The 144,179-nt window shown below is 43.7% G+C and overlaps 5 protein-coding genes and 2 long non-coding RNA genes across 9 annotated transcripts in view; 3 read left to right on the forward strand and 4 right to left on the reverse strand.

Annotated features, from left to right (window-relative positions):
* Positions 1–16,588: 16,588 nt before the first annotated feature.
* On the reverse strand, positions 16,589–94,285 carry LOC115141697 (sortilin-related receptor-like). Of its 2 annotated transcripts, none has more exons than XM_065000278.1 (48): positions 93,889–94,285; positions 79,963–80,079; positions 78,371–78,505; positions 75,093–75,254; positions 74,551–74,618; positions 73,422–73,602; positions 58,994–59,095; positions 58,438–58,607; positions 57,026–57,218; positions 55,769–55,886; positions 49,334–49,407; positions 47,750–47,838; positions 47,068–47,246; positions 46,620–46,806; positions 45,030–45,158; positions 43,638–43,723; positions 41,560–41,732; positions 41,208–41,339; positions 36,612–36,703; positions 36,111–36,357; positions 35,443–35,581; positions 35,028–35,204; positions 34,065–34,178; positions 33,619–33,741; positions 33,275–33,394; positions 33,054–33,179; positions 32,718–32,828; positions 32,295–32,426; positions 31,870–32,001; positions 31,643–31,777; positions 30,286–30,438; positions 29,623–29,793; positions 29,149–29,277; positions 28,632–28,758; positions 27,327–27,496; positions 26,446–26,558; positions 26,094–26,195; positions 25,895–25,961; positions 25,467–25,549; positions 25,285–25,375; positions 24,941–25,131; positions 24,316–24,435; positions 23,923–24,087; positions 22,697–22,871; positions 22,223–22,329; positions 21,904–22,096; positions 20,393–20,605; positions 16,589–19,693 (listed from the first exon to the last, which is right to left on the reverse strand). In XM_065000278.1, the coding sequence occupies exons 1-48, from the start codon at positions 94,270–94,272 to the stop codon at positions 19,626–19,628; spliced, it is 6,765 nt and encodes a 2,254-aa protein (XP_064856350.1). In that variant the 5' UTR covers positions 94,273–94,285; the 3' UTR covers positions 16,589–19,625. The 2 variants fall into 2 exon arrangements, with proteins under 2 accessions (XP_064856350.1, XP_029536691.2); XM_029680831.2 differs by having other exon boundaries at positions 29,623–29,796.
* On the forward strand, positions 51,087–55,394 carry LOC135559676 (uncharacterized). The gene is made up of 2 exons (XR_010458513.1): positions 51,087–51,306; positions 54,978–55,394. It is a non-coding gene; the product is annotated as an uncharacterized LOC135559676 (long non-coding RNA).
* Positions 94,286–99,152: 4,867 nt separating the features above from the next.
* Positions 99,153–100,696, forward strand: LOC115141719 (uncharacterized). The gene is made up of 4 exons (XR_003865396.2): positions 99,153–99,259; positions 99,633–99,732; positions 100,364–100,415; positions 100,660–100,696. It is a non-coding gene; the product is annotated as an uncharacterized LOC115141719 (long non-coding RNA).
* Positions 100,327–108,343, reverse strand: LOC115141707 (carotenoid-cleaving dioxygenase, mitochondrial-like). Its single transcript, XM_029680850.2, has 13 exons — positions 108,234–108,343; positions 107,777–107,978; positions 107,444–107,655; positions 107,208–107,323; positions 105,634–105,736; positions 105,319–105,456; positions 104,934–105,094; positions 104,606–104,773; positions 102,718–102,855; positions 102,161–102,343; positions 101,904–102,014; positions 101,680–101,804; positions 100,327–100,738 (listed from the first exon to the last, which is right to left on the reverse strand). The coding sequence occupies exons 1-13, from the start codon at positions 108,253–108,255 to the stop codon at positions 100,654–100,656; spliced, it is 1,764 nt and encodes a 587-aa protein (XP_029536710.1). The 5' UTR covers positions 108,256–108,343; the 3' UTR covers positions 100,327–100,653.
* A 20,343-nt stretch (positions 108,344–128,686) lies between these two features.
* On the reverse strand, positions 128,687–138,412 carry LOC115141717 (succinate dehydrogenase [ubiquinone] cytochrome b small subunit B, mitochondrial-like). Its single transcript, XM_029680875.2, has 4 exons — positions 138,307–138,412; positions 137,293–137,403; positions 131,742–131,892; positions 128,687–130,330 (listed from the first exon to the last, which is right to left on the reverse strand). The coding sequence occupies exons 1-4, from the start codon at positions 138,353–138,355 to the stop codon at positions 130,165–130,167; spliced, it is 477 nt and encodes a 158-aa protein (XP_029536735.1). The 5' UTR covers positions 138,356–138,412; the 3' UTR covers positions 128,687–130,164.
* Positions 138,413–140,775: 2,363 nt separating this feature from the next.
* LOC115141718 (mitochondrial import inner membrane translocase subunit Tim8 A) lies at positions 140,776–141,567 on the forward strand. The gene is given in 3 exon segments (XM_065000296.1): positions 140,776–141,010; positions 141,263–141,322; positions 141,325–141,567. Coding segments are annotated over 3 exon segments (252 nt in total). The 5' UTR covers positions 140,776–140,911; the 3' UTR covers positions 141,418–141,567.
* Positions 141,568–141,587: 20 nt separating this feature from the next.
* LOC115141709 (L-amino-acid oxidase-like) overlaps positions 141,588–144,179 on the reverse strand; it is a 4,718-nt gene continuing 2,126 nt past the window's right edge. For both annotated transcript variants that reach the window (XM_029680853.1, XM_029680852.1), the window contains exons 3-8: positions 144,152–144,179; positions 143,850–143,962; positions 143,437–143,638; positions 143,221–143,289; positions 142,962–143,098; positions 141,588–142,857 (exon numbers count right to left, since the gene is read on the reverse strand). The exon at positions 144,152–144,179 is cut by the window's right edge. In XM_029680853.1, coding sequence (XP_029536713.1) covers positions 142,095–142,857; positions 142,962–143,098; positions 143,221–143,289; positions 143,437–143,638; positions 143,850–143,962; positions 144,152–144,179 — 1,312 coding nt within the window. In that variant the 3' untranslated portion in view covers positions 141,588–142,094. The remainder of the gene's footprint in view (positions 142,858–142,961; positions 143,099–143,220; positions 143,290–143,436; positions 143,639–143,849; positions 143,963–144,151) is intronic.

Consider the following 144,179-nt stretch of genomic DNA (forward strand, 5'->3'; position numbering starts at 1 on the left):
TCCCAGCTGTTCCAGCCCCTTGTGTCAGAACGCGATTAGCCCGATCTAGAATGAACCCAGACTGTGTTCTTAACACTTGCCTATCTGTCCCTCTTATCTACGCCCTAGATGCGAGGCTTCCGTTGGTACCTGTTCTAAACAAGAAAATGAGGGGGGAGAGAGAACACGAGGACAAAGCTGGGAGCAGAGGAACAGAACACAGTGGCTGTTGTGTACGAGGGGGAGCCCTGGCACAAACACAGGCTTTTCTGTAAGAATATCCCACTGCTCCTAGCTCTCTGCCTGGGCCCTCAATAAAGCCTTTGTCCTCTCACATCACCAATGACATTGAGAATCGGCACCCAGCAACACCTGGCCCCTCGCAGCAGAGGCACCAGCGATAGCACTTTCTCTCCCAGCAGGCCACATGCAGCTCATGAGTTATGGTATAGAGAGGAGAGGAAGGGGGGATGAGGAGGACACTGTGGCTTTGTGCAACTCGTCTCACCTCTTCTAATTTCTTTTCTTCTCTTCTCGTCTTCTCTCCTTCCACTTTCAACAAAATGCCACCTATGTTCATTGGGTAGGCTACACTTCTATACTTATAATCAGGATACAGGAGACTCGTCTTCTCCTGTAATTTTCCTAGCAGCCATCTTTTGAGTGTGTGAGTGTGTGAGTGTGTGTGTGTGTGTGTGAGTGAGAGAGAGAGAGAAGGAGAGTGACACGGAGAGAGAGAGTGGGAGGGGAGGAGAGTTGCAGAGGCGGTCAGTCGGCTTTTCCTTTTTGCAACCTGATCTCTGTAACAAGGAGGTTGGGAGAGATAAAATGAGAAAGGAGCCCTGTCTGAGCCTGACTACAGGAAGAAGGCCATTAGAGGTGAGTCAGTATCAGGTATGCGGTCAGAAATCCCAGCCAATCACAAGTTCAGTACATTAGGGAGACGGCAGCTCGTCTCCAGTCCCCCCTCCTCCCTCCCAACTGCTGCCCCATCAGAGGACAGCAATAACACACACACAACGTTGACGTATATCGTTCATGGTTGCACTGACCTATCGTGTTGTTTTCAGATTTCTCACTGTCTGTAGCCTATAAGGGACATCCTGGCACATCAGTATAAAAAAACGGACACCCCATTTCCTACTTGCCACTTCCTGCCGTTCCGAAACTTCGGAGTGAGCGACAAATGGACTCCGGAGGTTGTGTCATTACGATGATCTCCTTATCAGAATGGCTACTGCTGAAGAGGATCAGGGGCAGCAGAACCTCTATCTGATCATGGCTGTGTCCAAAATGGCTCCCTATTCCTAATATAGTGCGCTACTTTTAACCAGAGCTCTATTAAAAAGGGAATAGGATGCCATTTGGGGCATAGTCCTTGACGGGTATAAAGCCTCCAACTCCTGCAGCTGGGAAAGTCTAGGAGAGCAATGGGGGCTTACGCCTGCCTGCAGGGGGTTCAGAGAGGGTGGAGGTGTGTGTACAGTATGTATGTGTACTGCTGAGGAATGCACATCTTTCAGACCACCTGACCCACTAGTCTCTGGGGTCTGTATAATTGAACCCAGGCTCAGAATAGAGCTGTCGCAAATACACTAGGTCCAGTTGCTTAACTTATTTTTAGATGCTTGCATTTTCTATTATCGGAGTACTCGGACAGGGTCAACAAAAATGGGTTGTTTCTTTTCCTGGTCTAGAATGTAAAGAAGTGTCATTGGTCTTTGGGTTGGCTCTCAATAATGTGTTGATGTCAGCATTGGTCAGACGGACCTATACAGTTCAGGTTATACTCGATACACATGATTGGATTGATTTTCAAATTGACATTCCTCCTCACATGCTACTGCCACCGATCTCATTCAGTTGCTGTCGTCTATAATGTGATATTTTTGGACACATAACAAGATGGACGGGATTCCTTTCAATCAGAGAAACTTTCAGTCCTGAAGGTATTTACTTTACACTTTTGAATTCAACTTTTTATTAGGATCCCCATTTGCTGACACAATAATGTCAGCTACTCTTCCCGGGGTCCAACACAGAACTATAAATACATTACAAACAATACATTTACATTAAGACATTACAAACATTTAACAAGTAGACAGAATAGTCATTGTTTTTGAAAACAACGCTCTTTTTCAAAACCAGCAAGCCAAAAACACTTGGAGACACAACCCAGGCCAGTAAAACGTATGTGTGAACAGGTAAGAATTCCGTAGTATTCAAAGAGATGCACGAAAATATTTCCTAATATGACTGTGGGATTCTCTGTGTTAGGATTTCATGATCGTTCAATGGTCTTCCATTGATCTTGTGTAAAATGTTTTCCTGCGCCTCTCTTCCCTGTCATGTAGTCACAAGTAGCCATCTGAATGCACATACTGTACTTCCAGCCAATGCCATGCCAATGTGGGAGGTTTGCTCCGCTCAACAGGCAGCCACAGAATACCCATTCAAATGTCACTGCAATAGCCAACAGATGGTTTCCATCTATATCACAAAGTGACCACACATGTCAGTTCTCTCTCTCTCACGTGCAAATGCGCACGCGCACACTAACACACACTCCTGGCTTGACATGGCTGTGCATGGGACTGGGGGCCCCAGTTTTCCTCCTTTTAACCAGTAATGACATGTGAAAGAAGCTGGCACGGCCTAATGTGGCACCGTGTCCAGACCAGAGAGACATTTTCTCCCAGGATGCCCGTTGCCCCAGCCACATCCCCAGACGCTGTTTGGTAATGGCCTTAGTGATTGAATGGTAGCGGAGGGCTGGGAAGAGGGGGGGGGGGGGGGGGGCAGAGAGAGAGAACATTTTGTGTTTTTATTAACTTGGGAAGTTGGCAGATTGGGGCAGAGTGTCAGAAATGAACCTGATGAGGACGGAGGAGTCATCAAGGTGATGGGGTGAAGGTTTAAACGGTCAACTGTTTCCCTATAACAGTGCACTATTTTTTATTTAATAGACAACCTATTCCCTACATAGTGTGTTGGTCAAAATTAGTGCACTTTATTGGCAATAGGTCATTTCAGACGCATCCTATTATGAGGGGGCCAATTACGTGTATTTTTGGTTCACACTCAAGTCATCTTACATCTTTGGCCGTTTCAATGCCTCTCTGCAATCTTGCTAGTCCCAACTTCCCATCTTAGATGGAGAGAGCCTTACCCTACATGGTAGCATTAGCTTTAGGTATTGTGGATGAGACTGACTAAAAAAGGGCTTGAATGGCAGCTGCTCTGCTGTGTTCACCCCGGAGAGCAAGGGAGAGCGAGACGTGGACTCACTGCAGCCATCCCACACTGCAGAGCACGATGCCCATCAATCCCCCTACTGTCCCACACAGCCTCCCATTGTTGGGGTTCCTGAGAATCAAGAAACACGTTGGCAACCTCTGTTTGTTTTTTGTTCTCCGAAGGGCCCTGCAATAACCATCCCTTTGTCCGAGTCGTATTGATGGAATCTGGAGAATAAGCAGATTTGCAACGGATATTAATATGCCAGAACAATAGGTGATCAGTGGTGCAACACAGGTCAAACAAGCGTGGCTTTTATGTTGCCAGGATACCGTGTGCTTGGGGGTTCTTCACTCACAGGAGGAAATGATCATATCTACACTGGGCCTGTCTGTAGTCACCCAGGTCCAGGCGGCGCCCTTGACAGATGGACGGACAGACAATCACTCTTGAAGACCAGAGAACCCTCACAACGACTGAAGGAACAAGAGTTCACAGGAAAAGAACATCAAATGCACATGCAAGCAAAGCATCGACTCGGTAGGTTGTGCCTGTGCTGTTAACGTCTTCATTTCAAACTCGTACCCTCCTCAGAGATGCCTATGGGGCTTACTATAACCCTCTCGCCACATGGAAGGGATTGTATTGGTTTAAGCCACAGGGAGTCTCTGTAGCTACAGAACACCTCCAGCCTTGTTCAATGCTGGGGAGATGTCTAACATTGGAGACCAAAAAATAAGAACTCACAAGGCTCACATTTTAGGCTATGCAACATTTTTAAAAGCACCAATGACATTACGGAATAGACATTTACGTCTACAATGAGCAATATGCATAAAATGATTTATACGTACATGCATATATATGGTTTGTGCTTAGTAGGCCACCGTACGTAAGGGAGTCTGTGATTTTGGCAAACAAGTATGTACTTAGACACAGTGTTAAAGAGGTGAAAATTATTCAGTAGAGTGCCAACAGCCTTCTTCAAATATTTACAAATCATTTTAAAAATCTGTATTAATGTGTTAAAACATGGCCAGGGAAGGGCAAGTGGCCAAAACTGTGGAAGTGGGAGGAAGCTGAATTCAACTTAAACCGGCATCTACGAAAAGGACTAAATGCAGCTCATGAATTTGTTTGATGGGGGGACAGCAGGAATATCAGGACACTGGGATTGCTACAACATTTTCTCACAAGAGGTCATGTTTGAGCCAGAGGGTTTAAAAGTCAAGTTGGTCTTTCTCACACTTCACAGTTGTCATTAAGTGGCCATTACGTTTGTGTGTGCGCACATCCATGTGTGTTTGTCCATGCGTGTTTGTGCGTGCGTATGTTGAGCTGAGGGTTGACCCCTGAGCTTGATGCTGAAACAGCAGAAGGGCTAGGAGGGGGTAAGCCTTCTCAACCTTGTCCACTCTGTGAGGAGATAGGCAGCTAGCCCCAGTCCTGATGGAGACTCACTGAAACCTAGCTAAACATAGCAACCTGACCAGGCCCGCTATTATTAGGAAGTATGCACTGAAAGGGGTCAGCAGTCGCCATGGAGAGAATATGATAGTGGCCACTGTCCGGAGTGGTAGCACACCTCGAATGAATCTGAAATGGTATTCTATGCCCTATAAAGTACACTGTTTTAGACCAGGACCCATATGGCTCTGGTTAGAAGGTGCCATTTGGGAGTTGGAGGAAGAGTCTAAGACATAAATGGATTTGTCATTATTGCAGCGATATAAATAAGATGTTCTGTCTCATGATATATCTCACAATATGACTGCACTGCAGACTATGGTTTCATCTACCTGTCTCTTTCTTTGACTTGGAAGATTTGACTTCATTTCTCTATTCTAATTCAAGTCCTCTCCTTTGTATCAATGATAAAGGCTTTTAAAGAAATTACAGAAAATGAATTGTACATGAGATTTTAGTTTCACTCAAGTCAAAGAAAAGACTGGTAAAATGATGCATCTTATGACACTCACACCAAGTAAGGACCTGTGTACTCTAGTCTACTGTTATTTATACTGTGGCCAGAGGCAGCTTCACAATTTGTGGACGGCTACAGTATGTTTGATGACATAAAACCGTCAACGATAACAAGAATGAAAGACAGATGGACTGAAAGGAAAAAGAAAGAAAAAAAACATTTATTCTGGGTGTCAGTTAGCTAGCAGCACAGCACAGCTAGGGAGTCTTGTTGCTAGGAGAGGAACAGCACCAATCTCTCCAATTGGCTAGAAAGACCTGCATGATCCTCCAATAAAACCCCACACAGCACCAGGACAGTGCTAGCCACCGTGACAATTAATATGGTAGCCGAGTTCGGGGCTGAAGTGGATTGAAAGGTATATTTATTGGAAAGGTCAAGATTGGACTGACTGTGTGTGTGTGTGTGTGTGTGTGTGTGTGTGTGTGTGTGATGGTAGTAAATGGGAGTTATTAAAAATGTTGAGAATGCAAGGTGCTATTTTCCTGATTTGTATTCTCTGAAACCATAGTCATCACACATGCTCCACACTAAGGAGTGGCTCCACACTAAGGAGTGGCTCCACACTAAGGAGTGGCTCCACACTAAGGAGTGGCTCCACACTAAGGAGTGGCTCCACACTAAGGAGTGGCTCCACACTAAAGAGTGGTTCCACACTAAGGAGTGGTTCCACATTAAAGAGTGGGTTCCACACTAAAGAGTGGTTCCACACTAAGGAGTGGTTCCACACTAAGGAGTGGTTCCACACTAAGGAGTGGTTCCACACTAAAGAGTGGTTCCACACTAAGGAGTGGTTCCACACTAAGGAGTGGTTCCACACTAAGGAGTGGTTCCACACTAAAGAGTGGTTCCACACTAAGGAGTGGTTCCACACTAAGGAGTGGGTCCACACTAAGGAGTGGTTGTTCACCCAACACTTTACCCAGTGGGCAGAACTGGTTGTTCACCCAACAGTTTACCCAGTGGGCAGAACTGGTTGTTCACCCAACACTTTACCCAGTGGGCAGAACTGGTTGTTCACCCAACACTTTACCCAGTGGGCAGAACTGGTTGTTCACCCAACACTTTACCCAGTGGGCAGAACTGGTTGTTCACCCAACACTTTACCCAGTGGGCAGAACTGGTTGTTCACCCAACACTTTACCCAGTGGGCAGAACTGGTTGCAAAGGCGGATGTTTGTTTTTTTGTGATATCATGGTACTGACGCTTACAACCAGAAATTACATCTTTCAATTGTAGTCCTTTAGCTCGTATCCAGAGCGACTTACAAATAAACATCATTATGACTTCCTGTGCCAAATGTTGCCCACTTGGTAGGGTACACAGACAATCGATTTCTTAGCAAAGAACTTATTACAAGTTGAGCATCATTCACCTTCAGAGAAATGTCACCTTCTTACTGAGCCAGGTTAGTCAATAATCATGTTTCCATCCAACCCTTTTTATGCAAGTAAAAAGTAGGCTGCCTGTCGGATAAAAAAAACTCAGGCCAGGCCTGTTGGAAAAAGCAATTGTCGGTAAACTTTCCTAAATGTTGACAAAACCAAAATACGTTTTGAAAGGGTGGATCCTTATTTTGTCTGTGAAATACATAATGCGACAAATGGCAGTGAATTTTTGTTTTGCACATCTTTTGATAGAATAGCCATCATGTCGCAGTAAATGTGCAGTCACATGATGCTATGTTGTGTGGTCCTATGACAAAGGGCTTTTTATTTACACTACGTAATCATGCACAGCTTTTTATTTACACCACGTAATCATGCACAGCTTTTTATTTACACCTTGTAATCATGCACAGCTCTTTATTTACACCTTGTAATCATGCACAGCTTTTTATTTACACCACGTAATCATGCACAGCTTTTTATTTACACTACGTATTCATGCACAGCTTTTTATTTACACTACGTAATCATGCACAGCTTTTTATTTACACCACGTAATCAGGCACAGCTTTTTATTTACACTACGTAATCATGCAAAGCTTTTTATTTACACCACGTAATCATGCACAGCTTTTTATTTACACCACGTAATCATGCACAGCTTTTTATTTACACTACGTATTCATGCACAGCTTTTTATTTACACTACGTAATCATGCACAGCTTTTTATTTACACTACGTAATCATGCACAGCTTTTTATTTACACTACGTATTCATGCACAGCTTTTTATTTACACTACGTAATCATGCACAGCATTTTATTTACACCACGTAATCATGCACAGCTTTTTATTTACACCTTGTAATCATGCACAGCTTTTTATTTACACTACGTATTCATGCACAGCTTTTTATTTACACTACGTAATCATGAACAGCTTTTTATTTACACCACGTAATCAGGCACAGCTTTTTATTTACACTACGTAATCATGCAAAGCTTTTTATTTACACCACGTAATCATGCACAGCTTTTTATTTACACCACGTAATCATGCACAGCTTTTTATTTACACTACGTAATCATGCACAGCTTTTTATTTACACCACGTAATCATGCACAGCTTTTTATTTACACCACGTAATCATGCACAGCTTTTTATTTACACCTTGTAATCATGCACAGCTTTTTATTTACACTACGTAATCATGCACAGCTTTTTATTTACACTACGTAATCATGCACAGCTTTTTATTTACACCACGTAATCATGCACAGCTTTTTATTTACACCTTGTAATCATGCACAGCTTTTTATTTACACTACGTAATCATGCACAGCTTTTTATTTACACTACGTAATCATGCACAGCTTTTTATTTACACTACGTAATCATGCACAGCTTTTTATTTACACTACGTAATCATGCACAGCGTTTTATTTACACTACGTATTCATGCACAGCTTTTTATTTACACTACGTAATCATGCACAGCTTTTTATTTACACTACGTAATCATGCACAGCTTTTTATTTACACCACGTAATCATGCACAGCTTTTTATTTACACCTTGTAATCATGCACAGCTTTTTATTTACACTACGTAATCATGCACAGCTTTTTATTTACACTACGTAATCATGCACAGCTTTTTATTTACACCACGTAATCATGCACAGCTTTTTATTTACACCTTGTAATCATGCACAGCTTTTTATTTACACTACGTAATCATGCACAGCTTTTTATTTACACTACGTAATCATGCACAGCTTTTTATTTACACTACGTAATCATGCACAGCTTTTTATTTACACTACGTATTCATGCACAGCTTTTTATTTACACTACGTAATCATGCACAGCTTTTTATTTACACTACGTAATCATGCACAGCTTTTTATTTACACTACGTAATCATGCACAGCTTTTTATTTACACTACGTAATCATGCACAGCTTTTTATTTACACTACGTAATCATGCACAGCTTTTTATTTACACTACGTAATCATGCACAGCTTTTTATTCGCAACAAGCCAATTTGATGGAAACACACCGCTGCCTGAAAATGTGCATCTCTTTTTGTGTGAATATTAAAATATTCACCTGAAAATCTTTCGACAAATGGATGGAAACCTAAAGTAGCTATTGAGACAGATGTTTTCATATAAAAAAAACAATACCAAGGCACCCTTATGATGCAAGTTAAAATGTCATTATCGTGACATGTCCACAAGGATAACTCTTTCAACCTGGACATCCAAAGATTTCTCGGAGGGAAAGTGCCTTTTGAGTTCCCCCTACCAGTGGTCACAATAGACCACAATGGCTGTGGCTTGCTGTCCACAACGGCCTGCCTTCTCTATCGCAAGCCTGTCCTTGACCTTGACCAGCCATCAGTTTCCAGCCTAATGACCTTTCAGCTCCCAACCAATCAGTGGGTCAGGTACCTCTTGACCCCTGTGAAGTGGTAAAGGTGGACTCTCTTCCTCTGGTCAAGTGGCTGTAGAAACCACTGTTCACTGCCCGTCTCTGACCTTCAACCTCCTACTGAGTTGTACTGAGGAGCCTCTATGGTCCTCTGATTGGATTGGCCATGATAGAGCCCACTGTGTGAAGTGTCTAACGGTCTGATAATGGTAGGAACACTCAAGGAGAGTGCCCTTCCTTCCTTATGAAGGAAGGGCATGGTATCATATAGATTGCGGTGTCATATAGATGATGACTCCGTGTGTGTGGTCATGGGGACGTATAGCCGCGCAGCGTATAAACATGTTATCATCGACATACATGAGAGGCTCACTCGTCCCGCCAATTGGTTTGTCGGCGTAATGCTATCATAACGCGCTTAGCATAGCTTCCTTCATTTGCTGGAGGTTTCCCTCCCTTTTTCCTCGACTGATCTGTCACAGCTAAACTAACACAGTCAAACTGAGAAATCGCCAGCAGTAACTCTGATGTTGTCATGTTTCCATCTTATGAATTTAACTCAGATGTCTTCTTGTTAGCCTAGATTTGTAGTTTTACATTCAGTAACTGCAGTGGCATATTGTTTTAATATTTAGGTCGATAATGGTATTGATGTGTATGATATTGACATCTTAACATAAAGACTGCAAATTTGACTTTGATTATGGTAATTTTGTCTCATGTGCAATTATGCCATGAATGTTATTGTCTCACAGTTTTGTGTTATGTTCAATGTATAAAATATTTCCACACTACTTTGTTTTTCGCCCCCTTTTTCTCCCCAATTCCGGTATTACGATCTCGTCTCATTGCTGCAACTCCTCGGGAGAGGCGACGGTCGAGTCAAGCGTCCTCCGAAACATGACCCCTCAAACCACGCTTCTTAACAACTGCTCGCTTAACCCAGAAGCCAGCTGCAACAATGTGTTGGAAGGACGACCGAGGTCAGCCTGCTGGCACCCGGCCCGCCACAAGGAGTCACTAGAGTGCGATGAGCCAAGTAAACCCCCCCCGGCCAAACTCTCCCCTAACCTGGACGACGCTGGGCCAATTGTGCGCTGCCCTATGGGACTTCTGGTCACAGCCGGTAATGACACAGCCTGGGATCAAACCCCTGCAATGCAGTGCCTTAGACCGCTGCACCACTCGGGAGGCCCCTATTTTGTATAATTCGAATAAAGTGAAAAACGTTGGTAACGTCTAAGTTCTGTATAATACAGGCTAATATAGCCTGTATTATACATTTTTAACTAATTAACTAATTATGACTAAGCAGGAGATCTCCCTTCTCTCTCGAGGTAGCCTAGTGGTTAGAGCGGCAGGTAGCCTAGTGGTTAGAGAGGCAGGTAGCCTAGTGGTTAGAGAGGCAGGTAGCCTAGTGGTTAGAGCGGCAGGTAGCCTAGTGGTTAGAGAGGCAGGTAGCCTAGTGGTTAGAGCGGCAGGTAGCCTAGTGGTTAGAGAGGCAGGTAGCCTAGTGGTTAGAGCGGCAGGTAGCCTAGTGGTTAGAGCGGCAGGTAGCCTAGTGGTTAGAGAGGCAGGGGTTAGAGAGGCAGGTAGCCTAGTGGTTAGAGCGGCAGGTAGCCTAGTGGTTAGAGCGGCAGGTAGCCTAGTGGTTAGAGAGGCAGGTAGCCTAGTGGTTAGCGAGGCAGGTAGCCTAGTGGTTAGAGCGGCAGGTAGCCTAGTGGTTAGAGAGGCAGGTAGCCTAGTGGTTAGAGCGGCAGGTAGCCTAGTGGTTAGAGAGGCAGGTAGCCTAGTGGTTAGCGAGGCAGGTAGCCTAGTGGTTAGCGAGGCAGGTAGCCTAGTGGTTAGAGCGGCAGGTAGCCTAGTGGTTAGAGAGGCAGGTAGCCAGGTGGTTAGAGAGGCAGGTAGCCTAGTGGTTAGAGAGGCAGGTAGCCTAGTGGTTAGCGAGGCAGGTAGCCTAGTGGTTAGCGAGGCAGGTAGCCTAGTGGTTAGAGAGGCAGGTAGCCTAGTGGTTAGCGAGGCAGGTAGCCTAGTGGTTAGCGAGGCAGGTAGCCTAGTGGTTAGAGCGGCAGGTAGCCTAGTGGTTAGAGAGGCAGGTAGCCAGGTGGTTAGAGAGGCAGGTAGCCTAGTGGTTTGAGAGGCAGGTAGCCTAGTGGTTAGAACAGCAGGTAGCCTAGTGGTTAGAGAGGCAGGTAGCCTAGTGGTTAGCGAGGCAGGTAGCCTAGTGGTTAGCGAGGCAGGTAGCCTAGTGGTTAGAGCGGCAGGTAGCCTAGTGGTTAGAGAGGCAGGTAGCCAGGTGGTTAGAGAGGCAGGTAGCCTAGTGGTTAGAGAGGCAGGTAGCCTAGTGGTTAGAGAGGCAGGTAGCCTAGTGGTTAGAGAGGCAGGTAGCCTAGTGGTTTGAGAGGCAGGTAGCCTAGTGGTTTGAGAGGCAGGTAGCCTAGTGGTTAGAACAGCAGGTAGCCTAGTGGTTAGAGCGTTGGACTAGTAACTGAAAGGTCGCAGGATCGAATCCCTGAGCTGACAAGGTAAAAATCTGTTGTTCTGCTCCTGAACAAGGCAGTTAACCCACTGTTCCTAGGCTGTCATCGAAAATAAGAATTTGTTCTCAACTGACTTGCCTTGTTAAATAAAAGGTAAAAATATATCCCAGCATACAGGACACAATCATTTTCTCTTTGATTTTGAGGTCATTCACCTCTCTATACAAGAGGGTTCGACAAAGTAGTTGACTAATGATGTTTATCAGTTTGATTGGGTCTTGGAACACTGTAATGTGGCAGTAATAAATGTCTTGTTGAGGAGGCAACACAGATGGTGTTATATCAAGCATGCCCTCTGCTGGAGGAGATTCCAGGCTGAGAAATAAACACTTGTTCAAGTTTCCTCCTCCCAAATCTCTGGCCAGTGAGAATCCTTAGCAATCTGAGGCCCACTAGAGGGGTACTGTAGGCTACAGGACTATGTAACAGGGTTGTTTGAGTACTTACCAGAAGCAATGTAGGAGTCTGATAACCATGGTGCCGGAAAATTACTATATATGGAGCTGACAATTGTTAAATCGGAAGACGTTCATCCGAAACTGTGACATGCACACATTTGTGAACTGGGTAACCTATTGGTTTAAAAATACCTTGGGATGTGTGTGTGTTCTGCACTGTCCAGTGTGTGCTGTGTACGGTGAACGCTGCCTGGCCATGACAGTACGGGCTGTTTATCCAGACTACCCCTCTCACCCCCCTCCTCCCCAGCATCTGCTCATCGTCCTCCCAAGGCCCGGGCCTTTTCCTGGCTGCAGTACACACTGGAGCCCACTGTTGCGTCTGCTGGGGCTGATAAGAGGCACCGACCTCAATGCTGCTCCCTCCGATGCACTGACAGGTCACCAACAGAACAACTGGCTGTTGTATAAGGGGGGAGTGGGAGGGAGAGACAAATCTGTGACTGACATGAAATTACACCAGTTGAAGGGAGTGTCAGGGCCTGGCCGCTTATGTTTGGGGTCATTTCTTAAGCACTGTTTAGCAAATCATTGTTGTCTACAAAGGTCGATAGTGATACCATGATGTGGAATATTCCATACAAAATCTAGAACTGATGGTCTCAAATCTTGAACAATGTAGTTTTCTCAGTGCATTGGCATCCGTTACTCACATAAACAGTGATTGTGATTTGGAAAGAGATGAATAACTTCGACTTGAAAAGAGAAACAGGGAGGAATTAACTTCTTCAACAAGCAGGTCTTTCTCTGACAGCTCTGAAACCGAACACGTGAGACCTCTAGTGGTAGCCTTGAGAACGACGAAGCTATTCCACAAAAGAAGAAAACCTTGTCTGGATCCCAAATGGAGCCCTACACTCTAAAAAGGCAAACAAAAAAAGCCAAAGACAAGAGCATCCCTGGTATAACGGCACAGTTACTGTGAACAGTTGAGCCGAGGAAGGAACTTTTCTGACTGCAGGTCTGTGTTTTCTGAACAACAGTGGGGGCTAAATGCATCACAGCGTCAGATAAATCCTGACACTCTGTGGTGTCAGTGCTCTCTGTCTGAGCTGCCCTCAGAATCTGATGGACAGATGAGAATGGAGAGGTGAGGAGAGAGGAGTACCGCAACTCAATTTAGAACGTCGTAAGAGTGGAGTGCTTTCTTTTTGGAGCAGAGAAAGAAAGAAAGAAAGAAAGGAGAGCAGTCTGTTACAGTACATCGTCATTGAGCTTTTAAAAGAATCTGTAGCCTACACAACAAATATACTTGGATTCATCCGAGCACAGCATGTCTGGGTCCGCTGTCTGTGGTTGACCAGGACGAGTCAGATCTGAAAATAAATACAGCCAGACGAGTTTAGTCAAGAGAAATAACAGAGGAGACAGTTGAGAAGGAGCAAACATTTCTAATAGCGGTTCCCGACAGGGTATTTTTGCTGAGGGAGACTGCCCAGTTGGTTACTCTTTGGGCAATATATGATAATGTCCCTTTCAGGATTTAATTCCCTGTACTATAACAGTGTTGTTTGAAGTCATGTTTGAAGTTCAAGATTATTAACTATGTTTGGGAGCGTTTCTTTCGGCAATGTCCGAGGGTTCTTTTCAGGTGGAACACAACAATGAGCTGGCTCAAAGGAATGAGGGAGATTAAAGAAGAGGTCATACAGAACTTTTGCCCCTGGGGATACTCTTGAGAAAAAAGGGCTAAGTGGACAAATACAGTGCCTTGCGAAAGTATTCGGCCCCCTTGAACTTTGCGACCTTTTGCCACATTTCAGGCTTCAAACATAAAGATATAAAACTGTATTTTTTTGTGAAGAATCAACAACAAGTGGGACACAATCATGAAGTGGAACGACATTTATTGGATATTTCAAACTTTTTTAACAAATCAAAAACTGAAAAATTGGGCGTGCAAAATTATTCAGCCCCTTTACTTTCAGTGCAGCAAACTCTCTCCAGAAGTTCAGTGAGGATCTCTGAATGATCCAATGTTGACCTAAATGACTAATGATGATAAATACAATCCACTTGTGTGTAATCAAGTCTCCGTATAAATGCACCTGCACTGTGATAGTCTCAGAGGTCCGTTAAAAGCGCAGAGAGCATCATGAAGAACAAGGAACACACCAGGCAGGTCCGAGATACTATTGTGAAGAAGTTTAAAGCCGGATTTGGATACAAAAAGATTTCCCAAGCTTTAAACATCCCAAGGAGCACTGTGCAAGCGATAATATTGAAATGGAAGGAGTATCAGACCACTGCAAATCTACCAAGACCTGGCCGTCCCTCTAAACTTTCAGCTCATACAAGGAGAAGACTGATCAGAGATGCAGCCAAGAGGCCCATGATCACTCTGGATGAACTGCAGAGATCTACAGCTGAGGTGGGAGACTCTGTCCATAGGACAACAATCAGTCGTATATTGCACAAATCTGGCCTTTATGGAAGAGTGGCAAGAAGAAAGCCATTTCTTAAAGATATCCATAAAAAGTGTCGTTTAAAGTTTGCCACAAGCCACCTGGGAGACACACCAAACATGTGGAAGAAGGTGCTCTGGTCAGATGAAACCAAAATTGAACATTTTGGCAACAATGCAAAATGTTATGTTTGGCGTAAAAGCAACACAGCTCATCACCCTGAACACACCATCCCCACTGTCAAACATGGTGGTGGCAGCATCATGGTTTGGGCCTGCTTTTCTTCAGCAGGGACAGGGAAGATGGTTAAAATGGATGGGAAGATGGATGGAGCCAAATACAGGACCATTCTGGAAGAAAACCTGATGGAGTCTGCAAAAGACCTGAGACTGGGACAGAGATTTGTCTTCCAACAAGACAATGATCCAAAACATAAAGCAAAATCTACAATGGAATGGTTAAAAAATAAACATATCCAGGTGTTAGAATGGCTAAGTCAAAGTCCAGACCTGAATCCAATCGAGAATCTGTGGAAAGAACTGAAAACTGCTGTTCACAAATGCTCTCCATCCAACCTCACTGAGCTCGAGCTGTTTTGCAAGGAGGAATGGGAAAACATTTCAGTCTCTCGATGTGCAAAACTGATAGAGACATACCCCAAGCAACTTACAGCTGTAATCGCAGCAAAAGGTGGCGCTACAAAGTATTAACTTAAGGGGGCTGAATAATTTTGCACGCCCAATTTTTCAGTTTTTGATTTGTTAAAAAAGTTTGAAATATCCAATAAATGTCGTTCCACTTCATGATTGTGTCCCACTTGTTGTTGATTCTTCACAAAAAAATACAGTTTTATATCTTTATGTTTGAAGCTTGAAATGTGGCAAAAGGTCGCAAAGTTCAAGGGGGCCGAATACTTTCGCAAGGCACTGTATATCTAGAAGTGCACCTTGTTATGATAAAAATATTGTGTGTGATAATGTGCTGTATATGAACCATACAGCCAACATTCAAGTCAACATTTAGCAAACAATTAGGGAAAGGGGATACCTAGTCAGTTGTACAACTGAATGCATTCAACCAAAATGTGTCTTCCGCATTTAACTCAACCCCTTGTAATCAGAGAGCAATTCAACTTCCATATTCAACTTCCAACGTTCGTCTTTAAGTCTTATAGTATTTATTTGATGAAGTTTGAACTGCTGTTGATATACTGAAAGCATGACATACAGTATAGAAGTGTGAAGAGCGTCTTGCTAATGACCTTATTAAACTTAGTAAAATCATGAACAGCGCTATTTAAGTACACAATTATCCCAAAATAAAATAAATATGTACACTTGATTAAGGTAGCACTTCAAAACTTTGATTAAAAACACAAAAGATATTACTCTCTTTTGCGGTTATTGTGTTGTTCTGTTTTTTCATTTCATGGATGTCTTATTCCATTGATTACTGTACTTTGTACCTTCAAAGCACCTAGCCTGACAGTCTACTCTTCTGAGAAGCACACCTGCCTCTTTACTTAATCATAGAGCTGTCTGGGGAATTGTGCAGCCTGCATTAAAGCTGGTATGACCTCACTGTTTGTTTCTAGCCCTCTGTCTCTTTCTCAGAAGTTCCCCTGAGAGCATGGACAATGCCCTTCACTCAACAGTCATAAAAGCCTTATGAGCGTCAGTGGAGCTGTGGTCGTTCTGCGTGACTGGAGGAACGAGGGAGAATGAAAAGACCAGGAGATGAGACGCGAGTCAAAAACCACAGTGAGAGTGGCCTGATTAAGGACTGACCCCAGTTCATCTCCAGGATGTCCGTACTCTAGAACCTCTACACACACACACACACACACTACACCGCACTGTCTACATGCACTCCTTCCTGTTTCACGCTGCCAAATACTGAAGGACTTAGTCATAGCACTGTGGTTAACCAAGGCTGAGTTCGTCGTTGCTTTGTTAAGGGTCTTTGAGGAGACTCGAATAGGGGATTTGTTTATTTCTATCAAAAGCATTTGGAAGTTGGAAGGACATTGACTAAAGACAGTAAATTAAACAAAAATAATTCAATCATTTTAGAAAGCAGAGATCTTCAGTGTTGTTTTTGTCTATCCATCCATCCATCCATCCTCTCTGTGAAAAACGAGGAAAATGAGGCTTCGGCACATTTCCAGTAAGTTTATTTCAGTAGAAGTGGTTTTTAAAACACTTCACACTGTACCTCAAACATCTCACTTCCTTGAGACCCCCATAAGCAAGCAAGATCAACATATTCAAATATGGCGGTGTCCAATATCATTATATTCTGTGCAAAAACTTTTTTAAGCATACTATTTTACAGAAAGAAAGAAAAAAGTACATTTTGGAAGGGTTGGGGGTTGAAACGGTCACAACAATCAAGAATTATATTTTGTACAATTGTCAAAACTTGGGACTACATGAGATAAAATCCATCAGGGGGCTTTAGATATGTGCCTTGTTTAAAACAGCCAATGCAGACAGGAGTAGTGACCTGTATAGAACAACAAACGACTTCTACTGCTCTCTCTTCAGTACAGATCATTCTCTTTAGCAATTGTGTAAGGGTACTGAGTGTGTGTGTGTGTGTGTGTGTGCACTCGTGTCGTCATAAATACAGTACATACATACAAACTCACTGTGTTCTAATAAGGCATATGTGGCAAATCAAAGTCCACAGAAAATAAACAGTCCCATCAGTAACTTTACAGCACTATTTAAGGCCTGGAAAACAGAAAAGGGGGAGATCAAATCACAAGTACCTTTAAGGAAAGAATGTCAAAACAATGTATTGAAAGCAGCCCTGCAGTGGCCGGGGGCCGGAGAGTGTGATGGGGGGGGCTGCTGTGACGTCACCCCCAGAGTGGGATGGGGACGTGGTCCTGGAGCCTGGGGGCGCAATGCCTGCCCTGAACCAGTCTACAGTCAGACACTATCAAAACTCATTATCAGGTCTCTCTCCCAAGAGTATAGGGGTGAACCATTCAAAGTAGAGTTCTTGGCTATACAAAGTGCGAGGACTGCGAGTGTATCCATTTCACATGAGAGGTGGGAGGGAGGGGGGAGGGGGGGGGCACATTGCCTCGTAGCCATAAAATCACAGATATAAAAATACATTCATGAACAAAACCCCAAAACAGGTCAATGAATAAAAGCATACCTCACATCAATTGAAATGGCTCTTTAGCATAGAGGAAAATACACGTTTCAGTTCATGACTACACAATAGGATGAGATGGGGAAGAGTAAAAACAAAAACATTTCCTGGCGCATCAAACTGACGTGAAGCGTTTTGCTAAACAGGGAGAGAGAGCCGGACACACAGTCCACTTCACTGTGACCTAAACATCATATTGTTATCCCAGCAAGCAAAAGTGGTTTCAATGACATCGTTATGATGTCTATTATTAAATTATGATCAGGTTGTAGATTAGACGTGTCCTTTTTTTTAAAACAAAAAAACAAACAGCAACCACAAAATGCAATAATCTGGTTATCTGACCAGATAACAACCACAACATGACGTCTTTCCCCATGACATCTTGCTCTCGTCATGAAAAATATATCTTGCTGTAACAGAGACCAGTTCCTTGTCATCTGGTTTTATATTTTCAACCAGAAAACCAGTGTACAACAACATTACGTCATGCTCCAAATGCTGTCTCTAGGGTTACGATAGTACCTCAGTGAGGGTTCTGGCGAAAGACTCAGATGATGGTACCACGCCAGTGTCAGACCAGACAAAGACCCAGTTCCCTGAGAACATCAGAGACAAACGTTCCAAACACTACAAACTAACGGCAGCAGATTGGGCATAATAATATTTGAATAACAAGAATATTTACATCATGGTGGTCCTGAAAAAAACTCAAATCAAACTGTTTTCCTATTGATGCAGCATTGGGAGTAGAGAAACACAACAGAATGATCGAGCTGACTTTTTGGAGTTAATAAATGTGAACAACTCCTCTGTGTTATTGTTACTGCTGAGTAGACTACAGCAACTCCTCTGTGTTATTGTTACTGCTGAGTAGACTACAGCAACTCCTCTGTGTTATTGTTACTGCTGAGTAGACTACAGCAACTCCTCTGTGTTATTGTTACTGCTGAGTAGACTACAGCAACTCCTCTGTGTTATTGTTACTGCTGAGTAGACTACAGCAACTCCTCTGTGTTATTGTTACTGCTGAGTAGACTACAGCAACTCCTCTGTGTTATTGTTACTGCTGAGTAGACTACAGCAACTCCTCTGTGTTATTCTTACTGCTGAGTAGACTACAGCAACTCCTGTGCTGGTGGTAGGAGGAACATGGATCTATATGACACTGCCTGGTGCCATCGATTTCATCTAATCGCTACTCATTGGTTGGTTACGCGGACGCCGAATGCTGTGTTCAGGCCAACGGACAGTTTCAAATCAAATATCGACAAAAGATTAAAGTGATCTCATTCGAACAGACAGCAACATATTCAGATCGATTTCAGTATGGACACTAAACAACGTACCATGGGCAAATAGTATAGTCTTTAAAGTGACATAAATCCTGAATAAATACCATAAAGACTGTTAATTTATGCTGTGTCAAGAGCTTGTTTTCCTCACTCCCTTTAAGAAGCTTTTACTGGTAACTTTTGAACAATATTTTTTTTACATACAGTATATTGATTATGTGTATATTTTCTTTCCTTAGGTGTGTTTTTTTCTGCATTGGATATTCCAGTTGCTAGGTACTTATTTTGGCTTCAAGCAATGAACTGCTCTTTATGGAGTTAGTTTGTAGTTGGGTCTATTCTCCCAGAGCGACTAACACACGACTCGACTCGCCTGACAGACTCCTAATCCTTCACAGTTAGCATCAGTTCCCGACCAATAAAGTCCTTTGACCGATATATATATATATTATGTATAAAAAAATAAGTTATTGCGCATCCCAAAAAAGTGCATCGTTTTTTTCTTTTTAAAAATATCTCTCGTTGCTTTTCACTTTTTCTTCCTTTGATCCAGAATCGTATTAAGACTGTTTCCTCGGAGGGGGTTGGTTGACGAAAGTGTTGGCGCACCTTCTTTCTTGACCTCTGACCTTTTGTCGTACCACGTGGGCACGGGCGCATAGGTGACGGGTTGGGACAGGCAGGGCAGAGTGTATAGTAGAGGGATAGAGGATGAGGAGGGGTGGTCCTGCTACGCAATCACCATGGGAACGTCGTCTGAGAAGCCGCTGATCATGGGGGTGTCTTCGTCATCGTCACCTTTAAGGAGGACGGGTAAACAAGAGAACAAGGGAGGAGGGAAGAATGACATGATAGTTGCATTCAGAACGGCTCATGCTAAAATGTGGTTTATGATCCTGGTCATACCCATGAGAAATGAGTGGGGCCAGGAGTTTCTCCGGACGATGGGACCTGACAAAGACAAACTACGGTCCCTAGCAGCACAGCCTTTAATTGGGGACCAGAGTTTTCCTGGTCAGGTCACACCATCAGGAGAAACTCCGGGCCCTACAAGTGATTTTTATTTTTTTTACCTTCATTTAACTAGGCAAGTCAGTTAAGAACAAATTCTTATTTTCAATGACGGCCTAGGAACAGTGGGTTAACTGCCTGTTCAGGGGCAGAATGACAGATTTGTACCTTGTCAGCTCAGGGATTTGAACTTGCAACCTTTCGGTTACTAGTCAAACACTCTAACTACTAGGCTACCCTGCCGCCCCAAAAGCCATGCCAATCAGATGGACGCAGAGCGGGATACCCGATGGGTGTTAGTTCACAAATAAAGACAACGTGGTTCAAGTCCAACACAGTGTAGACTGATAACATTAAGGCTCCTTAGCAGCCATCACACGCAGGCAAAGTCAACGGTAACATCAAGCGTCAACACAAAACAAGGGAGCGACGCAATTACGGACGTATGTTGCTACTTCGATATAGAACTTAACCAAGGAGTCTTACCCAGCTCGTCCCCCGAGGAGAAGATGGCCGACCCCAGGCGGGAGTTGTAGTGGCTGTTGGAGAAGGCGGTGAAGTTGTTCTGCAGGCGGCGGTGCCTCAGGTACAGGACCACCAGGACCCCACACAGCCCCAGCAGCAGCAGGAACAGCACCGGCACCACCACTACCGCCATGTCCCCTGACTGACCCAAGCTCCGCACCGCGTCACTGGGACCTGCAGGGAGGTGGGGGGAGGAGTTACACCTGGTGAGTGACATTCACTGACTGACGTGGTTGACATTGCATATACAGCACATGAAGGAGCCATTATGAGAGATTATTTGTATACTTTTATCTCACAAAGTTGATTTGATGAAGTAAGATGAACATGGAAAACAATCATCACATCCGTCATATCAGTATCCTACCTCGTATACCCCTGTTGTATGAATGTTACCACACATTGTTACTGAAACCGACGTTGAGGATTTATGGATGTATGGTAGTAAATCTGTCCCGTAACTTCCCATCCTCCCCAGTGTCCCCTCCCCGCCTCACCTTGTCCCAGCTGGTCGTAGAGCAGCAGCGCGGACTCACCTTGTCCCAGCTGGTCGTAGAGCAGCAGAGCGGACTCACCTTGTCCCAGCTGGTCGTAGAGCAGCAGCGCGGACTCACCTTGTCCCAGCTGGTCGTAGAGCAGCAGGGCGGGCTCACCTTGTCCCAGCTGGTCGTAGAGCAGCAGCGCGGGCTCACCTTGTCCCAGCTGGTCGTAGAGCAGCAGCGCGGCCTCACCTTGTCCCAGCTGGTCGTAGAGCAGCAGGGCGGACTCACCTTGTCCCAGCTGGTCGTAGAGCAGCAGGGCGGACTCACCTTGACCCAGCTGGTCGTAGAGCAGCAGGGCGGACTCACCTTGTCCCAGCTGGTCGTAGAGCAGCAGGGCGGCCTCACCTTGTCCCAGCTGGTCGTAGAGCAGCAGGGCGGCCTCACCTTGTCCCAGCTGGTCGTAGAGCAGCAGGGCGGCCTCACCTTGTCCCAGCTGGTCGTAGAGCAGCAGCGCGGCCTCACCTTGTCGCAGCTGGTCGTAGAGCAGCAGGGCGGACTCACCTTGTCCCAGCTGGTCGTAGAGCAGCAGAGCGGCCTCACCTTGTCCCAGCTGGTCGTAGAGCAGCAGGGCGGGCTCACCTTGTCCCAGCTGGTCGTAGAGCAGCAGGGCGGGCTCACCTTGTCCCAGCTGGTCGTAGAGCAGCAGAGCGGCCTCACCTTGTCCCAGCTGGTCGTAGAGCAGCAGGGCGGACTCACCTTGTCCCAGCTGGTCGTAGAGCAGCAGAGCGGCCTCACCTTGTCCCAGCTGGTCGTAGAGCAGCAGGGCGGCCTCACCTTGTCCCAGCTGGTCGTAGAGCAGCAGGGCGGACTCACCTTGTCCCAGCTGGTCGTAGAGCAGCAGGGCGGCCTCACCTTGTCCCAGCTGGTCGTAGAGCAGCAGGGCGGCCTCACCTTGTCCCAGCTGGTCGTAGAGCAGCAGGGCGGACTCACCTTGTCCCAGCTGGTCGTAGAGCAGCAGGGCGGCCTCGCCACACAGCTGTCCGTTGAGCAGGCAGCGGGCCTGGACAGAGAAGGTGTAGTTGTGGCCCGCCAGCAGGCTGCTGATCCGGAAGAAGGTCTCCGTGGTGTTACCCAGGAGCACGGTGGAGTTGGACAGGCTGTCGTACACGTGCACCTCGTAGCCCTGCGGAGAAACACCGAGCACAGATGTGCAGACAGACACAGACAGTGATGGTGAATATCAGAGGAACTAAAATACAATGGGGTTGATCTGTCGTCACAGGGAGAGACAGCTGTGTTTGTCCCTCACCCTGCTCTCATTGAAGCTCCTCTCCTTCACGGCCAAACTCTTCCAGAAGAGGAACACGTGGTCTTTCTCCGTCAGGATCTTCAGAGCCTCTGGAGCAGGCAGGGGCACTATGTCCACACAGAGTAGAAGGAAAACGTTTTAACAACATACATTCATACAACTATGTTCATGTAAGAACACTAGGTTTTGAATGTGGTCTCCCCAGAGCTGTTGGTGCTCTAGCTTGAACTCCTTTAATATTCAAGAAACCTTGACTAGCCCCCAGCCACTATATAACAGACTGTGGGCGCGTTCCAGGTCGTCTATCTATATTGCAGTCGGGCTGCACATGCCAGAAGATCGCTACATTACATTAACATGACCCCTGAGATGTTTTAACTCTTTCCCGGGGGATTGTGGGAAAAAGAAACAGCTGATCGCCGGCTGCAATAACGATGACCTGGAACGCGCCCGTCTCCGGGACATAAGCCGTACTTGTGTTGAGCGTGTAGCTGGCCTCCTTGCTCATGTTGCGCAGGCGGACGGAGACGCTGTAGTGTCCGCCGGGCTCCAGGCCCTTGAGGCAGTACTCCACCGTGTTGTTCTGGGTGGTCAGCTTGTAGCTGCTCTCGGTCTTACGCACCACGTCCTTCAGGTGCACCGCGTACGTCTGCACGGGACGGACACATTCAAATCAAACTTTATTGAAAGTGCATTTAACAATCTCAACAGAGTTTACAGTAATATAATACAACACAAGAACAATGAATGACAGACGTGTTGGCATCCAAAATGGCACCCGACTGACCAGAGCCCTGGTTAAAAGTAGTGAGGGACAACTGTTCATGGTACTACACTGAACAAAAATATAAACACAACATGTAAAGTGTTGGTTCCATGTTTCATGAGCTGAAATAAAAGGTAGACATTTTCCATACGCTCAAAAAGCTTATTTCAAATTTGTGCACAAATTTGTTTCCATCCCTGTTAGTGTGCATTTCTTCTTTGCCAAGATAATCCATCCACCTGACAGGTGTGGCATATTAAGAAGCTGATTAAACAGCATGCCCATTACACAGGTGCACCTTGTGCTGGGGACAATAAAAGGCCACTCTGAAATGTGCACTTTTGTCACACAACACAATGCCACTGATGACTCAAGTTGAGGGAGTGTGCAATTGGTATGCTGACGTCAGGAATGTCCACCAGAACTGTTGCCAGAGAATTGAATGCTAATTTCTCTACCATAAGCCGCCTCCAACGTTCTTTTGGAGAATTTGGCAGTACGTCCAACAGGCCTCACATCCGCAGAACACATTTATGGTATCGTGTGGGCGAGCAGTTTGCTGATGTCAACGCTGTGAAAAGAATGCCCCATGGTGGCAGTGGGGTTATGGTATGGGTAGGCATAAGCTACGGACAACGAACACAACTGCATTTTATCGATGGCAATTTGAATGCACAAAAATTCCGTGACCAGATCCTGAGGCCCAATGTGAGGGCCGTTTTTTAAGGTATCTGTGACCAACAGATGCATATCTGTATTCCCAGTCATGTTTCAAACAATGTATCCTTACACTGAAAGAAGTCAATGGACAAGGAGAGACTGCAATCCAGACTTTGGGTATGTTTTGAAGTTTAAACTTCAACTTACTTTAAAAAAAAAGTTACCCATCACATTAACTGTATCTGAAAGAGCTGACGCTTGAGTTTGGCCGTACCAGAGGGGCGCTGGGGGAGTCGTAGGGAGGCTGCCACTTCAACGTAGCCTGGGTTTTCTCAACTCGCACCTTGTGCAGGTTACGAGGAGGAAGCCGCTCGTTGGGAATCATCTTAACCACCGCATACTCCGAGGGAGGGCCCAGGTAGGGAGAGATGGCCCGCACCTGTCACAAGCACACACACATTGAGATTATTGTTCTTCAGAAACCAAAATGTACACATTGGTTAACTGTGAGCGGATTTTCTGCAGTCGATCATTTTACAGTTCAGTACAGTTAGGACCAAAATGGAATCAGTGGCGATAAATGAATCAGTCTAATAAATTTGTCGTATTCTGTATCTGAGGCATTGAGAGAGGAATCAGGGTGAAGAGGAATAAGGGGTGAACTCACGAGGAACAGGTACTGCTCATCGCTGTCCACAGTGACGGTCCGGCTACTAGCGCTGGTGTTCACACTGTGAGGGCTGCGGTACAGGTCCAAGAAGGAGGTGGCAAAGAAGATGCCATACACCTGTACAGACAGACAACAACCACACAGTACATCACTGGCTGCACAGGGAGCCAGAATACTCCAGCAGGGTGCTTCACAGTAGCGGTGGATGAGGAGAGTTCCCCTCTTACTATGGAATGAGCTTTGAGCATCTAGAAAATACATCCAATCAGTTATGTAATTCCTTATTATATTTTGTTTGTGGGGACTCGCTTTATTGCTCTTGTGTAATGGAACCAATGAAACAGTGCAAACCCCGCCCATCGGGCACTCGAGACAGGCTCAATCAAATGCTTTAAGCATTTGAAATTATACTACAGATACTACTTAAACCCAGGGTCATGTTCATTAGGCACCAAATAGAAGAAAACAGACTAGAATAGGGACTACCCGAACTTGTACCAAGAAGAAGCGCTCATTTTCGTTTTCAGGTCAAAAAACGTTGTATGATGTTTTCCGTTGCGTGACCAAATGAACATGTCCCATTGTCTGTAATACAGTAGCTGTCATGCTGTGCCGGTGTTACCTGTGCAGGGGGTCCGGTTACAGTCCAACTGCAGTCCACAGAGCTCTGGTTGAGGGCCCGGGCCTTGAGGAGGGGAGGCTCCGGCTGAGTGCCTTTGGTCTGCTGGCGGGACAGGGCTGTGGGGCTGTCTCCTACACTGGTCTGGGCCCACACAGCCACCTCGTAGATGGTACCCGTGGTCAGGTTGGCAGCTGCAAGTGTACAGGTAGATACAGACAGAGTTGGATTAGGATATTGAAAACACTTAAGTGTGTGTTTGTGATGCATAACACGAAGTCATGTTTGAAAAACACTTGTTTTGTTGTCTGAAAATGTGTGGACACTCGTGGCAGACAGGGGCCTACCTTTCAGTACGCTGCCTCGCACAGTGTAGTTCCTGCTCTCCTTCACGTGAGCATCAAACACCCAGGACAGCACCACCACATACTGCCTCACCTGCACACACCCACGGAACAACGGTAGAATTATAGGGCAAGTTAGAATACATAGACAAGCACTAAGTCACTCAGAGACGCCACCAACTGACCTCATATTGGGAGTTAAAGCTGAAAGACAGGCTCATGGAGTCTTCTGTGATGCTGTCGGTGATAACTGAGGGAGGTGGTAGAGCTGAGAGAGAGGGAGAGACACAATACGCATCATCTCCAATACATAAGGCACCTACATAGTGGTGGCCAGCAGAGGGCGATAGAACACTGTAAATCTCCACAACGCAACCAGTGGAGGAAGAGCACTGAAGGATGACAGCTCAAGACCCATATAAGTAATGTGCCATCCTCCGGTGACTCAAACTAAAAGGAAATAGCGTGTGATTACAGATACATTCTTCTAACTTGCGACCCACCTCTCACATACTTTAACAAACCCTGGATTAGTGAATTGGTCAAATTTATCAAACTATCACATTGCCAAATTATATATTGTCAGGGCAATGATCATGAGAGATTGTCATACCTTTCTTGGGCATGATGGATTTAACCTCAGTCCAGTTCCCCATACCTCGACCCGTCACTGCTGCCACCTGAAAACACACAGGTTTACAACTCATCAGACAGGCTCACAACTCAACAATTCTAAGAGCTCATGTTACCTTGTTCTAATGCTAAGGACCCAAATGTCAATATGAAGCTGCTCTGAAAGACAGGTCTCTTACTCTAAACTTGTACAGAGTGCTGGGCTGTAGGTTTTTGACCTCCACACTGTTGCCGGTGCTTCGCTGAGAGAACCACTCCACACCTTTTTCACTGTACTCCACCTGTCACACACACACACACACACAGTCAGAGAAACACAACAGGAAAGACAGGGTTGAAACTCTTTTCATGTTCAAAGTCTTTCATATTTTTCTGGTGAACATCTACTTTGTTATCCAGCAAAGCCAACGGTTGTGCGTATGTTTCTATCTCTTCTTATAGCCCTACTGCTCAGGACATGACACTAACGGAGAGGTGGTTAATAGGTTTACCAGAGGAAACGACATCGAGTGTCTGGGCAGGCTAACTCACAATGTACTCCCGGATCAGGCCGTGGGCTTTGTCCGGAGCGCTCCACGAGGCCTCCACCGTGCCGTCCTCTCCGTGGTCACACGACAGCTGCAGGTTTCTGGGGGGGTCGGGCACTGCAACAAACATTACATAACAGTACTGTCGATCCACCATAAGATTCCATTCGAAAACACTGTTAGCGGGCAGGCCACAAACTTCAAAAGTAACATAACAGTGATAGAAACACTAAAGAGGTATTTCCAAGACCCTTTCAATGGAGATTCTCCACTGAGCATCAGTCCGGGGGCTTAATCTGGGTCCAGAAAAACCTCCCTGTATTCCTTCTGTTACTCATTTTGCCTGTCATTTAGCCGCGCAATTTACAAGTAGTGCATTCAACTAGGGTGAGCAAAACAACCACAATAATTACAACGTGTGAAATCAAACCTCAAGACAAATCCTCTGCTGTGAATGGACACAGTGAAATGATCGTGTGTCTCGCTCACTCTCCCTTTCACTCCCCCCCATTGCTCCCCTTCCCCTCTACCCTCTCCATTTTAAGAACAGTGATCAGCAATAGCCAATGAGAGCTCGCCACGAGCAATGCCGTTCAACTCAAAAATGGATTGAGCCGGTATTTCAAGTCTGTACGGCAAGTCTGACTAGCCACAGCTAACGTTAACAATCGCATCACATCATTGTTTTCGCGAGACAGCGTGGTGTCGAGAATCAGCGTGGCCAAGTGAAGAATCTTGTAGTGTGCGACCCCCCCGTCGGTGTCACATCGTTCAGCGAGCGCACCACTACGTCGGAAAGACAAACCCCTGCAGGAGAGACGGTGGTTTAACGAGAGGCTCGGCGATCTTAGGATTTGGAAAGTCTACACACGAGACAGTACTCACATCCCTCGGGCGTTCTCAGGGTCAACACATCGTTGGTCTTGTGCTGCTTGCTGAGACACTGGGTCAGAACCTTCACCTGGTACGTGGTGTCTGGCTTCAGCACCGACAGGGTGTAGCTGCTCTTGTTGCTGTGTGTGTCCATAGAGGTCCACTGCTGTGTGCCCACCAGCCTAGCACACAGAGACAGACATACAAACACAGTCAGACACACACAGTCAGACACACACAGTCAAGACACATACAGTCAGACACATACAGTCAGACACATACAGTCAAACACACACAGAGTCAGACACATACAGTCAGACACACACAGTCAGACACATACAGTCAGACACACACAGTCAAGACACACACAGTCAAGACACACACAGTCAGACACACACAGTCAGACACACACAGTCAGACACACACAGTCAGACACATACAGTCAGACACATACAGTCAGACACACACAGTCAGACACACACAGTCAGACACACACAGTCAAGACACACACTGTCAGACACACACAGTCAGACACACACAGTCAGACACATACAGTCAGACACATACAGTCAGACACATACACGCATACGCGGTTGCTTAGAGGCCCCGGCTGCTAGGGGCCCCCAAGCCCTAAAAACTAAAACTTTTTATTTTTGGGGGTTTCAACTTACTATTGAGAGTAAGAATATTAGAATACACCAGGTGTAATTTGAATTGGCTGTGCGTCATTCACAGACAGTCACTCAATTAGCCAAGTCAGCTGACAATTTTCAGATTGGTAGTTAGCTAGCTAGCTATCGAAACTTGTAGTAATCATGGCTGAATATTGAGCGGGCACGCAGGACATGTGACCAGGGCCCTGACATCCAGGGGGCCCCCCATTTATTTTGTTAGTCATCCTCACGCAGACATCATATTAATATGGCATAACTCATGGGGAAATGTGAAATACTACAGGAATTTAGCTTTAAAACTACATCTCCAACCCATAGAAAAATGAGTAGAATTGCAATGTGTTATAAAATTGTTATACAATTTTTACAATTACAGAAAACTTGCTTTAAAACTGCAAAATGTTTCTATGTCCCATGGCAAAATGTGTAGAATTGCAGGAAATTAACTAAAAACTTAAATTCTTCTCTACGCTGTCAAGAGAGGAGCCACTAAAAATGTTTACCGCAAGGTTGGGGGGGGACCAATTCTTGCTTAGGGCCCCCAAAAGGCTAGAGCTGGCCCTGGAGACCCACACACACACACACTCACTCACTCACTCACTCACGACACTCTCACACAGACAGACAGAACACACAGACTGACCTGAAGTAGATGAGGAAGTAGCAAGAGGTCAGGGGCAGGTTCTTAGGTCTGGACCAGGTGAGGGTGATGGCGCCAGAGAAGTCTGCCGTCCACCGCAGGTTCTGGATCTTGTAGACCAGAGAGTCCGCTACAGACAGGTCAGAAACCCAGCCCCAGTACAAACGTTAGAGAGGAGAGATACTACGTCATCACCCTCACCTGGATGACTGAAGCCTCTGCTTATGTACATTGATTGGGGCTGTGACATGAGTTTCATTAAAAGTAGACTCAGCAATATGACATCGTAATAGACAGCAGGGCCACTTCCGGAATACAGAAATAAACAATAACATTAGAATTGGCCAGGACTGCCTCTATTAGCTCGGTGTGGGTCTGTTTCAAGAGCCAATAGGGGCAGTCTTTCTTGGGCAGAGTTTTAATTCTGTTGCTGTTGACGTCTGTAAAGCAGCGTGTGATGGTTGTACATTCCCTAGTCTCCCTTTTAAGTGCGGAAGAAGCCTGGCTACTGAAGACTCACTGGTGCAGTTGTCCTCGTCGCTGTGGTCGGAGCAGTCCATGAATCCGTCACACTTCTCACCGTCCGGCACGCAGGCCTCCCCGTCAGCGCAGCGCGTGCCGTTCGCACACGTCAGAGGCCCTCGCGTGGCTACCAGACAGAGAGAGCGAGAGAAAGAAGACAGGGGGAGGAAGGGAAAGAGAGAAAAGGAGTGTGAGAACCACATCCCCTTTCAAGGTTTTACTTGGCACGCAGAGTGAAACGTCAACACTCCAGTGTCTTAGTCTGTTTTTTTTTTTTTGTGGTACTGACTCAAGATGGAACTGTGTTTTGTGCATTTTATGAATGAACACCGTTACTGGGTTGTGTATCAGACGCACCTTTCTGGCCAGTTTGAAAGTCTCCACTCAAGTCTGTGTACTGACTGGCTGGCTGATTTAGACCCGTGGCCCCATGAGGAGCATAGGTCCTTCACACTCTGTGTGTAACACTTACGACAGTGGGCTTCGTCTGAACCGTCCAGGCAGTGTTGGTGGCCGTCGCAGCGCTGCCAGTCAGAGATGCAGGTGGGGGGCTTCCGGCAGAGGAACTGGCCCCTGCTGCAGTGGCCAGGGGGCAGGGGAGGCGCTTGGGTGAGCCACGGAGCCTGTGTCGCCGTGCCGTTGGCTGCTGCCATGGAAACAGAACATATTCTTTATCTATGTACATATTCTTTATCCCCTTACACTGTGTATAAGACAGTAGTTTTGGAATTGTTAGTTAGATTACTTGTTGGTTATTACTGCATTGTCGGAACTAGAAGCACAAGCATTTCGCTACACTCGCATTAACATCTGCTAACCATGTGTATGTGACAAATAAAATTTTATTTGATTTAACCACATGTCTGAAACTGTCTCACAGAAGAGAGCATCTGAGCGAGCAAACAAAGCGCTCCTCTGTCTTACCGTACCCTGCCTAATGTTGAGATTCCACCATCAGAATTTTCCAATCGCTGCAGATGAATGAAAGGAGACAAGTAGCTCCAAAGTGTTTTCTGGCCAAGTCACATGGTCAGGAATAACCACCTGGCCCTACCTACATACAGCTATATAACTAGTCCTGAGCTGTGTAGCCAAGGTGACAAGCCCTTTGGTGTAGATGGAGACGGTAGTTCACCTGTGGGACAGCCCAGCTCATCACTGCCATCGGGACAGTCAGCGTAGCCGTCACACACCCAGGAGTTGACTATACAGGCTCCCGAGCCACAGTGGAAACGGTTAGGGGCGCAGGACGACGGGCCTGGGGCAGGGGTGTGGGGCGTGACTCCTCCTAAGAAAACAGAGAGGAAGAGGTGTAGATACACATAGCACTTCAAATGGTTTGGTAATAGAGATCTGGCAGGAGTGACAGAGTAAGAGAGAGAGAAAATGAGAGAGAGAGTCAGAAAGAGAGCGAGAGAGTCAGAGAGAGCGAGAGAGGCAGAGAGGCAGAGAGAGTCAGAGTGAGAGAGGCAGCGAGAGGCAGAGCGAGAGAGGCAGTAAGAGAGAGAGCGAGAGAGAGAGACAGCGAGAGAGAGAGCGAGAGAGTCAGAGAGAGCGAGAGAGGCAGAGAGGCAGAGAGAGTCAGAGTGAGAGAGGCAGAGAGAGTCAGAGCGAGAGAGGCAGCGAGAGGCAGAGCGAGAGAGGCAGCGAGAGAGAGAGCGAGAGAGACAGCGAGAGAGAGAGCGAGAGAGACAGCGAGAGAGAGAGCGAGAGAGACAGCGAGAGAGAGCGAGAGAGGCTAAGAGAGAGCGAGAGAGGCTAAGAGAGAGCGAGAGGCAGAGAGAGCGAGAGGCAGAGAGAGCGAGAAAGGCAGAGAGAGAGTCAGAGCGAGAGAGGCAGCGAGAGGCAGAGCGAGAGAGGCAGCGAGAGAGGCAGGGAGAGAGGCAGGGACAAAGAGAGCGAGCGAGACGGACACAAAGCGAGCGAGACAGACGGACACAGAGCGAGCGAGACAGACGGACACAGAGCGAGCGAGACAGACGGACAAAGAGCGAGGGAGACAGACGGACACAGAGCGAGGGAGACAGACGGACACAGAGCGAGGGAGACAGACGGACACAGAGCGAGGGAGACAGTCGGACACAGAGCGAGGGAGACAGACGGACACAGAGCGAGGGAGACAGATGGACACAGAGCGAGGGAGACAGTCGGACACAGAGCGAGGGAGACAGTCGGACACAGAGCGATGGAGACAGTCGGACACAGAGCGAGCGAGACAGACGGACACAGAGCGACACAGAGCGAGGGAGACAGACGGACACAGAGCGAGCGAGACAGACGGACACAGAGCGAGGGAGACAGACGGACAGAGCGAGACAGACGGACACTGAGCGAGCGAGACAGACGGACACAGAGCGAGCGAGACAGACGGACACAGAGCGAGGGAGACAGACGGACACAGAGCGAGGGAGACAGACGGACACAGAGCGTGGGAGACAGACGGACAAAGAGAGAGTGAGATGGACACAGAGAGACAGAGAGAGAGGGTGTACCAGAGCACTGAGCCTCGTCAGACCAGTCTCCGCAGTCATTCTCTCCGTCACACTTCCACCAGGAGGGCACACAGCGCCCGTTACGACACTCGTACTGGAAGTCCCGCGTGCAGCCTGGCCCCTCAGTGGGGGAGCCTGAAACATACACACACTCAGGAATAATCTCATTTCCAGATACAAACACTTGATGCATGTGACACGCAAACACACACAACGTGTGTACTCACCACAGTTGGCTTCGTCAGAGTAGTCCCCGCAGTCGTTCATGCCGTCACACTTCCACCCCAGGCTCACACACAACCCGTTGGCACACTGGAAGTTGTTGGGGTCACACGTCTTCTCAAACTCCGGGTGAGTGGCTAGAGGGAGAGATGTTTCAATGCCTTTCTAGGACCGACAGATTCATTTCCTTTTTCCTGACTCGGCCAAAACATGTTCCTGGTTCACGGAGAAAACGGAGTGAAACCAAATAAGGAATGCTTGTTCCTTTTCCGTTGCACGTTTCTAAATGTTCCCCTCCGGATTTTGGCCTTTTGAACATGACCCAGGTTCGGTCACATGCACAGGAAAATATATGTGTATTTAGTGACTGTAGATATCAGCAACGTTGTAGTGTTTTCTGTGAAGGTGGGGTTAGCGGTGTAGGACTCACAGCAGCCGGCGTAGGCCACGTCCTCATCGGATCCGTCCTCGCAGTGTTTGGTGCCGTCACACACCAGAGACTGGAACAGGCACTGGGCTCGGTTCTGACACACAAAATCCATGTAGCGCGTACACAGGGGATCTGCAAGGAGGACACACACGCACACGCACACGCACACACACACACACACACACACACACAGAGTACTACTATATTACAATGGGATATACGTCTCAACAAACGTTTCATTTTAACTCTTTTCTATGACAATAGCCCTCAAATGTTTCCGTTTTTCGAAAGACCAAAGTGCATCTGGGGTCGCAGGCGAAAGACAACACTGACGGTACGCATACACAATGTCTGCAGCATATAAATAGATTCTATTTCTATAGTTTGCAGGGGTTCTAGTTCGACTTTCGGTTGGACACTCACCACAGTGTTGCTCGTCGGCGCCCCCTGGGCAGTCCTGTACTCCGTTGCAGTGGGCGCTGGCAGGCAGACAGGTGCCGTTGGAACACAGGAAGCCATTACAGCGATCCCCCACTGTCAACAACAACACAGCATGTGGTAGTGCCACGCCCTCCTATCAAAGGCTGGGCATAGAAATCTGGGTAACACTTTGGTTGAACTGTCCTTCATAAAGGCTACCGAACACTGGCATAACATTGTCATAACAATGACATAACATCATGGGTGTTGTTGTCAAGCAGAGAGAGGGCTGTGTCTGTGCGTGTGTGAGTTTGTGTGTGTGTGTGTGTGTCCCCTCACCGCAATGTGCTTGCTCCTCGTCAGAGCTGTCCTGACAGTCGTCATCACCGTCACACACCCAGCGCTTAGGGATACAGTGGCCCGTAAGACACTGGAAACTACTGGCCTCACAGGTGTGGTGACCCACTGAGACCGGGAGGGAGGGAGGGAGGGAGAGAGTTAGAGAGAGACTTGTGCAACGTTCCACAGCGGATTCTTTTTTAGCATGTTCCTGGTCGCACCTGTACAGTTGGCTTCGTCTGACCAGTCCCTGCAGTCATTGTCTCCGTCACATCGCCAGGCCTCGCGGATACACACGCCCCGCGCACACGAGAACTCCCCTGATCCACACTGGTGACTCTCTGGGATACACACACACAGTCGGTCAGTAATCAGAGGAAGAATCACATAGGCTATATACAATCTCAAAAGTCATACAGGCTAGAGCACACGTTGTCAGGAAAAAAAAACGTGCTTGGAAGTGCATGCACACGCACTCACACTCACACACACACACACACACACGACTGAATGGATGGATACAAAAAAAACACACACACACACACACTCTCTCTCGTCCTCGTACCACAGTGTTCCTCGTCACTGTTGTCCCCACAGTCGTCCTCGTGGTCACACTTGAAGGCCAGCGGGATGCAGGAGCCGGACGCCACACAGCGATACTGGATGGACGGGTCACAGGAGGTGGTGGCTGGAGGGGGACGGACAGGGGGCAGACAGAATGACAGGGTGTTGACATTGAGCCCAGAAGGACAGAGAGAGAACAGCAGCAGAGTGTATTGTGACAGTGACAGCAACAAACTCTAGTCCGGCTCTATTGAACATTATCTGTTGGATCCATTTTATTCACTATGTACACAAACAAGAATTCAGCACCCAATCATTTTTTACAACAATAATAATAAACAGAATAATCTGAGTGAGTTGTCCATTGTCTAGCTGTGTGTCTGAAATGGCCTGACCCAAAGTAGTGCACTATATAGGAAATAGGATGCCATTTTTGGCTTCACTCACGGCACTCCTGCTCGTCGCTCATGTCGCCACAGTCGTTGTCGCTGTCGCACTTCCAGATGCTGCTGATGCACTTGCCGTTGGCGCAGCGGTACTGGTTGGGCAGGCACGTGTGTTCTGGGGGAGTTGAATTTCATTCCATTTTGGATTGCAAATAAAACGCACATCATCAAGAAGTGTATCTGAATCCTGAAGGACAGCAACTAAAAGTGTCAATGAAAGCACTTATTTCCAAAGTGGTCCTTGCAGAACAACCACCAGTCACACAGCCAGTCAGGAAGAGAGGGGGAGGAGGGCAGTGGTTCTCTGCATTCACTGAGGCAGGGATCTTCAATCCCGGTTCCTGGCGACGGGCCCGCCGCAGGCTCTGCAGGCTTTTGGTCCAGCCCAGTACTAACACGCCTGATTACAACTCATCGCTTGGCGATTAATTGAATTAGGTGACACGGGTGTTAGTGCTAGGTGGGAACAAAAGCCTGCAACATTGTGGATCTGTAGTAGTGTGATAGGGTCGCCTGAAGGACTATGTCGAGAACCTCAATACTTTATCATGCATTTGTAATTTTACCCCTATATACATGCACATATTACCTCCATTACCTCGACTAACCCCTACCTCTGCACATTGACTTGGTATCGGTACCCCTTGTATATAGCCTCGTTATTGTTATTTTAATTGGGTTACTATTTTTTCTTTTGTTTAGCTACAACATTTTTCTTACCTACCTTTTTCAAACTGCATTGTAGGTTAATCACATGGCATGAATTAGTTAAGTGCTCGTAAAGAAGCATTTCACAGTAAGGTCTACTACACCTGCTGTTTTCGGCACATGTGACAAATAAAATGTGATTTGATCAGTAGTATTTTGTGCCCACAGAGACCATTGTGCGTGTGTGTGTGTGTGCTTGTTTGTCTGTCAGAGAGCCGGTGCGCACGTATGTTAGTGTGTGTGTGCCAGGCCTCACCTGTCTTGACGCAGGTGTTGTTGTTGTGGAGCTGGTAGCCGGTGGGACACTGGCACTGGAGCTGTCCGTCGGGTAGGGTGGTGGTGGGTGTGCCGTCGGGGCATACACAGGTGTGGCGGTGCCCGGGCTGGGGCAGACACAGTAGGCTGCAGGGTTGGTCTGCACAGGCATTATGGCCTGGAAGAGTGGAGACACACACAGGTTTGTCATGAGCAGACAGGTACACTTAGATCCAATCATGCCATTCATCTAACTCTGCTAAAGTAGTGTGGCTGTCCAAACAAAGCTTCCAGTATTGTCCCTTCCAGAGCAGCATTCTGATAATATCTATTTAATGCTGACAATTGAAGTTCTTGGAAGGTGTACTTACAATGGGCATGGATTCTTAAATATGATTTCGCTGCTTGTCTCTCACCTCTGGTCTTGCCTTTGTAGAAGATTTTGAGGTCCATGACCCCGGTCAGTCTACCCACTATGAGTTCATTGTCCTGGGAGCCTGCTTTGGGAGCCTTGAAGATGCCCCTCCTTGACCAGTCATCCCAGTACAGGTCATTCTGAAAACACACACAGGCCAATGAGGATTTGCCCAGTAACTGTGAGATTATGAAAACAAACGTGGATATCTTTTACAGTGGGACTTATCCCCACTTATCCCCACTTATCCCCACACTCAACACTGGGGATATGACATCATCATACCCAGTTTGCCGACGTTTTGCTTCCAGCCATCAATAACATTCTTATTTGTCAAGACTGCCTCTATTGGCTAATTCCAATGTGAACATGCCTCAAGGGAGGGGAGGGGGCACATTTGGAAAAAGTCAATAGGGACCGTTCTGGGCAGATTTGAAATCTGTTGTTGTTGACATCTGCAAGAAGGAAGTTGACAGGCTGTGTACGATGATGTCTACTGAGTCTACATCGAAAGACGTTAACACAAATGAACTAAGCTTGTAAAGGCATTTATAAGTGATATTCTTCAAGAATCAACGGGTTTACATTCATTTAAATAATCCAATACGGCTATAAATATCACAGTGGGCCTGAATAGTCCACAAGCACACATCGACCGTTCTACAGTACCTTGAAAACAGCAATGGCATAGGGGTGAGGCAGGCCCTCCATGACCACGCTGCGCTGCCCGCCGGCGAAGTCGGCCCGCTCGATGCGGTCGCCGTAGGCCTCGGTCCAGTACAGCCAGTTGTCGTCAGCCGTGATGCCGTTGGGCCAGCGGACGCCTTCGGACACGATGCGAGACACGTTGGAGCCGTCCATGTAGCCACGGTACACGCCGGCTGCACGGTCGCCCCAATCTGTCCAGAACATCAGGCTGGTAGGAGAGACGCGTCACAGATTAAGGAAGTATATCAGACAGATATTAGCATTGATGTTATTTACGGTAAAGGGGCAATCTGCAGTTCAAACAAAAACAAAGCGATACAGTCCAAGATGTATGTAGCGATCACAGATTGACCCTTTACCAGTCGGTCACGAGGGAGACATTTTTTTGTGTAAAAAAAGCTTTCTAAATGTATTTGATTGAAAAATGTATGGTAGTTATTCAAGGTTATTAGACTGTGTTACCTCTCTCCTGGCATGAGGACCAGAGCTCTGGGGTGCTCCAGCACTGAGGAGTTGAGCAGAGTGTGACGTAGGTCCCCATCAGGGTTAGACACCTACACAACACATACACATGGAGTGGGTCACCATCAGGGTTAGACACCTACACAACACAACACATGGAGTGGGTCACCATCAGGGTTAGACACCTACATAACACATACACAAGGAGTGGGTCACCATCAGGGTTAGACACCTACACAACACAACACAAGACATGGAGTGGGTCACCATCAGGGTTAGACACCTACACAACACATACACAAGGAGTGGGTCACCATCAGGGTTAGACACCTACACAACACAACACAACACATGGAGTGGGTCACCATCAGGGTTAGACACCTACACAACACAACACATGGAGTGGGTCACCATCAGGGTTAGACACCTACATAACACATACACAAGGAGTGGGTCACCATCAGGGATAGACACCTACACAACACAACACAACACATGGAGTGGGTCACCATCAGGGTTAGACACCTACACAACACATACACAAGGAGTGGGTCACCATCAGGGTTAGACACCTACACAACACAACACATGGAGTGGGTCACCATCAGGGTTAGACACCTACACAACACAACACATGGAGTGGGTCACCATCAGGGTTAGACACCTACACAACACAACACATGGAGTGAGTCACCATCAGGGTTAGACACCTACACAACACAACACAACACATGGAGTGGGTCACCATCAGGGTTAGACACCTACACAACACAACACAAGACATGGAGTGGGTCACCATCAGGGTTAGACACCTACACAACACAACACATGGAGTGGGTCACCATCAGGGTTAGACACCTACACAACACAACACATGGAGTGGGTCACCATCAGGGTTAGACACCTACACAACACATACACAAGACATGGAGTGGGTCACCATCAGGGTTAGACACCTACACAACACAACACATGGAGTGGGTCACCATCAGGGTTAGACACCTACACAACACAACACAACACATGGAGTGGGTCACCATCAGGGTTAGACACCTACACAACACAAGACAACACAAGGAGTGGGTCACCATCAGGGTTAGACACCTACACAACACAACACATGGAGTGGGTCACCATCAGGGTTAGACACCTACACAACACAACACATGGAGTGGGTCACCTCAGGGTTAGACACCTACACAACACAACACAACATATGGAGTGGGTCACCATCAGGGTTAGACACCTACACAACACATACACAAGGAGTGGGTCACCATCAGGGTTAGACACCTACATAACACATACACAAGGAGTGGGTCACCATCAGGGTTAGACACCTACACAACACAAGACAACACATGGAGTGGGTCACCATCAGGGTTAGACACCTACACAACACAACACAACACATGGAGTGGGTCACCATCAGGGTTAGACACCTACACAACACATACACAACACATACACAAGGAGTGGGTCACCATCAGGGTTAAACACCTACACAACACATACACAAGGAGTGGGTCACCATCAGGGTTAAACACCTACACAACACATACACAAGGAGTGGGTCACCATCAGGGTTAAACACCTACACAACACATACACAAGGAGTGGGTCACCATCAGGGTTAAACACCTACACAACACATACACAAGGAGTGGGTCACCATCAGGGTTAAACACCTACACAACACAACACATGGAGTGGGTCACCATCAGGGTTAAACACCTACACAACACATACACAAGGAGTGGGTCACCATCAGGGTTAAACACCTACACAACACATACACAAGGAGTGGGTCACCATCAGGGTTAAACACCTACACAACACATACACAAGGAGTGGGTCACCATCAGGGTTAAACACCTACACAACACATACACAAGGAGTGGGTCACCATCAGGGTTAGACACCTACACAACACATACACAAGGAGTGGGTCACCATCAGGGTTAGACACCTACATAACACATACACAAGGAGTGGGTCACCATCAGGGTTAGACACCTACACAACACAAGACAACACATGGAGTGGGTCACCATCAGGGTTAGACACCTACACAACACAACACAACACATGGAGTGGGTCACCATCAGGGTTAGACACCTACACAACACATACACAACACATACACAAGGAGTGGGTCACCATCAGGGTTAAACACCTACACAACACATACACAAGGAGTGGGTCACCATCAGGGTTAAACACCTACACAACACATACACAAGGAGTGGGTCACCATCAGGGTTAAACACCTACACAACACATACACAAGGAGTGGGTCACCATCAGGGTTAAACACCTACACAACACATACACAAGGAGTGGGTCACCATCAGGGTTAAACACCTACACAACACAACACATGGAGTGGGTCACCATCAGGGTTAAACACCTACACAACACATACACAAGGAGTGGGTCACCATCAGGGTTAAACACCTACACAACACATACACAAGGAGTGGGTCACCATCAGGGTTAAACACCTACACAACACATACACAAGGAGTGGGTCACCATCAGGGTTAAACACCTACACAACACATACACAAGGAGTGGGTCACCATCAGGGTTAAACACCTACACAACACAACACATGGAGTGGGTCACCATCAGGGTTAAACACCTACACAACACATACACAAGGAGTGGGTCACCATCAGGGTTAAACACCTACACAACACATACACAAGGAGTGGGTCACCATCAGGGTTAAACACATACACAACACATACACAAGGAGTGGGTCACCATCAGGGTTAAACACATACACAACACATACACAAGGAGTGGGTCACCATCAGGGTTAAACACCTACACAACACATACACAAGGAGTGGGTCACCATCAGGGTTAAACACCTACACAACACATACACAAGGAGTGGGTCACCATCAGGGTTAAACACATACACAACACATACACAAGGAGTGGGTCACCATCAGGGTTAAACACATACACAACACATACACAAGGAGTGGGCCACCATCAGGGTTAAACACCTACACAACACATACACAAGGAGTGGGTCACCATCAGGGTTAAACACATACACAACACATACACAAGGAGTGGGTCACCATCAGGGTTAAACACATACACAACACATACACAAGGAGTGGGTCACCATCAGGGTTAAACACCTACACAACACATACACAAGGAGTGGGTCACCATCAGGGTTAAACACCTACACAACACAACACATGGAGTGGGTCACCATCAGGGTTAAACACCTACACAACACATACACAAGGAGTGGGTCACCATCAGGGTTAAACACCTACACAACACATACACAAGGAGTGGGCCACCATCAGGGTTAAACACCTACACAACACATACACAAGGAGTGGGTCACCATCAGGGTTAAACACCTACACAACACATACACAAGGAGTGGGTCACCATCAGGGTTAAACACCTACACAACACATACACAAGGAGTGGGTCACCATCAGGGTTAAACACATACACAACACATACACAACACATACACAAATAAATAAATATAATAAATATATATATATACACACCACGGCCGAAGGCTGTTCTTAAGCACAACGCAACGCGGAGTGCCTGGACACAGCCCTTAGCCATGGTATTACATTATATTGGCCATATACCACAAACTCCTGAGGTGCCTTATTGCTATTATTATAAATTGGTTAACAACATAATTAAATGTTTTGTCATACTCATGGTATTCGGTCTGATACACCACAGTGTTTAGCCAATCAGCATTCAGGGCTCGAACCACCCAGTTTAAATATATATACAATCTAAATAAATATATATACATATATATATTTATAAATAAATAAACACATTTATAAATAAATAAACTAATAAAAACACACTGAACAAAAATATAATCGCAACATGTGAAGTGTTGGTCCCATTTTTCATGAGCTGAAATAAAAGATACCAGAAATGTTCCATATGCACAAAAAGCTTATTTCTCTAAAATGTTGTGCACATTTTTTTTTATACATCCCTGTTAGTGAAACATTTCTCCTTTGCCAAGATAATCCATCCACCTGACAGGTGTGGCATATCAAGAAGCTGATTAAACAGCATGATCATTACACAGGTGCACTCTAAAATGTGCAGTTTTGTCCCAATGCCACAGATGTCTCAAGAATTTGGCAGTAGAGAATTTGGCAGTACTTCCAACCGGCCTGACAACCGCAGACCACGTGTGACTACGCCAGCCCAGGACCTCCACATCTGGCTTCTTCAGCTGCAGGATCCCCTGAGACCAGCCACCCAGACAGCTGAGGATACTGAGGAGTATTTCTGTCTGTAATAAAGCACTTTTGTGGGGAACAACTCATTCTGATTGGCTGGGCCTGGCTCCCCAGTTGGTGGACCTATGTCCTCCCAGGCCCACCCACGGCGTCAGCCCTGCCCAGTCATGTGAAATCCATAGATTAGGGCCTAATGAACGTATTCAACTGACTGATTTCCTGATATGAACTGTAACTTAGTAAAATCACTGAAAATGTTGCATGTTGTGTTTATATTTTTGCCCAGTATATATAAAATATTGGACAAATCCCTGTTCCTCATGTTTACCTCAATCCTCTGCGCTCCGGCGTCCACCCAGTAGAGAAGCCTGCTGATGGGGTCAAAGGTGAGGGCCTCCACATTCTGCAGGTCCTTCCTAACGATCACTTCCTGTCCCGTACTGCCATTTAGACAAAGCCTCTGGAGGGGGAGAACAGGGAGGGATGTGGTCACTGAAGTGTGTGTATATGGTTTTCACTAATCACAATTCACTATGTACCTTTGGTCACTGAAGTGTGTGTAGGATAGATTCTGTGTCCGAAATAGCATTTAATTCCCTATATAGTACACAAGTAATGTACTATATAGGGAATAGGGTAAGTCATGGTTACAGCTGAGTGCCTTCTGTGAAGGCCCTGACCTGTATGGTGTCCAGCGAGATGTCGGCCCAGTAGAGGCAGTTCCTTTCGTAGTCAAAGTCCAGGGCCACGGCCTCGCGGAGACCAGAGAGGGGCAGGGCCTGGTCGGTCCCTGTGGCCAGGTCATAGCGATGGATGGAGTTCCTCACAGCGTACAGGATGAACTCATTACTCTCTGGAGAAGAACATGAGAAAAAAATAACACTTAAAACAATTCATTCTAATCTACATCCATGTGAAGAGTAACAACTGGTAACAAAATAGCAACAAATAGCCTTTTATTTTGTAACTCGTCTAACCGGTGCCCCCGCATGTTGACTCTGTACCGGTACCCCCTGTATATAGCCTCCCCTTTGACTCTGTATCGGTACCCCCTGTATATAGCCTCCACATTGACTCTGTACCGGTACCCCCTGTATATAGCCTCCACATTGACTCTGTACCGGTACCCCCTGTATATAGCCTCCACATTGACTCTGTACCGGTACCCCCTGTATATAGCCTCCACTTTGACTCTGTATCGGTACCCCCTGTATATAGCCTCCACATTGACTCTGTACCAGTACCCCCTGTATATAGCCTCCACATTGACTCTGTACCGGTACCCCCTGTATATAGCCTCCACATTGACTCTGTACCGGTACCCCCTGTATATAGCGTCCACATTGACTCTGTACCGGTACCCCCTGTATATAGCCTCCACTTTGACTCTGTATCGGTACCCCCTGTATATAGCCTCCACATTGACTCTGTACCGGTACCCCCTTTATATAGCCGCCACATTGACTCTGTACCGGTACCCCTTGTATATAACCTCCACATTGACTCTGTACCAGTACCCCTGTATAGAGCCTCCACATTGACTCTGTAGCGGTACCCCCTGTATATAGCCTCCACATTGACTCTGTACCGGTACCCCCTGTATATAGCCTCCACATTGACTCTGTACCAGTACCCCTGTATATAGCCTCCACATTGACGCTGTACCAGTACCCCTGTATATAGCCTCCACATTGACTCTGTACCTGTACCCCCTGTATATAGCCTCCACATTGACTCTGTACCGGTACCCCCTGTATATAGCCTCCACATTGACTCTGTATCGGTACCCCCTGTATATAGCATCCACATTGACTCTGTACTGGTACCCCTCTCCTTACCTATGATGAAAATTACAGGCCTCTCTCATCTTTTTAAGTGGGAGAACTTGCACAATTGGTGGCTGACTAAATACTTTTTTGCCCCATATAGTCTTAATTCATCATTCCTACTTAGATTTGTGTGTATTGGGTATATGTTGCGAAATTGTTAGATATTACTTGTTAGATATTACTGCACTGTTGGAGCTAGAAACACAAGCATTTCGCTACACCCGCAATCAAATCTACTAAACATGTGTATGTGACCAATAAAATTAGATTTGGATAATTTAGCTATTTGATTATGAATTGTAGGCCCTTTAGGTAATATTAAAATACTTCATTTGGCCTTTACTACTAGAGCCCATAGAAACACAAGGAATAACACATTCAGAAATGGCACAAAAGGAATAAGGTTCTCCCCTTTCCATTGTGGCCTTTCAAAGGGAAAATAATTGTGAACCCAGTATCAAGCGTCTCAGAGTGTCTCTTATTCATTCATTCAGGTGTCTCTTATTCATTCATTCAGGTGTCTTATTCATTCATTCAGGTGTCTCTTATTCATTCATTCAGGTGTCTCTTATTCATTCATTCAAGTGTCTCTTATTCATTCATTCAGGTATCTCTTATTCATTCATTCAAGTGTCTCTTATTCATTCATTCAGGTATCTCTTATTCATTCATTCAAGTGTCTCTTATTCATTCATTCAAGTGTCTCTTATTCATTCATTCAAGTGTCTCTTATTCATTGTGATCTAAAAGACTAAACTTATCTTAAATCAACATACTCCCAGGTGCTTGATACCTGCGGCCCATCGTCTGATTGTATGTGGGTAAGTAAGTTGTGCACTAATGATGGTTTCTTTTATTGGCCCATCCACCATGATGGCTATTGGTCCAGCTCGAATGACGGTTACTTAATTGAGAGAGGGGAGGCTTACCTCCTACAGGACAGGGCAGCATCTCTCCATCCAGTCTGGCTTCTACATCCCCTCCACTACAGCTGTCCCCAGACACCTTCCTGTACCTGAGAGAGCGAGAGAGAGACACACAAACAAACTGGTTAACAATATGGTCAGACAAACACCCACCACCCATAAAGTGTATCTTGTGCGTAGTTGTGTACGGGGACGTACAAACGTTGACATGTTCCCCATTTTATGTACACCGAGTATACCAAACATTAAGAACACTTGCCCTTTCCATGACATGGACTGACCAGGTGAAAGCCATGATCTCTTGTTGATGTCAATTGTTCAATCCACTTCAAAATCAGTGTAGATGAAAGGGAGGAGACAGGTTAATGAAGGATTTTTAATTATTGAGACAATTGACACATGGATTGTGTCTGTGTGCCATTCAGAGGGTCAATGGGCAAGACTAAATATGTTAGTGCCTTTGAACGGGGTATGGTAGTAGGTGCCAGACGCACCGGTTTGAATGGGGTATGGTAGTAGGTGCCAGACGCACCGGTTTGTGTCAAGAACTGCAACGCTGCTGGGTTTTTCACGCTCAACAGTTTCCCGTGTGTATCAAGAATGGTCCACTACCCAAAGGACATCCAGCCAACTTGACACAACTGTGTGAAGCATTGGAGTCAACATGGGCCAGCTTCCCAGTGTAATGCTTTCGACACCTTGTAGAGTCCAGGCCCAATGAATTTAGGCTGTTCTGGGGGTGCAACTCAATATTAGGAAGGTGTTCCTAAAGGTTTGTACACTCAAGTGTATGTCAAGATTTTGCTGGGACATTTCTCTCCTTATGACACTAGGTGGGGCTGTTCTCCATGATAAACGAGGGCTATGTAATGGAATGACGTCACTCATTCCTCTTCCCCACAGCACTAAAAAAGAACAAAGAGACTTCCCCCCTGACAACAAAAGACGCCAATTACATAGAGTTCATATCATATTCATCAATAACCATGCTGATATCGAACGCTCATCTCTTTGTGGCAGTAAAAAACATAGAAGACTGAGGTGAAGACTGGTACGCTAGGTAATGCCATTTGTTTTTGCAAGACATATGACACTGCCAGTCTGCCACCAAGGACAAGTGTATCTCAACCTTTGTTTTGTACGTCACAAACGGCACCCTATTCCCTTTATAGTGCACTACTTTTTTAAATTTATTACCAAGGCCCATTTGGGACACACTATGAATTCAGTCCAAACCCCTTCAGCTCAGCTAGGTCATATAATCCTGACCCATCCCACATTGCAAGGCTGTAACAGTCACCTTAACAAAAGGGTAAAGCCTACAATTATGAGAAGGGTAAAGCCTGGTTTCTGATGAAGTGACAATATGTTAATACCAAAGGGATATTGACTTACCCCGTACTGCGACGGTAGGTAGTGCCAACGGGGCAGGGCACGGGAGGGGCGTAGAGGTTCCCCGAGAACTCGGGGTCGGGCAGGCACACCTGGAGGGACAGGTCCTCGCTCAGCTTGAAGCCATAGTCACTGAGAGAGAGAGATATAGAGATAGAGACAGAGAGAAACAAAGAGGGAGAGGAGGGTGAGAGAGAGAGAGAGAGAGAGGGAGAGAAAGAGACGCAGAGGGAGAGAGAAAGAGACACAGAGAGAGAGAGAGAGAGAGGAGGGTGAGAGAGACACAGAGAGAGATATAGAGATAGAGAGAGAGAGAAACAAAGAGGGAGAGGAGGGTGAGAGAGACACACAGAGAGAGAGAGAGATAGAGGAGGGTGAGAGAAAGAGACACAGAGCGAGAGAGAGGAGGGTGAGAGAGAGACACAGAGAGAAAAAGAGACAGAGGAGGGTGAGAGAGACACACAGAGAGAGAGAGAGAGAGAGAGAGAGAGAGAGGAGGGTGAGAGAAAGAGACACAGAGAGAGAGAAAGGAGGGTGAGAGAGAGAGAGAGAGAGAGAGAGAGAAGGGTGAGAGAAAGAGAGACAGAGGAGGGTGAGAGACACAAGCAGAGAGAGAGAGATAGAGGGTGAGAGAAAGAGATACAGAGAGAGAGAGAGAGGAGGGTGAGAGAGAGAGACAGAGAGAAAAAGAGACAGAGGAGGGTGAGAGAGACACACAGAGAGAGAGAGACACACAGAGAGAGAGAGAGAGAGAAAGAGAGAGAGAGAGAGAGAGAGAGAGAGAGAGAGAGAGAGAGAGAGAGAGAGAGGAGGGTGAGAGAAAGAGACACAGAGAGAGTGAGGGAGAGGAGGGTGAGAGAGAGACACAGAGAGAGAGAGAGAGAGAGCGCGCGTGTGAGAGAGAGAGAGAGAGAGAGAGAGAGAGAGGGAGAGAGAGCGCGTGAGAGAGACAGAGAGAGAGAGAGAGCGCGTGAGAGAGACAGAGAGAGAGAGAGAGAGAGAGAGGGAGAGAGAGAGAGGGAGAGAGAAAGAGACACCGTGAGACAGAGGAGGGTGAGAGAAAGAGACACCGTGAGAGAGAGGAGGGTGAGAGAGAGACACAGAAACAGAGAGACAGAAACAGAAAGAAACACACAGAGACAGAGAGCGAGAGAGACAGAGAGGGAGAGAGACAGAGAGACACAGAAAGAGAGACAGAAACAGAAAGAGACACAGAAAGAGAGAAACAGAAAGAGCGACACAGAAACAGAGAGACAGAAACAGAAAGAGAGAAACAGAAAGAGAGAAACCGAGAGACCCACTGATCGCCGACCTAACTATGAAACTATGAACAGATAGAGATGAGTGGAAAAAGACCGTGGCCCAATTCCAATCAACCCCTAGCTCCTACCCTGAAAGGATAACATAGCTATAATTAAAGGAGAAACATTCCACCTAGTCCTAGCTTAACAGAAGGAAACATGGAGCTGTTACCTTTCTAGACAGCAGCTATCCAATCCTTTCAGATCTATATAAGGTGCCTCGGGGTAGATAGAGTTTAGGGGTAGAGGCAAAGGGTGGATTTGGGCTTGGCAATGATGCCTCTGGTCTCACCACTCGTAGTCCTGGCGTGTGCAGGAGCAGTTGGACACGGTGACGGGGCGGTCGAAGTCTTCCCCGTTGAAGCAGGTGGCGTGGGGCGTGCGTCGCTTGTACACCATCTCTCTACCCAGAAGGCAGTCGTTGCCGTGCTCGTCTGACGGGGACCAGCGCTTGTAGTCTCCCTCGGCACACGGCACGCCTGAAGAGACACACAAATGCTTGATTTGGGATTTGGTGATATTTTATTACCGTAGCATGGGGACAGAAGAGTACATATGCCTGGACAGTGGACACACGCGGACGCACAAACACACACCTCAGTGAGACTCTGGGTCAGTGGGCGTATGTTTCTCATTTGCGTTGTGAAAATGGAAGACAAAACAGACGCAAAAGCACCAGGCTGAGCATACTTCAGTCATGACTTCTGCCCAGCGTAGTAATATTATGAGAGTCCCCTCACCGAGCACGTCGCTGGCGTTGACCTGCAGGATGAGCCAGCTGTGTCTCTGGTCGGCGTAGGATCCGAAGATGGTAAAGATGGTGCTCTTCTCCCCCGGCTCCGTCAGCAGCTGGTAGACATACACCTCCCTGTCAGAGAAACGGAAGTCTGTCCACGTCTCCCCCTCATTGGTACTGAACCTGAGACAGAGAGAGACAGTAGGTAGGTAGCTTTGTCCGAGCCAGAATGGCCCGTAGGGAAAATCTCCTAATTCACCATCTGAACAGGATGCTAGTCTACAGATGGGCCGGCAGAGACAGTACGGAGATCAGAATTAGCATGGTTACAATATGTATACCCTTTTTACACTACTGTGCCAAGCCAAGCTGTAGTGCATTAGCCTGGTTACGTGTCCCCATGACCTGTAGTAGCTGGAACCGTGCTGGAAAGGACAATGTGAAAATAACATTTCAGAGCCAGCACAGTACTGCTTGGGTTGGCAGTGACACAGTGGGTTGAGACGGGTATAATTCGCTGAACCTTTAATTGACAAGGTAAAGCAAACTGAAAGTCAACATCCTAGGGCAGAGTTGCAGTGGGGAGTAGAGGGGTGCAATGAGGAGGGGGTGATATACAGCACACTGTTCTGTTCTAGCAGTAGAGATACAACAGCCCTAAATAAGGCCCCTGCTGTGAGACTCACTTGAGGTGTGTGCTGGAGCCCCCCTGGGCGATGGCCATGAGGACGCCCCCGTGGTCACCCCACGTGTAGAAGTGAGGACCGGCCAGCGCCTTGAGAAGGGGAAATGTGAAGAACACCCATTAAAGCCACACTCCATAAGATTGCTGGTCAATTGATATAGTTACCATAATAAGACGAGTACAACTGTCAGGGCCGTATTATTACAAATAATATGACACTATGGTCAGATTAAAATAATGTTCAAAAATAATAATTAAAGTCATTCTGCTCTTGTGGAATGTGACATCGTAGACATCAAGAGCAGAGGAAAATGTTGTGGGTGCTTTTCCATTGTTTCTGTTTTGAGGGTTCCCTCGTGTGGCTTTGTGGGTGCTTTTCCATTGTTTCTGTTATTGAGGGTTCCCTCGTGTGGCTTTGTGGGTGTTTTTCCATTGTTTCTGTTTTTGAGGGTTCCCTCGTGTGGCTTTGTGGGTGTTTTTCCATTGTTTCTGTTATTGAGGGTTCCCCCGTGTGGCTTTGTGGGTGCTTTTCCATTGTTTCTGTTATTGAGGGTTCCCTCGTGTGGCTTTGTGGGTGCTTTTCCATGGTTTCTGTTATTGAGGGTTCCCCCGTGTGGCTTTGTGGGTGCTTTTCCATTGTTTCTGTTATTGAGGGTTCCCCCGTGTGGCTTTGTGGGTGCTTTTCCATTGTTTCTGTTATTGAGGGTTCCCCCGTGTGGCTTTGTGGGTGCTTTTCCATTGTTTCTGTTTTTGAGGGTTCCCTCGTGTGGCTTTGTGGGTGTTTTTCCATTGTTTCTGTTATTGAGGGTGTGGCTTTGTGGGTGCTTTTCCATTGTTTCTGTTATTGAGGGTTCCCTCGTGTGGCTTTGTGGGTGCTTTTCCATTGTTTCTGTTATTGAGGGTTCCCCGTGTGGCTTTGTGGGTGCTTTTCCATTGTTTCTGTTATTGAGGGTTCCCCCGTGTGGCTTTGTGGGTGCTTTTCCATTGTTTCTGTTATTGAGGTTCCCCGTGTGGCTTTGTGGGTGCTTTTCCATTGTTTCTGTTATTGAGGGTTCCCTCGTGTGGCTTTGTGGGTGCTTTTCCATTGTTTCTGTTTTTGAGGGTTCCCCCGTGTGGCTTTGTGGGTGCTTTTCCATTGTTTCTTTTTTTGAGGGTTTCCCCGTGTGGCTTTGTGGGTGCTTTTCCATTGTTTCTGTTTTTGCGGGTTCCCCCGTGTGGCTTTGTGGGTGCTTTTCCATTGTTTCTGTTATTGAGGGTTCCCCCGTGTGGCTTTGTGGGTGCTTTTCCATTGTTTCTGTTTTTGAGGGTTCCCCCGTGTGGCTTTGTGGGTGCTTTTCCATTGTTTCTGTTTTTGAGGGTTCCCCCGTGTGGCTTTGTGGTTGCTTAATAATATGCTGTCAAAGAAAGTGTCCTCCGCTGGCCATTCAGCACTATGGCGAGGCGCTGCACAGAAACCCTTTGGCATATGAGGGGGTGGCATCGGCAGCAAAGAATAACCAACGTCATGATTTACAGCTCATCATGTGCATAGTTACGTTTATGGAGCACACGCACAAAAACAAAGCACGCACAGACAGACACTGACCTCTCTCCATCTGGCCCCAGCACTGCTGGACACATACACATTGGGCTTGTTGGCCAGGTTCTTACCCACAGAGCCTGCAGGGGAGACAGACACAGACACAGGATGATCAGTGGAATGGCTGTGAGAGAGGAGGTGATGAATTAAACATTACACAACAGAGAGCGATTCAGTAGGAACACTACTGCAGCTTCAGGTGGTCTCCAGTGCCAGCAGTATCCCGGGCGTTGTCCCAAACAGCACCCTATCCCCTACATAGTGCACTACTTTCGACCAAAGCCCTGGTCAAAAGTAGTGCACTACATGCACTGGGAATAGGGTGCGATTTGGGACGCATAAGAGCACAGCCCAGAGCACACAGAGTGACTTGAGACGCAGGCCATGGAGAAAGGGGCTAGTGTAGCATGGCCCTATAGCTGGGTGGCTCTATATAGGGATAGATTCTATCCAGGGTTTTTAAACAGATGCTTGAGATCAAGCGATAGACCTATGTTCCCGAAAAGTTCCTCTTCTCTCCTGTGCTTTATTGTCAACATTAGATTGCAGTGTCAATACTCTGTCCTTACCATGTGCTGAACATACAGGCATGAATAATATCAACATCAGTCTGCAGTCATTCTAGGGGGAAGGCCCTAACGAGTGTAATGAGTCTAATGTCTAACATCATATATCTATTTATCCTATGTGGATGTAGACTACCGTGTTGCACCTAATGGTGTGCGCGTACTGGTACCTGTTGTACAATTCACCCGTGCAATATGGATTAGAGCAGGTATCAAAGCTCTGACTCCAACTCCTTATTGTTTTATGTAGTTGTGTACGGCTCTCTCTCTCTCCATGTGACACTCAACCTGAGAGCTGTTTAACGAAGCCACTGAATGTGAATGATGTTCTCCTCCCCTGCACCACCACTAATGACTGTCGCTCTTGGAGGCCATATTAACGGTGCTTTACAAATTAAGAAATTGTATAGACAAAACAAAACGCTTCGTTGGAAACGCTCCTCCTGATAGGTGGTGTGGGGATGCTGGTCGTGTGTGGCTGGCTGGGTGCACACAAAGAGGGAGACGGTCTGTGTGTGCGTTTGCTTGTACCTGCTGGGTGATGCAGAAGTAATTAGTGCATCTGTGTGTGAGCGATAACATGGACGAGAGGGGCATAGTGTTTCCGCAGCCCTCCCTCCCTGCTCCTCTCTGCACTTCTCCCCGTGGCCATTATCTACTAATAATTTAATTAAGGGTTCTAGCAGCTCGCAGGGTGTAGAGGCTTCTTCCTCCTTCCAGACACAGCTACAAAGGAAATCAATGTACTCGGCCAAGCAGGCAGAAGCGCGACGAGGTAGAGACAGAGAGACAATTTTAGTGGATGAAACACAATGGATGTGTCCAACTGCTCCTCGTTTAGCTCCAGTCAAAGTCTATTGCTCTGACCTGAGTACACGCAGTTATACATGCACACACACACACACACGTTCGCACAAACAATGAACACAAGAACTCAGAAAAAAAGCACTCAAAAATGAGCACTCAGGAAAAACGCGTGTGCATGCACGCACAACCACACACCACTCACACACACACACACACAGTGAATAAGAATTTGCTTTCAACTGAATTGCCTGAATAAATAAAGGTTAACCTCTAAGTAAGGTTAAAAGATTTTTTTTTTTTAAATGAACACAGACGCAGACAAACAACAGGAAGGAGAGACTAGGCAGCTTCTCTATGCACATAGTCTCATTTCCTGTGTGATTGGCTGATGGAGGAAGTGGTCCTCTCTATCAGATCAGACAACAGCGGAAGTTGCACCACCATAAGAGAAGTCACGTATTCGCCATGGAAATGGTCGTTAAGTGGCCTGCCGTGTATAGCGGTAATGCTGTAGCAGTATGGGCTCCCTTTAACGCAACCTTCCTCCTTCTTTCCCCACTGGCCTCGTCTCTCTCCATCTTTAAAGATATACGGTACCAGTCAAAGGTTTGGACACACTTACTCATTTAAGGGGTTTTCTTCATTTGTACTATTTTCTACATTGTAGAATAATAGTGAAGACATCAAAACTTTGAAATAACACATCAAAAAAACAAAAAAGTATAAAAAAATATTTTAGATTCTCTTTAAAGTAGCCACCCTTTGCCTTGATAACAGCTATTTTACACTCTTGGCATTCTCTCAACCAGCTTCACCTGGAATGCTTTTCCAAAAGTCATGAATGAGTTCACACATATGCTGAGCACTTGTTGGCTGCTTTTCATTCACTCTGCGGAACCAACTCATCACAAACGGGTTGTGGAGGCCAGGTCATCTGATGCAGCACTACATTACTCTCCTTGGTCAAATAGCCCTTGCACAGACTTGAGTTGTGTTTTGGGTCATTGTTCTCTTGATAAACAAATTATAGTCCCACTAAGCGCAAACCAGATGGGATGGCGTATTGCTGCAGAATGCTGTGGAAGCCATGCTGGTTATGTGTGCCTTGAATTCTAAATAAATCATAGACAGCGTCACCAGAAAAGCACCCCCACACCATCACACCTCCTCCTCCATGCTTCAAGGTGGGAACCACACATGCAGAGATCATCCGTTCACCTACTCTGCGTCTCACAAAGACATGGCGGTTGGAACCAAAAATTTCAAATTTGGACAGATTTCCACCAGTCTAATGCCCATTGCTCGTGTTTCTTGGCTCAAGCAAGTATCTTCTTATTACTGGTGCCCTTTAGTAGTGGTTTCTTTGCAGCAATTTGACCATGAAGGCCTGATTCGAAACACCATTGCCGAGAGAGTAGACCAGTTGTCCATCAATGCAGAGCCCTTACTGCTGCAGCAAGCCGGGCAGCCCGCAGATACACGCACCAATGAAAGAGTCTGAGTAGGCGACATTATATTTTTCTAACAAATCACGATCATCCTATTTTTCTAACTTAATTGAGGAAAATAAGAACAATCCGAAATTCCTTTTTGATACTGTCGCAAAGCTAACTAAAAAGCAGCATTCCCCAAGAGAGGATGACTTTCACTTTAGCAGTGATAAATTCATGAACTTCTTTGAGGAAAAGATTATGATTATTAGAAAGCAAATTACGGACTCCTCTTTAAACCTGAAGGCATTTAAAACCAAACTGTGCGGATTCCTCCAAACCTCAGTTGTCCTGAGTCTGCACATTTGCTGTTGACTCTGCCAGGACCAGTGGGTAGGATCAAGAGAGACAAACGCTTTGGCAAGTGTTTTAGTTTTCTATATCTCTTGACACAATGATGAAAATAATCATAGCCTCTAAACCTTCAAACAAAGCTGCATTTTTTGTATGGACCCTTGTTTTTTCTGATTCCAACTAAACTACTGAAAGAGCTGCTTCCTGTGCTTGGCCCTCCTATTTATTGAACATAATAAACGGCTCTCTATCCACTGGATGTGTACCAAACTCACTAAAAACATTCGAACAGTGGCAGTAATAAAGCCTCTCTTGAAAAAACTCACTAAAACCTTGACCCAGAAAATATAAAAACTATCGGCCTTTTATCGAATCTTCCATTCCTCTCAAAATTTTTAGAGAAGGCTGTTGCGCAGCAACTCACTGCCTTCCTGAAGACAAACAATGTATACGAAATGCTTCAGTCTGGTTTTAGACCCCATCATAGCACTGAGACGGCACTTGTGAAGGTGGTAAATTACATTTTAATGGCATCGGACCGAGGCTCTGCATCTGTCCTCGTGCTCCTAGACCTTAGTGCTGCTTTTGATACCATCGATCACCACATTCTTTTGGAGAGATTGGAAACCCAAATTGGTCTACACGGACATGTTCTGGCCTGGTTTAGATCTTATCTGTCGGAAAGATATCAGTTTTTCTCTGTGAATGGTTTGTCCTCTGACAAATCAACTGTACATTTCGGTGTTCCTCAAGGTTCCGTTTTAGGACCACTATTGTTTTCACTATATATTTTACCTCTTGGGGATGTTATTCGAAAACATAATGTTAACTTTCAAAATTTCACTGCTATGCGGATGACACACAGCTGTACATTTCAATGAAACATGGTGAAGCCCCAAAATTGCCCTCGCTAGAAGCATGTGTTTCAGACATAAGGAAGTGGATGGCTGCAAACTTTCTACTATTAAACTCGGACAAAACAGAGATGCTTGTTCTAGGTCCCAAGAAACAAAGAGATCTTCTGTTGAATCTGACAATTAATCTTAATGGTTGTACAGTCGTCTCAAATAAAACTGTGAAGGACCTCGGCGTTACTCTGGACCCTGATCTCTCTTTTGAAGAACATATCAAGACCATTTTGAGGACAGCTTTTTTCCATCTACGTAACATTGCAAAAATCAGAAACTTTCTGTCCAAAAATGATACAGAAAAATTAATCCATGCTTTTGTCACTTCTAGGTTAGACTACTGCAATGCTCTACTTTCCGGCTACCCGGATAAAGCACTAAATAAACTTCAGTTAGTGCTAAATACGGCTGCTAGAATCCTGACTAGAACCAAAAAATTTGATCATATTACTCCAGTGCTAGCCTCTCTACACTGGCTTCCTGTCAAAGCAAGGGCTGATTTCAAGGTTTTACTGCTAACCTACAAAGCATTACATGGGCTTGCTCCTACCTATCTCTCTGATTTGGTCCTGCCGTACATACCTACACATACGCTACGGTCACAAGACGCAGGCCTCCTAATTGTCCCTAGAATTTCTAAGCAAACAGCTGGAGACAGGGCTTTCTCCTATAGAGCTCCATTTTTATGGAACGGTCTGCCTACCCATGTCAGAGACGCAAACTCGGTCTCAACCTTTAAGTCTTTACTGAAGACTCATCTCTTCAGTGGGTCATATGATTGAGTGTTTATTTTTTTTATTTTACCTTTATTTAACTAGGCAAGACAGTTAAGAACAAATTCTTATTTTCAATGACGGCCTAGGAACAGTGGGTTAACTGCCTGTTCAGGGGCAGAACGACAGATTTGTACCTTGTCAGCTCGGGGGTTTGAACTTGCAACCTTCCGGTTACTAGTCCAATGCTCTAACCACTAGGCTACCCTGCCGCCCCGAGTGTAGTCTGGCCCAGGAGTGGGAAGGTGAATGGAAAGGCTCTGGAGCAATGAACCGCCCTTGCTGTCTCTGCCTGGCCGGTTCCCCTCTTTCCACTGGGATTCACTGCCTCTAACCCTATTACAGGGGCTGAGTCACTGGCTTACTGGGGCTCTCTCATGCCGTCCCTGGAGGGGGTGCATCACCTGAGTGGGTTGATTCACTGTTGTGGTCATCCTGTCTGGGTTGGCGCCCCCCCCCCCCCTTGGGTTGTGCCGTGGCGGAGATCTTATTTGGCTATACTCAGCCTTGTCTCAGGATGGTAAGTTGGTGGTTGAAGATATCCCTCTAGTGGTGTGGGGGCTGTGCTTTGGCAAAGTGGGTGGGGTTATATCCTTCCTGTTTGGCCCTGTCCGGGGGTGTCCTCGGATGGGGCCACAGTGTCACCCCACCTGTCTCAGCCTCCAGTATTTATGCTGCAGTAGTTTATGTGTCGGGGGGCTAGGGTCAGTTTGTTATATCTGGAGTACTTCTCCTGTCCTATTCGGTGTCCTGTGTGAATCTAAGTGTGTGTTCTCTAATTCTCTCCTTCTCTCTTTCTTTCTCTCTCTCAGAGGACCTGAGCCCTAGGACCATGCCCCAGGACTACCTGACATGATGACTCCTTGCTGTCCCCAGTCCACCTGGCCATGCTGCTGCTCCAGTTTCAACTGACCTGAGCCCTAGGACCATGCCCCAGGACTACCTGACATGATGACTCCTTACTGTCCCCAGTTTCAACTGTTCTGCCTTACTATTATTCAACCATGCTGGTCATTTATGAACATTTGAACATCTTGGCCATGTTCTGTTATAATCTCCACCCAGCACAGCCAGAAAGAGGTTTTGGCCTTTCTAGGGAGTTTTTCCTAGCCACCGTGCTTCTACACCTGCATTGCTTGCTTTGGGGTTTTAGGCTGGGTTTCTGTACAGCACTTTGAGATATCAGCTGATGTACGAAGGGCTATATAAATAAATTTGATTTGATTTGATTTAAGCAATTCCACAAATTAACTTTTAACAAGGCACACCTGTTGATTGAAATACATTCCAGGTGACTACCTCATGAAGCTGGTTGAGAGAATACCAAGTGTGTGCAAAGCTGTCATCAATGCAAAGGGTGGCTACTTTGAAGAATATCAAATATAAAATCTATAACACTTTTTTGGTTACTACATGATTCCATATGTGTTATTTCATAGTTTTTTTGATGTCTTCACTATTATTTTACAATGTAGAAAATAGTCCAATTTAAAAATTTAAAAAACTTGAATGAGTAGGTGTGTCCAAACGTTTGACTGGTACTGTACGTATTTTAAAATAAATAGTCATTGTAGTGGTATGATGCTAGTCTAAGCCTCCCCACCTGTAGCCATGATGAGCCCTGGTGCTGACTCCTTGGACAGTATGGGCATCCTGCGCAGCTGAATGTTGAGAAGCTGGCTCCAGCGCTGGGCCAGGTGGAGGGAGCAGCCCCTGGAGAGCTACAGAGAGGGAGGGACAGGATGGGGGGGATAGAGAAGTACCGAGAGGGTATCGAAGAGGGATGGAGGGGAGGGAGGGATAGAGAGGAGAGAGATATAGAAAGAAAAAATGGAGGGATAGATAGGAAAGGTGAAGGGAGATCGAGTAGGGGGAAGGGAGGGAGGGATGGAGAGGCGTTGTGGAGGGAGAGGGGAGAGATGGAGAGAGAAGTGTTAGGTCAATGGAGACAACAATCTGGCAAAACCAAAAATAAATATATTACAAATATAAACTATTTTCTCAGAAGTGAAGATACATTTACATCATAGTAAATTTAGCAGACACTCTTATCCAAAGCGGGTTATAGTAGTGAGTGCATACATTTTAGTACAAGGGACACAACCACTTTCTAAAACCAAACAGAACACATCTGTTTGCATCCAAACTTACTTCCCCTTCAGAATGCAAACACACCTTGTGGCCTCATGGCTGTTGTTCCTAACCACTAATGTAGGTTCATATTAACCCACCCCCAATTCCTACCTCAAAGGACTCATAGACTCAACACTTTGACAGTGTTACACACAACGAGGCAACTTCCTGCTTACAGACATCAACAAGAAAATAATGACATTCTGCCAAGACTGTCACTTTAATGTCTCTCCCAATTTTTGCCCTCCCTTCAGGCATGCCTACATTAAACAAGAGCCAACAGTGGGAGTCTTGGGCAGATCTTAATCAGGGCTGGGATGATAATAGTATCGCGACACACGCTAGTATCGTGGAAAGGAAACAAAACCCGAAGCGGATATGACTTATTTAGGAAAACAGCCCTAATGCTGGAAACAAATATTACGTTGTCATCCAGACTCACATTTATTTATTTTCCAAGCTATAGCACACAATATTTGACATGCAGCAGGTTTTTAAAGGAACAAAGAGAATGGTCTGCTTCCTGTAATCCTGTTGTTGTCGCCCCGATGTGTATGATGTCACATTGCTGAAGCTGCCAGCAATGGTCTGTCAGGCAGCTATAACCTAGAGTCTGTGTTTCAGTATCCTGTATCAGTGGTTAGGGGAAACCCACCAGGGAGTAGATGAAAGCTTTCTCTAACCACTGATACAGGGTCAGGTGTTACTGTAACAGCCAGCTAGCTACCTGGCAGTCCAGGGTTCCTCCCAGGCTGTCGGCGGAGGGGGCCTGCAGCAGTTCCCAGGTGCCCCCCTTGTCGAAGGTGATCACGGAGCGCATGTTGTCCTTGCTGAGTGAGCCGTTGATGAGCGTGGCCACGAAGACGCCACGTAGACCCTCCACACGGTGCAGGTCAGCAAAGGGCTCATTGGTAAAGTACCTGGGATGAAACACACACACACACACACACACACACAAACACAGACAGATGCACATATACACACAGACATGATTAGCATCAACAACAATACAGGATCACGTTCAGTGTATCTTGTGGCTATGTTGGTTAAAGGAAACACGTGTTCTGCTCCTGTCGTGAGGTCGCCTCACTATCAAGAAGCAATCAAGCTGCTCTCACAACACAACAACTCCAGGTAGCTGGAGACGTGTTGGGAACCTAGTCATTTGACTAATTATAGGCCCTGGACGCATTACGCTACACTGCAGCGCCGTGACAACATGGACTCAGCAAACATCCAACATCCTGGTCCCTGGGATTTAAACATGTGAACACATGCAAAGGCCCTGCTGTTGTTGACCAACTCTGAGGAGAAAACGCGCACACACACACACAGTGACTCATCGTCGTCACTAGGAATGCACACCAGGAGGTCCCCCAGTGCTGCAATGATCAGACGTAGAACAGCCTCCTCTCTCTCCAAAATAAATCAAGTCGGGTGGGTGCGCTTGATCAAGGTGGGTATAATTGATCCAAGGGTGTGTGTACTTGATCAAGGTGAGTTCTGTTACTTTGTTCCTAGCAAGACACTACAGATCTCATAGTGTTTCCTACTAATTAGGCTGCCTTAACTGTGAGTCACATCAGAATATTGCAGACTTCAAATAGCACTTGTTTTCTTTGAAATGCATTGGGTGATTGATTGAGCCTGCCTGGAGTGTCACACGGGAAGGGTTTGCACTTTTGGGACTTTTCTTTTGATTCTGTTGTGTCAGGTAAGCTCAATCAAGGGCAGCTTAGGTATTTGAAAGATACCAATACTAATTGAACCCAGATCTCAGATCCATTGTTGCTTAGTAGAATACTGCAGTGTTTCCAAATCTGTTCCTGGGGGGGATACACCAAAGGTGGCGCACATTTTGGTCCAACCCCAGCACTAACAAGCCACTAATCACAGTGATAAGCAGATTAGCTGAATATAATGGGTTAGTGCTGGGATGGAACAAAAATGTGCAACCTGCGATTAGTTAATAGATCAAATCAGGTGGGTTAGTGCTGGGACGGCCTGAAACAAAAATGAGCAACCCGAGATTGGTTGATTAGATCATATAGAGGAAGCAGTTGTGTAAGTGCTGGCCTGGAGCAGAATTGTGCAACCCCCCAGTAGAGTATTGAGAAGCACTAGGAATATTGTACCTACCTGATGAGGGTGTTGCTGCCTGAACCCTCTGGGCTGTAGTATAGCACATTCTCCAGGGACAGGGAGAAGGACAGGCCCTGCGTGTCTGAGATGTACAGGTGGGTGACGTTGTTGAGGTGGTTGACGCACACAAACACCTGGTCCTCCGAGGCGTCAGCGATGTAGTACTCCTGCAGGAGAAGAAAAGCGACGTTGAGCAGTTTTCCTTATTTGTGAAGGGCATGGTGTGATTCTCTCACAACTAAAAGCTGATGATTGTAATTAAACTTTTATTACCCGAAAACAGGTTAATTTTTAAGATAAATAATGTCATGGAATTAAAATCTTTATACTGTGAGTGGGGTGTAACGCCTTACAGTATTGTTCTTGTGATTTCTGGCTCATGTTGAGCTGTCAACTACATACTAGCTACATAGTATAGTTATAGCATTTCCTTACAAACACATTTTCCCAATTTCATCAACGATACTGTGGCAGGTTTGTTCTCTAGACTAGGAATCAACTAGGAGCCACAGAGAGGATGTTCTGGTGTGGCGAAGCAGGCCTGGAGACTCACTGTGATTGGGTGGCGGGTCATGAACTGGGCGGCTTTCATTGGCTGGCGGTTGTAGGACACCCACAGCTGGACGGAGGATGGTTCATGGCTCCCCAACAAAGTCTGGAACCAACAGATGTACAATTAATAAATCAATCAATGAATCAATAAATAAGAAACACAAAGAGCCATGGAGACGGCTTAATGACCACCTCCAAATTATGACTAATGTGACAAAATGATTATAGAATCTGCTATTATTAAAAGGACCCCCCAGAGGAAGTTGACAACACTACATCAACGTAATTTCCTGTCCTAGAGAGGAAATGCACGTTTAGGTTTCATCTTCGAAGATTAACTACTTATTCATATTCACAAATTGGGTGTGGGCTTTTCCACGTGGCGTTTATAAACATCAGCCTTTGGTAGTAAGTAGGCTGCTGGCAGGCTTTGGCTGCGGTACATGGTTCTCACAGGGGAAGTGAAATGATAGGCTACAATGACTTTGCTCATGATCATCCACTTAGCAAATGACATGTTACTATAATTTCCTTGGACTTTTTTCACGAGTGCCGTTTCATTATCTGGATAGACAGTTGTGGTGTCTAGGTAATGTTAGACCAATCAAAGCAGTGGAGTGTTCATTATCTGGATAGACAGTTGTGGTGTCTAGGTAATGTTAGACCAATCAAAGCAGTGGAGTGTTCATTATCTGGATAGACAGTTGTGGTGTCTAGGTAATGTTAGACCAATCAAAGCAGTGGAGTGTTCATTATCTGGATAGACAGTTGTGGTGTCTAGGTAATGTTAGACCAATCAAAGCAGTGGAGTGTTCATTATCTGGATAGACAGTTGTGGTGTCTAGGTAATGTTAGACCAATCAAAGCAGTGGAGTGTTCATTATCTGGATAGACAGTTGTGGTGTCTAGGTAATGTTAGACCAATCAAAGCAGTGGAGTGTGTAGTGAGGCAAAACGTTAGTGGTCAAAATAATCCGTCTTGGGGCGACGGGGGATTGCAAAATGCTATCACATCAAGCAACTATAACATTTATATACAGTACCAGTCAAAAGTTTGGACACACCTACTCAAAGGTTTTACTTTATTTTTTACTATTTTCTACGTTGTAGAATAATAGAAGAGCCATCAAACTATGAAATAACACATATGGAATCATGTAGCAAACAAAAAAGTGTTAAACAAATCAAAATTATATTTTATATTTGAGATCCTTCAAAGTAGCCACCCTTTGCCTTGATGGCAGCTTTGCACACTCTTGGCCTTCTCTCAACCAGCTTCATGAAAAATGCTTTTCCAACAAGAAGGAGTTCACACATATGCTGAGCACTTGTTGGCTGCTTTTCATTCACTCTGCGGTCCAACTCATCACAAACTGGTTGTGGAGGCCAGGTCATCTGATGCAGCACTACATTACTCTCCTTGGTCAAATAGCCCTTACACAGCCTGGAGGAGTGTTTTGGGTCATTGTTCTCTTGATAAACAAATGATAGTCCCACTAAGCGCAAACCAGATGGGATGGCGTATTGCTGCAGAATGCTGTGGTAGCCATGCTGGTTAAGTGTGCCTTGAATTCTCTTGATAAACAAATGATAGTCCCACTAAGCGCAAACCAGATGGGATGGCATATTGCTGCAGCATGCTGTGGTAGCCATGCTGGTTAAGTGTGCCTTGAATTCTAAATAAATCACAGACAGTGTCACCAGCAAAGCACCCCCACACCATCACACCTCCTCTTCCATGCTTCACGGTGGGAACCACACATGCTGAGATCAACCGTTTACCTACTCTGCGTCTCACAAAGACATGGCAGTTGGAAGCAAAAATCTCGAATTTGGATTCATCAGACCAAAGGACAGATTTCCACCGGTCTAATGTCCATTGCTCGTGTTTCTTGGCCCAAGTAGTCTCTTCTTCTTATTGGAGTCCTTTAGTAGTGGTTTCTTTGCAGCAATTTGACCATGAAGGCCTAACTCACGCAGTGTCCTCCGAACAGTTGATGTTGAGAAGTGTCTGTTACTTGAACTCCGTGAAGCATTTATTTGGGCTGCAATCTGAGGTGCAGTTAACTCTAATGAACTTATCCTCTGCAGCGAAGGTAACTCTGGGTCTTCCTTTCCTGTGACGGTCCTCATGAGAGCCAGTTTCATCATAGCCCTTGATGGATTTTGCGACTGCACTTGAAGAAACTTTCAAAGTTCTTGAAATTGATATACCACCCCTACCTTGTCACAACCCAACTGATTGGCTCAAACACATTAAGAATTTAAATACATTCCAGGTGACAACCTCATGAAGCAGGTTGAGAGAATGTCAAGAGTGTGCAAAGATGTAATCAAGGCAAAGGGTGGCTAATATAAAATATATTTTTATTTGGTTAACACTTTTTTGGTTACTATATGATTCCATATGTGTTATTTCATAGTTTTGATGTTTTCACTATTATTCACTATTAATAATCATAGGAAAAGATACCGCACTCACAAGGATTTGCACGAAGTGGAAACTATGACTTATTGACTTATTGAAAAATCATGGGTAAGCTCTGGCCATGGTCTGGTCTTATAGGGCATTTAAAGACTCAAGTGATGAATCTATCTGTACTGTTGGGCGGATTGTAAGCTCAGTGGGCCAATGAGAACAATCAAAGGCCAAATCGCATTGTTATGTCAGCGAGACCACTTTGTTCAAGAGAGGGGAAAGGGGCTGTACTCTAATGAATTACAAGCAGGAAGACCAAAGCGCCGAGTCTCGCCGTCCTCCGGATCCCCAGAGAGACCTGAGACGCTATTTGCATCCCAAATGGCACCCTATTCCCTACAAAATGCACTACTTTAGACCAGAGACTAATGGAGCCTGGTCAAAAGTAGTGCACTGTATAGGGTGCCATTTGAGACGCAGCCAGTGATGTGTCTCCTCTTACGTGTCAGTCTGGCAACACCGACACCATGTGATCTGCCTCCCAGGGATTGGCTAAGCTAGGCTCACATCAGCAGGATGGGACCACTAACAGCCTGTCTGGCCTTCCACCCTCCATTAACAACTAACAGAAATATTCTCTTCATTAAAAGCTGCAGGTAATAAATGTCAAGCGAGTACACTTTATTAGGGAGGCCAAATACACAGTTTAATATGATTATATTTGTAGTTATTGAGGCACGCACACGCAATACACACACACACCGATTAATACAAGTATCTTTACCGAGCTGGGACAAAACAATGTTATAAAATATGACTACAAAGGTCAGTGTTAACATCATAGAGCAGCCAACAGTTTGTGGAAAAGAGATGTGTCACACAGACATGGAAATCCCACGATGATGCTAACAATGAAGAGGACAGATGGCTTCAGTAATGCACTGAAATAATACTTCAGTCTGACGGGCCACACAGACAAACACACACACAGGCAAAACACAGCTACACTAGTGGTGCACAGTTGGAAAGCAGGCAGCAAATAAGAGCCCCAATAACATCACAGAATGATTCACCGCATAGGACGGCAATCAGGTTCATGGCATCATCTTGGATTAGCAGAGAGCGCCCTCAAGGCAGCCAAGATGATCAATAAAAACAAAACATGCGAGCGCTCACTGAGAGCTTTCCCAGTTCCCCCCACTGATGACTGATGGATCTAGGCAAGCATTCATGTCATGTAGTCCGTCTTTTATCTGATGACCCAGCAGGCGCAACAAAGTGACTCCCTGTTCCCCCGAGACACAATGTGCCTGCCTGCGTGTGAGTCCGTCTGTCTGCCTGCCTGCAAGTCTGTCCGCAAGTCTGGGTCCTCACAGTGCTTTTCGACCTATTGATTTATCTACTGTTGCTGTTAACGTTCCGTCCCCGCGACAGAGTCTGCCGTGTTCTGAAAGCCAAGCAGCCACAACAACACAATGTGGGCAGGGAGAATACCAAGGGGAGAGAAACATATTCTCGGAAAAGACTACTGCTTCAATGCTTCAATGACAGCAGGCCAGGGGGGTCATTTCAACCACAGTAGCTTGACTGGCTTCCATGACAGAAGAGAGGTCTGACGATCTGTGGAAAATGGATTCTATCCACCAGGGATTCATATCAAACCTTGCTTTAGCAAATGTACGGTGTCTTAATAATAATTTCATGATAGTTGGATGGATGGTTAAGTCATTATGAAGCGTCATTATGTTAATATAAATACCAGGAACAGATACTGAGCACCATGCATTCTTATTGAATTGATTCACCTGTACATATTCATAGCAAATATATACCTTCAGCAGTCTAGCTGCTCAGAACAGAAGCACTGTGCTTCCAATGCAAATGATGATATTTGGATAACCCCCCTCCCTTTTCACATTCTATATCTAAACCAATAAACTAGAAGAATAGTAGTGGGGGGTGGGGGTGCACATGAAACCCTGTCCTCTCCAGTCCTCCTGCAGAGCCGAGCCTATGGGAGCTGTCGATGTGGTTTGTTTATCCAGCCAGAAGGTAACTGTTAATCTGAGGGACATAGAGCCATTACCCAGACCTCCCATTGCTTTTAAGTGGCATGTTTATCTCCGCCCTCCTTCTCTCACACTGGACATGTCGCATTGTTTTTTACAGCGAAGTGCCCTGTTGTTTGTGTGTGTGTGTGTGTGTGTGTGTGTGTGTGTGTGTGTGTGTGTGTGTGTGTGCGTGTGTGTGTGTGATGCGTCACACATTGCAGTGGGAGCTGGGGAAATGTGGGGTTTGGCATCACACGTTAAGGAAGAAAGTAAAGGACCACTACAGCGTTAAGGGCCATTGCGACCAATATGGCTGCCCAAAGGAATAAAGCTAGGTCTTGTTCTCTGGGTGTCGCAACACTTAAATCTATTTTACAGGGGAAACAAACAAGTCCAAACAGCAGCTTAAATAGGCATTGCAATCAATGTGGTTGTTGGTCTGCTCTATGCCGTTATGGCTACATTAAACACATTGGGGGTATTGACGCATCAGGGAAAGCACAGGCCACCATTCGAAAAGGAAGTCCTTGATCTTGTTACACTCCCCCTCCTCTCGTCGCCACTGAGACACCTTGCAAATAACAAGGAAATGTGTTGAAAAGAAAAACCCAAGAAACCTCTTATTGACGTCCATTTATATTAATTAAGCCAGTTATCTTCCGGAGGACTATGGAAAGGAGTAGAGGTCTTAAGGTCTGATTATCAATCATTACTCAGGGATCTATATTGTCAGGCCTGGGATAAAACTCTGCATTTCTGGGGCTTTTAATTGGCCTAAGAAGCTCGGTGCTGCCAAAAGCTCGTGATATTCATTACGGTAATCCTATTAGCTCCAGCCGAAGATATTAGTAGGGGCTGGGTAGTGGGTATGTCTAGAGACGGATGAGAGTGAGTGAAAGTGACGAGTTAGCGTTGACACGGTGTTGCTAATGCTCTGCGACTGGGCTGCGTCACTGAGCATTTCACATGCTCAACTGTATCTGGGGTGGGGGGGGCTGCTCTGTAGGTTGGGTCAGGCTGTGGGGTCACAGACTGTAGTAGTTTTATTTAATTAACTGAGTGCCTAAGCTAATGATGCAAAGATATGACAACAGAGGCTCTTAGATAGGAACTAACATAGCTTTATATTTATTCAATGTAAGGCTCTGGTGATTAATTTAACCACATTCACTGAGTGTACAAAACATAAGGAACACTTGCTCTTTCCATGACATAGACTGACCAGGTGAATCCAGGTCAAAGCTATGATCCCTAATTGATGTCACTTGTTAAATCCACTTCAATCAGTGTAGATGAAGGGGAGGAGACAGGTTAAAGAAGGATTTTTAAGCCTTGAGACAATTGAGACATTGATTTTGTATGTATGACATTCAGAGGGTGAATGGGCAAGACAAAATATTTAAGTGCCTTTGAATGGGGTATGGTAGAAGGTGCCAGGCGCACCGGTTTGAGTGTGTCAAGAACTGCAACTCTGCTGGGTTTTTCATGCTTAACAGTTTCCTGTGTGTATCAAGAATGGTCCACCACCCAAATGACATCCAGCCAGCCTGACACAACTCTGGGAAGCATTGGAGTCAACATGGGCCAGCATCCCTGTGAAATGCTTTTGACACCTTGTAGAGTCCATACCCCAACGAATTAAGGTTGTTCTGAGGGCAAAAGGGAGTGCAACTCAATATTAGGAAGGTGTTCCTAATGTTTTCTACACTCAGTGCAGTTTTCCATATTGTTTTTTAATTTTCTATTTTGGATTCATGTGAATGGTGTTGTTGATTAACATAAACTACAATCCAACCATTTGTTTGTGTTTAGCCTTTTGTATTTAGCCTCATTACCATCTATAAAAACAATCCATATCTACAATGGAAGTGGGAATATCACTTCATACAAGTGGAAGTGTGAAATGATATAGCTTGGGATACAATTCTAGCCAGAGAAAAAACACACACCGTACTATCCTTTGGCTATGGAACAAATCAGCCCATTGGGAATAGCAACAGTACTTGAGACTGCAGCACACGGCAGCACTGGGCAACAGAACCCTGATGAGTGTGTGCATGAGTGGTTAGTGACACCAAGCAACAACCAAACCACAACATCATTAACAGCACATAGATCGGTCATGTCTGACAAGTTGCACTCTCTAGCCCCGACCAACAGGAGTGCTGCTGGCCAACAGGTTGGTTGGGTACGCAGACGAGACACAACATAAGCCATTTCGCTGTTCTGACAATCTGAATGACCCACCTTAGCATACACTCGCCTCTATGGAGACCGTCATAGTAGCGCATTCTGTCACATGCAAATGTGTTGTTAAAGTCTGCTAGCCTTACCCAAAGAGAGTAAGGACCAGAGGTGTGGACTCGAGTCACATGACTTGGACTCGAGTAAGACTCGAGTCACAAATATGATGACTTGCAACTCGACTTTGACTTTAACACCAATGACTCGTGACTTGACTTGGACTTGAGCCTTTTGACTCGAACTGACTTGATACCCTCCCCAAGCCCAAATATTAAAAATGATGCTATTAAAAAAAGTGTGCAGCGCATCAACTCTTCATTTAACGGATTACAGTTTGAATTGGACAGCAGCCAATCAAATTGTGTGTGGCAGTGTAGAGTAACATCGGCAGGTGAATTCAGACGCAGCCCTTGGAAAGATGATACCCAAAATTATTTATTTTCGGAAATAAAGACGATGCTGTATCAACAAAAAACGGATTGCAACTTGCAAAACAAGCGGCAAGAAAATTACAGACGGAGGCGCAACCATTTCCAACTTTGTTCGACATTTGAAGCTGCACAAAGAACGAAAAGTCGTGGCTAATATAGCCGACAGCGATCCATCACACGAGGCTGTGTGTTTATGAGTGTGTGTAACTTGTTTGTTTCATGGTTGTTGTTTTTTTGCCTGGCTTGTGATGTCTGGAGCCTGTATTGTTATGTGCGCTCCTCACTGCTTGTGATGTCTGGAGCCTGTATTGTTATGTGTGCTCCTCACTGCTTGTGATGTCTGGAGCCTGTATTGTTATGTGCGCTCCTCACTGCTTGTGATGTCTGGAGCCTGTATTGTTATGTGTGCTCCTCACTGCTTGTGATGTCTGGAGCCTGTATTGTTATGTGTGCTCCTCACTGCTTGTGATGTCTGGAGCCTGTATTGTTATGTGCACTCCTCACTGCTTGTGATGTCTGGAGCCTGTATTGTTATGTGCACTGCTTGTGATGTCTGGAGCCTGTATTGTTATGTGCACTCCTCACTGCTTGTGATGTCTGGAGCCTGTATTGTTATGTGTGCTCCTCACTGCTTGTGATGTCTGGAGCCTGTATTGTTATGTGCGCTCCTCACTGCTTGTGATGTCTGGAGCCTGTATTGTTATGTGTGCTCCTCACTGCTTGTGATGTCTGGAGCCTGTATTGTTATGTGCGCTCCTCACTGCCTGTGATGTCTCGAGCCTGTATTGTTATGTGTGCTCCTCACTGCTTGCCTAGATTAGATTTGCAGATTGACTCGCCACCACGCTGTTTGGAGCTGGAATAGATCAAATGAGCACATTTGTGGCAGAGTGCCTCCTAGAATGGTTGTGTACTCTTCCTAACCTGCTGATTACAGCGAGTGCTTGAACCTCTGGTTGGGTTTATGCTTCACACAAATCCCACCATCCCTGTCTCTGCTGTCCTCCGCAGTTTTGAGCTTTCTCCATTGATAATGAATGAAGAACGGCGGCTTATTTCATCTGAGGCATCGCATTCAGATACAGTCTTACAGATAGAAATGCAATACATAGATCTGTACTCGATTCTCTATTCTACACGGCAACGGCTGTGGTAGGTGATGTATTTCTATGTGAATTGCCATGTTGGATGGCCAGCAGATACTCTGCTGCTTAACTCATCTACAGGAGAGCAACCACCCCACACGACCCAGCCTACCACTCCTCTCCCGCTGTCACAGAGGGACAGGGGGGGGGGTTCTTTCTCATAGCTACCCATGTATTTCCATGGTAATATAACATTTATTTGCAAAGTAATAAATATATTGATATTTTTAAAAGCATGCATGATTTGCATAAATGTAATATACTAACTATTACTCTTGTTAAAAACATGAAATGGTATTACATTTGGTGAAGAGCACGTTATGACTTGTTTAGGACTTGAGACTTGTCTCACTTGCCTGTCTTGACTTGGAACTTGACTCGGGACTTGAGTGCTAAGACTTGAGACTTACGTGTGACTTGTAAAACAATGACTTGGTCCCACCTCTGGTAGGGACGACATTATGAAGTATGCTTGTAGCTGTGAATGTTGAGTCAATTGATTTGTAAGAGACTGATATGAATAAAGATAAGGTAGTTACAACGTACAAACATTCACAATACACAATGTGCATATTTATAGGGGTTTAAGAAGCTAAGCAGCAGCGCCGAACCTCAGCTCTCCATTCAGTTTCTTTACAGAAACACCACTTCCTCATAGTGAAAATGCCCCAAACAGCGGCCTTCTGCAATTGTACTTTCAGTCTCTCTCTTTCCCCTTTCCACTACGTGTGTGTGTGTGTGTGGTAATGCCAGGATTCAGATACGTGTGTTTGGCCATGGCTGTTTAACAACACAGCGTTGACTGCAGTGAGTCTGCGTGGTTATTCAGGGCTAGGACTGAGTTTGCACAGACAGAAATCATTACCCGTAATTGGCTCAGAATAGACATGTGTGCTATCAAATGCAAACTAATATCTCAGCCTAGTTTTGATGGGATCGGTATGTATCAGACCACATTAACCCCAGTGTTCCACAGTACATGACATGGCCCGTCTCTCCAGTCCACATTGTGTACACAACAAAAGATATTCCTCTTTTCATGGAGGAGTCAATAATTAAGTTCCTCTTTCATTGTATGACGCTTTACTGGACTGCATGCGCCCAGGCAAAGCATGCTGGATATTTGTGACGCAGATTCACAGCCAAGGAAGGAGCCTGGGATCAAACCGTCCCCATCTGTTTCAAAAAGCAGCAGTCGTGTGCCTGTGGTTTCCATATGCCAAACAACGTGCGACTTTATCGCAAACAGACACTGCTGGGGTTATAGGAGGCCAAATACTTTAGCTAGGGATAAGAGATACTACCTTTAGAACGATTCTATGCACGTGGTGGACTTCTCAGGTATTTAAACCTACCAGTTCAATATGATGGTTTTGACTAATGACTTACAGTCCCTCAGAAAGTATTCATACCCCTTAAATTATTCCACATTTTGTCGCGTCACAGCCGGAATAAAAAAATGTCTCACCCATCTACAAACAATACCCCATAAAGGCAAAGTGAAAACATGTTCGTAGACATTGTTGCACAATTTTTTGAAAAGAAATACTGAAATATCAAATTGACATAAGTATTCACACCCCTGAATCAATACATGTTAAGATCACCTTTGGCTGCGATTACAGCTGTGAGTCTTTCTGGGTAAGTCTCTAAGAGCTTTGCACACCTGGATTGTACAACATTTGCACATCATTATTTTTATTTTATTCTTCAAGCTCTGTCAAGTTGGTTGTTGATCATTGCTAGACAGCCATTTTCAAGTTTTGCCATAGATTTCTAAGACAATTTAAGTCAAACTTTAACTAGGCCACTTAGGAACATTCTGTTGTCTTGGTAAGCAACCAGGGTGTATATTTGGCCTTGTGTTTTAGGTTTTTGTGCTGGTGAATGGCGATTTTTTTTCCCAGTGTCTATTGGAAAGCAGACAACCAGGTTTTACTCTATGATTTTGCCTCTGCTTAGCTCTTCTCCCTAATCCTTGCCAACGACAAGCATACCATAACATTATGCAGCCATCACCATGCTTGAAAATATGAAGAGTGGTACTCAGTGATGTGTTGTGTTTGCCCCAAATATAACACTTTGCTTTCAGGACAAAGTTAATTTCTTTGCTACATTTTTTGCAGTTTTACTTTAGTGCCTTGTTGCAAACAGGTGTATGTTTTGGAATATTTTTATTCTGTACAGGCTGCCTTCTTTTCACTCTGCCAATTAGGTTAGTATTGTGGAGTAACTACAATGTTGTAGATCAAACCTCAGTTTTCTCCTATCACAGCCATTAAACTCTGTTCCTCACCCAGGAGAGTCATGACACAAAGGCCTCAGATCAGCTTGGTAAATAGCTGACAACAACCAGACCCTCTTACCCACAGAAGAGGGGAAGGGGGGGTGGCCCGGTTTTGACACCTTAACACTCGGTCGTAAATTAGGCAGGAGGAGAATCTCTCCCTTTGCTCCTCAGTATTGGGAAAGAAATGTGCTTTGTCTCCAGAAGACTTTTGCCCCCAAAACCTTTTTGCCCAGAAAGTGAACATTGGAACATCTGAATGTTTAGAATGATCAGTGGAGACTTAAAGAATATATATTGTCATATTCTTTATTATTTTAATGTCATTAAGGATGATATCAAGAAATAACTCTGAAAGTGTCAAGTTAACATCTAAATGTTATACAAAATATATGATTAAGTATGAGAGTTTTTTTGTTAAGATAGGAATGTGATTTTAGTCTTCTAATGAGATAATTGTTTTTCATATAAACTTTTGCCCAGTCAGTAGCCACGCCCCAAGTGAGCACAGACATCGTGTCGGCGTGATTGAATGACCCCATTTCCCTGAGGATAAAAAGCCTTGATAACAAAATTTACAACAGACCCGAACATTGCCGGGTTGCTACTGACATGTAAAGTGGTCGGGAGCTGAACCCTGAATAATCAATCTTGAGACCAGCAGACGTGAAGCATGAGCTAAACATTACAAATGGTTGGAAACTCAAAACGAGGTGAAGAAGATAAAAACTAGGCATTAAAATCTCCAGTCTGCAGCTGGGCATGTAAAAGTGGTCCTAGAACTTTGACTAAAGACACGAGGTGGGAAAGAAGAAAATTCCATCTCAGACAATCACTGAGTATCTATTCTGAAGAAACACTCCACTCCAAGCCAGGACAAGGACATTGCGACTTCTGGTGAAAAATCAGAGCCTTACATTATCGAGACATTCCCCATAGAAGGATTGATTGGTTTCAACAGAGACACAACAAACAAGGACATCTACACATAAATACATTGCATTTCTTACCCAAACGGGTGGCAGTTCGTGTGCAAGTTATAGACATTTACATTTAAGTCATTTAGCAGACGCTCTTATCCAGAGCGACTTACAAATTGGATAGGATTAATGTGAGAACAGTCCTAGAATGTATCCACGATAAATGTCCCTTTCTCCCTCTCTCTATTTTCCCCACCCCCTTCTCCATCTCTGTGTAACAAGCGGTCATATCTTGTCAGTCCACTAGGGAATTTTGTCTCATGTAAGTGTGTACAGTCGTGGCCAAAAGTTGAGAGAATGACACAAATATCAATTTTCACAAAGTCTGCTGCCTCAGTTTGTATGATGGCAATTTGCATATACTCCAGAATGTTATCAAGAGTGATCAGATGAATTGCAATTATTTACAAAGTCCCTCTTTGCCATGAAAATGAACTGAATCCCCAAAACACATTTCCACTGCATTTCAGCCCTGCCACAAAAGGACCAGCTGACATCATGTCAGTGATTCTCTAGTTAACACAGGTGTGAGTATTGACGAGGACAAGGCTGGAGATCACTCAGTCATGCTGATTGAGTTCGAATATAACAGACGGGAAGCTTCAAAAGGAGGATTGTGCTTGGAATCATTGTTCTTCCTCTGTCAACCATGCTTACCTGCAAGGAAACACGTGCCGTTATCATTGCTTTGCACAAAAAGGGCTTCACAGGCAAGGATATTGCTGCCAGTAAGATTGCACCTAAATCAACCATTTATTGGATCATCAAGAACTTTAAGGAGAGCGGATCAATTGTTGTGAAGAAGGCTTCAGAGCGCCCAAGAAAGTCCAACAAGGCCTCCCAGGTGGCGCAGTGGTCTAAGGCACTGCATGGCAGTGCTAGCTGTGCCACCAGAGATTCTGGGTTAGGGAGGGTTTGGCCGGCAGGGATATCCTTGTCTCATCACGCACTAGTGACTCCTGTGGTGGGCCAGGCGCAGTGCACGCTGACCAGGTTGCCAGGTGTACGGTGTTTCCTCCGACATATTGGTGCGGCTGGCTTCCGGGTTGGATGTGTGTGGTGTCAAGAAGCAGTGCGGCTTGGTTGGGTTGTGTTTCGGAGGACGCATGGCACTCGACCTTTGCCTCTCCCAAGTCCGTACGGGAGTTGCAGCAATGAGACAAGACTGTAACTACTACCAATTGGATACCAATTGAGAAAGAAAAATTCAGCTGTGGGGCACCACCAGTACAGAGCTTGCTCATGAATGGCAGCAGGCAGGTGTGAGTGCATCTGCATGCACAGTGAGGTGAAGACTTTTGGAGGATGGCCTGGTGTCAAGAAGGGCAGCAAAGAAGCCACTTCTCAAGGAAAAACATCAGGGACAGACTGATATTATGCAAAAGGTACAGGGACTGCTGAGGACTGGGGTAAAGTCATTTTCTCTGATGAATCCCCCCTCTGATTGTTTAGGGCATCCGGAAAAAAGCTTGTCCGGAGAAGACAAGGTGAGCGCTACCGTCAGTCCTGTGTCATGCCAACAGTAAAGCATCCTGAGACCATTCATGTGTGGGGTTGCTTCTCAGCCAAGGGAGTGGGCTCACTCACAATTTTGCCTAAGAACACAACCATGAATAAAGAATGGTACCAACACATCCTCAGAGAGCAACTTCTCCCAACCATCCAGGAACAGTTTGGTGACGAACAATGCCTATTCCAGCATGATGGAGCACCTTGCCATAAGGCAAAAGTGATAACTAAGTGGATCGGGGAACAAAATATCAATATGTTGGATCCATGGCCAGGAAACTCCCCAGACCTTAAAATCCCATAGAGAACTTGTGGTCAATCCTCAAGAGGCGGGTGGACAAACAAAACCCCACAAATTCTGACAAACTCCAAGCATTGATTATGCAAGAATGGGCTGCCGTCAGGATGTGGCCCAGAAGTTAATTGACAGCATGACAGGGCGGTCTTGAAAAAGAAGGGTCAACATTGCAAATATTGACTCCTTGCATCAACTTCATGTAATTGTCAATAAAAGCCTTTGACACTTATGAAATGCTTGTAATTATACTTCAGTATTCCATAGTAACATCTGACAAAAATATCTAAAGACACTGAAGCAGCAAACTTTGTGAAAATTAATATTTGTGTCATTCTCAAAACATTTGGCCACGACTGTATGTGTATTCGGTATTACTATTTAGTTAGTTATTAAATAAACAATTAAATAAATTTGTTTAGTACTGAATAGTCAGAAAAGGATGGGGTTCTTGTCACGTCACGACATCTGTAACTGTTTTAAAGTCACCATTGGTGAAATCCCTGAGCGGTTTCCTTCCTCACCGGCAACTGAGTTAGTAAGGACACCTGTATCTTTGTAGTAACTGGGTATATTGATACACCATCCAAAGTATAATTAATAACTTCACCGTGCCCAAAGGGATATTCAATGTCTGCTTTTTTTATACATTTTTTACCCATCTACCAATAGGTGCCCTTCGTTGCGAGGTATTGAAAAACCTCTCTGGTCTTAGTTGTATCCGTGGTTGAAATTCACTGCTTAAGGGAATTCACAGGGACCTTAAAGATAACTGTATGTGTACAGAGATGAGGTAGTTCTAAAAAAACATGCTTAACACTATTATTGCACTATTTAATCAATTTTCACTTCAGGTTTTAACAACAAAATGTGGAAAAAGTCAAGGGTGTGAATACTTTCTGAAGGCACTGTATTAGAACATAGTTAAGGTTAGACCACCCAATGTTTGTGTTGTTAAAATAATCAATGTGGGCATTCCTCTCCATAATAACATGAGCATTCTCAACACTGCAAGAGCAACAGAATGCCTGTCATGTATAATTCCCCCTGCAAATCAACCTCACTTACTGTGGAAGTGGTGGCGAACATGTACTTGTCCCGGAGCTGGAAGTTGTCCACTCTCTCTAGGACGACTCGGCGGTTCTGCTCACTCTGGAAGAAGTCGGTGCTGCTGAGGATGCTGGACACCCCCTGGGGCTCGTGCCTCTGGACCAGCACCGTGGTGGGGGAGTCGTACGGTTCCACACCCCTGGAAAGATGCAGAAAACGGCCGCAAGTGGGACATAGGTAGGGCCAAAAGTTTTTCTTTGTTGACCATGTGAACTGAACTGGAAGAATTTATTGGCCAAGGGCCTTGGAATTCTTCCCATTCAGATAGCATGGTCTGGACGTCTAACCCTAGCTAAACCCTCCACATCCACGCCTTTAAATCATTAACAGATCGGTCAAATCCTTCCAAAGCAGGGCTTTATCTTTTATGGATGGGGGTTTGAAAGGAAAATATGTTTTATGTTTGAATGTGCCACTCTCCTGCCTAGGCCTACTATTTGTGGTGAGAGACACATGGCACTGAAAGTGTCGCAATCATCATCGTTATCAGATTGTTTTAAGCAAGTTTGTTGTTTTTGATGTGCTTGATAGACCTTTTCTCTGCAAACTCTGCGCTTCTGGCACTCCAGGCAGGCTCAAGCAAACGTTCAAAGTATTTGAAAGATTTAAAACACTATTTGAACCCAGATCTGATTGATAGCAGGGTTCAAAATCCTTTAGGTGTTACCAGAGTTATTAAGCCATTCACACATAGTGAGCCCCAAATAAAAATCTTGTAATCAGTCTCTCTCTTCCTCAGGGATCGTAGTGGCATTTTCTTTGCATTGTCATTCAATTACAAGGGCCAATCTAATCTATATATTTAACTTGGAGAGGCAGGGGGTTAGCTGTCGAGCTGCATGCTTGGTAAGCAGACAGCAATCGGAAGACTAGCTAGTGAGGGCCAGATGATGGAGGAGGCAGGCAGTCACAGAAAAACAGGAAGTAAACAGGAATTGAAGACACACACGCACATCCCACCCATCCCTCTCACAGACCGATGCTTTAATGTTTTGCTCATAGTCTGGTACTCAACATCGACAATTGGTTATACTGATGACTGTACGTTCTGCCTCTCCTCACACAATCACAGGGGCATTGATCTTACCAGAAATAGGCCTTCACGTGCTCTTGGATCAACACCCATGTCTCTCCAAAATCGTCAGATTTCCATAGCTGCAAAAATAACAGAGGCGGGCGGGGGTTGGGGAGTAAATGTAGGTCAGGAGCTCATTTGCACATGTTGACTCCAGGCTGCATAGAACTGGCAGAATGTTTGAGAGTTAACCGTTTTCCATCATTTCTGTTAAGCTGAAACGTGAATAAGTAGTTAGGGAAAAATTCCACAAAATGTAATGTGTTTTTCAGAGAGACAGTTTAGTATATGCAGCTGTGACATTTAATTACTATTTACATTAAGAAATATTGGCTGTGTTTCTCGAGAACACTGTATTATAAACCAAATGCTGTGGGCTATAGTATGGCAATCCAGCGTATGGAGTAGAGCCATTAGTCCACATAGGCATGTAACCCCAAACCAAAATGGTGGCCACAGAGCTACAGGCAAAGCACTGATCATCATAATAGACACCTCCTGCACAAAGATCTCCATTTCTATAGCAGTCAGTTCTATAGCAGTCAGTTGAGTACCTGTTTGTTGGGGTGGGAGCTGTCATAGCCCAGGACCAGGTTGGCCCTCTTGCTGTGCAGCAGCAGGTCTGTGGGCTTGAAGGGGATGGAGAACCCCTGGATGGTCTTGCAGAAGTCAAAGGAGTTCCAGAGGTAGCTGTTGGTGCTGTCTGCAAAGAGGTACTGGAACGAGAGAAGGACAAGACGGGCCAAGGTTAGGCTAAATATCCACTGGGGTCTGTTCAGGAGTGTTAAGGAATGGTAAGATAGAAATATATTGTGTAGAAGAGATAGGACATTCTTTCCTGTAGAACAGAGAATCATTCTTGCTCTATACATAGCATTTGTATTTGTACCTGCAACTTTCTAAACTGAATCAACCTGCAACTTGTGTACCTGCAACTTTCTAAACTGAATCAACCTGCAAAAACGTCAAGTCTTCTAGAATAGTAAGAACCGGCCTAATATCTCACCTCCAAATATCACTCGTCTAGCTATTTCAAAAGACTGTTTGCAAACACCCCCCCAAAAATAATGAGAAATTCAAAATAAATATTCAGAGATATTTAATTTGAAATGCCTAATTGCACATTCAGATTACGTAATTATACAGGAGCTATAACATTTTGTCGGTCCTTCCTTTGATCTATTTTTTTTAACTGCCTTCCCAATAACTCCTATATTGTCAACAGCCTCCACTTGGAAACGGGACAAATACATTTTTACAAATTAGAAAAAAATTACAACAAAACAAGTATTCAACCCCTTTGTTATGGCAAGCCTAAATAAATTCAGGAGTAAAAATGCGCTGAACAAGTCATAAATTGCATGGATTCACTCTGTGTGCAGTAATAGTGTATAACATGATATTTGAAAGACTACCTCATCTCTGTATTCCACACATACAGATCATTTTAAGGTCCCTCAGTCGATTAAGGAATTTCAAACAGATTCATAGAAAAATACCAGAGAGGTTTTCCAATGCCTCGCAAAAAACCTATTGGTAGATGGGTAAAAAAAAAAAAGCAGACATTGAATATCCCTTTTGAGCATGGTGAAGTTGTTAATTACACTTTGGATGGTGTATCAACACACCCAGTCACTACAAAGATACAGGCGTCCTTCCTAACTCAGTTGCCGGAGAGAAAGGAAACCACTCATGGATTCCGCCATGAGGCCAATGGTGACTTTAATGGCTGTGATAGGAGAAAACTGAGGATGGAACAACAACATTGTAGTTACTCCACAATACTAACCTAAATGGCAAAGGAGGAAGCCTGTACAGAATACATTTTCCAAAAGATTGCATCCTGTTTGCAATAAGGCACTAAAGTAAAACTGCAAAACATGTGGCAAAGAAATTAACATTATGCCCTAAATACAAATCGTTATGTTTGGGGTAAATCCAACACAACACGTCACGGAGTACCGCTCTTCATATTTTCAAGCATGGTGGTGGCTGCATAATGTTATGGGTATGCTTGCCATTAGCAAGGACTATAGATTATTTTTTACGATAAAAATCTAATTAATAGAGCAAAGCACAGGCAAAATTCTAGAGAAAAACCTGGTTCAGTCTGCTTTCCAGACACTGGAAGACAAATTCACCTTTCAGAAGGACAATAACCTAACTCACAAGACCAAATATACACTTGAAGAGGACATTGCATGTTCATGAGTGGTCAAGTTACAGCTTTGACTTAAAATCGGCTTGAAAATATGTGGCAAGACTTGAAAATGGCTGTCTAGTTATGATCAACAACCAACTTGACAGAGCTTGAAGAATAAAATAAAAAGAATAATGTGCAAATACTGAACAATCCAGGTGTGTAAACATCTTAGAGACTTACCCAGAAAGACTGAAAGCTGTAATCGATGCCAGAGGTGATTGTAACATGTATTGACTCGGTGAGTGGGAATACTTATACACACGGAAACATGAAATGAGCCCGGGAATAGAACATCGGTCAGAGATGAAAAAAAAATTTAACATTCAAAATGGGTGAATCCATCTTTTAAATAGGCAGATCCGTAACCAGTTAGACCTAAGTGGTATTATGGACAGAGAGGAACTGATCCTAGATCTGTACTCCTACTCTGAGAAGCTTGCTAAATACGGGCCCTGAATTCAAAAGGGAAAGCTCACAGCTCAATGTGCAGATGAGAAGAAACCACTCATTTCCCATCGTAACCATCTCCATGATGTTGGGAACATGTTGCAGACTGAGAGGGTGGAGTCCTCCAGCTGTTATACCAGGCCGCCCTGCCTCGCTCTCTGGAGTCCACCTGTCTGCAGACTGATGGCCCAAGCCTGCAGGGCTCACAAGGCAGGCCACACGGGAATGCCTGCCTGCCTGCCTGCTAATGGAACAAACTGCGTTTCCCATGCACCCTTACACCTTGCAATAACCTCCACTGGGCTGAGTGCCAGGGAGAACGGCTGGGGGCGGGGCCAGGGCTATGACTCACCGGCACACAATGAGACATAATCGAACACGGCACCGCACCACACCTCAAGGCACTGCATCGAACAATCTCGAGCTCATGACTGATAACTACGCATGTACACAAGCACACACACACACACTATACAGGTAAATCAACCCTAATAAACCACAAGCTCAATAATGTTATGTGCCTTGCGCTGGTTGTGCGGAGATGGGAGAACAAACGAAAAAGAGCTATACACTCAAACTTAGAAAACATAATAAAACTCCTATCAGGGCAGTCTTCGATATAGAGAAAGGTCTTAATACAGTGTGTCTTATCATACTGTACACTGAGTAGACAAAACATGACATAGCTTTCACCTGGTCAGTCTATGAAGTTAAATCCACTTCAATCAGTGTAGATGAAGGGGAGGAGACAGGTTAAAGAAGGATTTTAAGCCTTGAAACAATTGGGACATGGATTGTGTATGTGAGCCATTCAGAAGGTGAATGGGCAAGACTAAACATTTAAGGGCCTTTAAACTGGGTATGGTAGTAGGTGCCAGGCGCACCGGTTTGAGTGTGCCGAGAACTGCAACACTGCTGGGTTTTTCATGCAGAACAGTTTCCTGTGTGTATCAAGAATGGTCCTCCACCCAAAGGACATCCAGCCAAATTGACAATTGTGGGAAGCATTGGAGACAACCTGGGCCAGCATCCCTGTGGAACACTTCCGACACCTTGTAGAGTCCATGCCTGACGAATTGAGGTTGTTCTGAGGGCCAAAGGGGATGTGACTCAATATTACGAAGGTGTTCCTAATGCTTCGTACACTCAGTGTACGTACCTCTATGGTCTTCAGCCACTTACCCTCTTATTGTCAGCGGGGCTGTGGTAGAACTGGGAGATGACCTGCTTGTTCCCCTCTTTCTCCTTCTCCCCACTCAGCTGAAACCTCTCTGAGATGGGGGAGAAGCTGGTTCCATAGTCATAAGACACGTACACCTACCATGTGACAGAGGAGAGAGGAACGAGGTGAGAACATGGAAGTCACAGTACATGGTAAACAAATGAAATCCACTATCGCTGTTCTTTTTGTTGTGATGCTTTTTGGACAGGAACAATGATTTTTGATGAAGGACATTTCTTGTAGAGGACAAAATCATTTTAGAATGGGTGTATTGGGAGGGAGGCCATTAACTGACTCAGTAAAAGGAATCAAAGCATTTAGGCAGTAGCTAGACTTTCCAGCTACAGACTTTATCTACGGAGAGAAACACAATACTTGGGAAAAAGCTTTGTCCATGTTAAGTGACTAGAGAGTTTAGTGTTCCGTTCTGTTCCCTCCTGTCCTGCAGATTCTACCAAAGACAATATACAAGTGAGGTCAGAGCTCTCGGATTCCCGTCAGAGTGCCAGAGACCGAGGATCTCAGACCACAGAGAACAGCACACAAAGACCACTGAATCCACAATGCTGGCTGGAAGTTATATCGAGGAGCGTACTGAACTGGGAGCGGAGAGAGACGCAAAACTAACAATTCGTGTACAAATAAACTGTCCTTCACCAGTGGTATCTCTGCGGTTTAGTATCAAACACTTTTTTTTGCAAATGGCATTACATCTAAAGTTAATTTCATTAACCCCTTGAGGAGCGCAGGAGGTCCTTCTTACACTGTGCACAAAAGCAGTGGGAGGTGCTTGGGTTACTGTAAGCTGAGTGTGAGTAACAGGCAGGACAGGGAGCTGATAACATCAAAAGAAGACAGAGTAGAGAGAGAACTATTTTGGTGGTGTAACAGATGGAGGGATTTATCCGTGGCTCAGTGAATCTGATCTGTGAGAGGAGAGGAAGCACACGGCCGGCTGGCAGGCCACGGCGCCATCTCCTTGGCACAGGAGAACAGGTCCGGGCCCCGCAGCACTGACAACACGTGGCCTGTCACTGTCACTGACCAGATGGGCGCCCGCGCACACAACGCACATGCATGCACGCACACAAACACACATGGATACACAAAGACAACATGACACAGTCAAACTGTGGTTAACATGGCACTACCATTTCTGCCATGGTAACTCGAACAAAGGAGTCTACATTTGAAATGGCAGAATCCTATGTGTGTTATCTGAATAGAGGGAAATGTGAATTGAGAGGGAAGAAGATTCAAAAGTGGTTAAAACAACATGTAGGCGTCAGGCTGTGTGGTGGTGGATAGGTTCATGGATATGTTATTTTGGTGCGATTGTGGATCACCATCCAACACAGAAGGTATGTTACTGTACTTACAGGAAATGTAGGCTACTACATTATTGTGCTCACGGGAAGTGTACTACTGTACTCGCAGGAAGTGTTCTACTGTAGTCACAGGTAGTGTATTCCGGTACACAGAGGAAGTGTACTACTGTACTTACAGAAAGTGTACTACTGTATGCGCAGGAAGTGTACTACTGTGTACTCACCGAGCTAGTCTTGGGACCTGCGGCTCCGACACTGTCTCTGGCCAGCGCCACAATGACATTGCTCTTCTCCCCGGCCCAGTGCACCACCATCTGGTTGTGGGAATCGTTCAGGTTGGCCTGCAAAAAAAAGAATATTCAACTGACCTGTTGTATTTTTGTTCTGTTTGGTCAAAATGCAGCTCAACTCAGAGTCCAATGAATTAAGCGACTATCTGATCAATTACAGAGGCTTTTATATCAGATAAAAATCTTTGGACCATATCAAATGTGTTATGAAATGCTATTATCAGCTAGACATTGTAATGATTTTGCTGGGTTCGCAGCACCTGCTTAGCTGGTAGAAATCAGTGAAAGGTTGCTGTACCATGCCTGGCTGTGTCTGGTGTATTGAACAGGGCTGTTGTGCTTTTCTTTATTCATCCTTTTAACCAGTTAAGCTCACTGGCGCACGTTACTATGGCAACAGACTTCGTGGTCTTATTGTTATGACCTTGTGAGGAGCACCTGGCTAAAGGCTGCTATCTGTGTGTGTGTGTGTGTGAGAGAGAGAGACAGTGAGCGAGAGAACAAGCAGTGAGCAGCATTACCTCACATCGCCCACTTTCAGAGGCCTTCACTGTGTCCATTGAAACAACACAATGCTGCTATACTAAGTGCTTGTGGTAGATGTAGTAGTGTAACAGCAGAAGGCACAGGTCAAACAAACGCCAACGCTCCATTGGTGCAGCTCTGACATTAAGATCTGTGAAGTGTGTGAGTCCCACAAAAAAGTATGTCATTTTAATTCCCACTGCCGTTGCCTCTCATCCGAGCGCTCCTCTCTCTCATTCTTCATTTATCATTCTGCAGGGGGCTGTGGCTCTTTGAAAAGCTCGGTTTTCTCCCTTTACTACAGTATTTCTACAGACTTGCACTGTTGACAACACAAAGACTGTAATTTCTGTCTAAATGATGAACAGACGTTCCTCTTCTTTCAGTGGTAACTTTACACCCACTATTGGTACTACGCCTTGTAGACTTAGTAATGGAATGTGATTTCTGCCGCAAATTGCTACAAAACAGCCTGCAAGGGTTTGTTGTGTGTGTATAAGCATGATTTCAGCAGGAACATTGTAATACGGTAACCCATTCCGTGTAATAACATTCCCATTCGCTGAGATCAGAGTTCCAAAATAGTAGAAGAACACTTCTACTAACGGGACTTGTCTAATAAGAAACGCTCATTCAGAACGTGTTAAAACATTTTCACTACGGTGGGCCCTACTGAACACATCCCAGGAGATCAGCTGAGTCAAAGGCATGGCCGTCTTCCGAGGCTGAGATGAAAATCTCAGAGCCGTTTAAGCCTCGTTGCCCGCCGACCATGTAAAAGGGTGCCGGCGTGGTCCTCCTGACACCGCTGAATCGGGAGAGTGATGGCACTGGTAAACTGCTGCAAATGGCATCGTGAGACACAATCTATTAATCTCGCCGCGCTCGATAACAAATCAACCATTAACAGGTAATGACGTGAGCGTCACTCAAACCATCTCCAGCTACGTGAAGCATTGGACTATGCTTGGGGTTAGGGCCTCATAAACTCACTGTTGTCCGTTTGGTCCCAAAAGGCCTGGCTACCATTCGCTAAATCTCACAACACAGCTTTTAGGGTAGATGGGACTGACTGTAACTGCCTTCTATTTAGATTTGTGATGAATTAATAATAGGTCTAAATCACTGTGTCTTTAAAGTCTTTATGTGTAGACATTTTGGGCTACCTCAAGCACAATGGCATCACCTATTGCTTGTGGTCTTGCAAATGATTGACGTTATTACCAAAGACAGTGCAGCATGAAGAGGCTATAACTGCTTCTCCAAAATAAATCCCTGATCACACTTGTAGGCGCTGTCATGGCGACGTTGGCGAGCAAAGCTCATGCGTAGAAACACGTAATCGGGTCGAATGGTCGTCTCGTGCCAAACTGAGCATGTGCAGGCCCTCAAATCAAAGGCACTCCTTCGATATAGAGTTGTTTTTGACAAAAAATTTAAACGTGTCAGTTTGTCACTTTCATAAGGTTGGAATAGTAACATTTAACTACTTAAGACATTGGCTCGGATCTAGGTTTTGCCTTTAGATTGAGAAAATGAACAAGTAAGGAAGAAATTTTCACTTCGGTCATTGACTTCTCAAACCCCAAATACCAGCCTGGTCTGTTTGGTCTGTTTTGTAAGCGTTCCCGGAAGTCTCTGATGTCACAGAGGCCTTGAAGTAAATGTTGGGCCCGAAAATGTGCCTAACTTTGATAATAGCGTCCTGTTTAACACTGCCAAATGATTTTTAGCATAGATAGTCATGATTGCTAGTATGCTAGTTAGAGGATAGAAAGTTGCAAAGAAAGAAGTGACCCTGTACATTAAAAAGACAACCAGCAGTCTTCACCAAGCAAGTCCCAGGGATTCTAACAATACAAATTCCTTTGCATTAGTGCATTGACGTAAGCTCTGGTATCACCAGACAAGCCCGAAATTATTCAACACCAAGTCAGGAAGAACGCAGGCCCATTTCTCCTTTATTTATTTACTTATTTTTTATAGACTTGGCCAAACCTTGAAGGAACAGTAAATTCATCTGTCCATAGCTCAAGGCTCATGCTCCTTTTGCACTAACCGGGCGAAGCTAGATTAATATCAGTTGCAAAACATCATCAGAATGGAAAAGGAAGTATGCAAACCATGCTTTACAAAAGCCAGGAGACACTTTTGTGGTACCAAAAACAACATTCTCTCCTTTTCTCTTCTCATGTACCCTCCTTTCTTTGAGAAGCATGGTTGTGTTCAGTGGAGAGAAATTGATTTGAAACGAGTGAAACAGGGAGGTTGGCTAATACCTGAACTTGTCCAAGAAACGCTCCTTTTCTTTAATTGTGGCAAAACGGTTTTGTGCCCTACTAAACGCGACCCTGGCGCTACTACGTCAAATCGGTTTCCTCAACAACAACAAGCAAAGAACAAAATCCAGTCAAATAGGGCGAGTAATACATCTCCCCCATCAAGTTTTCCCTCATTATTCAAGAGAGCATAATGAACCACGGCTGAAAGAGTGTCACTGTTGGAGCGGCGCTGAACCGCCGATGATACATTTGCATTTTCAAACTACCAGTGTGTATTTTTGGCTGGATGCAGCACAATCGAGCCACTGTCCTCTGTGACAGTCATGCCACACATTATTTAATATATATACATACATACACACACACACACACTGGATGATGGCCAACTAGCTGCGACAGGACCTGATGTAAATGTGTAGATGTTTATCTCCCCATGGTGTAGTCTGGGCTCGGCTATGTTATATAAAAGGGCTGCCCTGCTCTGTGGAATCTCTGAAGTGGGCTCCTTGACAGAGACTAGAGAGTCCTTCTTCACAAGGCTGAATGATAAGTGGGTTAACATGGCAGATCATGGTGAATGTCTCAATGCTGTTGCCAGCTGAAGAGTAGCCAGCCGGCAAAACATTAGTGAGTGCCTGGCACATTCTTTTGGGGTAAAATGTGAGAAACAAGCTTGAAGTGAGACTTGAAGTAAACTTGGTGTGTGTGTGCGTACACATCTTACTATACTTGTGAGTACCAGAAGTATTCACTTTAGTAAACCAACACAAATTCAGAGAAGTGGGGAACATTTTGCAGATCCACAATTTTGGACATAGGGGTTATATTTAGGATTAGAGTTTGGGTTAGGGGTTAAGGTTAGGGTCAGGGAAAATAGGATTTTGAACGGGAATCAATTGTTGGTCCACAAAAAGATATACAGTACCGGTCAAAAGTTTGGACACACCTACACATTCAAAGGTTTTTCTTTATTTGACTATTTTCTACATTGTAGAATAGTGAAGAAATCAAAACTAATGAAATAGCACATATGGAATCATGTAGTAACCCCCAAAAAAGTGTTAAACAAATAAAAACATATTTCTTATTTGAGAATTTTCAAAGTAGCCACCCTTTGCCTTGACGACCGCTTTGCACACTCTTGTCATTCTCTCAACCATCTTCACGAGGTAGACACCTGGAATGCATTTCAATTAACAGGTGTGCCTTGGAAAGAAATTCCACAAATGTACTTTTAACAACTTAATGAGTTTGAGCCAATCAGTTGTAACAAAGTAGGGGTGTGGGTGGTGTACAGAAGATGGTCTTTTACCAAATAGGACTATGTCCATATTATGGCAAGAACAGCTCATATAAGCAAAGAGAAACAACAGTCCACCATTAAATCAAGACATGAAGGTCATTCAATTCAGAAAATGTCAAAACTTGAAAGTTTCTTCAAGTGCAGTCGCAAAATCCATCAAGCGCTATGTTGAAACTGGCTCTCATGATGACCGACACAAGAAAGGAAGACCCAGGGTTACCTCTGCTGCAGAAGTTCATTAGAGTTAACTGCACCTCAGATTACAGCCCAAATAAATGCTTCACAGTGTTCAAGTAACAGACACATCTCAACATCAACTGTTCAGTAACAGACACATCTCAACATCAAAATGTTCAGAGGAGAATGTGTGAATCAGGCCTTCGTGGTCGAATTGCTGCAAAGAAATCACTACTGAAGGACACCAATAAGAATAAGAGACTTGCTTGGGCCAAGAAACATGAGCAATGAACATTAGACCAGTGGAAATCTGTCCTTTGGTCTGATGAGTCCAAAATTGCGATTTTTGGTTCCAACTGCCGTGTCATTGTGAGACGTAGAGTAGGTGAACGGATGATCTCTGCACGTGTGGTTCCCACCGCGAAGCATGGAGGAGGTGTGATGGTGTGCATTCTGCAGCGATACGCCACCCCATCTGGTTTGCGCTTAGTGGGACTGTTTTTCAACAGGCCAGTGACCCCAAACCCACCACCAGCCTGTGTAAGGGCTATTTGACCAAGGAGAGTACTGATGGAGTGCAGTATCAGATGACCTGGCCTCCACAATCACCCAACCTCAACCCAATAAGATGGTTTGGGATGAGTTGGACCGCAGAGTGAACGAAAAGCAGCCAAAAAGTGCTCAGCATATTTGGGAACTCCTTCAAGACTGTTGGAAAAGCATTCCTCATTAAGCTGGTTGAGAGAATGCCAAGAGTATAAAAAGCTGTCATGAAGGCAAAGAGTGGCTACTTTGAAGAATCCAAAATATATTTTGATTTGTTTAACACCTTTTTGGTTACCACATGATTCCATGTGTTATTTCATAGTTGTGATGTCTTCACTGTTATTCTAAAATGTAGAAAACAGTAAAAACAAAAGAAAAACCCTGGAATGAGTAGGCGTGTCCAAACTTTGGACTTGTACTGTAGCTGTGTGTGTGGTGTGTTCGTTCCTTGGAAGGTTAAGTTGGTTCAGCACAAACATTCCTTCAGCTCCAGGTGATTTATAGTACAGTTGAAGTCGAAAGTTTACATACACTTAGGTTGGAGTCATTAAAACTCGTTTTTCAACCACTCCACAAATTTCTTGTTAACAAACTATAGTTTTGGCAAGTCAGTTAGGACATCTACTTTGTGCATGACACAAGTAATTTTTCCAACAATTGTTTACAGACAGATTATTTCACTTATAATTCACTGTATCACAATTCCACTGGGTCAGAAGTTTACATACACTAAATTGACTGTGCCTTTAAACAGCTTGGAAAATTCCAGAATATGATGTCATGGCTTTAGAAGCCGCTGACAGGTTAATTGACATTATTTGAGTGTACCTGTGGATGTATTTCAAGGCCTACCTTCAAACTCACTGCCTCTTTGGGAAAATGGGAAGAAAAATCAGCCAAGACCTCAGAATAAAAATTGTACACCTCCACAAGTCTGGTTCATCCTTGGGAGCAATTTCCAAACGCCTGAAGGTACCACGTTCATCTGTACAAACAATAGCACGCAAGTATAAACACCATGAGACCACGCAGCCATCATACCACTCAGGAAGAAGAAACATTCTGTCTCCTAGAGATTAACGTACTTTGGTGTGAAAAGTGCACATCAATTCCAGAAAGCAGCAAAAGGACCCTGTGAAGATGCTGAAGGAAACAGGTACAAAAGTATCTACATCCACAGTAAAACAAGTCATATATCAACATAATCTGAAAGGCCACTCAGCAAGGAGGAAGCCAGTGCTCCAAAACTACCATAAAAAAAAGACAGACTACGGATTGCAACTGCATATAGGAGCAAAGATAGTACTTTTTGGAGAAAATGTCCTCTGGTCTGATGAAACAAAAATAGAACTGTTTGGTCATAATGACCCTCATTATGTTTGGAGGGAAAAGTGAGAGCTTGCAAGACGAAGAACACCATCCCAACCATGAAGCACGGTGGTGACAGCTTCATGCTTTGGGAGTGCTTTGTTGCAGGAGGGACTGGTGCACTTCACAAAATAGATGGCATCATGAAGATGGAAAAGTATGTGGATATATTGAAGCAACATCTCAAGATATCACTCAGGAAGTTCAAGCTTGGTCACAAATGGGTCTTCCAAATGGACAATGACCCCAAGCATACTTCCAAAGTTGTGACAAAATGGCTTAAGGACAACAAAGTCAAGGTATTGGAGCCCTGACCTCAATCCCATAGAAAACTTGTGGGCTGAACTGAAAAAGCGTGTGCGAGCAAGGAGGCCTACAAACCTGACTCAGTTACACCAGCTCTGTCAGGAGGAATGGGCCAAAATTCACCCAACTTATTGTGGGAAGCTTTTGGAAGGCTACCTGAAACATTTGACCCAAGTCAAACAATTAAAGGCAATGCTACCAAATACTAATTGAGTGCATGTAAAATTCTGACCCACGGAGAATGTGATGAAAGAAATAAAAGCTTAAATAAATCACTCTTTCTACTATTATTCTGATATTTCACATTCTTAAAAGAAAGTGGTGATCCTAACTGACCTAAAACAGGGAATATTTACTGTCAGGAATTGAATGTCAGGAATTGCGAAAAACTGAGTTTAAATGTATTTGGCTAAGGTGTATGTAAACTTCCGACTTCATCTGGCCTTGACAGACTACTGAGCTGAAATACAGCGCGCGCACACACACACACACACACACACCAGAGCATTGAAAATGCCCTTTTTGACATACCTTTTCCACATCTGTATTGTTTACCTTCTTTACTGCAACTTGGGGTGAATTCACACCAACTCCTAACTGTAAGTGAGTGTTAAGGGTCAAAAACTAGTCTATGGTTTTCGTCCTGAACAGATCTGTCAGACTGTAGTGAATGATATACAAACACAAAAGAAACCAATGAAATGGATGAAGGGGACCACGCTGGTATAGCTTGCCAATGCTTGTTCTCTCGCTCGCTGTCTCACACACACACACCGATAGGCCGAAATAGTGAATGAGCAACAAGGTGTCTAATACAACTGCAGATATTCAACCATAATTTCTTCATTACGGTCAAAGATGATCAGGACTGTTCAGGATTGTTTACCAGAGCACTTGTTTTTCACCAGCACTCACTTCACTGCAGTTAGCAAACAGTAATTGTTCTACTACATTAGGCCTGATCTCTTGAAACTCAACACATAACCGCAAACATATGTATCCTCATTGCTCACACAGGCTCATAGATGTGGGCTAGATGACATGCATCAGAACGAGTCCAGGCACCAGACAAGTCTAGTCAAATGTATTCATCAAGGCTCCTTACGTGTGACATGATGACCACTATTTAATGAGGAAAATGAGTAGAGCCAAGCATTCCCCAAGCCAGACCAAACATCACCATGGCACTGAAATAGTGTTCTTATGCACAAACCCTGTTTGATATGTTGACTGTGTGTCCTGTGGCAGGGAACCAGATCCTGCTTGCAGTACACCTTCAGAGTGTGTCATGTAATTTCCCTGGAGATGTTTGTGAACTGTGGGAAATCATTTACTGGATAGATTGAGCAACTTCAGGGGTGTGTTCAGTAAGGCACGCCCTAGCAAAACAAAATCACTATTGGACAAGTTCAGGTATGACTTCCGCGTTTCGCTCTGTTTCAAGACGTTCTGTCTCTGCTGAACACAACCGAGACACTAGACTAGAGGCTTGGCTCGCTTGTTTGTTTTGAGTGAGAATCTCAACTGGCAGATGCTCGAGACAGGTTTCAGTCACACTTCGCACTTGAATTTCACAATCCAGCCCCCTCGAATGCTGCCTCCACCGCATGTGCCAAATACAACAGGTGTAGACCTTAACATGAAATGCTTACTTACAAGCCCTTAACCAACAATGCAGTTAAAAAAATAAAGTAAAGAAAATATTTACTAAATAAACTAAAGTATAATTTTCAAAGTTGTTTTAAGTAACAATAAAATAACTATAATGAGGCTATATACAGGGGGTACCGGTACTGAGTCAATGTGTTAGTCGAAGTACAGGTTAGTCGAAGTAATTTGTACATGTAGGTAGGGGTAAAGTGACTATGCATTGATAATAAAACAGCAAGTAGCAGCAGTGTAAAAACAAAGGGGGGGGGGGGGGGGTTCAATGCCAATAGTCCGGGTGGCCATTTGATTAATTGTTCAACAGTCTTATGGCTTGGGGGTAGAAGCTGTTAAGAAGCCTTTTGGACCTAGACTTGGCACTCCGGTACTGCTTGCCATGCGGTAGCAGAGAGAACAGTCTATGACTTGTTTAAAGGTCTTACTCACATCGGCTACGGAGTGTGACGACACAGTCATCCAGAACAGCTGGTGCTCTCATGCATGCTTCAGTGTTGCTTGCCTCAAAGCAAGCGTAAAAAGATATTTAGCCCATCTCGTAGGCTCGCGTCACTGGGCAGCTTGCAGCTGGGTTTTCCTTTGAGGTCCGTAATAGTTTGCAACCACATCCGACGAGCATCAAAGCCAGTGTAGTAGCATTCAATCTTAGTCCTGTATTGACGCTTTGACTTTGATGGTTCGTCTGAAAGCATAGCGGGATTTCTTAGAAGCGTCCGGATTAGTGTCCCGCTCCTTGAAAGCGGCAGCTCTATCCTTTAGCTGGGTGCAGATGTTGCCTGTAATCCAAGGTTTCTGGTTGGGATTAGAGGTCGACCGATTATGATTTTTCAACGCCGATATCGATACAGATTATTGGAGGACCAAAAAAAAACGCTAACGATTAAATCGGCCGATTTTTTTATTGTTATTGTAATAATGACAATTACAACAATACTGACTTAATATAATACATCAATAAAATCTATTTAGCCTCAAATAAATAATGAAACATGTTCAATTTGGTTTAAATAATGCAAAAACAAAGGTGTTGGAGAAAGTAAAAGTGCAATATTTGCCATGTAAGAAAGCTAAAGTTTAAGTTCCTTTCTCAGAACATGAGAACATATGAAAGCTGGTGGTTCATTTTAACGAGTCTTCAATATTCCCAGGTAAGAAGTTTTAGGTTGTAGTTATTATAGGAATTATAGGACTATTACTCTCTATACCATTTGTATTACATTAACCTTTGACTATTGGATGTTCTTATAGGCACTTTAATATTGCCAGTGTAACAGTATAGCTTCCGTCCCTCTCCTCGCTCCTCCCTGGGCTCGAACCAGGAACACAACAACAACAGCCACCCTCGAAGCAGCTTTACCCATGCAGAGAAAGGGAAACAACCACTCCTAGGCTCAGAGCGAGCGAGTGACGTTTGAAACACTATTAGCGCGCGCTAACTGGCCAGCCATTTCACTTCAGTTACACCAGCTTCATCTCGGGAGTTGATAGGCTTGAAGTCAGAAACAGTGCAATGCTTGACGCACAACGAAGAGCTGCTGGCAAAACGCACAAAAGTGCTGTTTGAAGGAATGTTTACGCGTCTGCTTCTGCCTACCACCGCTCAGTCAGATACTTAGATACTTGTATGCTTGTATGCTCAGTCAGATTATACGCAACTCATGACACGCAAGATTATATCTAGTAATATCATCAACCATGTGTATTTAACTAGTGATTATGATTGGTTGATTGTTTTTTATAAGATAAGTTTAATGCTAGCTAGCAACTTACCTTGGTTTACTGCATTCGCGTAACAGGCAGTCTCCTTGCGGAATGCAACAAGAGGCAGGTCGTTATTGCGTTGGACTAGTTAACTGTAAGGTTGCAAGATTGGATCCCCCGAGCTGACAAGGTGAAAATCTGTCGTTCTGCCCCTGAACGAGGCAGTTAACCCACCGTTCCTGGGCCGTAATTGAAAATAAGAATGTGTTCTTAACTGACTTGCGCAGTTAAATAAAGATTAAATAAAGGTGTAGTAAAAATAAATAAATAAAATAATCGGCAAATTCGGTGTCCAAAATACCGATTTCCGATTGTTATGAAAACTTGAAATCGGCCCTAATTAATCGGCCATTCCGATTAATCGGTTGACCTCTAGTTGGGATATGTACGTATGGTCACTGTGGGGATGACGTTGTTGATGTACTTATTGATTAAGCAGTGACTGAGGTGGTATACTCCTCAATGCCATTGGATGAATCCCGGAACATATTCCAGTCTGTGCTAGCAAAACAATCCTGTTGCGTAGCATCTGCATCATCTGACCACTTCAATATTGAGCGAGTCACTAGTACTTCCTGCTTTAGTTTTTGCTTGTAAGCAGGAATCAGGAGGATAGAATTATGGTCAAATTTTCCAAATGGAGGGCGAGGGAGAGCTTTGTACACGTCTCTGTGAGTGAAGTAAAGGTGGTCTAGAGTTTTTTTTCTCCTCTGGTTGCATGTGACATGCTGGTAGAAATGAGGTAAAACTAATTTAAGTTTGCCTGCATTAAAGTCCCCGGCCACTAGGAGCACCACTTCTGGATGAGCATTTTCTTGTTTGTTTATGGCCTTATACAGCTCGTTGAGTGTGGTCTTAGTGCCAGCGTCGGTTTGTGGTGGTATATAGACAGGTACGAAAAATATAAATGAAAACTCTCTTGGTAGTGTGGTCTAGCAAATCAAACTTTATTTGCCACATGCCCCGAATACAACAAGTGTAGACTTTACAGTGAAATGCTTACTTACAAGCCCTTAACCAACAGTGTAGTTCAAGAAGAAGAAAGTCTACAGCTTATCAAGAGGTACTCTACCTCAGGCGAGCCGTACCTCGAGACTACCTTAATATTAGACATTGTGCACCAGCTGTTATTGACAAAACGACACACAACCCCACCACTGGTCTTACCGGACGTAACTGTTCTGTCCTGTCGATGCACGGAAAACCCAGCCAACTGTATATTATCTGTGTCGTCATTCTGCCACGACTCGGTGAAACATAAGATATTACAGTTTTAAATGTCCCGTTGGTAGGATAGTTTCGAACAGAGCTCATCCAGTTTATTCTCCAGTGATTGCACATTGGCAAATATAATGGATGGTAGAGGCGGGTTACCCACTCACAGACGAATTCTCACAAGGCACCATGATCTTCGCCCCCTTTATTTCCTTATTTTTTTCATGTGAATGATGGGGATTTGGTCCTCATCTGGAAGCAGCATTATATCCTCGCTTCAGACTCATTAATGAAATTATCTTCATCCAGTTATTAGGTGAGTAATCTCTGTTCTGATATTCAGAAGCTCTTTTCGGTCATAAAAGACAGTAGCATCAACATTATGTACAAAATAAGTTACAAACAATGCGAAAAAACACAAAATAGCACAATTGGTTAGGAGACCGTAAAATGGCAGCCATCCCCTTGGGCACCATTCTTTGTCTCAGAGATTGTTTTTTCTACTTCCTTTCCTCATTCTTTTGAGCTCATTATCAGGAATGAACTTTAAACCAACATTCCACATTCCTTACTTAAACTAAGAAACTGATTAATTGTATCCACATTTCACACACACTGACAACATCCGATACAGATTTGTACAATCATTAAATTTAAAGGGAGAATTATATCTATATAGGATATATCTATATAGGTTAGCATTTCACTACACTCGCATTAACATCTGCTAACCATGTGTATGTGACCAATAACATTGGATTTGTTTTGATATGGCTAGGGATGGGGGACTGAAAGCTTACTTAAACTTAAATGCCAAAATAACAGCCACACAGTTTCTACCAATAGCCTACCTTATCACTAGTTGCTACAAATAGCCAACCTTATTTATTTATAAACAAATAAAGTACCTTTTTGTGCATTTTTGGCAAACAATTTGTGCATTTTCGCTGCAGCACCTTTAGAAACATCTAGGCTGAACCCCATGAGTGCCCTGTCTAGTGAACAAAGCTATTTAATCCCTGAAGATATTGGCTTTCCTCTACTGTCACAGAAGAGACACCGACTGTCCAGAACAAACCATGACATCTGACCAGCAGAGGAATTATTTCCAAAGTTGATCACATAAGCAACCCTGTCTGTTCCAATTCGAGGTTGTGTGGAATGCAGTGCAACCACCAGTGTCTTTTAGTTTCATTTTAAGTAATACTGAAGAGCTGACTACCTTAACAAATAAGAAATCACATTATGGAGCTACTCAGCAGTGTGACCCGACTCTTACAGACTTGATATCATTGGCCACTTTAATAAATGGAACACTAGTCACTTTAATAACACCATTTTAAGAATGTTTACATATCTCGCATTACTCATCTCATATGTATATACTGTATACTACACTATCTATTATCTATTGCATCTTAGCTGCTCTGTCACTGCTCATCCATGTATTTTTATATTCTAATCCCATTCCTTCACTAGATTGTGTGTATTAGGTTTTGTGGTGGAATTGTTGATGTCACCTGTTAGATACTGCTGCACAGTCGGATCTAGAAGCATAAGCATTTCACTACACTCGCAATCACATCTGCTAACCATGTGTATGTGACCAATAAAATTTGATTTGATTCATCATACACAACAGCCCCAACATCTTACAGAAATCAATAACAAAAATATAATATACAAAGACTGCCATTATTGGCTCTTCGCAATATTTCCACCATCCAATATGGCAAGCATGTCCACATGGGGAAGACTATAGTGGCAGTCTTGGCTAATTATAATTGTGTTGTTGTTCACTGTCATCAACTATGTGATTGTGGTGACATGCTGTGATCACGGGGTTTCTGAAAAACTGGTCAAATAAAAATACTGCATTAGTTTGGTCAAGAAGATAATTCAAAGACTTCGTGCAATACATGTGTGTGTAACAGTCTGTTGGTAGACAGTAAAACGGAAGGTTTGTTTACTAGATGGACTGACGTCATTGAATAGGCAGTGCTTTCTTTATGCCAGTGCTTTCTATGGTAGCTCGAGCCTTACATCGGGGAGAAAAGCGCCCGCCACGGCATCGTATGCTGAAAGGGGACGGTCTGTGTTAAAAAGTCGAGATGCTATCTCGCTACAGTGGTACTGATAATCACACACGGACTACTGACTGACTATTTGCTCTTCACCTCTCCTCGTTCAAGGGTCGTGCATGAAATGAGAGCCATACAGCAGGGTTCCCCAACTGGCGGCCAGCGGGCCGAATTTGGCCCACGGGTGGTTTTATTTGGCCCCAAGTTTGTTTTTGTTTTTTATTAAATGCTCCAAGTGATTTTTATTTAAGAAATCTGTTCTCAAGTATTCACACATATAATACAGATACACTTGATCGTATACAAACGTAAGCCAGGTTTGAAATGATGTTTTAGTCAAACATTATATATGTTGTGGCTTCTTGCGGTCAATTTGCAATTTACAAATGATTTGTAATTATGTTCAGGTCCCCGACCATCCACACAAGAAAAAAATCGTCCCGCAGCTGAATATAGTTGACGATCGCTGACATTGAGGTTTCTGAGTTCCGTTACTAAACTAGCTAGGTAGTTAACGTTAGCTGCTAAACCTAACTAGCTACTGTAGCTAACTGTAGATAGCCTGACGAGAGATCAGCTAGCTAGCTGCTTTCAGTAGAATTTTAGTTACACTGGAAAAGTAATGCATTACCTGTCCATACACCTTTGGCACGGGTGGTTGGACTGCACTCCGCCGAATGCGATGCTGATACATGCCCGAAACTCTGTCTTCCCTTGCATTACGTGCAGCTCGTCGTTTCGCATCGGCGCCTATTCCATGGATACATTCTTCATTTGCGTTCACCGTAGAAAAACCCCTGTCCTGCAGTAGCAATAACCGCTGGTCTCGATGAAGACGGAGGGTGGAGGAAAATGTACCAGGAGCGAAGAAAAATAACAAATATATTGTAAACCTAAGAGGGGACAGCATCTTGACTGTCTGTCTTGTCGCCATGTTTGTGTATGTTTCGTTTGGGTAACTAGAAGTGCTCCTTCGAGAGGCGATTGGAGTAAGCGTAGGAGGCACCCCCATCATCCCCCTCTCCTAAGCAAAGTATGCTCGTTGCATTGGGCAAGTTCGTTTTGCATGTCTCGGTGCGTCGTGTGGGTGGAGATTTCACTTAAGGACCAATGGAATGTCTAAAATGTATAAACTCCGGACATCACGGGCACCGGGCAATGGAAAATGAACTCGCCCGTTGTTAGCGACTTTTTGGTATATTGAATGAGTTTACAGTTGTGGATGCACTTGAAAAATATGATATACAACATGATATACAACCAATGATATATATATAAATAATTGTATACAACACTACATGGCAAATCCTTACACATGTACCAACCCCAAAAAATCTGAATGACAAAAATCTAACTTTCTCCCCAGTCTGAGGTCCTGAGAGCTCTGGAGCAGGTTTTCATCAAGGATCTCTGTACTTTGCTCCATTCATATTTGCCTCGATCCTGACTAGTCTCCCAGTTGTTGCTGCTGAACAACATCCCCACAGCATGATGCTGTCAACACCATGCCTCACCATAGGGATGGTGCAAGGTTTCCTCCAGACGTAACGCTTGGCATTTAGGCCAAATAGTTGATCTTGTTTTCAACAGACCAGAGAATCTTTTCTCCTGGTTTGAGAGTCTTTAGGTGTCTTTCACAAACTCCAAGAAGGCTGTCATGTGCCTTTACTGAGAAGTGGCTTCCGTTTTGCCACTCTACCTTAAAGGCGTGATTGGTGGAGTACTGCAGAGATGGTTGTCCTTCTGGAAGGTTCTCCCATCTCCACAAAGGAACTCTAGAGCTCTGTCAGAGTGCCCATCAGGTTCTTGGTCCCCTCCCTGACCAAGGCCCTTCTCCCCCGATTGCTCAGTGTGGCCGTGCAGCCAGCTCTAGGAAGAATTTAGGTGGTTCCAAGATTCTCCCTCTTTCAGAGATCACCGTTTACAGGGAATGTTTGACTGGAACACTCTAGAAAGAATTTTGGTGATTCCAACTGTGCCTCGACACAATTTGTCTTGGACAATTCCTTTGACCTCATGACTTGGTTTTTGCTCTGACATGCACTGTCAACTGTGGAACCTTATATAGACAGGTGTGTGTCATTCCAAATAATGTCCAATCAATTAATTTACCACAGGTGGACTCCAATCAAGTTGTAGAAAAATCTCAAGGATGATCAATGTTAACAGGATGCACCTGAGCTGAATTCCGTGTCTCATAGCAAAGGGTCTGAATACTTATGCCAATAAGGTATTTTTGAAATATATTTTTCTATAAATTTGCAAACATTTCTAAAAACCTGTTTCTGCTTTGTCATTATGGGGTAGATTTATGAGGATTTTCTTAAATTTCATCCATTTTAGAATAAGGCTGTAACATAATGAAATGTGTAAAAGGTCAAGGGGTCTGATTACTTTCTGAAAGCACTGTATGTCAAATATTGTTATAACTAGCTCTGGCTGGGTTTTTATATTTGCATTTATTAAAGATCCTCTTTATTAAGGATCCCCTTTACACACTCTTCCTGGGGTCCAGCAACATTAAGGCAGTTATGTCCAATTAAAAATATTACTTGACATTACATTTCATAACACTTTACCCAAAACATTTAGTGTGTTCCCTCAGGCCACTACTCCACTATCACATATTTACAATACAACATCCATGTGTACGTATGCATAGAGTGCATGTCTTATCATGTGTATGTGTGTCTGTGCCTGTGTGTGTGTCTCTTCACAGTCCCCGCTGTTCAATTAAGGTGTATTTGTATCCTTTTTAAAAATCTGATTCTACTGCTTGCATCAGTTACTTGATGTGGAATACAGTTTCATGTAGCCATGGCTCTATGTAGTGCTGTGCGCCTCCCATAGTCTGTTCTTGACTTGGGGATTGTGAAGAGATCCTTGGTGGCATGTCTCGTGGGGTATGCATGGGTGTCTGAGCTGTGTGCTAGTAGTTTAACAAACACCTCGGTGCATTCAGCATGTCAACACAAGTAGTGATGAAATCAATCTCTCCTCCACTTTGAGCCATGAGAGATTTACATGCATATTATTATATGTGCTGCATTGTTCTGAACCAATTGTAATTTTCCGAGGTTTCTCTTTGTGGCACCTGACCACACGACTGAACAGTATTCAGGTGAGACAAAACTAGAGCCTGTAGGACCTGTCTTGTTGATAGTGTTGTTAAGAAGGTAGAGCAGCGCTTTATTATGGACATACTTCTCCTCATCTTAGCTACTGTTTTATCAATATGTTTTGACCATGACAGTTTACAATCCAGGGTTACTCCAAGCAGTTTAGTCACCTCAACTTGCTCAATTTCCACATGATTTTTTACAAGTTGAGGTTTAGTGAATGCTTTTAGTTTTTGAAATATTTAGGACTAACTTATTCCTTGCCACCCATTCTGAAACTAACTGCAGCTCTTTGTTATGTGTTTCAGTGATTTCACTCACTGTAATAGCTGACGTGTCTAGTGTTGAGTCATACGCATACATAGACATGCTGGCTTTACTCAAGGCCAGTGGCATGTCATTAGTAAAGATTGAAAAATGTAATGGGCCTAGACAGCTGCCCAGTGGAATTCCTGATTCTACCTGGATTATGTTGAAGAGGCTTCCTTTAAAGAACACCCTCTGTGTTCGGTTAGACAGGTAGCTCTTTATACACAATTTAGCAGGGGGTGTAAAGCCATCAGCAGACTATGATCAATAATGTCAAAAGCCTCACTGAAGTCTAACAAAACAGCTCCCACAATCTTTTTATCATCAATTTCTCTCAGCCAATCATCAGTCATTTGTGTAAGTGCCGTGCTTGTTGAATGTCCTTCCTTTAAGCGTGCTGAATGCCTGCTGTCAATTTGTTTAGAGTAAAATAACCTTGCATCTGGTCAAACACCATTTTTCCCAAAAGTTTACTAAGGGTTGGTAACAGGCTGATTGGTTGGCTATTTGAGCCAGTAAAGGGGGCTTTACTATTCTTGGGTAGTGGAATTACTTTTGCTTCCCTCTAGGTCTGAGGGCACACACTTTCTAGTTGACTTAGATTGAAGATATGGCAAATAGGCGTGGCAATATCGTCCGCTATTGTCCTCAGTAATTTTACATCCAAGTTGTCAGACCCCGGTGGCATGTCATCGTTGATAGCAAACAATAATTTCACTTCTTTACGGAATTCAAAATGTCAATGCTTGTCTTTCATCATTTGATCAGTTATACTTTGATGTTTAGTGTCAGCGTTTGTTGCAGGCATGTCATGCCTAAGTTTTCTAATCTTGTCTAAGTTATTGGCAACATCAGTGGGTTATGTGATGAATGAGCCATCTGATTCAATGGTGCTGGGTTTGCCTTTTTGCCCCACATTTCATTTAAGGTTCTCCAAAACTTTTTACAATCATTCTTTATGTATGTCATTTATCTTTGTTTCATAGTATAGTTTCTTATTCTTTTTATTCAGTTTAGTCACATGGTTTCTCAATTTGCAGTACGTTTGCCAATTGGTTGTGCAGCCAGACTTATTTGCCATTCCTTTTGCCTCATCCCTCTCAACCATACAATTTTTCAATTCCTCATCCATCCACGGGGATTTAAAAGTTTTTACTGTAATTTTCTTAATGGGTGCATGCTTATTAGTAACTGGAATAAGCAATTTCATAAATGTGTCAAGTTCAGTGTCTGGTTGCTCCTCATTACACACCACAGATCAACAAATATTCTTTACATCCACAACATAGGAATCACTACAAAACATATTGTATGACCTCTTATACACTATATTAGGTCCAGCCTTTGGAACTTTGGAACTTCTTAGATATGCTTACTACTGTATATTCTGATCACTACAGCCAATGGATTTGGATAGTGCTTTAAACCAAATTCCTGCAGCATTAGTAAAGATGTGATCAATACATGTTGATGATTTTATTCCTGTGCTGTTTGTAACTACCCTGGTAGGTTGACTGATAACCTGAACCAGGTTGCAGGCACTAGTTGCAGTTTTAAGCTTTTCTTGAGTGAGCAGCTTGATGAAACCCAGTCAATATTTAATTCACCCAAATATACCTCTCTGTTGATATCACATACATTATCAAGCATTTCACATGTTATCCAGATACTGACTGTTAACACTTGGTGGTCTATAGCAGCTTCTACAGTAGCAGGTTGGTCTGCAACAGCTCATTGTTCTATCTATGGTTATGTGTCATTGAGAGTGATTGGAGGTGCAGCTACCCTATACCAATAGTGCTGACCAGGCACAGGTTTTTTTGGGAAACAGTGATCAAAAGGATCGTCATTGTGTTCATACAGCAGACACACATTTTAAAGGCAATTCGTTTCCACATATAAAAAACACTTATCTTCAAAAACAGAGGTAGTTAAATCAATTCACAGATAACATAAGGGAATTTTGGGCTCCCGAGTGGTGCAGTGGTCTAAGACACTGCATCGCAGTGTAAATGTTTGATTTTTATTATTTTTTTAACCAGGTAGGCCAGTTGGGAACAAGTTCTCATTTACAACTGCGTAAGAGATGTGTGTCACTGCAGTACCTGGTTCGAATCCAGGCTGCATCACATTTGGTCGTGATTGAGAGTCCTATAGGACAGGTTTGGCTTGGGTAGGCCTTCATTGTAAATAAGAACTTGCTCCAAACTGACTTGCCTAGTTAAATTAAATAAAAATCCGACTTCCTTTATTATAGACAAGACAGCCAGGCAGCACATGGACTGACAACACACAAGTATAAACATCATGCAATTCAGGACTTGCTGATCATAAAGTACCAGAGGTTCGTTGCATAATCAGACATTGCCATCAAGATATTGGATTATTTTGGGATATTGGATTTTGTCCCAAAAATTATGGCATATTTTTCGCTGTCTAGAGACAGTAGGTGGCGGTAGATCATGATAGTGTGAACTGTAGCACGTCCTGGTTCGTGAAATTGATGGAACGTTCTGATTGGCTCGCGCAAAACACTCGGAATTCGAATTTGGCAAACCAAACGGATACGCAAAAGTAAGTATACTTTTCAAATGTTTTAGGTAGCTAGCTAATCAATTTATCATAACATCATTTTTGTTAATTACCTCGATAGATTACCTTTAAATAAATTAAGGATGTGTTTAAGTTAAACATCTTAGCTAACTAGTGATTAGGCCCTGCCAGCTACCGTTGGCTAACCAAACTTTAGCTAGCTAGTTAGCAGTGTTTGTTAGTTGAGGTCAGCTGTGCTGATTCTGCAGCTGGTAGAAAGTTGTTAGTTAGCTGCAATTGTTCAGTTAGACAGGCGCATAAACATTACCCAACGTTAACATGTTACACTGTGTTAAAATGTAGTCTCTCATCAGCCATTGTAGATAACCACACATCTCTCCACGTAACTTTTTAGAAAGCAGTGAGGAACTTTTAAGTGACCATTGCCAGGCAGAGTGATGCCACCGACAGGGAGGGGAATGGACAACAAAGGCCCCAAAAAAATGGCACAAGAGGTCAGAAAATGCTGCAGTTTTGATGTTATCTGCTGGAAAAGTACTCCCTGGGGCCATCAGAAAAACATGTCTTCCATCTACCATTGGGATAGCTAATTTACGTATTTCAATCTGTTCTCAACTCAGCCATATCAATTTTATATTAGCTAGGCCCTGCAAATCCATATTGATTGTGTTGTAGTCATTGAGAGTTGTCTTTTCTCTTTCATTGCAATAGGTTGAACAAACATCTGCATATTGTGACAGTTCTCCAGCAAAAAATAAAAAAACACACAGTAGTAAAACACCAGCTTCAATCTCTTCAGATTTGTTTGAGGGTGCACTTGCAGGTATGCACATATTTGCATTAGGAATAATTTTTCTCTGTTTCATAGATCAGGATGATAAATGTTTGGCACAATTGATACCATCACTTATAGCTAATAATAGAATGTAGCTCAGGTGGTAGGGCATGGCGCTTGCAACTCCAGGATAGTGGGTTCAATTCCTGGAATCAGCCTTTCATAAGTTCATACACTTGCTATGGGTAAAAGTGTCTGGTAAATGGCATGTATTATATATCTTTAAAAAAAAAATGTGTTTGCTACAAGGAAATTGACATTACTGCTCTTTATTTTCCTTCAAATGATAGGTGCAAATAGAGAGGTCAACATGCTATTTTCCAAATACTCTGAAGTGTTGAGGTAGGTACAACAAAGGTAACGTGACAAACGTGTTGAACAGGTTTTCATTCCATTCTTTGTAATGTCAGACCACATGAGTTTAAATGTCAGTGCTTTGCCCACATCACATATTACGTTAAGTACCCAGGCAATTTTATTGCATACACACATTTTTTATTATGATTAACAAGCATTAGGTGAATATGCTTTTCTATAAATCTGTATACACCATGTCGATCATACATAGTGCCTTTGTTTCCTACAGTGAGAGGGCTGCAATAGATGCTTCACAAGTTAGGGAGTTGGAAGACATATTGATGGAGGCCAGAAACTTGGAGTCACACCTGAAAGAGAAGAAAGATCACTTGAGGCGTACCTTGGCTCTCATTTCTGACAAACTGCAGGGATAGACTTGCTACATGGGCCACAGACATTTGTAAATATTTCTTCACTGATCTCAATAAGTAACATGTCAGTACTTTTATTTTGACCTCTATGTATGCTTTTTAGGTTTACTGTCCTCACTCTTTATCCCACACTGGCAAACACAATGTGAGTGTCATTGTGGTTCATTTCTTTATAAATGACCTATTTATATTGAAGCATTGGGAATACTGTAGATCTAGGCCTATGTAGCCTACTGTAAACAATAAATAGGTTCAAAAATATTGACGTTTCAGTGTCTGCAATATCCAAAGTTAAGCACTAGTTGTTGAAAATGTATAAAATCAATGATGTTTTACTTGAGACAGTGAAATATAGCCTAACCATTACCAAACAGGAAACTAACTTTTAGGTAGTAACTGTGTTGTGAGTGACCACAAGTCGGTCACAAGAGTCAATGGCTTCAGTTCAGGCTGTAGGACTAATTATCCTGTGTATCACATGGAATATTGTGTGGTGTTATCATAGCCTATATTTCACTTTTTCCAATAGTATATTTGAAATATTTATTACAAGCTTTTCGTTGGTGAGTGAACCAAATTAAAATTGCCCTTGTCTTTTCTTAATACATCTTTTTTGTTATAAGTTGTTTATGTAGAGGATTGATATATTCACAAAACAGGAGTGGACGTAAATCTTACAAAAAAATACACATATTTAAGAACATTAAACATTTTCTTTGTTTGCATGGAACTAACAAGTTTTTCAGTGCTTTTAAAGTAAACTTCACAATAAGGTGTTTTGATGGTTATCCAGTCAATAATCAGAAAGGATACTTGGCAAGAAATGAAAGATGAATACAGTACTCTAATGTGCCTCCAATTTTCTTTCTAATAGATACCTTCTATGAGTCATAGTGGAGTTGAATGTCCCATGGAAACCATAGGGAATGTTCACAGGCACTTCCGCTCTGCCCAACTCTTTGAATGTCTTGGCATCCAAAACCAACAGGAATGTGCTCTTGTCCTAGAGAAAGGGAACATGCTTACATTAGGAGGCTAACATTGGGAGTTAGGAGAGCAACAATTGTTAACAAACGGGCATAGGTGTTTAAGGGGGACTGACCTTATTTGGAGTGATGACCACAGACATAATGACACCGTCATCCTCTTCTGTAGCACCAGGCAAGGGTACAAAGACAGGCTCTGAAGGGTACAGTCCAGGATGCTCCCACACCTTAAAGCACAGCAGTGTGAAGGTCAGCATTGAATTTCCTACTCCTATTACCTAGGCCTACATCACGCATCGCAATAGAGTACTGTGTTACTGATGCAGATATTCTTGAGTAAAAAAACAAAAAAGAGGAATGAATGACATCCAACCTTCATTTTTTTGCCTTGGAGGTCCATCTTGATGAGAGTGTCTCCTACTAGATGTCTGAAACCACAACCGTAGAAGTAGCGATATGGTTTGGTGTTGTACTTGGCATAGTTGATTTGTGGGAACTCAAGACCACCATACGTATGGAGTTCCTCATCGTGCAGATCCTCATGTGTACAGAACACCTGCAGAGAGCGAGTTAATGAGGCTCTAATAGTGAATATTCACATAATGAGGGTAATCACAACCTTTTGTTTACTGAACTTGGACATTTTTTTAAATGTAACTAGCTAAGTCAGTTAAGAACATTCTTATTTTACAATGACAGCCTACCCCGGCCAAATCCTCACCTAAGCCGGACGATGCTGGGCCAATTGTCCCTATGGGACTCCCGCTCACGGCCGGTTGTGATACAGCCTGGGATCAAACCAGGGTTTGTAGTGACGCCTCTAGCACTGAGAGGCAGTGCCTTAGACCGCTGCCCCACTCGGGAGCTTAGCTTAGTGATGTATTTCAGCAGTGATGTATAACAGAAGACTTATGATTATTATTCACACACCTTGTCCTTAGCAGTCTTGGTGGCAGTGGCGGTACTGTCAGGGCGTGTGTTCAGATTTTGCCCACTGGGTGTCTCCTTGTCTACGTTGAGAGGCAAAACAAATCGCCGGGGAAACACTCTGCACATAGTGTTGTATACCTAATTTGAACAAAAACATATTTTCAACCTCAAGCAGTTCACATGTAGGATTCCTGATCCTAGTGACTTCAGCTAGTTACACTTACAGTGCATTCGGAAAGTATTCAGACCCCTTCACGTTTTCCACATTTTGTTAGGTTACAGCCTTATTCTAAAATGTATTTCACATTTTTTTTTTTTTTTATCTACCTAAAATACCCTAGAATGACAAAGCAAAAACAGTTGTATTTATTTTTATTTACACAAATATTCAGACCCTTTACTCAGTGCTTTGTTGAAGCACATTTGGCAGCGATTAGAGCCTTGAGTCATGGGTATGACGCTACAAGCTTGGCACACCTGTATTTGGGTAGTTTCTCCCATTCTTCTCTGCAGATCCTCTCAAGCTCTGTCAGGTTGGATGGGGAGCGCTGCTGCACGTCTCTTCAAAGATGTTCGGTCGGTTTCAAGTCCGGGCTCTGGCTGGGCCACTCAAGGACATTTGGAGACTTGTCCCAAAGCCATTCCTGCGTTGTCTTAGCTGTGTGCTTAGGGTCGTCCTTTTGGAAGTGAGCCTTTATCCCAGTCTGAGGTCCTGAGCGCTCTGGAGCAGGTTTTCATTAAGGATCTCTTTGTACTTTGCTCTGTTAATCTTTGTCTCGATCCTGACTAGTCTTCGAGTCCCTCCCACTGAAAAACATCCCCATAGGGATGGTGTCAAGTTTCCTCCAGAAGTGACGCTTGACATTAATCCAAATGATTTAATCTTGGTTTCATCAAACCAGAGAATCTTGTTTCTCATGGTCTGAGATTCTTAAGGTGCCTTTTGGCATAGTCATCCAAAGGGGCTGTCATGTGCCTTTACTGAGGAGTGGCTTCCGTCTGGTTACTTTACCATAAAGGCCTGATTGGTGGAGCGCTGCAGAGACTGTTGTCCTTATGGAAGGATCTCTAGGAACTCTAGAGCTCTGTCAGAGTGGCCATCGGGTTCTTGGTCACCTCCCTGACCCAAGGCCCGTCTCCCCCAATTGTTCAGTTTGGCCGGGCGGCCAGCTCAAGGAAGAGTCTTGGTGGTTCCAAACTTCTTCCATTTAAGAATTATGGAGGCCACTGTGTTCTTAGGGACCTTCAATGCTGCAAAAACATTTTGATACCCTTCCCCAGATCTGTGCCTCGACACAATCCTGTCTCGGGCCTCTACGGACAATTCCTTCAACCTCATGGCTTGGTTTTTGCTCTGACATGCACGGTCACCTGTGGGACCTTATATAGACAGGTGTGTGCCATTCCAAATCATGTCCAATCAATTGAATTTACCACAGGTGGACTCCAAGTTGTAGAAACATCTCACGGATGATCAATGGAAACAGGATGCACCTGAGCTCAATTTTGAGTCTCATAGCAAACGATCTGAATACTTATGTAAATAAGGTATTTCTGTAAAACTGTTTTCGCTTTGTCATTATGGGGTATTTTGTGTAGATTGCTGAGAAATTATTTTTATTTAATCAATTTTAGAATAAGGCTGTAACAATGTTTTAAAATTCAAGGGGTCTGAATACTTTCCGAAGGCACTGTATAACTAATGAACAAGCCATTATTAATGCTTTATAAGTTATACAAAAAAGTATATATTCTTCTGAATTCTAATGCATATAACTGTTTACAAATAATGGTATATGTATTTGTAGTTAGTAATAGTATTTGTAAATAGTTTATTAATGATTATTCATTGAAGTGGTTATACCCTTCAGTTTAGACTTATACTGACCTCGTCCAGAGCCTCTCCTGACTTGCGCATGTTCTGAACAATGTAGTTGTTGATGGCTTTGCCATCGTCTGCGGCACAGAGGTCCATAACCAGGAAGCCATCCTCCTCCCAGGCGTTGATCTGGTGGAATGTGGACAGCGCTTTGGCATGATACTTGACTGAGTTGCGCTGGAAGAGAATAAAGGATGTCAGTCATCAGAAATGAAATGTATAACTTAAAAGCAATTACTGTAGGCTTAGTATCCTTTGTCTCGTTCATAGCTTGTCATTTACCAAAAATTTCAACCTGAATTGAGAGACTCAAGGGCGTTCTAGACCAAGGTCTTACCTTGCCTGTCTGCTTGTTAATCAAATGAAAGATGGTCTCAAGTTTAGGGTCCCAATAGATCCCATCGCTGATACCCTTTCCTCTCAGCTTGCCTGTCACAATCTTCAAGAGGTCCATTTTGATAGGCTGCTCAATAAACACCACGTAATTCTCCGACATTGCTGAAATTGAATGAACAGTATATCAATTGCCACTCTTTTGGGGTTGAGTCAGATCATATCAGTATTGATAGATCATTGCTGTGCATTCTGATTAACAAAAGGATGAAACATGACCATTTTGCTTTGAAGATGGTTGGCAGAGTGAGCCATCTACTGGTGAGAGGGTTTACATTAAATGTGTCATTAGCTATGGAGCCTCTGGAGGCTTTGTGTGGTCTGCTCACCAAAGCTGTGGTAGTATGAAGGTCTTGCCTTGTCCACTGAAGGAATAGAACAGACCACTGTAGCTCCCTCCAGGGTTTCCTTTGGGTTTTCTGGCGTTGTCCTTGTCGGAGGCACACGGATGATATTGTAAATTGCACCTGAAAAAAACACTGGTGGTTTTAGTTTTATTTGGAACCTGGAAAACTGACCTTTGGCCAATTTTTGCAGGCAGATTTCAGGTTTAAGAGGTTTGTGTTTTGTCATTCTTAATCTGCAATTCGTTAGACTTAAGTGAAGGTGGTTAGTGAATGGGCAGGGTCTGATTCCTTACTTACCTTTAGCAGAGTAAGAATTCCCCATGTTGTATGTTGTACCATCAGGGTCTGTGTGGGGGTGGGCAGTGGCTCCATTGACAGCAATGAATTTGCTCCAGTCCACCTGTTAAGAGCATCAACAAAAATGAAATGTCTTGATAGGCCTTCAATCATCCTATCCTAAACTTAGCACACAAAAAAACATCCTCACTGTCAGCAAACCTAACATGTGTATGAACATAACAAGATTCAACAACTGGGACCTAAACTGAACAAGTTCCACAGACATGTGACTAACAGAAATTGAATGTGTCCCTGAACAAAGGGGGGTCAAAATAAAAAATAACAATCAGTATCTGGTGTGGTCACCAGCTGCATTAAGTACTGCAAGTGCATCTCCTCCTTATGGACTGCACCAGATTTGCCCGTACTTGCTGTGAGATGAGATCCGGGCTCTTCGCTGGCCATGGCAGAACACTGACATTCCTGTCTTGCAGGAAATCATGCACAGAACGAGCAGTATGGCTGGTGGCATTGTCATGCTGGAGGGTCATGTCAGGATGAGCCATGACGGACCCTCCACCTCCAAATCGATCCCGCTCAAGAGTACAGGCCTCGGTGTAACGCTCATTCCTTCGACAATAAACGCAAATCCGACCTTCACCCCTGGTGAGACAAAACCGCGACTCGCCTGTGAAGAGCACTTTTTGCCAGTCCTGTCTGGTCCAGCGACGGTGGGTTTGTGCCCATAGGCGACGTTGTTGCCGGGGATGTCTGGTGAGGACTTGCCTTACAACAGGCCTACAAGCCCTCAGTCCAGCCTCTCTCAGCCTATTGCGGACAGTCTGAGCACTGATGGAGGGATTGTGCGTTTCTGGTGTAACTCGGGCAGTTGTTGTTGCCATCCTGTACCTGTCCCGCAGGTGTGATGTTCGGATGTACCGATCCTGTGCAGGTGTTTGTTACACGTGGTCTGCCACTGCGAGGACGATCAGCTGTCCGTCCTGTCTCACTGTAGCGCTGTCTTGGGTGTTTCACAGTACGGACATTGCAACTCATTGCCCTGGCCACATCTGCAGTCCTTATGCCTCCTTGCAGCATGCCTAAGGCACGTTCACGCAGATGAGCAGGGACCCTGGGCATCTTTCTTTTACTGTTTTTCAGAGTCAGTAGAAAAGCCTCTTTAGTGTCCTTAGTTTTCATAACTGTGACCTTAATTGCCTACCGTCTGTAAGCTGTTAGTGTCTTAACGACCGTTCCACAGGTGCATATTCATTCATTGTTTATGGTATATGCATGGCAAACAGTGTTTAAATCCTTTACAATGAAGATCTGTGAAGTTATTTTGATTTTTCGAATTATCTTTGAAAGACATGGTCCTGAAAAAGGGACGTTTCTTTTTTTGCTGAGTTTATAACGTAATAGGTCTCTTATTAAATATTTCAACGGAATCATTTGGTTATTTGTTTATACTGAATGGAACCCTTTGTACTGTATGAGGCTACTGTAGGTAGTGTTTGTGTAGATCTTTAAAAAGAAAAGGAAAAGCTACACACTCGTAGATCCGATGCAATATTTTATTAGCCAAGGCCTACCTTTTCCTTTGTCTCAAGTGTCTCAGGGTCCACCTTGTGCATGAAGTTTGTCTCTGTGCTCACATAGTAATCACCCTTGTACGTCACAAAGCTCACATTGTCATTATCTGACGCTTCTGTGGACCAAAGACAGTTTTCATGTGATTAGTACAACGTAAATCAATTCTCCGTCTGTCATATATTCTCCACTCTTTGACCTCAAACTCTTGAATTGCAGACTTGAACTGTAAACTCACTTGGCAGTTCGAACCGGGACAGAAAGCGTTGGAAGAAGTTCTTGCAGGGGTCTGGCATGGCCACAGTCCCGAATTCAGACACAACGATGCGGCTGTTCTCACTGTTAGCTGTGTAGCAGTCACTGCCCAGGAAGCGGCTCTTGTAGGTCACCTGGCCTCCCGCGATTTTGAATTGATGCAGGAGGGCCATTCCATCAAACCAGTGGTTGAATCTGAGAAGCAGAAGAAATAGTTAATATAGTACAGTAAATCATTTCATATATGCAGCAATAGTCATTTTTCTCCTCATTTGATTCTGGTTAAACTTATATAGCTTGTTTAAAATATACTCACTTGTTATTACCAATCTCAAACTTTCCTGGTCCGTTTCTGAGGAAATTGCCACTAATCCACTCTGGGATAGTTCCACTGATATTAGTGCTGATGGCCTCTGGGGTCTCATCGACAGAAGCCACGATCTTCTCAATGCATGGCAGGCCGTGCACGTCTGTGTAATGATGATCCTTATTCTTCTTTGACTTAGTCTTTTTCAGGTCTGCAAGGGGAAACAGACAATATTATTACTCAAAAACACCTGAAGACCTACGAAGAAAAACAGCAGATGGATATCAAAGCAGAACTAGAAATTGTATTAAAGGAGCTTGTGAGGATTAATAGGCCTAAAATAAGTTACTCTAGAGAATCTTTTTTACAAACTGAATAATTATGTTTTAAAGATGAGATGAAAAGGTCATTAGGCAATGTTTGACTGCAAAAATGCTTTAACCCTCATTGGAGAATATCAACTTACCTGTAGAGCTTGGAGGTGACATTGCTGTCAGGATTGAGAATGTCTGTGGATGTCTTGCTTGAAGGGAGTGCAAGTGATAGGACTCTTCTCATGTGAAGCTCCTGTGTGCCGCTTAGTGTAACGGGCTGAACTTTTATATGGTCGCTGTAGCGCAACCCTTTAGACCACGTGGTGGTTCTTACATAAGTCTTTGCAGAACAGAAGTTCTGTAAGCATAGCCGGGGGAGGTAGGGGTACTGAAATACTCCTCAGTTTCATCAGCTGTCTGGGTGGCTGGTCTCAAATGATCCCGCAGGTGAAGAATCCAAAGATTCTTATATTATATTACATTTTGCCATCTGTGTACATTATTTGTTACTTAACCTTTTACTGAAGTGGGCTAATTCAAGGTCACACAGAGTGTTTCAAGGTAGCCTTAAACAAATGTACTTTGAAACAAAAGTATACACCCCACACACATGGTTGTGGGCTTAGAAAAATACCTGTACCATGTCCGAGTTGAATGTATTCAATTTTGAGTTTGCATCCCAGTATTACATTTTATAAACATCATAGAAGACTGAAATATGACAAAACCGTTTGTCTTATACCCCTTTAAGACATAGAATGTGGCCCCTTGGCTATGGCATGTTTGTTTGTCTGAGGGTACATTCACTACAGCTTTTTAAATGTCACCACGAAACCTTCTCAGGAGATAGTTTTGAAGCTCCACTGAAGGGTTATTTAACATGTCTGTAAAGGAATGTCCATTCTGAAGCTGAACTAACTTCTATCTCCAGGCAACCAGAACTGCCAATCAAATGACCTCGAGCTGCCTACGTGCACCCTGCCTGGTGCCTGCTTGCAGACCACTCTCCTAAGGAAAGTATTTTGAAGTTTGTTAAATACAATGGCGTACCAATACATTTAGTAGAAAACACAACACATCGATCTACCATTTAAAAACATCAGAAAAAGAGCACAACAGCATATCAATTAGCAACGTTTGTTGTCAGGGAAACAATGCTGAACATTCTATGCAGGAGCAGAATTCTACTGTCTGAAAAGGTACAGATGCTTCTGATGCGGCACTATTATTTTCTGGAAGGGTTTCAATTGTCGCTATCAACCTGTTACTGTTAGCCGTGTCCTATGTATGAAAAATATATACTTCTTAAATTATTTTTTTTATTATGAAAAATATGAATAACATGCCACAAGGCCAGGAAAGTCCAACAGAACAAACCATCCAGTCATAATATTTGACACGCTCCAGCTCTGTATCCTTAGGCTGTTTTATTAATAAAACAACACAAGCTATTTGTGTCGGGATTTTCAGAGATAAGCTTATAATTTACAGACAATGAATGTGGATAAAATAAAATGTTTATGCATACTTTATGTGAACTGATATCCATCTTGGACATCATGTTCCTCACCTTTTTAAGTTTCATCCAGTTTTCTAAGATGCTTCAGGGACCTTAAAGTTGATCCTATCCTTATTCTATGAAATATTTTTTTATTGTTATTATACTATAATTTTTTATTATTTCTAGGGACAAACATGGCCATATTTGGTAGAACAATCTACTGTATCTAACCCTTTAAAACATTGCCAAGGCAAGAGTAATACCAAAGATATTGGTGTAATATGTGCCTGGGTGTTTTAAAAGTTGACCTCAATTGCACAGTGCTGAAGTTCGAGACTAGGGTACGTTTACAGTCATGAACAGTAAATGTTAACTTACAAGAACTGCTATTGTATGATAACTGACCCCTGAGTAGTGCATCACCTAAATGTGTCCCTCAGTTAACCTCAGGAAGCACGTCACACAGCTGCTGTTAAGCTTGTATCATTATTATATGTCATGTTACAGCTCAAACACATCCTCACTGGACAGATGTATGAAAAGGTGGAGATTAACAAAATATTTGTGGTTTCACTTTATTTGGTTAAACTAACTAAAAGTAATTCAGTAATTACAAAAAAAGTTACATTATGGGATGCCTGGAACCTTATCAGACTCTAGCCAGGCAATAACTTAACTGCAATGGACATTGTACCGTCTCATAAAGATGGGTCATATAAAAGCTGATACTGAGGGACAGCAGTTTGTATGTAGGCTACTCAAACATCCAAATATGTGGATTCACCTGACACATTGGCTAAGCTTGTGGTTATTAATCAACTCTAAGTTGGGCATATTGATTTGCTTTGGCATAAGGTTTGTTTGTTGTCTGATTGCGTTTCACTTTGTCTCGGGTTTAACAACACCTTTGACAATATATCCTATAAAACCCGCTCACTAGGCACAAACTGGTTGAATTAATGTTTCTGTTTTAATTTAAATCTATTTTACGTTGTTCCTTCTGATGACATTGAATCAACGTGGAAAACCTATTGGATTTGCAAAAAGTCATCAACATAAAGGAATTTGATTTCCTTTCATTTGTCTTTACTCAACTTTTAACCTAAATCCATTGACCTGGTAAAAATGTTTGTTTATTTCACTTTGAATTCACATTAGCTGACAAAAATGTATGTTGAACTGACGTCTGTTCCCAGTGGGTGGCTTCTCTGGCATCATCACATACATGTCGATTTACTGTTACTTTCTCTGCAGTACACTGTGAATTTACTGTGTTATATTCCCCCCATTATATCTTATTACAATCTGGAAGTTGTTAACCAACTCAGTCGATAGAGCATGTGTGTTTTGTTTTGTTATTATTATCTCTAGCTGTCACAACAAAAAGTCAATAATTGGTTAAATCAGCTGATTTCAGTACAGGAAATTCCCACTACAAAAATCCTCCATGCACTCATAATATTGAACATACCTTCCAGCTCTGTACACTGAATTTGGTGAATGAGGCTGTATTAAAAGCAGAACTCCAGCGGTCTGCCGGGATTATAGGGAATGTCCTGAGATGTGTTTGTATGTCGCCATTGTCCATGTCTCCATAATTATTACTGTGTGTGTGATTGTTTTAACTTGGGAGCTTGGAATGTTTGGTCTCACTCTCAACTTTCCTCATTTAGCCAATAAGACATTCCTATGTACAGCATTTAAACATACTCTTTGGATGGTCACTGAAAAAGCTCATCCCTGTTAATCCTTTTAATTTTATCATACTTGATAAATGTATACTGAACAAAAATTATTTGTTTCCTGAGTTACAGTTCATATAAGGAAATATTCGATGGATTTCACATGACTGGGTAGGGACGCAGAAATGGGTGGGCCTGGGAGGGCATAGGCCCGCCCAGCCAATCAGAATGAGATTTTCCCCACTAAAGATTACAGACAGAAATACTCCTCAGTTTCATCAGCTGTCTGGGTGGCTGGTCTCAAATGATCCCGCAGGTGAAGAATCCAGATGTGGAGGTCCTGGGCTGGTGTATTTACACGTGGTCTATGGTTGTGAGGCTGGTTGGACTTACTGCCAAATTCTCTAAAAACAACATTGGAGGTGGCTTATGCCCAACCAAAGAATTTCTGCATAAACTGTCAAAAACCATCTCAGGGAAGCTCATCTGCGTGCTCGTCATCCTCGCCCAGGTCTTGACCTGACTGCAGTTCGGCGTCGTAACTGACTTCAGTGGGCAAATGCTCACCTTCAATGGCCACTGGCACGTTGGAAAAATGTGCTCTTCACGGATGAATAGCAGTTTCAACTGTAACGAGCAGATGGAAGACGACGTTATATGGATTCGTGTGGGCGAGCGGTTTGCTGATGTCAAAGATGTAAACAGAGTGCCCTATGGTAGGGTTATGGTATGGGCAGGCATAACCTACGGACAACACACAAATTTGCATTTTTATCGATAGGATCTCTGTGCATTGAAATTACTGAGGCCCATTGTTGTGCCATTCATCTGCTGTGTCACCTCATGTTTCAGCATGATGATGCACAGCCCCATGTCGCAAGGATCTGTACATAATTCCTGGAAGCTGAAAATGTCCCAGTTCTTCCATGGCCTGTATACTCACCAGACATGTCCCCCATTGAGCATGTTTGGGATGCTTTGGATCAACTCTATGCGAAGGAGAAGTTGTGCTGCATGAGGCAAATGGTGCTGATACTGACAGATACTGACTACTTTTCTGATCCACGCCCCTACCTTTTCTAAGGTATCTGTGACCAACAGATGCATATGTGTATTCCCAGTCATGTCAAATCCATACATAAGAGCCTAATGAATTTATTTCAATTGACTGATTTCCTTATATGAACTGCAACTCCGTACAACCTTTGAAATTGTTGAATGTTGCGTTTATTGTTGTTCAGTGTATTTATCAGAGTTGACAATAAGCCAGATTGAATTCACTTGCATTGTGGTGCTGAAACTTGAATCCCCAGCACAATCAATCAGAAATAGGCAACTCATGGGGCTGAAAGTAGGCAAATTGGAGCAGGCATAATTCAGTTTGTCTACATATGAGATGAACACAGGCATATCTATGCTCATTCCTGTAATTTCAGTAATGTGTGTGTGGTATTAAAATATATTCTGCTAATGTAAAATTAGTAGAATTGCATGATTTAGAAAAATAAAAAAATCAGATCTTAAAGGAGATCTTTCCATCTCTACTCTTGTCCATGGTGGTCTGTGAACGCACAACCTTCTGGCCCACACCATCAAAATTCCTGCGCTGCATTTTTAATACCTACAAAACAGAACAGTTTCTAAAACTGTATATCTAAGGGTCTGGTCTGTCCAAGAAGTTTTAATTATTATTTTGGGTATAGGGGAGGGGCTTCCCCCCCCCAAACGGTCGGTGAGGGTTTAGATAATGTATATTTTGCGGAAGGGAGGGCCATCCATTTTCATTTCGGAGAGGTCCGATTTTTCTCCATATTATTATAAATAACGCTCACACCTGCAATATTAACTGGTTATAGGTATCCCCTCATCACCCCATCTCTGACATACAGAAGTGTAGACAGAGATTAAGGAAAACCATATCTTTGGTGTAAATCATTAAGGTTCTGCTCTGAGCATTTTATATGCAATAGTTGCATTTGAAAAGTCAATTGGTTAAATCAGCTGATTTCAGTACAGGAAATTCCCACAACACACAAATCATCCATGCACTCATAATATTGAACATCCCCTCCAGCTCTGTACACTGAAATTTGAGAACAAGGCTGTTTTGAAAAGCGGAAACTCCAGCTGTCTTTGCCAGTATTGTAGGGAATTTCCTGAGATGTGTTTGTCTGTCGCCATTGTCCATGTCTCCATAATTATTACTGTGTATGATGGTTTAACTTGAGATCATGGTCCTCATCTTCCCTTTCGAGCCGGGTCAGTGGTGGTCAACTTCTCTGAACCTTTCTTCACTTGCGGTTGAGCTACGTTCTATCAGCTTGGAACGTTTGGTCTCACTGGCAACTTTCCTCATTTAGCCAATAAGACAGTCATGTTTTATTTTTATTTCACCTTTATTTAACCAGGTAGGCAAGTTGAGAACAAGTTCTCATTTACAATTGCGACCTGGCCAAGATAAAGCAAAGCAGTTCAACACATACAGAGTTACACATGGAGTAAAACAAACACGGTCAATAATACAGTAGAAAAGTCTATATACAATGTGAGCAGGTGAGATGAGGAAAAGGCAAAAAAATGGTCATGGTGGCGAAGTAAATACAATATAGCAGGTAAAACACTGGAATGGTTGATTTGCAGTGGAAGAATTGCAAAGTAGAGAGAAATAATGGGGTGCAAAGGAGCAAAATAAATAAATACAGTAGGGAAAGAGGTAGTTGTTTGGGCTAAACTATAGATGGGCAATGCACAGGTGCAGTAATCTGTGAGCTGCTCTGACAGCTGGTGCTTAAAGCTAGTTAGGGAGCTAAGTGTTTCCAGTTTGAGATTTTTGTAGTTCGTTCCAGTCATTGCCAGCAGAGAACTGGAAGGAGAGGCGGCCAAAGGAAGAATTGGTTTTGGGGGTGACCAGAGAGATATACCTGCTGGAGCACGTGCTACAGGTGGGTGCTGCTATGTTGACCAGCGAGCTGAGATAAGGGGGGACTTTACCTAGCAGGGTCTTGTAGATGACCTGGAGCCAGTGGGTTTGGCGATGAGTATGAAGCGAGGGCCAGCCAACGAGAGCGTACAGGTCGCAGTGGTGGGTAGTATATGCAGCTTTGTTGGCGGCCAGGTGCAGGCAGCTATGTACAGCATTTAAACATACTCTTTCAGTCTTCCAAGATTGGATGGTCACTTAAAAAGCTAATTTAATCCTTGTTCATTTGATCATTCCTGATAAATGTAATTTATCGCAGTGTAGAGATAACACACGACATAGTTATATTGACCTGTTCATGTTGGATAAGCCTAAACCAACTGGATGACAATATACATGATAGGCGCTATCTGCCGCTGAAACTGTCTGAATTGGCACAGTCCCTTTGACGTAACTACTGTACATTAGTAGCCTATAGATGATAAACTGAAAATTAGTCACTTAACACTGGCATTTTGTTGATATCATTCATTAAAAGTAGCCTATGCTAGAGAAATGTGAGGGGACGTCAAATAGTTATACATCATTTGTACACTGCAAATTGACTGCAAGAATCCCAAACAGATAGAATGACAAAAACAGAACCCCTAAAATAAAATATCCCAATGCCCCAGGGCAGTGATTGGGTACATTGCCCTGTATAGGGCGCAGTCTTTCGGATGGGACGTTAAACAGGTGTCCTGACTTTGTGGTCACTAAAGATTCCATGGCACTTATCGTAAGAGTAGGGGTGTTACCCCGGTGTCCTGGCTAAATTCCCAATCTTGACCATCATGGCCACCTAATCATCCTCAGCTTCCACTTGGCCCATTCGCCCCCCTCTCCACTGTAACTATTCCCCAGGTCGTTGCTGTAAATGAGAATGTGTTCAGTCAACTTACCTGGTAAAATAAGGGTTAATAAGTGTCTGGTTTGCTTAATATAAGGAATTTTTAATGATTTGTACCTTTACTTTTGATACTTAAGTATATTTAAAATACTCAAGTAGTATTTTAGTGGGTGACTTTCACTTGAGTCATTTTCAATGAAGGTGTTAGGAATCCCTTTGTCCCGGCAGTCTAGGGGGGAGGGTGGTATCGAGACCCGTAACATAACTCATGCAAAGCTTAGTGACAAAGTAACGGTGAGAACGAAATAACCACAGACCACTAATATCTAAAAAAAATAATAATAATAATTAAAAAGGGGCTGAGCTGGACCCAAGGAAAGAAACAAATATCCAAAAATACCCCTAAACTGGCCTACTTCCATACAGCTAACTAACCAAAAATACAGTGGGTGGTCCGCCCAGTTCTAACTAGTGTTCTTAGACAAAGTAGTCCTACGGGTAGTGTATGCCCAGGGGCAACTTGTCTTGGTTCCCCCTTTTCCCACTGTCAAACACCATAACAAAAACAATACTCACAGGTGGGGACAAAGTGATATGGAGGTGCTCAAACAAAACAAAAGCGCTCAATCCAGAGAAAGAGAGAGATATTGCAAGAGATCAGGCTACAGTGGAAACAACTGAATGGGTTTTTAACCAAGGTAAAGGGGATGTGATTGGGTAATGTAAACAGGAGGAGGTGTGTCTTCTGATTAGCGACTGATTGATGACTGATTGGGGAATGATGATTGCCACCTGTGAGGAGGGGAGAAGGAGAGAAAATAAATACACACACAGGATACACACACAGGATACCTGTATCTGTAACATAAGGTATCTTTACTTTTACTCAAGTATGACAATTGGGTACTTTTTTCTACCACTTTATATGCGGTGGCATCACTCATAGGCAACGCTTAGGCTCTCGGGTACCCAAGGATGTTCATCAAAATCCTAAATATGCAAATCTGCAGATGCAGAGCTCAGTCTACTTGCATTCTGTGACCACAATGTCTTTGTGTTAGTGTCACAGTGAGGCCATAGCCAGTGGTGACCTGTCATTCAGGGCAGGTCCCATGTTTTGAGCCCCACATTTTTTGCAAAAAAATACTTGTTTTCGCATTCATACGTGTCATATCAATGAGTTAATAAAACCGCACACAAACATGGTCTATTTTTGTTTTTCTTGAGTAAGGCAGCTTGAAAATGCAGGTGTTTCAGCCCAGTTCAGTGCTTTTTGTGGTGGTGGGGCAAGTCAGCAGAAAATATGGAGCGTTGCGCTGTGATTGGCTCAGTGCTCTGTCACTCATGGGGAAACTACGTCACCGCGAAGTCTAAGGGGAGGCTTAAAAAATTTGAGCCCTTTGGGTATTGACATAGAGATACATTAGAAGTGCCCATCCAAGAAGGCTCAAGGTCATTGGCCACAGATAAAATTACATCAAATCACGTTATAGTAGCTTTGATTGGACTGATCATGTCAACATCATACTTTCAAAATCTTAGCTAGCAGTCATTATCATGAATCAAGTCAACAGTCTACTGGCAAATCCTTTTCAATCCTTGTCATATGAATATAAATAATGAAGAGAAATTCTAGATAAAACGTGTCGGTGCCCATCGGCCATTGGACATTAATAACGTTACACAACAAGTTGGAAATCTCAAATTCAACAATGAGTGGTTTGGAAGGAAGATGGCACAACAAGGTGAGTCCAAAAATCTCTAGTATGCTGCTGCATAAATGATGTAATATGCCAGGGAGATACGTATACTGTAGCTAAGAAACACTAAGTGTATGTTGTGTTGAATATTGTAAGAGCTTTCATTTTCTTCTCATATCGCCCGGTTATTTATCCTACGGTTGATGGTCAATTATATGATGTGTACTGCACAGTGAGAGTTCTGATGAATACATGTTCACAATATAGCAAACCCTCTATTTAGCATGTAATAAATATTTAATAGTTACAATCCAACTGACATTTTGGTCAATACTACAGACATGACTGTTAGATCTTTGTCAATTTACATAGTATGGTGTTTATGCCATACTAAATCAACAGCCTTGATACTACACATTTGAGTTGATCAGCTATGCTAATTATGTATGGAATAAGGTTTCCTTTTGTATCCATGGCCATTATCTTAACAGGAAACATCTTGATGATAATCTCAATATGTTTCATTTCAAATTGGTTACAAATTACACCATGCTTTCAAAAAAAAATGTGCCTTGTTTAGTGTGTATATAGATAGACATATTTTCATTATGTGTATACACACTACCGTTCAAAAGTTTGGGGTCATTTAGAAATGTCCTTGTTTTTGAAAGAAACTTTTTTTGTCCTTTTAAAATAACATCAAATTGATCAGAAATACAGTGTAGACATTGTTAATGTTGTAAATGACTATTTACAATCGGCTATATTTAATTCCTTTTAATGGTCATTTCAATTAACAGTATATTTAGCGGTCTTTATCGGTACCACAGAACCACCAAGAAATGAAGAGTGACTCCACAGCTATCCTATTTAACTGCCCAGTTGTTTGACTAACTCCTATGGACTCGCAACTGGGTTTGGTTTTCATGTTCACCGCCCTGTGGGGTTCTGAGACTCTTCACTGTTCTCATTCTCTGGTTGTCTACTGCTAACACTTGGTCCTCTAGTACTGACTGCTGGGTATGTAACAGGACTCGCTCTATCACAATGTTCCACCATGCTTGCCAACTGAGCCCTCCGCCCCATCACAGGTGTAATACCTTGTGCACCTTTGACAGGAACACCAATGTACATTGTTATCATCAACATCTGATACATCTTATCTTTCATGTTCTGTAATCTCATTTGCAACATATTGTACAAAGTTCACCTTGCCTGTGAATATTCTAAAAGCAGTGGCAATTTTAGCATGTAAATCTTGGTGGGGTAAACTCCCCCAAAAATGTTGAGATACATGCCAGTAAAGCCACTACACCATACTAAACAATATATGAATTGCACTATAACTGTGCCAAACGGTGCCCACATAGCTGATATGGCTAAGTTGCTTAAACAAATGTGGTTTCTACTGACAATTGAGATGTGCAAACTATGGCATAAGGGGACGACGAGTGGATAAGAAGCAATCCGTAATTTAGATTAAGACATTAATGAGTGAGCTTGGACAGATGTAGTCAAAATAACTATTTGTTCAGCACTTTTGAAATGTACAGTGACAGAATTCAGAACATGGGCCATTCTTAGTGTTCTCCCTGTACACCAAGTCAGAACTGTAGGATAAATAATGAAGGCTCTTACAATATTCGATGATGACATTTCTTTAAAACAGGTTATAGGCTACATGTGCACCACCAAGTCAGAACAGTGGTCAAAATGAGAGGAAAAGATAACAAATTATTAGGGTGAGGCACATGCGCTTATTACACAGCATACACTTAGTATTACTTTTTTAGCTACAGTATACATGTCTCCCTGGCATATTACATAATTTATGCAGCAGCATACAAGACATTTTTGGAATCGCCTTGTCAAATGAAATGTATTTGTCACATACACATGTTTAGCAGTTAATGCAAGTGTAGCGAAATGCTTGTGCTTCTAGTTCCGACCCATGCAGTAATATCTAACAAGTAATATAACCTAACAATTTCACAACTACTACCTTATACACACAAGTGAAAAGGAATGAATACGAATATGTACATAAAAATATATAAATGAGTGATGGCCGAACGGCATAGGCAAGATGCAGTAGATGTTATAGAGTACAGTATATACATATGAGATGAGTAATGTAGGGTATGAAAACATTATATGAAGCGGCATTGTTTATAGTGGCTAGTGAAACATTACATCAAGATGGCAAGATGCAGTAGATGGTATAGCGTACAGTATATACATATGAGATGAGTAATGTAGGGTATGTAAACATTATATAAAGTGGCCAGTGATAAATTGATTACATCCATTTTTCCATTATTAAAGTGGCTGGAGTTGAGTCAGTATGTTGGCAGCAGCCACTCAATGTTAGTGATGGCTGTTTAACAGTCTGATGGCCTTGAGATAGAAGCTGTTTTTCAGTCTCTCGGTCCCCGCTTTGATGCACCTGTACTGACCTCGCCTTCTTGGATGATAGAGGGGTGAATAGGCAGTGCCTCTGGTGGTTGTTGTCCTTGATGATCTTTATGGCCTTCCTGTGACATCGGGTGGTGTAGGTGTCCTGGAGGGCAGGTAGTTTGACCCCGGTGATGTGTTGTGCAGACCTCACTACCCTCTGGAGAGCCTTCCGGTTATGGGCGGAGCAGTTGCTGTACCAGGTGGTGATACAGCCCGACAGGATGCTCGCGATTGTGCATCTGTAAAAGTTTGTTAGTGCTTTTGGTGACAAGCCGAATTTCTTCAGCCTCCTGAGGTTGAAGAGGCGCTGCTGCGTCTTCTTCACCACGCTGTCTGTATGGGTGGACCATTTCAGTTTGTCTGTGATGTGTATGCCGAGGAACTTAAAACTCTCCACCCTCTCCACTACTGCCCCGTCTGCTGTTTCCTGAAGTCCACGATCATCTCCTTTGTTTAGTTGACATTGAGTGAGGTTATTTTCCTGACACCCCACCCCGAGGGCTCTCACCTCCTCCCTGTAGGCCATCTCGTCGTTGTTGGTAATCAAGCCTACCACTGTAGTTTCGTCTGCAAACTTGATGATTGAGTTGAAGGCGTGCATGGCCACGCAGTCGTGGGTGAACAGGGAGTACAGGAAAGGGTTGAGAACGCACCCTTGTGGGGCCCCAGTTTTGAGGATCAGCGGGGTGGAGATGTTGTTACCTACCCTCACCACCTGGGGGCGGCCCGTAAGGAAGTCCAGGACCCAGTTGCACAGGGCGGGGTCGAGTTTGGAGGGTACTATGGTGTTAAATGCTGAGCTGTAATCGATGAACAGCATTCTTACATTCTTACAGCATTCTTGTCCAGATGGGTTAGGGCAGTGTGCAGTGTGATGGCGATTGCGTAGTGGGTCTAGGGTGTCCGGTAGGGTGGAGGTGGTATGGTCCTTGACTAGTTTCTCAAAGAACTTCATAATGACGGAAGTGAGTGCTACAGGGCGGTAGTCATTTAGCTCAGTTACCTTAGCTTTCTTGGGAACAGGAATAATGGTGGCCCTCTTGAAGCATGTGGGGACAGCAGACTGGGATAAGAATTGATTGAATATGTCCGTAAACACACAGATTCCTTCCTTCCTTCCTTGAGCCTTCATGGATGGGCACTTCTAATGTAAATCCATGACAGCACCCAAGGGGCTTGAAGTTTCGAGCTCTCCCCGTAGATTTTGTGGTGACATAGTGTTCCCAACATTGAGCCAATCATGGTGCAACTAGAGAACATTACCAACACCTACGCTCTGTATTTTCCGCTGGCTGCTCCACCACCACAAAAAGCACTGAGCTAGGATGAAACACCTGCGTTTTGGAACTGCCTTACGCAAGAAATAAAAAAGGAGACCATGTTTAAATGCAGCTTTATTAACTCAATTATATATATGCTTCTTTACATTGTTTGCAAACTGATATGTGACATGTATTAATGCCAAAATAACATGCAAAACAAGCTTTTTTTGCTAAACAGGTGGGACCCTCAACCTCAGGAGATGCCCTTCTGGAGGCATGCAGCCATAGTCATTATACCCTAATGTCGGCCTAGTTGCCAAATAAAGTGCAGAGCATATGTTAAATTCCAACATATTTTAACATTCAAGTCATCCTTCATTCAGTTCACTCAATATGTCATCCATTCAGTCATTTGTCTGAGTTGCAAATAGAGAATAGAATACATTAAAGAGAATAGAACAGTCTTATGCATTTGTTTATTGAAATCATGTGTGTATTCAAAATGATCTAAATGCTCAAGTTCTTTAGCCTATCACTTTAATAATTCAATGTTTAATTTAGACCAATCCAAATACAAAATAGGCCTTCAATTTGTAGGCATTGCAATTTCGGCTATCATTTTGGGTACTGGTGTCTTGCGGAATCATTATAGAATTCTATTTGTGTTTTATAACTTTTTAACATAGGGCTCTTCTTAAAAAGAGACCCGAGCTCACAGGCCTCTAAATAAATGTTAAACAAAACAGTTGAAGAAGCACATGCAGTGGCTGATAGGGGAAACAGACCTGGCAGTAAGAATAGCCTATAGATAGTCTTGACCATTTGGGACCCCTTGGCTATTGCACTCAGGACAGGTTATAGCCAAGACTTAATCAATATTTTGTGTTGTCTCATATATTGATATAGCCTCTGCATGATGGGGTTGTGAAATGCAAATTGCTATAAGAGTGGAATTCACTAATACAACAGTCAAAATGAGTAATATAAGGCCTGCAGTCCATGCTCTCAAATATTGGGAAAAAGTGTGATTCATTAGGTTACATGATGTGCAGAGTAGCCCCAAGCGGTTATAAAAATAAATTATGCAATTATAAGGCCATTAAATAACACACAACAGCATGGCATATTTAGATAGCGGAATATGCCTAGCCTAAATCATATTTACTTTCTATTTTGCAGCTCAGGTGGTTATTCTAGACAAGGCTCTTCTGTGTCTTTGTGGTATCATTCTCACACAAGTCATTTGCTGAAGGCCCAAGCCTATACTACGCCATCTACAGGTATAACGTCGTTATCGAATGCCGTTCTAAACAAGCTTTAGACTTTTATTTTGGAAATTAAACCGGATGCTGCAAAACAACTCTAACGTCTGGGCTACAGTTGCTTGATTGACTAGATAACTTTGGTTCATGCCCATTGCAGGTGCCACATTACTGACAAAAGTTTGTACATATGAAAAATACCTGTAACCGAGTAAAGGGAGACTAAAGTAAGAACTTAATGTGTAAATGTTCATTCATTTAACGTGTACGTTTCATGTTTCATGCATGGCTTTTCTTACGATCCTAACAATTTACATATGGATTTTCTTACGATCCTAACCTTCAACCTTTTCGGCAGCTATCTCGACCCATAAATATTTCTACAATGGGTTGGTCAAAACAAGCATTGTGATTGGCGTCTAAGCCAAACTAAAAAGCATGTTTTGCATGGGTAAGCCTATGACTCAAAAATGGGAATCTTGTTTTCTGTTCCATCTGAGAAATCCCTGCTCATCCACTGCCCCATCAGCCCAGCCAGCCAATTCATTAACTTGATCTCCACTGTAAAAGGCATCTAGACATGATTTCCCCTTGCTTTTAGCCTACCATTTTGTTTGTAACAATGGGGGTTTGTACACTGAACAAAAATATAAACACAACATGAAAAGTGTTGGTTTCATGAGCTGAAATATAAGATCCCAGAAATTCTCCAAATGCACAAAGAGCTAATTTCTCTCAAATGTTGTGCGCAAATTTGTTTACATCCCTGTTAGTGTGCATTTCTCCTTTGCCAAGATAATCAATCCACCTGACAGGTGTGGCATATCATGATCCTGATTAATCAGCATGATCATTACATCCCACACCTGGTGCTGGGGACAATAAAATGCCACTGTTTTGAGGGAGTGTGCAATTGGCATGCTGACTGCAGGGATGTCCACCAGAGCATTTAATGTTCATTTCTCTACCACCGCCAACATCATTTTAGAGAATTTGGTCATGCATAAAACCGGCCTCACAACCCCAGGCCACGTGTATGGCATAGTGTGGGTGATCGGTTTGCTGGTGTTAACATTGTGAACGGTGTGCCCCATGGTGGGGGTTGGGTTATGGTATGGGCAGGCCTAAGCTATGGATAATAAACACTCATTTTATCAATGGACATTTTAATGCACAGAGATACTGTGATGAGATCCTGAGGCCCCTTGTTGTGCCATTCATCTACCGCCATCACCTCATGTTTCTGCCTGATAATACATGGCCCCATGTCGCAAAGATCTGCACACAATACCTGGCAGCTGAAAATATCTCAGTACTTCCATGGACTGCATACTCTGCAGATATGTCACCCGTTGAGCATGTTTGAGATGCTCTGGATTGACGTGTATGACAGCGTGTTCCAGTTCCCGTTAATAACAAGCAATTTCGCAAAGCCGTTGAAGAGGAGTGGGACAACATTCCACAGGCCACAATCAACAGACGGATCAACTATGCGAAGGAGATGTGTTGCTCTGCATGAGGCAAGTGGAGGTCACTCCAGATACTGACTGGTTTTCTGATTATGCCCCTACTTGTTTTTTAAAGGTATATGTGACCAACAGATGCATATCTGTATTCTCAGTCATGAGAAATCCATAGATTAGTGCCTAATTAATTTCAATTGACTGATTTCCTTAACTGTAACTCAGTAAAATCTTTGAAATTGTTGCATGTTGCGTTTTATATTTTTGTTCAGTATACAAACGTTGCTGTCTGTTACTCGACATTTGCAACATACTTTCAATATTGAAATTCGATCTGGAAAAAACTTTTGCCTGCGCTGCAGACGTCTATATCGGTCTGTTAATACAAGACTATTAAAGGCCCATGGCACTACTTTTGTGAATTTAACTGTGTAGTTGGCTAGCTCCTCTGAACAGTGTCCTGAAGAGAGGTTTTCTATGCCAGGCGAAATCGTGCATCATTAGCTCGTTATGGATGTTTTAAAAACAGCTTAAATGAATGCAAATGCCGCTACTTTGCCGATAATCTGGATGCACTGTAATGAGCTGTAGTTGGCTAGCTCGAAAGCAAGGGATAAGAAAGTTGCCAGCCAGTATGACAATAAAACATTTCGAACGAACGACTGGGTCGTGTATCTGGCAACCGAACGGAAGGATGAAATAATATGAATACATTTAAAGAAGCTGGTAACCTGTTGTATGAAAGTGAATGGCTTCAATTGGTGTTTAGAGGATACTGTATATTGGCGCAGTTTGCTGGCCCGAGACGAACACCCATGCCAATATCCCGCTGACACTGATTTCTCAGTCATTATCATTTTATTAATAAGTTGCACTATGCGTCACTATTGTTTTTGAACATTCGTTTTAGGACTGATGCTCAACTGAGCATTCTACTAATTGCATCCTCATTGTGCGGTGATTTTGGTCTAAAGTGCATTACTGTGGCTTGAAAATACTATGAAATTTAGGAAAACCTTGTCATTTTGATTTTGCCACATTGATTTTAGGTACAGTATAACGTTAGCTACCTTAACATTAGCAGTGCTAGATATTTGTTTTACCAACTTTGCAAGCTAATGGCAAAATTGCCACCTGTCTAAAGTAAATTTGACAACATGATGGCAAAGTTGTTTCCTACTAAATGGAAATATATTCTTGATCCAAAAATGTGGTCGGAGGCTCCTTGTGACGCAATGGCGAAGCCTCCGGAGGCATGCAGGAGCCAAATTTAGCTCCATATTGCATTACATTTACATTTACATTTAAGTCATTTAGCAGACGCTCTTATCCAGAGCGACTTACAAATGGTGCTTTCACCTTATGACATCCAGTGGAACAGCCACTTTACAATAGTGCATCTAGGTCTTTTAAGGGGGGGGGGGTGAGAAGGATTACTTTATCCTATCCTAGGTATTCCTTAAAGAGGTGGGGTGCGTCTCCCAAATTGTGTTATGCGTCTCCCAAATTTTGTTACATTGCGGAGGGCTCCATATTTAAGCAATAAAGCCTGAGGGGGTGTGGTATATGGCCAATATACTACAGCTAAGGGTGTGCCTGGATACAGCCCTTAGCTGTGGTATATTGGCCATACAGTGCCTTCGGAAAGGATTCAGACCTGGATTCTTTTTTACATTTTGTTATGTTACAACTTCATTCTAAAATAGATTCAGTTGTTTTTTTCACCTCAATCTACACACAATACCCCATAATGACAAGGCAAAAACAGGTTTAGACATTTTTGCTAACTTTCTAAAAATAAAAAAATATATACATAAGAATTCAGACCATTTCTCAGTACTTTGTTGAAGCAATTTAGGGCAAAGATTATAGCATCAAGTCTTCTTGGGTATGACGCTACAAGCTTGGCACACCTGTATTTGGTGAGGTTCTCCCATTCTTTGCAGATCCTCTCAAGGTCTGTCAGGTTGGATGGGGAGAGTTGCTGCACAGCTATTTTTAGGTCTCTCCAGAGATGTTCGATCGATCCGGGCTCTGGCTGAGCCACTCAACAACCTTCAGAGACTTGTCCCAAAGCCACTCCTGGTTTGTTTTGGCTGTGTGCTTAGGGTCATTGTCCTGTTGGAAGGTGAACCTTCACCCCAGGCTGAGGCCCTGAGCACTCTGGAGCAGGTTTTCATCAAGGATCTCTACTTTGCTCTGTTCATCTTTCCCTCGATCCTGACTAGTCTCGCAGTCCCTGCCGCTAAAAAACATCCCCACAGCATGATGCTGCCACCACCATGCTTCACTGTAGGGATGGTGACAGGTTTCCTCCAATCTTGGTTTCATCAGACCAGAGAATCTTGTTTCTCATAGTCTGAGAGTCCTTTAGGTGCCTTTTGGCAAACTTCAAGCGGGCTGTCATGTGCCTTTTACTGAGGAGTGACTTCCGTCTGGCCACTCTACCATAAAGGCCTGATCTGTGGAGTGCTGCAGAGATGGTTGTCCTTCTGGAAGGTTATCCCATCTCCACAGAGGAACTCTGGAGCTCAGTCAGTGACCACCTGATTGCTCAGTTTGGCCGGGCGGCCAGCTCTAGGAAGAGTCTTGGTGGTTCCAAACTTCTTCCATTTGAGAATTATGAAGGCCACTGTGTTCTTGGGGACCTTCAATGCTGCAGAAATGTTGGTACCCTTCCCCAGATCTGTGCCTCGCCACAATCGACCTCGATTCCTTCGACCTCATGGCTTGGTTTTATGTCCATAGCTTTCTCAGACAGAGATTTTACCCTCTGCTCCTTGTGTCTTTGTGTTTTCTTCATGTTGTCTGTGTGGACTGATTCCTTGTTATGTCAAAAATAAAGGTAATATACATTTCTTACAATTACATCCCTAAAGCCAACACCTCATTTGGCCGCCTTTCGTTCCAGTACAATAATCAGATGGTCTTGTCTTCGCCCTAACAATGGGAGTAATTGTCCCAAAGGACAATGAAAATAATCTGGGTAGTCATTTGATTAGCTGTTCAGGAGTCTTATGGCTTGGGGGTAGAAGCCTCTTGGACCTAGACTTGGTGCTCAGGTACTGCTTGCCGTACGGTAGCAGAGGGAGCAGTCTGACTAGGGTGGCTGGAGTCTTTTGACAATTTTTAGGGCTTCCTCTGACAACGCCTGGTATTGAAGTCCTGGATGGTAGGAAGCTTGGCCCCGGTGATGTACTGGGCTGTACACACTACCCTCTGTAGTACCTTGCGGTCGAAGCCTGAGTAGTTGCCATACCAGGAAGCTTGGCCCCGGTGATGTACTGGGCTGTACACACTACCCTCTGTAGTACCTTGCGGTCGAAGCCTGAGTAGTTGCCATACCAGGCAGTGATGCAACCTGTCAGGATGCTCTCGATGGTGCAGCTGTAAAACCTTTTGAAGATCTCAGGACCCATGCCAAATATTTTCAGTTTCCTGAGGGGGAATAGGTTTTGTCGTGCCTTCTTCACTACTGTCTTGATGTGCTTGGACCATGTTAGTTTGTTGGTGATGTGGACGCCAAGGAACTTGAAGCTCTCAACCTGCTCCACTACAGCCCCATTGATGAGAATGGGGGCATGCTCGGTCCGGCTTTTCCTGTAGTCCACAATCATCTCCTTTGTTTTGATCACGTTGAGGGAGAGATTGTTGACCTTGCACCACACGGTCAGGTCTCTGACCTCCTCCCTAAAGGCTGTCTCATCGTTGTCGGTGATTAGGCCTACCACTGTTGTGTCATCAGCAAACTTAATCATGGTGTTGGAGTTGAGCCTGGCCATGCAGTCATGAGTGAACAGGGAGTACAGGAGGGGCCTGAGCACACACCCCTAAGAGGCTCCGTGTTGAGGATCAGCGTGGCGGATGTGTTGTTACCTACCCTTACCACCTGGGGGGTGGCCCGTCAGGAAGTCCAGGATCCGGTTGCAGAGGGAGGTGTTTAGTCCCAGGGTCCTTAGCTTAGTGATGAGCTTTGAGGGCACTATGGTGTTGAACACTGAGCTGTAGTCAATGAAGAGCATTCTTACATGTGTGTTCCTTTTGTCCAGGTGGGAAAGGGCAGTGTGGAGTGCAATAGAGATTGCATCATCTGTGGATCTGTTGGTGCGTAATGCAAATTGGAGTGGGTTTCTGGGATAATGCTGCTGATGTGAGCCATGACTTATTTTCCACCATTATTTGCAAATAAATTCATTAAAAATCCTACAATGTGATTTTCTGGATTTTTTTTTCTCATTTTGTCTGTCATAGTTGAAGTGTACCTATGATGAAAATTACAGGCCTCTCTCATCTTTTTTAAGTGGGAGAACTTGCACAATTGGTGGCTGACTAAATACTTTTTTGCCCCACTGTACACCAGGGAAGATCATGTGACAAAAACATGCAAAAGTACTTTTGTATGCATACTGCTGCAAGACATACAGCATTTCCCTTTGTTGAATGCATGTCTTGTTTTCTGGTTTCTAGATGATTGCCGGTTCAATATCCAATTCTATAGAAACAATGACATGCCCAGAGGAAGGGCTGTTACTCTCTCTGACTGTGTCATCACCTTTTAAGCCAACTTATATGGTGTGCTGTAATAATTGGAACCAAAAAGGAGTTTCTGCCAAACCACTGGTCAGCGTATACATTTTGAAAACAGACATTTGCATTCATTTTGAAATTAACAGTGCTTACATCTACATTACATGTAATGTATGGCTTTATTGTCCAGCTGAACTTCCCACAAAGCAACAAACACACACTGAAACATTTCTTTAGCGTTTGGGTTGACAACTGAGTTGGGTTCAGCAGTTCAAGAAAAAACATCTGTGTTTCCCTTATTAGACAAGACCATTTCACAGTTTCTCCCAATTGAACACGACCCAGGTGTGATAATTACGGTACCTTCATACCAGCTGTTTGCACAAACACACTTCACACTGACAAGACAAAGGTAACCAAAAAAACCCTTCCCTATTTTCCTCCAGCGGCAATCTTTGGCTGTTCACATGAGGCTGTGCTCTTCATGGAACTAATTATTGGTACAACTAACTGCAGATTTCAGTCAGGTCGGGTCCGTGCTACTTGAGCTTTGAGGCTGGACCAGATGCAGAGCTCATGAAGTTAGGCACCTCCCTGAGGACTGAGTGTTTATATGGATTTACAAAATCCTGGAATATGACAGTTTATGGTACTTTTGTTAAGCAACTGAACTCATCAGCAGTGCATAGAAAGTTATTTTTACAATGAGGGACCATGTGTTAATGCTTAAATACCCATTATAAATTAGTATAAACAGCTTATAATTGCTTAGTTTAATGATTACACTAATATCTGCAGTACTTTAAGTCGGTGTACACGTTCAAATTACTAATAAGAAATGTTAATAATTCATCAGAATACTTCCTCACAGACAAACATGTTCTACATGTGTGTAGTTAACCATCCACTCGATACAGAAATCTGTAATCTTGTCAAACACAATCCATAATATCCACTTTATTCTGAGGTTTAAGGTGCTTTCTTCCCAAAGCTAATTTATGCGTAACAATCTGACCAAACGGATTGGTGACATGTATAAATCGAGACCTAATAAAAAGACAAAACAGTTGATTTTCCAAAGCCATTTAAGCTTTCAGACATGTGTAGTAGTAGGACCAAGACCTTCATGTTTCTTGGCTGTTTAACCAGGACAACTTCTACTTGTTTCAGCCGACACTCCCAACAGTACAAAATAAAACAATGCCATTTTGAACAAGTGCATGCACTCATGACAACGTCATATTTGATGCCAGCTGTACTTGACTGGTTGACGCTTAGCAACTGTTCATACATACAAATGATCACATAAATGGAACATTTAATTCCTGCCAACATAACATTTATAAACTAAGCAAGAGTGATGCCAGGCACAGCTGTGTAAGTAAATTATGCACATTACTATAAAACCAGGATATTGTCAGTTGACTGACAACAAACAGGGTTGGTACAAGTGGAAGCGTAATGGTGTACAGATCAGTATGCCTACTTTTCTACATGCTCAACCTGAGATGTGCTCAGTGGGGAGAAATGTTGCAGTTAGAAATGTCATGAATGGAGCTGTGGTGATGCCCAATTCTGCATGACAAACGTTCTACAAAATGCATATCTATCTGAACGTTTTCTAACATCACACCCCTTCTGAACAGACCCATAAAGTCCAGAACAGTATGGCTATGGGGTTTAAAATACTGCTAGTGGTCACACCCATTTGCTCTTGTCAATCAAATCAGACTGCAAGGTCAAACAGACTAAATGTGTGGCACTAAGCTGACTGCAATGGTCTTGAAGGGCACTAGCTGGTATTTACAGATTGGTGACGGACACAAAACATACCACAAATAAGAATGCAATGTCTACATAATCTCTTCTGTACTAAATTAATTTATTCCAGAAGAGATTAAGTCATTTGCCATAGTAGATCTGAAATGAAGGACATATGTAACTCACTGGATACTTCTTCATAAGCATTACACAAAGTGTTTGGAATATAGCAGTTTGATAACAGGAGTGAACTCAGTGAGAGGAAGCTAGAAATGCATTGAATAAACCTGAAAATTCCCTATTCTATCTACAAAATGCATTTCTATCGAAGCGTTCTGTAAAATTGCACCCTCTAACAGGCCCCAGGTAGAAGTTAACCGTATAACATTTCACTAAACGGCAGCATACACTGTGTGTGCATGTTTGATTGAGGTCAGAAGGACAACTTATATTTAGTTTAGTCCACATCAGAAATCAACAGGAGCAGATCATTAACAGGCCTGTTGAAGCACAACACAAACCTCAACATGAATTACAACACTTGTGAAATTATATATTTATAGAAATGTACATAATCCCTTGAATGTTTACAATCATACCAGAACAAGATGGCCGATGTCCCAGTGCCCACGCCCCCCCCATCCCAAACCTCAGTCCATTCATTTGCTCCATAATAGGGCCACCGCTTTACAAATGCCTACATCGTTGTAGTTGAAGTAGCAGAGACCGGCAAAGGTGACAGTCGACAACAGGAAGAGGCCTGCGTTGGCCATCTTGATCTTCGGTTCTCCGTGAACATAGTCCGTTAAGACTTGCCCAATCCCCCTGGGGAGGTAAGACAATACAAGAAAATGTATGAGACTGCTTAGAACCACAATATTACTGAATAGCCAGTGATTTAGTGCTAAAAAAGGCTAAGTAACACCCCACTTGTCATAGCCATCCTGACAGGACACAGTCCTGACTTCATTGGCTTCCCCAGGGTAATGTTTGGGAGAGGGAATTGGACAAATGCATCATTTGGATGGCTGAAGACCCACCAGAGAACACACCAACAGCTCAAGGCACCATCATGCGATCTTAGTTAGGTTATTCTTTGTTTAGGCTACAGGGTGGGGTGTCTGGTCCTGTTTATGTAGCTCATGTGAAATGGCTAGTTAGCAGTGCGCGCTAGTAGTGTTCAATCAATGACGTCGCTCTGAGACCTAGAAGTAGTCGTTTCCTATGCTCTGCAAGGCTTTTGTGGAGCGACAGTTAACGAGGCTTTGTGGGTGACTGTTGTTGTGTTCGGAGGGTCCCTGGTTCGAGCCCAGGTTGGGGTAGGGATAGGGACGGAAGCAATACAATTACATTGAGAACAAACAGAACTGTAAGCATTAAGGAATGGTGAAATCCTTGAATAGTGCCTAAAGAGAGATGTATAAAAGATTGGCTTAGCAATGGTCTCGGAGGACAGAGCTTCGTAGGCGTGCTCGGTGTTCCTCAGTCAACTGGACAATGGTGGTATTTGATGACTCCAGCTCAAATAGCGGCACTCACACAGCCTTAGCAAGTAAGGCGAAGTTAAATGGTACTGATCTCCTGGAACATATGTGGAGCGCGGTTTTAAAAATGGCTGCATACTTCACAAAAGTAGCACACATGACCAGCATTCTTAAGCGTCATCTTGATGTTCAAAAGAATATATATGAGCGTGCATTTCAACTCCTCAGTGACAAGTTTGACAATTAGCTGGTCTTCATTAGAGGGACATGCCTTGAGGATATCCAAGTACCCCAAACTAAAACCTAAGGGGTATTAACACCACACATGACTAGGATTTGTGCTTTAAACCTGCCACTTTCATTTAGTCAGTGGTCTAGCAATGGCATAGTGCCCCAGGGCGACATTAAGCCCACCTCTTCAAAAATCAAAAAGCTCTTGTAAAATGAAAGCAAAATAAATGCTAAGAACAAAACTGTTTTTGCATGAGCAGAAATGTAGTGGACATGGACTTCATTGGTTATCCCAACCACTTGCCTACTCTATTCACCATTGTCCTCCATAAAAGCTTCCGACTGTAGTCACAACACAAGTACATTTCAAGCTGAAAAACTATGGTCTGAGCTTATTCGGAACATGTGCAACCATTTTGTCCGGAAATGATCGCTTTAGTGGAAATATAAAAGGAAAAACATTTAACCAGAATAAGGAAGACAGCTGGCCAGTGCTCTTTAAACCAATGAACTTGTCTTACCAGTGCCCATGCAGGGTGAGGGCAGCAGCCAGTGAGTAGTCAACAGCAGGTCCGGGGAAGTAGTAGGCAGCAGGCCCCAAGGCCAGCAGCAGTACGCTCACCACACGCTCTCCTGTCCAATGCAGGGAGGCAGCTTTGGACACCGAGTCGGCTGCAAAAGGACAAATAACAAAACATCCAATCATACATCCACATGCAGAACTAACCTCTTGTGGAGAGAGAGGGTCATCAATTAAACAGACTCATCATTGAGGGGCGGCCGGTAGCCTAGTGGTTAGAGCGTTGGGCCAGTAACCGAAAGGTTGCTGGATTGAATCCCCGAGCTGACAAGGTAAACATCTGGCGTTCTGCCGCTGAACAAGGCAGGTAAAGGCCTACTATAAATCTAACATGTTTTTTAGCACATAGAAACAATTAGGTTTGTCTGTTAGCCTAAAGATGTTTTTGCGTTTAACAATTGTCCCAGTCAGTTGCAGTTGATATCTTTCAGGTTCTATTATACACACCAGCGGAGATTGCAGAGGGGAGGATGGCTCATAATAAATAGACGGAACGGAGCAAATGGAATCAAACACCTGGAAACCATGTGATGTATTCGATACCATTCCGCTCCAGCCATTACCACGAGCCCGTCCTCCTCAATTAAGGTGCCACCAACCTCCTGTGACAAGCCGTTGCTTAGCTTCACAGTTCAAACATCATGCAATGTGTTGGCTAACCTAAATAATGGATGTTATTGTACTAAAACACCATATAGTCCCCTCAAACGGAGTGCCGTGACCAACTAACCTCTTTCACCGGTCAGTGAACCTGTTAAATGTCACTGGCCTGCCACTTGGGGAACTAATTATGTACCAACTAGTGATGCACGATATAGCGGTGAACATATCGGAATCGGCCAATATTAGCTAAAAATGCCAACATCGACATCAGCACGATGTCTAGTTTAACGCCGATGTGTAAAACTGACGTGCATACCTATAACGTAGGTACATTACGTAATGACGCCATGGAAACATTTTGCACTACACAAATAAAACGTTGTCACATGCACCGAATACAACAAGTGTAAACCTTGCCATGAAATGCTTACTTACAAGCCCTTAATCAACAGTGCAGTTCAAGAAGAGTTAAGAAAATATTAACCAAATAAACTAAAGTATATAGAGGGGGTACCGGTGTCAGTGTGCGGGGGTACATGTTAGTTGTGGTAATTTGTACTAGAGGTCGACCGATTAATCAGCGCCGATTAAGATTTCATAACAATCGGTAATTGGCCTTTTTGGATGACGATTACATTGCAATCCACGAGGAAACTGCGTGGTAGGCTGACGACCTGTTACGAGTGCAGCGTCAAAAGGACCTTGTGGCTGCAAGGAGCCAATTTAAGTTGCTAGCTAGCATTGATTGTTTTTTATAAGATAAATTTAATCTTCACAATCACTAGTTAACCTAGTAGTATCATCAACTAGCTTGTCCTGCGTTGCATATAATCTATGCGGTGCCTGGTAATTTATCGTCGAACCACAGCCTACTTCGCCAAACGGGTGATGATTTAACAAATGCGCAATCTTTGCACAAATGTACCTAACCATAAACATCAATGCCTTTCTTAAAATCAATATACAGAAGTATATATTTTTTAAACCTGCATATTTAGTTAAAAGAAATTCATGTTAGCAGGCAATATTAACAAGGGCATTTGTCACTTCTCTTGCTTTCAGTGCAAGCAGTCAGGGTATATGCAGCAGTTTGGGCCGCCTGCCGAACGGTGAACTCATTTGCCAGAATTTTACACAATTATGACATAACATTGAAGGTTGTGTAATGTAACAGCAATATTTAGACTTATGGATGCCACTCGTTCGATAAAATACGGAATGGTTCCGTATTTCGCTGAAAGAATAAACGTTTTGTTTTCGAAATGGTAGTTTCCGGATTTGACCATATTAATGACCAAAGGCTCGTATGTGTTTTATTATAATTAAGTCTATGATTTGATATAGCAGTCTGACTGAGCAGTGGTAAGCAGGAGCAGGCTCGTAAGCATTCATTCAAACAGCACTTTACTGCGTTTCCCAGCAGCTCTTAACAATGCTTAAAGCACAGTGCTGTTTGACGTCATGTCTATCAAATCCCGAGGCTGGCAATACTAAAGTGCCTATTAGAACATCCAATAGTCAAAGATATATGAATTACAAATGGTATAGAGAGAAAGTCGATGCCTCAATTCCTATAATAACTACAACCTAAAACTTCTTAACTGGGAATATTGAACCACCAGCTTTCATATGTTCTCATGTTCTGAGCAAGGAACATAAACGTTAAAAAAAAACTTCTCCAACACTGTTGCATTATTTAAACCAAATATTGAACATGTTTCACTATTTATTTGAGACTAAATAGATTTTATTTATGTATTAAATTAAAATAAGTGTTCATTCAGTAGTTATAATTGTCATTATTATTAAACAATTGTCCGATTAATCAGCATCTGCTTTTTTTTAGTCCTCCAATAAATCGTTCGACCTCTAATTTGTACATGTAGGTAGGGGTGAAGTGACTATGTATAGATAAACAGCGAGTAGCAGCAGTGTAGAAAAACAAATGGAGGGGGTCAATGAAATAGTCCAGTGGCCATTTGATTAATTGTTCAGTCTTATGGCTTGGGGGGTAGAAGCTGTTAAGGAGCTTTTTGGTCCTAGACTTGGCACTCCGATACTGCTTGACGTGCGGTGGCAGAGAAAGGTTTATGACTTGGGTGACTGGAGTCTGACAATTTTATGGGCTTTCCTCTGACACCGCCTATTATATAGGTCCTGGATTGCAGGAAGCTTGGCCCCAGTGATGTACTGGGCCGTACTCACTACCCTCTGTAGCTCCTTACGGTCAGATGCCGAGCAGCTGCCATACCAGGCGTTGATGCAACCGGTCAGGATGCTCTAGATGGTGCAGCTATATAACTTTGAGGATCTGGGAACCCATTCCAAATCATTTCAGTCCCCTGTGGGGTAAAAAGTTGTCGTACCCTTTTCACAACAGTCTTGGTGTGTTTGGACCATGATAGTTCATTGGTGATGTGGGCACCAAGGAACTTGAAACTCTCGACCCGCTCCACTACAGCCCCGTTGCTGTGAATGGGGGCGTGTTCGGCCCTCCTTTTCCTGTAGTCCACGATAATCTCCTTTGTCTTGCTCACGTTGAGGGAGAGGTTGTCATCCTGGCACCACACTGCCAGGTCTCTGACCTCCTCCCTATCAGCGGTCTCATCGTTGTCGGTGATCAGGCCTACAACTGTTGTGTCGTCGGCAAACTTAATGATAGTGTTGGAGTCGTGTTTGGCAATGCAGTTGTGGTTGAACAGGGAGTACAGGAGGGGACTAAGTACACACCCCTGAGGGGCGCCAGTGTTGAGGATCAGTGTGGCAGATGTGTTGTTGCCTACCCTTACCACCGGGGGAGGCCAATCAGGAAGTCCAGGATCCAGTTGCAGAGGGAGGTGTTTAGTCCCAGGCTCCTTAGCTTAGAGATGAGCTTCATGGGCACTATGGTGTTGAACGCTGAGCTGTAGGCAATGAACAGCATCCTCTCACAGGTGTTCCTTTTGTTCAGGTGGGAAAGGGCAGTGTGGAGTGTGATTGAGGTTGGGGCAGAATGCAAATTGGAGTGGGCCTAGGGGGTCCGGGTGGATGCGGTTGTGAGACATGACCAGCCTTTCAAAGCACTTCATGTCTACCAACATGAGTGCTACGGGCTAGTAATCATTTAGGCAGGTTACCTTCGCTTCCTTTGGCACAGGGACTATGGTGGTCTGCTTGAAACATGTAGGTATTAGACTCGGTCAGGGAGAGGTTGAAAATGTCAGTGAAGACACTTGCCAGTTGGTCCGCACATGCTTTGAGTACATGCCCTGATCGTACATCTGGCCCCGTGAATGTTGACCTGTTTAAAGGTCTTGCTCACATAGGCTACCGAGAGCGTTATCACCCAGTCATCCAGAACCGCCGGTGCTCCTGTGCATGCTTCCGTTGTCTCGCTGAAAGATTTCCTAACCTAACCCACAAGGTCTGCGGTGTGGACCGAGCAGTCATTTGAAAGAGTAAGAACATTTCAGCGAGACAACTCAAAGGAAAAATCCATTAACGCCAAGACAACGGTATTCATTACCCTTGACAATCAACCGTTCTCTGTTGTCGGGTGATGTTGGCTTTCGCCGACTGGTCGAGCACCGGTACACACTAACAAGTGCGCTATTTTTCAGATGTTGCCCTCCCGAAGCTACACAGTAAAAGCGTCACAACTGACATTTGGACCAGCGATATCAGCCCCATGAGCATGCTGAGTCTGACAGCACAGTGGGTCATCAAGGATTTCGTGCTGAGGAAAGTACTGAGAACATGTTTGAAACTTGAACACACTAGCTAGCTCCATTCGAACAACTGACTGGAGAAATAAGCTCTTCAACTGCACCTGCAGCAGACGTGATACCCTCCGTCATGGGAATGAAACGTCTGCTCAACAAAACTGCCCACACAGGCTGTGAACAATTGATTCCATGCTCGATGCTATGTACAAGGACCACTACTTCAATGCAGACAAGAAACAGGGTTTACGTGAAATGTTACAAACACAGCTGGACAAGATGAAAAAAGACTGACTGTGCGCACCGAGGAAGAGGCGCCACGGACAGAGATGAAACTTCACTGTTTGACATGCATGATGAAATCCTGGTTGAGAATGAAACGACGGAACAGAACAGTAAGTGAAAGAAATAGGTTTTGATTATGTTTTACTGGTAATGGGGACATACGTAAATGCCAACAAAATACATTTTTGGTCAGTGTGGTGTGTGTAACCTTTAACTAGGCAAGTCAGTTAAGAACACATTCTTATTTACAATGATGGCCTACCTGGCCAAACCCGGATGACGTTGGGCCAATTTGTGCGCCACCCTATGGGACTCCCAATCAAGGCCAGATGTGATACAGCCTGAATTCGAACCAGGGACTATAGTGACACCTCTTGCACTGAGATGCAGTGCCTTAGACCACTGCATCCATGTGTTAACTATTTAACCGTACTAGAATGCTTAAAAGGCCGCTAAAATATTAAATATCAGTATCGTTGTTTTTGGCAACTAAAATATTGGATATCGGTCAATAATGTCATATCGGTGCATCACTAGTACCAACCACACAAACAACATGCCAGTGGTGACATCACTAACCGGCTCCCTGACAAATGACTTAACCCCCCCTCTCTCAGGTCCTTCTTACACGACACAATTCAGTGTACAAGAGAAAGGAAGAAAATACTTGAATCCCCTTAGGTGTAGGGCTGTAGGCTCTAATCATAATATAGGCCTACCACTCACCTTACATAACATGTAGCCTAACCTGAACATTGATTACTTTAAGGAGTCATAAAAAACACAATGGCCACAGTGTTCTGGTATTCCTCTTAGGCAACACATATAGCCCATTATTAATCTTTGAGTGCTACAGGCACACTGTAGGCTATCAGCAAAACTCTTATCGTGGGAACAACAAACCACGGAGAGATGAGGATCCATGAATCCTAGCCGTCAACGGGTAGGACCGGTCTTGGTCCTTTTGCTGTGTGACCAAGGGTCGTGCGAGCAGAGAGCTGCGATAAAACAAAACTGTAGGGAGAAGACAAATCAGTGTCATGAACTATGACAATATTTCAACTAAAGCACAATATTTACTGTTCAATTATAAGTAGGCTATAAAATAAGACAAAGCTACAAAAAAAACAATATGGCTTAAGCTATAATGTAATGTCAATTGTTCACACATGGCTCAGTTACAAAATGTGAATATTATTTCACAATAGGCCTTTATAAATCAGAGGAGGAGTCTTCCCTCAAAGACTATCATGAAAATAAACCATTCCATGTGTTACGTAGTTGTCAGCAATCAGGGGTAGCCTATCTAGTTTATATGTTTTTTGGGGGGTAACTTGCTTGTGTGCATCTTGTAAGTCTTGGTAGTTGTGTAAAGTAGTATATCTACAACTAGCAGTCACATAAGGTAATGGCAACTATTCGAGGAACTGAAGCATAGGCAGCCAATGACTGGATGAATTGGATTAATGCCACACTGTGGGATTGATAGGGATTACAATAGCCTAAAATGTATATAGAATATTTTGAAAAGTGATAGATTATGTTAACCATAACCCTTAGTTCCTACCAAGCATGAGGCCTAAAACTGATATGAAGTGTTTAGAATCGAGATTGGTCATTTTAGCTGATTCAGGATACTGTACGAGATCCGTAAACGGATCTGATTCAATGCAGAGTGAAGCCGGCTAGAGCGTTGTGCAAGTAACCAAAAGATCACTGGTTCGAATCACCGAGCCACTATGAACTTGAAAAGTCGTTGCTTTGCTCATCCATCGGCTATCATTAACGTTAGCTGTCTAGCTACTAGCAAGTTACGATATGTATGTACAACGTTACTTTGGACAAAAAAAAACTGTAATTATCAAGAACAACGATATGAAATACACACAATTGTGGAATTAACACAAAGACACTTACGTTTGCCACCTCTATGGCAGACTGAACTTATCCTGACGATGGACGCCATGACGATTACCCAACCAAGGTCACACAAATCTTACCCGGATGTAGTTGCTGTTTTGTCCACTGCTGACCAAGAGTTTTTAAGCACTGGGTGATAGTCGACTGCGGATGCTTCTTCGTCTTCTTTGCATATGCCACATAAACTGCATTTTAATCCAAACAATTATGCAATGTTTGCTTGATCTTGGTTTAATAGGCTTTTTCTAATAAATGTATAAGAAACATATACATTTTTAGCAAACTTTATGGACAATGTTGATCTGCAAAAAGAGAAGACTGCACATTGCAATATGTTGACCACAGTGTCTGCATCTGGTCCCAGACATGAACAACTCCTGTAGAAAGTCTGCATTCAAGTAAGATGATAAACACTTATACTACCTGAGGATAATACTAAACATGACTCCCGATATACATTTAGAATTCTGGATTTAATAAATAAGAACTAGGCTAAATCCTGTTTTACTAGACTATATCCCCGGGCAGTACTAATAAGGAAGTAAGGTTTAAAAAAATTTGCAATGGTCAATCTTAAAGTGGCAATCCTTAGTTGAAACGACAACAAAGCTAAATCCCCGCCTCTGTAAAAACCCTAGGGATGGGGCTAGAGATATTAACCACTCTCAAATTAATAGACAGAGCAAGGTTGCAAGGAGTGACCATCCATGATATCAAAGGTATAGTTCGAATTATGTTTTGAGGCTCTACAGTGTTTGATTACATTTACTTTGTTTACAAACATTGGAGTAAAACAAGTTCATATTTTGGGTTCTGATGGTGTACAACAGTTGAACTAAGCTCAATAGGCATGTATAAATTATATTATTTAAAACAAATCTATGGATATACCACCGTACATCATTAATTTATAAATCCAAAAATGGATATAGCAACTGCAGATTACCCCTTTAATCTGAATAGATAGCAGTGATTATATTAAAGGGATGGTTCACCCAAATTACACAATGACATATTGGTTTCTTTACCATTTAAACAGTCTATGGATAAAGTACGACAGCAATCAATGCTTTGGTTTTGTTTACCTGGCCACTGTTTCAATAAAAAATAAAAGCATTTGTGGCACAAATCCAATGCAAGTCAATTGTACCTATTTTTGCATTTTCGTACTTCATATCAAAATCATCTATAAGTAACTTAATTGCGTTACACCAGATGTTCCCGAACTTTTTATTGTCCCGCAACACTTCAAACATTCAACCTCCAGCTGCGTACCCCCTCCAGCACCAGGGTCAGCGCACTCTCGAATGTTGTTTTTTTGCCATCATTGTAAGCCTGCCACACACACACCATATAGAATCCATTTTGAGATACTTTAGGCTGGTGCGCAAAAATGCTGTGGTGTGAATACTTAAGTAAAATTACTTTAAAGTACTACTTAAGTTGTTTTTTTGGTATATCTGTACTTTACTATTTATATTTTAGAAAATGTTTACTTTTACTTCACTACATTCCTAAAGGAAATAATGTACGTTTTACTCCATACATTTTCCCTGACACCCAAAAAGTACTTAGCAGAACAGGAAAATGGTCCAATTCACGCACCTATCAAGAGAACATCCCTGGTCATCCCTGCAACTAAACACAAATGCTTAATTTGTAAAATGAGGTCTGAGTGTTGGAGTGTGCCCCTGGCTTTCCTTAAATAAATAGAAAATACAATAGTGCCATCTGGTTTGCTGAATATAAGGAATTTGATACTTAAGTATATTTAAAACCAAATAATTTTAGACTTTTACTCAAGTAGTATTTTACTGGGTAACTTTCACTTTTACTTGAGTCATTTTCTATTAAGGTATCTTTACTTTTACTCAAGTATGACAATTGGGTACTTTTTCAACCACTGTGAAAATGCTAATATACTATAGGTACCATTGACTTGCATTGGATTTGTGCCTCAAATGCCATACCTTGTCCATATACTTGCTTACAGGGTAAGGAAACCAATATGTAATTTGGGAGAACTATTCCCTTAACATAATCTATCCATTAGATTGTTTTAACGGTGCAATATGCAGAAACCACTCCATCATTTCCTAAAAAAATTGATTTGTTTGCCTCATTTCAGTTTGTGACAAAACAAGCAAGTATAGTGTAGAAGTATAGTATCATCTAAACCGTTGTGAAATATATTGTATTTCCAGCTATTTGAAACTGGTATACAAAAATAAAAGTAAAAGATGCCAAAACAAAACATTAGAAGGGGAAGCATAGAAATATCGCACACAGAACAGATCTGCCGGTTTCTTAGAATTGATTTCAACGAGAATGACAGATCTTTAACTCACAATCATATGTGAATTTGGTCAAGTCGCCTAAAAAGTTACATATCGTGGCTTTAAAAAAAATGGGTTGGCCTTACTTAAATAAAAGGCTGAACATTGAAATTATTGGAGAGTCATGACTCGTGTGTTAAGTCAACTATCTTGGTAACGGAGAAAACTACAACAAATCACTGAGCAAAAAACGCACGAGCCTACAGAGGTCATTCGCTGCTCTACTGGTTGAATTAACCCGACTGTAACCAATCCCTGTTACTGCAATGGACGGCTTTGATTTAAATTCGTCAGAAAAGGCTGATGCTTCAGAGCTCCAAAGGATGATCGCAATTGAACAACAGAAAGCGCAGTTTCAGGCCCAGGTAGGTAGTTTAGCTACACACAGCAGCAGCTATGCTACGGAGTTAGCTAGCTAACGCTAGCTACATTAACTGTATTTTGAACTGTGTCCTGCATGTGTTATTTTACTACACCATCAAACGTGTTCTCAGAATGGACCAACCAAATTGCGAGTTGATTACGAAATCATATATTTCTGTTTTGAGACCTCCATACGGAAATTGACTTAACGTTAGCTGATTCATTACTTCTTTTGAAGGTGCATAACTTCACAGATGTCTGCTGGGACAAGTGCATGGAGGGGAGCCCGAGTTCAAAACTGGATTCACGGACAGAGACTTGCCTCGTGAACTGTGTTGACCGCTTCATTGACACTACCTTGTCTATAACCAACCGGTTCACGCAGATGGTGCAGAAGGGTGCCCATTGATGGGAGCTAGACTATGGGAAATAGACTCTTGTTTTATTTTGTAAAATAACTGTGCATTATGTTTTCCTTTATGTCTCGAACCCCTAACACCATTGCCTAATATGCTGATATGCCACAGTACAATTATTAAAGAGGTAGGCCTAAAGTGGACATGATATAGAATCACAAAGTTTTTGGTTACAATACGGCTTTATTAAAATAACATTTAAAAAAAGTAGGCCCAAGAACTACACCTACACCATGCTGCTCATTACATCTATGTAACATATGTGTGACATCCTCATTTTACATAGTTTTCTTTCCTACAATACTTTAGTATGTGTAACAAAATTGCCAGTTTAAAACAGTACACACAAAAAGAATACAGGTTAGAAAGGGGAAAAGGTATAAACAATACGCCCTGAATTTTTACTTGTAAATAGGCCAGTAAACATGTTCAGTTCTGTTTCATTTCATCCACACTCATCTCATCATGTTGTGCCATTCATATTGAGTAAAGCAGAACACATGTATACTAGCGAATGCATCATCAGACAGTTCTAAAAAACGTTACAAAAATGTATTGCTTTTGGTTTGGCCATTTAATTTCGTAATTTAGTTTGTCAACATTCACCCTTTAATCATGGCTTCTCAAGCTAATCAAAATACAATCGATGTCCCCAGGCCCCAGATGTATATCATGCCAGGTTACTGATGTTCCTGGCTGCCCTTAGTGCAGATTTCATGGCAGTCTCGATCCAAGCGTGAGGTAGGGCCGTATGCTCCCCAGCAAAGTGGACTCTGCTCTCATTCCTGAACAGGTCCGAGGCGTAGTCCGTCTGCTGGTAAGGTGTGTAAATGGCAAAAGCCCCCAGGCTGAAGGGATCCAGCCCCCACTTCTTCACCAACCCTCCAGTGCAGAGAGGTCGTATAGCCTCCCCATGGATCTTTACCAGGTCATCCAGCACCAAGGCCTTCAGTTCATCCTCGCTGACCCCCTGGAACAGAGTGGAGTCATCGGAGCAGGTGTAGGATGCCAGGAGAGCCCCCCCAGCCGTGCCTGGGAAGCTGTGGCTAGGGTAGTAGATGAAACGAGAGGGGAGATCTGTGATGCTCTTCCCCCCTTTGATGCCCTCCTTTTCCCAGAATCTCTCACTGAAGCTGAGGACCACCTTGGTGGAGCTGGCGTAGTGCACGGACCGCAGGGCCTCCATTTTCTGGGGTGACAGCGGGGGTTGGAAATCCATGAAGAGGGTAGCCTTCGCTGTAGCTGTCACCAGGGCATAGTCTACTGTAAGGTTGGTCAGGGAGGATGGATTGCGCCAGTCCTGGTAGGATACGGTTACGTTGCTGCTGGTTTGACTGATGAGTCGGACCTTGGAGTTGAGAAGAATGGTACTATTGAGGGCCTGGTAAAATGCCCTTGGTAAATGGTCAAACCCATCAGTGATCTCGTAATAGCTGAAAAACAGAGAACATTCCACTACTTTAATACACTACTTAACAAACACTAGATGTAGAGCGGGGTGTCTAATTTGGTTATATGTGCATAATGCTGTTCTTACACAGTGTTGTCGTTAATATCTGACTGAATATACAGCATCTCAGTAAGTGATGCGTAGAAGAGGCTGTTCTCATTCAGGATATCTCCAATCATGCGCATGGCACCACGACTCAGGTTCCCCTCCTTCACTAGATACTCCTATCAGAAATCAACACTTATTAAAATGGCTGAATAAGGCAAAGTGCATACCAATTTAGCCTATAACAATAATCCTGCATCTTGTCTGATGGTTACCTATAAGCAACCAAGTGTTTTCTTACCTTGACTGAGTACGAGTCATATTTTCTCAACATGGCCTCGCAGCCAGCTGTCTTGATATCATCCCTTATCTACAACAAATCATTTGTAAAACATATTTGTTATAACTGTGTTATGTGACACACTGTATCTGTATATAAAATAACATTTAACATTACACAGTGTTCCACCACAGGAGTCTAATGCTGTGTTTGGAGCCCCCTTCCCTTTGCACACACCTTCCACAGGGCCAAGTCGAAGAGCTGACCAGCCGATTTTCCCCTTTCCTTGTCAGTCAAGGGATAGTTCAGCACGTCTGGGTTCTCTTTAACTCTGTATGTTTTCTGCAGCAACCCGTTCACATAGTAATATGTGTTGATGTCATCCTGGATAAATGGGTTCAGTCCAAGGCCCATTTTTAATGCAAATGATAAAAGAATTCTGTTGAATGAAAAATGCCATAGTTAACTTTGTTTTGATGGTTAAAGTAAACACCTGCTATCATTCTTATGCAAATCTATAGGACATGCACCTGTATCAGATCATGATTCATTTGAGAGGATGCTTGACCTCTTTTCAACAATAACATATGAAGAGAGGGGATAAGAGATCGCTACCTATTTCATGTGGTAGGACAATAGGCCTAACTCACTTGTGAAAGCTAGGGATCCTCATAGCACCCAGTTCTGCATACCATCCCTCTCTTCTATTTCTGTAGGTCTCCACCCGTCCTCCAATTCGACCACTTGCCTCTATTAAAGTCACCTTGTCCCCAAAAAATATATATCAGTTTCCCCCTTTTACACTGTAGGCTTATTATTAGTCATAACCAGATAATTACAATACTGACACTAAATTCATTTCTGAGTATGTCAATCATACGTAAATTAGCATATGTCAATGTTATTCATTGTGTTGACATTGATACAGTAAATGTTCTGAAATATACTGTACCTTGTGCCCTGCGTCCTCCAGAAACTTT

This window comes from Oncorhynchus nerka, linkage group LG14, assembly GCF_034236695.1.
Source record: "Oncorhynchus nerka isolate Pitt River linkage group LG14, Oner_Uvic_2.0, whole genome shotgun sequence".
Lineage (NCBI taxonomy): Eukaryota > Metazoa > Chordata > Actinopteri > Salmoniformes > Salmonidae > Oncorhynchus > Oncorhynchus nerka.

Excerpts from the sequence above, each read along its gene's own strand:
- LOC115141717 (XM_029680875.2), bottom strand. The coding sequence starts at position 138,355 with ATGGCGTCCATCGTCAGGATAAGTTCAGTCTGCCATAGAGGTGGCAAA. Across the intron at positions 131,893-137,292 it reads TGGATCCTCATCTCTCCGTG|CCGACTCGGTGTCCAAAGCT; the intron begins GTTTGTTGTTCC and ends GTCCTTTTGCAG. Across the intron at positions 130,331-131,741 it reads CTCACCCTGCATGGGCACTG|GGGGATTGGGCAAGTCTTAA; the intron begins GTAAGACAAGTT and ends TTACCTCCCCAG.
- LOC115141707 (XM_029680850.2), bottom strand. The coding sequence starts at position 108,255 with ATGTCACCTCCAAGCTCTACAG. Across the intron at positions 107,979-108,233 it reads GTCACCTCCAAGCTCTACAG|ACCTGAAAAAGACTAAGTCA; the intron begins GTAAGTTGATAT and ends TTCCCCTTGCAG. Across the intron at positions 102,856-104,605 it reads CAGGAGAGGCTCTGGACGAG|GTATACAACACTATGTGCAG; the intron begins GTCAGTATAAGT and ends TGTTCAAATTAG.
- LOC115141697 (XM_029680831.2), bottom strand. The coding sequence starts at position 94,272 with ATGATGGGGGTGCCTCCTACGCTTACTCCAATCGCCTCTCGAAGGAGC. Across the intron at positions 36,704-41,207 it reads CCGGAGCGCAGAGGATTGAG|GTGTCTAACCCTGATGGGGA; the intron begins GTAAACATGAGG and ends TGTGTTGTGTAG. Across the intron at positions 29,797-30,285 it reads TGAGCTGGGCTGTCCCACAG|CAGCCAACGGCACGGCGACA; the intron begins GTGAACTACCGT and ends TTTCCATGGCAG.